At 48.6% G+C, this 137560-nt stretch overlaps 4 protein-coding genes across 5 annotated transcripts; 1 reads left to right on the plus strand and 3 right to left on the minus strand.

Annotated features, from left to right (window-relative positions):
• Positions 1 to 2152: 2152 nt before the first annotated feature.
• On the minus strand, positions 2153 to 35596 carry Cycb3 (cyclin B3). 2 transcript variants are annotated; one of them, XM_077698289.1, is made up of 8 exons: positions 35399 to 35596; positions 34926 to 35000; positions 26039 to 26313; positions 21653 to 21839; positions 13042 to 13356; positions 4637 to 4858; positions 3295 to 3425; positions 2153 to 2651 (listed from the first exon to the last, which is right to left on the minus strand). In XM_077698289.1, exons 2-8 carry the CDS (start codon positions 34980 to 34982, stop codon positions 2606 to 2608), a joined length of 1233 nt encoding a protein of 410 aa, XP_077554415.1. In that variant the 5' UTR covers positions 34983 to 35000; positions 35399 to 35596; the 3' UTR covers positions 2153 to 2605. The 2 variants fall into 2 exon arrangements, with proteins under 2 accessions (XP_077554415.1, XP_077554417.1); XM_077698291.1 differs by lacking the exon at positions 35399 to 35596 and adding an exon at positions 35229 to 35314.
• A 391-nt stretch (positions 35597 to 35987) lies between these two features.
• On the plus strand, positions 35988 to 61290 carry Atg3 (Autophagy-related protein 3). Its single transcript, XM_077698292.1, has 9 exons — positions 35988 to 36254; positions 36344 to 36385; positions 39369 to 39489; positions 41693 to 41803; positions 45051 to 45106; positions 46834 to 46962; positions 50453 to 50626; positions 58065 to 58192; positions 60557 to 61290. The coding sequence occupies exons 1-9, from the start codon at positions 36183 to 36185 to the stop codon at positions 60705 to 60707; spliced, it is 984 nt and encodes a 327-aa protein (XP_077554418.1). The 5' UTR covers positions 35988 to 36182; the 3' UTR covers positions 60708 to 61290.
• Positions 61291 to 70666: 9376 nt separating this feature from the next.
• On the minus strand, positions 70667 to 74442 carry LOC144169235 (uncharacterized). Its single transcript, XM_077698293.1, has one exon. The coding sequence runs from the start codon at positions 74202 to 74204 to the stop codon at positions 71607 to 71609; it is 2598 nt and encodes an 865-aa protein (XP_077554419.1). The 5' UTR covers positions 74205 to 74442; the 3' UTR covers positions 70667 to 71606.
• A 23610-nt stretch (positions 74443 to 98052) lies between these two features.
• On the minus strand, positions 98053 to 102806 carry LOC144167385 (uncharacterized). The gene is made up of 2 exons (XM_077696661.1): positions 102685 to 102806; positions 98053 to 98644 (listed from the first exon to the last, which is right to left on the minus strand). Exon 2 carries the CDS (start codon positions 98618 to 98620, stop codon positions 98084 to 98086), a length of 537 nt encoding a protein of 178 aa, XP_077552787.1. The 5' UTR covers positions 98621 to 98644; positions 102685 to 102806; the 3' UTR covers positions 98053 to 98083.
• Positions 102807 to 137560: the final 34754 nt, after the last annotated feature.

A 137560-nucleotide genomic window follows, 5' to 3' on the forward strand; every position in this document is an offset into this window, starting at 1 on the left:
GGAGCAACACAATTAAACAAAATGCAGCAAAATGTCTTCCACCTGAACATAAATGAAGGGTGCCTGGGGATAGTGGGAAGCGTTGTTCAATATCCTTGACAAAGGGCATGTTGTGGTAGCAGGCTTTGTAGATACACTTTGGCGGAAAGTGGAAACACCCTCATCACCTCAACTAAACAGCGAGGCGGTGAGAGAGGAGAGGGCAAGTGTCTCACAAAGGTGGGCTCACAACGGGGGAGGTGTTCAAGCTCCCCTTGAGCATGCGTGGATGACAAGGGCCACATTGACTAACGAAGCACTGCCTGGTGTAACCTTTGCACTGGCAGGCAATTTTACCAACGTCATGTCCACACACTTCACTCGTTTCATTTTTCACCTTAGCATGTCAGGCCCTTTGCGGGACAAACCTCGCCAGTACCATCAAACTACATTCTATCTCTTTTTCTCCATACACTCGTGCGCATGGAAAAGGACGTGGTGACCTTAGATCTCCCAGTGATCATTTTCGGTGACTTCAATATGCACATAGGCTGTTTGGACAATTGACAGCGGCAGCAAATTTCCGGTGGAACAATGACGAAACGCCATAGAAACAATGTGAGAACAAGACCACTTTGGCTGTTCACATTAAAGCATCATGGCTGGATCTCCCATTCTTTTCCCCTCCAGCGATGTCATTTGGATGGGTGGTAGGGAGGACTCGTAGCGATCACCACAGCATCAAACTTGCCTTTGGTTTTTGCAACCCCCCCCCCCTTCCCTGCCCAGACACACCCACTGCACACTGCCAGAGACAGGACCCTACCTAAAGCAAGGTTACTTGATATGGGAGTTGCGAAACTCCCCATAGGCCCCATGCATCCAAAAGCGGCCTTAGGATTGGTCCACTCTTCTGGATTTTCTGTACAGCGGCACGTTCTGTTGGTGTTGTCACCGACAGAACGTGCCGTCCAACTGTCCAACATGTTTTCCTGCTCGACGACCCAAGTGAAATATGGTATTTGGGTGCTCGCGTAAATTTGTTGTGCCGAAAGAGCCCAATGTGTTTAACCATACCAGCATTTTATATGCATTCGAAGCAAGGAGTAACAAAAATGCGATCGTGTGGTCAGCGACATGCATCGGCACTGGCGTATTGTCTACTGCGCGTCATCTGCGATATGCCGGTGACAAAGAAAGAGTTAATTTGCTTTGATGGCTTTAGCAAGCTTGAAAGGATTATTTAGTCACTTGACCGGCTACTGAATTAGTTTTTGAATACACTGTGCTGTAGGCCGAGCGACAACTGCAGATGTAGTACTTCTGGTCGGACATATGTTGTGCCAGTGTGCCCGCAAAAGAGCAGTTGCGCAGACGCTTAAACAATCGCACCATAAAAACCGGACTTAAGAAACCATCGAATAACTTATGAAAGTACAAAAATAAATTATGCCCCTTCAAAATAAAGTTTAATATTTAATTGTCAGCTCAGATGATTAGTATGTTTTCTGGATAGTGCGTGCGGTGGCCACGATGGCGCCACCATACTTATGATCCAAAGTTAGCGGGGTCTAGGTGCGGACCGTTTTTGAAGGCGGAGTTTCGCAACTGCCTACATCGAAGGGCTCAGACCTAAAGTGGCTGGTAGTAACAGAGGAAGAACGGGTACACAATTGATACGAAGGACTGCGACAAATTTGGCGTGTGGCTTCCCACGCACCACAGCACAAGGGAGGAGGCGTAAGCCGTGCTGGGGCAGTGAAGCTGCGGGAGCACTGGCCAGATGCAAGAAAAGCTGTGTTGGGGACACAAACATGTCATCAGTTTGGTGGCGATGTAGCAGAGGTGACGAAACGATGGGAAGCCTACCACGCCTTAGCAGCACAAGGTCAGGCAATCAATATTGGGTTGCTCCGGTATACCAGGTGGCAGGACACGACTCATAATGAAAGTTCTGCCAATACGTGGCACTGGGGAACTGCTTTCAAGCTTAGACCAGTCCGACACTCTGGCGGCCCCACCAAAAATGCCCACCTTCTGTGCCCAACCCTCGCCATCCACCTAACAACTGCCTCCAGCGAGAACCGGCCGCAAAGTAGCAAGCTTCTCTAACAGCCACGGGGGTGGGGTAGTGCAGTCTGCACGACTGAGCAAGGCAGTGAAGACACGCCCGACGCAAAACAAAAATTTATCTACGCAACCGCCACAACTCATTTACAAGATTAGAACGAAGAATAGGGAAACAGTAAGGGGGCAATCAAAATGCAGGTGCCCAAGTTGGGTGCATTTTGCACTGTTCGAGGCAGTCACCATTGTCATCACCCCAGTGAAGGAGAGGGGCAGTGAGCGACACAGTCACGCAAAGGCTAGGCTGTGCAGCTCTGCATTTATTTAAAAGCCGCAGCCTGGAGACTGTGTCTGTGATAAAAAGGGAGCACTACGATGCAGCAACCACAGTGACTATGTACAGAGATCTGGGAGCACGATGAGAGATGAGCGTGGGGTCTTCCCTCCTCTCGGCGCTTTTCTTGCACGCAAATGAGTAGTAGCCGGTGGGGAGGGGAGGGTGATGGGCCCACACGACGATGCATTGCAGCGGCGTCTCCAGCGGGGCAGCGCTTGAGCTTCACTCCACCGGCAGCAGAGGGGTGAGCGCCACCTCGAAGAACACCCTGCGGACACACCCAGTGGTTGTTGGAGCAGCGTCTTTGCAAAAAGGCACGCTACGGATAGCACTCAGTGGTAGCACACGAAGACATGCAGGACAGCTTAGACATTGCCGGCAATGTGGACCGATGACATGTTACAAAAATGTGCCACCATGTCCCTTGTCCATGTGCTATTTCAAGGCAATACAAAGTGCAGATCAAGCAACACGGATCTGTGTGTAACGAAAACTTCCGCACGAGGTGCTGGCTTGACCATGGCAGATCTTCAAGGACAGATTGAAGCTACAAGGAACAGGCAATTTTCTAGCTTTGACCTAGAGCAATGAGCTTCGCTTAAATGAGGCGGAATGTGCAAATTAAGCACGGGCTAGTATCCGATATGCAACTAAGAAATGCTCAGTGCTCAAGAGCGGGGGAGGGGAGGGAAGAAGGGCCTAATTTATGCTGGGCTGGCGACATGCATTGGACAATGGAGGCCTGGAACCTGACAACTTACCAAGTGCTCAGACTAGTCTGTGGGGCTAAATTTCACACTAAGCGAGCACCAAGAATGCTAAGACGAGACCCTGCATCTCCAGCAGGGATGTTTAGGCACCGACGCAGAGCCTAGCCTGCCGGTGCAAAGAGTGCGAGGAGTGGCCCTCACTTGTGCGAGTACTTGGAGCGGATGGCCTCCAGGCTGCCCCTGGGCTGCTCGGACAGGAACTTGTTCATTCGCCGCTGAAGGTCGCGCAGCTCCTCTGCTTTGTATCCGGTGTAGTGCCGCAGCGTCTCGTTCTGCGCGGGAACCACGCACACACACGCGCTTAACAGCGGCAACCATCGCCAGAATCAAGTAGATGGCAAGCGTGCACTGCCTTTACGGCATACACACGTGCAGGGGAATTGTGAGTGCCTAACTATAGGCCTTCTCCTAATAGTGGGGCGCTATGAATATCAGTCGCATGCTCATCAAGGAGCAACCCAGCACTTGTTTTTCGCACAAGCCGTGGTGGCGGCCCTTCGGGCCGCCATGGCGGCTCCTTAGGTCAGTGGTGTCAATAAAAGTTTTTCTCTCTCTCTCTCTCTCTCTCTCTCTCGCATACATTCATACGGCGTGGAATAACCTCAGACTACCCATATCCGCAGCGAGTCCCAGACTAAATGGAAGAGCTCCAGTTTACAGAGTCAAACCTCGTTAATTCGAACTCTGAGGGGCCCAAAAATTTGTACCAATTAAAAGGAGTTCGAATTAACGGAAGGTATTTAGATACACGTAACTTTGCCGGGACAGCAGCGTCAGTTCGAATAAACCAGAAGTTCAAATTAATGAGGTTCGACTGTACATTCGCTTCCTTTCTGACCTTGGCCTTGCCTAAATTATCGCACTATCAAGTTATGCACCAAACCACACCATTCTGTAGATGCTTTGCTGAGTGTTTAAGCCCCTAAGGCGAGGCAAAAGTAAGAAAGTAGTGTGCAGTCCCGTCATCTATGAGAGCAAATGTGCAAGCTGTGCGCTGTCAGCAGTAAGTCTAGCAATAGCCATTGACAGGAAAGGAGCGCAGTTAGACATCTCCTTGAAAACTGTGTGCACCTGTCAGCAGTAAGTGGACGCAACCAATAGAAGCAGTTATTAATACAGCCCTTGGATTTTATGCAGAGTCTTTGTTTCAGCAATAGTTTTGCCTCTTAAAAGTGTACCAATCCATGTACAGGGGGTCGACCAGATCCAATTTCCTAACATGTTCCGTGTTCATTGGAAGGTACTTTATGAGAATCTGCAAACTTTCACTAGACACGGTGCAGAGTTTTGAAGAAAGAAAAGTAAAGTGCTGTTATCCTAACTCCATGGAGAGAGAGAAAGAGAGAGAGAGAGAGACTATTTCTGTCACAATAAAAAAAAGAAAGCTTGCGAGGCTGCAATGCATGAATGTGCACTTTTCAACCTGTAACGAAGACTCGCTTCCCGATTTCCCCCTTCTTCAGCAACCAGTGCCAGCACCCACCCAAGAGAGGCCCTTCATGAGCAGGGCCTGGAGCAGTGCAGCGGCGGCCGCCTTGGACTCCCTCTGGTCCACCAGGGAGTAGTCGAGCAGAGAGCTCTCGAGCACGTAGCGGGCCAGCGTCAGGGTCTCCAGGGGTAGCTGGCCGCAGCGCGCATACCGCCGCAGGAACCGGTACGAGAGCGGCATGCCCAGCTCATAGTCCAGAACCTTCAGCAGCTGCCCCTGCAGTCACGAGGAGGGGGGAACCGGTGCTTAAAAAACATAAAACCAACACTCTGGCTCTTTCATTATCACTGCCGCACTCACCACGGACTTTGAGTCAGGCTATTTTCACATACAGTCAAATCTGCAACGAACTTCAATGTAACAAACCAGGTAATTTTTTTTTTTTTAGCTTTAAGTGTATGCACACCATGTATTTTCACCCTCTGTGTAACGAAGTCCCGTTCGCCGAAATTTCAATGTAATGAAGTGTCATGGACAACTAGGCATGAAATTTTGGTTGTAAAAGTAGATTTTGGGAGATGCAAGCGCCGAAATGGGGTCTCGATAAAATGCCAACGTCGACACGGGCCACCCAATGCCGCGGATGCAGCGATACACTGAGTCCGTGAGTGAGCTTACTACAAACTGCGCAAGGTGCCGCTGCTTTTTGCTCGTGCCTGTTGGGTTCCATTATTCCAGCAAGTGCGCAGAAAAGTGTTTGCGGGTTTTTACGAGTCTTTTCATGGCTGCGTCTATGATTGCGTGCAAATGGCGGCTTCTGCCTCGGCCAGAAAGTGACTCGCGCCGTGCGCGGCAGTGGGAGGCGCCCAACGACTCTCACACCACATGGCGGGAGCTTCGAAGCGCTCGGGAATGTCGGCTGGCCCTGCCAGAGACAATTGGGCTTACCACTGTGGAGGATATTTGATGGGTGCTTTCCTAAGCAGCATGGATGCCATTTTACAGTGCAAAGTTCATCCACGTTTTCAGCCCCTTGCCCGCATAAACAACTTCATTTGACGCTCGGGTGGCGTTTTAGAGAGTGGCTAGAGGAGGTCGCTGGAGCCACCCGCCAGGGTGGTCTCCCCTGTGGTTGCGTCAGCGTGCCTGTGGCTCGCAAGCCGCGTTTTTTGTGTGAAGAAAACGCTCCATGCGGTTCATGCATAGACAATCAAGCTCCGACAAACAGAAACAGTGTGCCAGCCGCGTATACGCAGCACATTTTTGTTTGCAGGAACCGCGAATTTCTATGTAGCGAAATTTCGATGTAACAAAGTAAATTCCTAATTTTACCGACTTCATTACATTGAGGTTTGACTGTATACTCCTATGTGTGAGGAATTGATGAATCCGAGCCCGAGACTAACCCCCTCATTGAGAAAGCTAACTTATGCCATAAGGCAGCCTTTTGCAAGTGCTGGAAAAGGACCAGAATGAGAAAAGGCTGCCGTGCTTTTCGAAACCTTCCTCAAGGCACCCTTATCAAAGGCATCCATCTCGGAGAAACTTGGGCGCCTGCAAATGAGGCTAGCATGCAACGCACCAATACGTGTGCAGTGTGCGAGTGGGACTTGACTCGTGCACCAATAGCGAAGGGCACACCAGTGGCACCAATTTTGAAGCCAGCTCCATCCGACACCGCAGCAGATTTGACCACCGTTTCCAATACTAGCGCAGATAATGATCCCCTTTCTTGCACATGCCACTTTGATTTAGCCATCAGTGGCATTCCGGCACGCCACGACAACTTGTAGCCCCACCCGCCTGAGCTGTCTGCATGCAGGCAGTGCTAATGTGCCAGCCGCCTTGCACCCCAGCCGAACAGGTGTGTGGGTGCATGCACATCCATGTCAGGATGGCCGGTGGGTGCATGCAGGTTGGTTTTCATGTGCAGGAAATGCTACATTCATTTGAGCGCTATTTCATGATTAAGATACATGAAACCTGCAAACTACAGTTGATCCCCTTTATAAGAGACACGTACCGGGGAGCAGTTTATGTATCTGATATGAGATGTCTCTCATAAGCAGGGAACCATGTTTTCACTTACTAATCAGACCCTAGTTCAATGTGGGCACCGTACGACTAAAATAAGATCAAAAGAATGCTAGAGCATGTTGCACAAGGCTCATTCTAATTTATGCTTGGCCCCCAGAATTTCTGAAACAGTTCTGAATCTTTGTTTGCTTCATGACTGTATTTTTCTTCATGACTTTACACTGTTTTTTTACAACCGATTCTGCAAGCTTTTTTTCCTTTCACTTATTGTGGAAGAAGAATCATAGATGTTGAGTTCACAAGCCTGATGAATAGCCAGAGCGCACAGCTTCTGCTGTGTGCTCAGGCTATTCATTACGCTTGCAGGACTCAACATCTGCGATGCTTCTTGATTGGGAGCTACGCGAGTAGGAGAGCCCGCGCGTGCAGTCGCACTCAAATGGATGGCAGCAAGCTTCAACCACTTCTGTAAGTTGCATTTCCATTGGCAGGGCTCCTCATCATCATTTCATAGCTGCCTGAACCACTGTGTGTTTGCTGAAGTTATAATAAATAGCGACCGCAGGCGTCTGTCGTCCACCTGTGTTTCCACAACGGAAGCAACTGCAATTAGTGACTGGTGGCACTGCATCTGAAGTTAAAATGTCTGTTACAAGCGAGACTGTTAATTAAAATTCAAGGATGACTTGTCCCTTATAACCAACTGTCTTCTGCATCCGATGTCCGTTATAAAAGAGGCCAATTTAATGGGAAAGATAGGGCAGCCAACCATGTGGGTGAATTGTGTCTCTTATACCCATTTGTCTCTTACATACATGTCTCTTATAATGAGGTTCAACTGTATCAACGTCTGCAACTTTCGTTGGAAAAAGGCGCACTTAAAGTGGGCACAGGCAAAATACAAGTTCGTTATTCGAAACCGTTGGTGTATTATAGTGCCCCCAGTGCTTGTCCGGCAGCAAATGGTGCTTTATTCTCTGAGAAATTATGGCTGATAGCAATCGTTCCGTGAAACCTGGGGCATGCTCAACAAACATGGCCACACAAGAATATTGCTTCTGCCAGGTGACTGTGCACCTACGGCCTAGTGTGCACAGTACACACTGGTGCTTCAACGTTTACGTGTTTGTAACTTCCATTGCTTACCGCACCATTCTTACTGCTGTAAAAACAATGTCCATTAAATTCAAGCGTGAATAGCTCATGCCAAAAGCTGTTTAATACCGTATTTACTCGCGTAATCCTGGCACCCCTAATGTGAGCCACCAAAACTTGGATTTTTGGTTCCTCGCATAATCCTCGCACCCCCAACCTTGCAGCAGCGAAAGTTGCCAGCTCGCGAAACCCGCATGGTGCACGCACTCTCCAATGCGCGCCCTCCCCCGCCGCCTCTCCGTTCGGCGGAGAGTGTTGTGTATCCAAGGCCATCCAGGCGCCCTAACAACCTGCATGGCTACTCCCTAACAGGCGTTCTAACATGCTACTCACACTGTCCTTGAGCCGGTTTCGCGTGCGCGCAACTAGACGGCGTTCGCGCAGCCCGCTGTCGTGTCGCCGTGTCGCCGTCGTGGTCCCGCCGTTGAGCAGCAGCAGTAAGTGAGTCACTCGCGTCAGTGGTGGATAGCTCGCTGCCATTTTGAGAACTTTTTGATCTCTTTGTTTTGTGCTTGGTGCCGCTTCGCCATGGGGAAGAACGCCAGCTACACTGCCGCTTTCAAATTGAAAGCGATAGAGTACGCGATCGAACACGGCAACCGCGCCGCAGGCAGGCACTTCGGCGTCACCGACTTCAACGTGCGTTACTGGAGGCGGCAGCACGAGGAGCTGAAGACGACGAAGAAGTCACGACGAGATAGGGCGCGCGCCAGAAAGCAAAGGCGGCAATTTCATGATCACTGATCGACGGGAGACTGTTTACGTCGTAACTAATAAAATAAAAAGAAATAGCTGCTGTTGGCAACACTGAGCTTACACATACAAAAAACAACCGCTACATTTAGCGGGATTGGCAGAAGGCAAATTGGCAACACTGTGCACCGGATTTTTTCCCCCCCTGCATAATTCTCGCACCCCTAAGTTAGCATTGACTTTTCCGAAAAAAAAAAAAAAAAAAAAAGTGCGAGGATTATGCGAGTAAACACGGTAGATTTTGTTGGCCGCAGCCCATCACAAGCGGCCCATAATTTTTCATAAGATCAGTCTAAAGTAGCTAGGGTGGTGCATGCCTATTTTCTATTTTCCTCATACAGCTTATCTGAGTGAAATTTGCATTAACCCTTTGTTTCCCACGAGCTTTACAGTTGTGTAAATGACGTTTTTTGATATATATTTATTATTAGCATATATAAAAGAGTAAATATGCTGCAAATACGAAAATCCTAGCTTTATTTCTAGAAGAGTGCGGTGGAGCTGACGTCTCTGCTTTCTTCAACTTCCTCTGTTGCTTGCGCGGCTTTCATCAAGCCTAAGGCGATTTGCAGCTTGTAGTGAGCCAGTTGCATCACTGATCCCTTTGTGGCACGATACAGTAGCCAACTGTTCACGACGGCTAGATCGAGCAGGTGGAAAATGATTCTCTTATACCATTTTTTCGTCTTCAGGTCGTTCCTGTAAAACGCAAGCAGCTGGTCTGCCCTGTCTACACCACCCATACTTTGGTTGTAGACTTTCACAAGGCTGGGTCTCTGGACATCAACGAAGGATTTCTTCTTTCGGTCGTACCTCCGACAAGACCCCACAGGGTTCACACTGTGCTTGTTTGACCCGACTGTTACAGTTCGGTTGTCATACCATTCACAGATCACAATTCCACTTTCTTTTTCATGGCGGAAGTCAAATGAGCCACGGCCATTTGTCCTGAGCTCCTTTTCATTTTGCAGTGGACAGCGACCAGTCCTCCCGCTTCTGAGAGTTGAAGTGCATCCCAGATCACGCTGCTTCATTTCAGCAAGGAGTTCAGCAGACGCGAAGAAGTTGTCGCAGAACACTTCTTTTCCTTGGCAGCCTTCTGTCAAACGCACCACTATCTTCCCACTTTCGCCAATTGCATGATGAAGGTCTGCCGGCTCAGAGACAAGGTTGTCACCATACAACTCGAACCTGTACACGTAGCCTGACCTACCGGCTAACGTCCATACTTTGTAGCCCCATTTTTTGGGTTTTTTCTGCATGTAGACTTTCAGGCTGTGCCTACCCTTGAAAGGAATCATCATTTCGTCCACCGCCAAACATGGCTCCATCTCTGCGGCATCCAAGAAGTTTCTGTTTAGGCGCGTGAGAACGGGGCGCACTCTGTACAAACGGTCATACCCATCTTCTCCTTTCTTTTTCTCGTCGTCGTTGTTTGCGGCGTGGAAGAGAGAAATGATTTCATCAAACCGGTTGCGGGACATACATTCTGCAACGTGTGTTTGACGCAGCAGTCGGGACCAGTACATTCGCCTGAAAGGTAGGCACACAACTGACATGTAGAGAATTATCCCTAGAAATTTCCGGATCTCATCCACTCTTACGGGCTTCACCTTCGTTTTGTTGTTCTGAACCCGGAACCGTTTGGTCTCAAATGTGAGGTGCTCAACCAAAGCATCGTCTACGAGCTTCGAGAACATATGGAGGGGTGTTCTAGCCTCTTCTGGGGTAACCAGCGGTACAAGTTCACTCTCGGGAAAGCCTTCGTTGATAGGGACGTCTTTTTTCACCCAATGCCAAATCTTCTTCACCTTGTTTTTTACTGTGGACGATTCCTGCACTTCTAAGTCTTCATCGTCGGATGAGTCCTCTATATACTCGTCAATGGGGCCTTTGCTTGATGGCTCTGCTTCAACGCGTTCATCATCGGAGCTGTCCAAATCAGAACACTCGCTTCCACTGGGCCACTCGAAAAGGATAGCTTGTATGTCTTCATCGCTTAGCCCACGTCTGAAATAAAGTAGATAAAGTCTAAGTAGAACATCTAAATACTGTAGTTCACCACATTACAGATAAACGTTTGCACAGAGTCGCGATGTAGCGAAGCGTACTCCAGTACCGTGCGGCGTTCTATCATCATTTTGCGGAACTCCCTGGGCCTGGCGTCCACACACGTGGACGCCGCCACGGCAACTCGCTTTACAAAAGGTCTAGCGCTTGTATTGCTACAAAACTTGGATAAAAACAAGATACACTCTTCCTTTTTCTGTCCGTTACCAAATATTCATCAACTTCTTAGGAATTTAGGGGTAATATAACAAAAAAGGGGAGGTACCCACCTTGCGGCACGTCTAGAGGAGGACGCCATGTTCCTGTGTGCATTTGCTGCTGTTTCTTGACAGCTACAGCCATCTGGCGGTGTTTTTATGAAACGCCTGAGTGGCGCGAACATTTGAACTCGATTTTGCGGCGAGGCGTTCGCTAAAACAGCAAAAATTCACTGATATGTTTTGTCCACATATGTGGATGCTGGGATACAAAGGGTTAAATGTGGTGCCAGCGTCATTCTAACAAGGCAATCTAAAAAAAAAAAAAAAAGTTTCATTTCATATGCATGGCCCTTAAGGTAGGCTGGGGGATGCCGCAATTAAGCAGGCCTTATTTTTTGGTACGGTAAGTTCATGAAAAGGCGCCCAAAAGTGATGGCAAAAGCGATACTTACAGGTTAAAGGTCCCGGACACTGAAGGCAACTAGTAGGTTGGGCTCAGACGAAAGTTCAAATGCCCCGAAGCCCTCTTTAATTTCATTTGGTTGAAGATGCTTTAATTGCCAAAAAATTACCAATTGAAAACCGCATTTCATCCCTCGCACCATTTTATATAATGTTTCGTGCAACGTAAACAGAGGCTTGAAACAAGTAAGACAGTGATGTGGTCTAGCAGAAAAACTCAAACCTACCGAACGAACCACCCCGGCTGCAGGAGCCATTGGTTGTGCTCTCAGTGCATACGCCAAAACAACTTGCCCACCCTAGACGTTCGTTACGTGCCACTCTGTGTACGTCAATCTTGGTGCTACACAGGATGCAAGATGGAGGTTAAACAATGTAGATGTGCTGCGCTACTTTTATATTTGCCTGCAAAACGTCTAGCAAACAGCACAATTGCAGCAAGGACGACAAAAGGGGCGCTCTTTTGATTGGCATTCTCTTTATGGATAGTCTGGTTTTAGTAGCTTCGATGCACTCGGCTTGACAACGTGGTGCCAGCTGTTAAACTAACAGCACCCAATGCCTAGAGTAAAAACGGTGTCTAGGTAGTTCGGTGTATGAGCACCTTGAAGGAGCCATGAAGACAAAATACAAGTTTATTTTATTCGAAAGATCTCGTGTTTTATAGTGCACCAACGCTTGTCAGGATGCAAACGATGCTTTATTCACTGAGAAATAATTCAATGCAAGTCAAAATTTTGATTTTCCCGCTAAATTCAGCGTTTTCCTGGTCTGCAATGACATGACAAAAACTGACCACTCTGCATCCACTGCAGCAGATTGCGGCATGGCCGGACTTGACTCTCCTCCTCCCGCGCGGAGCCTCATTTACTGTTAGTCAACCTAGATGGCGCCACCATACCGTGGGAAGCCGTTTTCTTCCTTTGGTTTGTTTTTGTTCAGGGAGAAAATACTCACTTCGTGAAACATAGTGCTCGCTCGACAAATATGGTCACGTAAGACACCGTTGCTTGCCTCAATCGGCCAGTGTCGTCTGAGACTAACCCAAAGCATTGCAGTCCTGTGCAGTTAAACCAAGCATAGTGCACGCAGTACCAACAGCAGTACGCATCGGTACTTCTATGTTTACGTGTGATTTTGTAACTTCCACTGTTTGTCCCACGATTCTTACTGCTTTAAAAAGAATGTGCCCTAAATTTAAGCGCAAATATCTCGTTCGATAAGCATATAAGCTCTGCCTAATTTGAGTTTGCTTTTGGCGGCCTCCGCCAATAGCAGAGCTGGCTGGTGTGACATCACAGGTTCTGTTGCGGAAAATGAGCTAGTGGATTGCATGGCCATTCCCTTTTTTCCTAATTATATTGCTTATTTGAGCCAAGTTTACCTTAAAAGTGGTGTCGGTATGATTCTAACGAGGAAATCTTTTGAATGAACCAAAGTTGTGTTTTCTCTTCACGGCTCCTTTAATGTTAGTCGAGTTTGTGGAAGTGCTATGCTAAATTTTTGCGGCCCGTTACATTGGCAAGCTTTAGTGGAAAATTTCGCCAGTTTTCCGTCGCGATATGGTATTGCAAAGCAAGTTGCCTATTAGCCCATCTTCCAGAAGAGTGCACATGGGTATGTTGACTTTCTGGGAAATGCCAATTTGTATTTAGGCAAGCTTCGGTTTTGTCTTTAGTGTCCCTTCAAGTTGAGTTCGTGAATGCAGAGATTCATTGAGGAACTCGACTGTCCTGGTACTATGTAGCAGAAATGAGAATGGAGAGAAGAGGAGTTGCGCACCTCCATGTCGATGAGCTCGTCGTGGCCATAGGCATCATCACAGATGTAGAGGAAGTCGCGGACGGAGGGCGGGCAGCGCTCGTCGAACTTGCAGGCGACGAAGAGGGCCGTGGCGCCCACCAGCTGCAGCCGGGCCTTGGGGCAGCCGGTGGCCAGGGAGAGGTAGCGGTCGACCAGCTTGACGGCCAGGTACAGCGTCTCGTGGTTCAGCTCAAAGTTCTCCTGCACCTCCACCATCCAGTCGACCAGCACCGCTCGCATGCTCACCGACAGCTCTGCCTGCCGCTCCAGGTACTTGTCCACCAGGAAATGCACCTGGACATGCACAGGGCAAGACAATATATATATTAGCATATGTATTATACGCCTCGAGCTTCGCGATCGCTGTGCCGCCTGCCGCCGCTTCTCCGCGGCGTTACGAGATTTGCGCTGCGTGGCTGATAGGGGCTCGTGCAGTGTTTCGGTTCTGTTCGCTTCTTTTCGCATTTCCGAGCCCTGTAAAACTTGTTATGGTGACATCTATAAGCAAAGAGTACGTTTAGGCCACTTAAAGCAGGCGGGTCTTTGTGGAGTACAGTGTACTCGAACGCCAACAAGAGCTACCCGGGAACGCAATTCTGCGCGCTTCGTCGCCGCTCTTCCGGGTGTCGGCGACGGCAGCGGCATATCATCACTGTCACCTCCGAATACGTCAGGCGCAAGGGAATTCTACTGTTGCCTCGTTTAGACCTGATACTGGCACAGTGAAAGGTTGGTTTCCTTTTACTGCGCGGACAACGAATGCGGCTCTCTTTCGAATATATACGTTGCAGAAAAATATGTTTCGGGGATGTGATTACCCAATCCTGGACAATAACTTATGCATTTTATAAGAATCTAAGGCATGCGAAAATGTTTATATTACAAGGCTGTCCTTCATTAAACATGTGCCCACTCCCGCCTTATAGCAAGAACCAAGGATAGTTAATGAAGCCACGGAAAAATAAATGCTGTGCAACTGTGGGATTAAGAAAAATAATACAGTGTAGACCGCTTATAACGTATGTCGCGGGAGCCACAAAAATCCGCACTATAAGCGGTACCGCACTATAACCAAAACACGCGCGAATTCAACCACATCGCCACCTATCTCTCAAGTCAACCTATATTTATCATGACTCAATCGCACAGCACTTAAAAACGAAGGCACGGTCTATATTTCGTATTATTTTTAACATCAGCCGCTGCTGAAGGGCAACAGCGCAGTCTCAAGAACGGCGAGCGCGGCTTTAACTTCCGTTGTGTTTGTTTTGAAAGACCGTGGCTGCGTTTTTAGCGTCTATGAACAGATGCCGCAAGACGTGATAAGAACGCCAGCGGGGTTTTTTTTTTTTTTTTTTTTTCAAACCCCACCTTGTGTTCACGATGCCGAAGGCGGCTGCATATCAGCGCAACGTACTGGTGGTGGAAATCTTCGGCTTCGCGCGGCTCGAATGTTCGGAAAGGGAGAGAGCGGTTGCTTATCTGCACAACGTTCTAAAGCGTGAACCGCGTGGTAGATTTGGTATCGCGAAAACGTGCAGTGCACGCCAGCGCGGATACAACTGGCGTGGTGTGGGCGGCGCGGTAAGGGGCGGCAACATGGCGTCGGCACTGGCCGTGAAGCGGTGCAGGCAGTTCCAGTAAGTTCCAGCGACCGCTTCTAACCGCTCGCTGAAATGCTGCACGGGGCCGCAAGCGAAGATGCTCATGCAAGAAAAGAGCTAATAATGTGGACGAAAAGTGGAATATAAACTGCCATCCACGCTGCTTGTGAAAGCGCCCATCAAAAAATACCGCGGTGGTAAGCCTAAACATCTCTGGCACGGCTAGCCGGCTCGGAGCGCTTCGAATCTCCCGCCGTTAGGTACGCGTCTCCCCGTTGGTGCAAGTCGTCAGGCTCCTCCCACTGCCACGCGAAGAAGCCACCGCGAGCGCGGAATCGTCAATACGAGCACGAAAAAAAAAAAAAAAAAAAAAAAAAAAAAAAAAAAAAAAAAAAAAACACGCGCAACGTCGATGTGCACGATTCGTGCGCGGAAACGGGCCATGCGGTTCACGATTAATAAAATCAACTTGCCACGCGCGGATGGGGAGTCTGTCGCTATCTTCCGAGGTGCATCAAGCAAGGTCAGTTGTGGTTATCAGGTACGCACGAACAAAGGGTGCCTATTTTTTTTTCTTTGGGTGTCTACGTTAGAGGAGGGCAAGGGGTGCACGCTGCGTCAGATGGCCGATTTCATCCTTTCTTTTTTCTTTTGCTACCCTAAAACGCCTCAGCTGCGCCGGTCGATCAGCAGACCCGCCGAAAAACCGCACTATAAACGGTATTGTGCTTCGGCCAACCGCATCTTAAGCGGTATGCTTATGCATTGAGTTCTATGGGAGGCAAACTGGTGGTCGCAAAAGCCCGCGTTATATCCGGTCCCGCACTATAAGCGGTTACGTTATAAATGGTCTACACTGTAGCTCTAACAGAAAAAAAAAAAAAAAAAAAAAGAACAGTGCAGCTTCTGACATGCTAAAGACGTTCGTCGAAACTTAAGCCAGGTAGGACTCACCAGACCAACTAGATGCGAGACATGGGTGGGGGGAGGGGAGGGGAGGGGGACGCTGTACGTGTACAAACGCGGAGTGAAATCAAGCAATGAACGTTTTAGTAACCACACACACAAATCTCCACTTCACTTTCCTTTTGTTTTTCGACTTCAACGAACAGCTGATCGTTCGGCGGACGCATTTTTGGAAGTATACAGGGTGGGCAGTTCACAAGCGAAGAAAGGTGTCGTTGGAAGAGTGTGGTATCTGATACGGCCCTCTGATTTCAGTTAGTGCTTTAGTTTGCAGGCTCCCTGTGCCATATGACGATATTTCGAAGCGTTTAGTCGCGGATGCAGATTATATTATAAGCCCATCTGCGCACTGCTTGCAGAGGATATATGTAGCGGATGAATGTTTGCAGGCGCTCACCTCACGACAAGACGACCCTTTGTCGTATGCTGAGCCCCGAGTATAATTCTGCATTATCCATCGTACTTTCGTTGAATGTTCGCAAAATTAAGATACACTGGCTTGTAAATGGTGGGGATCAGTATATGAGGTAAAATATTGGCAAACGTAACTGGCGTGTTTTCAGGTATGAGTGCTCCGCTAGATTATGTAAGCGCACAAATCTGATTTACATCGTAGTGTAAAGCCGTAGCATGAACATCTGAGGAAACTGGTTACGAGGCCACTGTTAGTAAAATTTCAGGGCAGTGTAACTACTATAAACTCCATGCATATGCCGGTTCCGCGACGCTGTCCCGTGAAACACACGTGGCGCTTATGGAGGCAGAATGCGCCAGTCAGAAGCATTCACACCCTGGTAAACACACCCCATTTGCGAACAGAGTGACTGCTCTACATAAACATCGATTTCAACGCCAACAAACTGTAAATTGCCGTCGTGAACATCCAGCAAAAGCAGAGGCGACAGTGCGGAGCGGGACGGAGACTCCTGCGGCCAGTAGCGTAAGCGTCACCGCACCAGACACGTATTCTGAAGGTCGTGGGTTCGGATCCCACCCTGCGGGCATTTTTTCTCCATTTTCTTTTATAAAATATATCTGACCTACCGCATTTGCTTTCCTTGGCATTCTTGACTGCCAACCCTTTATTTTATACACACACACACACAGAAATAAGGGTTTGCAGTCAAGAAAACCTCAGAAAGCAAAGGGAAGAATGTGGTAGATTATTGAAACAGATAAAGAATTAAAAAAAAAAAAAAAAAAAGTGGAAAAAAAAATGCATGCTGGGTGGGATCCGAACTCACTACCTCCAGAATACCGGGTTCGGATCCCACCCGGCGGGCATTTTTTCTCCACTTTCTTTCCATATTTTTTATCTGTTTCAATGACCTACCACATCCTCCCCTTTGCTTCCCGAGGTTTTGACTGCCAACCCTTATTTCTGTCTTATTTCAACAAGCCCCTCATTTCCTATTCTAATTCGCTACATGCATAGCGAGAGCCTTTGTTCTGGCAGTCTTGGTGCCATAGGGAGCTTAAGAGAGTTCAACGCCGGTCGACCACTCTCGACATGTCGTAGACACTAGAGTCATGGCCCGGGGGTTAAAAAAAAGGTCCCCTTTACACCGAGTGGCGCTGGCTACCACCCCCAAGCGCAGGGAACAAAAATACCTGAACAGAAAGTGTAGGGGAAAATAGCCCCACCGGTAGCGTAGTGGTACTCACACCAGACCGGTATTCTTGAGGTCGCGAGTTCGGATCCCACCCGTCGGGAATTTTTTCTCCACTTTCTTTTTTTCTTTACAAATTCGTTATCTGTTTCAATGACCTACCACATCCTCCCCTTTGCTTTCTGAGGTTTTCTTGACTGCCAACCCTTATTTCTGTCTTATTTCAATGACCCCTCATTTCCTATTCTGATTCGCTATGCTGTTGCAGCTGCAACAGCAAAGGAGAGGGTGGCAGCACCTGATGGGATGAAATTATAGCAGCCACAATTCATTCCGGAACTGCACAGTGAAATGCCAATTGCAGGGGTAATGCGGTTTCTTCTCCCCTAACCGATGCCCCTAGCTTTTAACCGATAGCCAAGCCTTGCGACGTTATCCTGCCGCCCTAGGAAGCGTCATATCCCCTCCCGTCATGTTCTTACTGCAAAAAAAATTCAGGGAAGCTTGCACTCGCGCGCATGACCTGAATGGTGAAGCTTTTGCAGGTGACCGCTGACGGACACAAACTCGAGTTTTGGTATTGTCGTGGTGTCATGGTTGACGTCTGTAGCATGGCATTTCAGTGACCTTACGGTGAGCAAGGCCAGATTGAGCTCGTCATTTTAGTTGACATTTTCGTACGCCACTCTGCAAGTGCGTCCTCTTCCTTGGCCGAGCGAACTATCAGAGGTCGGGTCATGAGGAGTCACTTATCACGAAGCCAGTGATGTTCCGTACTGGGAATAAAAATTCCCATTTCTATGTTGACACATTCCCTTTTTTAGCACTTTCCTCTGCAGGTCTTTTAATAATTCCCTGCATTCTCTTTTTGTAGCTGATATAGCTATACGTGGATTCCTGTTTGGCTATGGCCGTTAGCCAGAGCCACCTATGTATACTTTACGTAGCCTTCTGAATGCAGACACCGTTCAGAGAATCAGAGTTTCAGCGTGAAGAACTAAAATCCAGTACATCTGCCACTGAGCAGCATTTGACCATGCTTGTGCTGCATGCTAAACCACTAAGTTAGAAGTGCCCGTATGAAAAAGAACAAGACATTGCTGAGTAATTGAGCATATCACCGGATTGAATCAACTGTGCATTTAGCCCACTCGGGTGCTCTCTTGTGTGGGAAGAGTGATGCGTTTTTGGCGAAACTTTGATGCTCTTGCAGCCAATCCCTTTGTATGATGATGATTGGGTTTTTTATGGCGCAAGGCCGACTAAGGGCAAAGAGCGCCAAGGAAAAAAATTGGGCCAATCCACCATGTGAATGTGGTTGGAAAGCAAAGCTGTAAACGGCACCCACAACGATTACCCATGAGGCGTCACTTAAATTCCCTCACGTCGCTCTACAAATAGTGAAACCAGAGAGAAGTGAAATGCACTTAACCACACCCGTTGTTACTTCAAAGCGGTATTCTTGGTAAGTATTAAATCAATGCGTGATGTATGAACGGTGGTCGGTTGAGTTGTATTGGTGTAGCACACGAGTGGAAACTTTTTTTACAAAATTAGAGGAAGCTCAACCCCGGTGTTAGACGATCTCACTTCTCCGTTTCTGTCGCCGGCCGCGGACGGAGGCGACGAGATCAACGGCATAGAAGGAAGGAGGAGCAGGATGAGGAGGAAGAAATACTTCTATTCAGATTTCTGAACGGCCCAGAGTGCGGCCCAGGGGAGTGGTTCCTTCTCCACAGTGCGCGCCGCCTGTCCACCAGCTGAAGCTGGGTAGGCGGAGAGGGGCTGGGCAGCAGCATCTCCCATTGCTTTGGTTGGGTTGTTGACGGAAAGAGAGGAGGGCGCTCAGGGCTAAAGTCGCACACTAAGGGCTAAAGTCGTATGTGGCGGAGTGTTCCTACTTCTGAGCAAAATTTACATTCAGAGCCGGGGAGGGGGGGTTTAAAGCGCAGGCTTGTTAGTGGGCATGTTCGGGGCCCTCCATTGAAGCGTGAGCGCGTGTCCAGATGAGCTGAATGGAACCGTTTGGAGAGTGTTTTCTAGCCCACGCAGTGCAGGTCGGGACACCCAACCCGACTGGCAATTTTGGTAGGCTTTGGGAAGCGGTGACTACCTTCCGAACCCCTGGTTGAGTGAGAGCCAAGGCGATGGCTGCTTCTTCTGCTGCCGTCATGTCTTGGGTCTTGAGTGAGGCACACGCAAGGAGGTTAGTTCTGGAGGTAGCTACGATGATGGCGTACTGCTGCTCTTGATGTTGGGAGGCGTCTGTGTTGGGAGACGACTTCATGATCGCCACCGAGGATAGGGTCGAGCGCTTGAGCCCGTCCTCGTCGGCGACCCCCCGTCATGTGAGGGGTTCATATTTTTGAGCAAAGGGAGAATCTTTAGTTCTTGTCGCCAAAAGCCAGAGAGTACATCAAGCGGAGTTACATTCTGTGCTGGCCATCAAGGAGTATTTGAATGTGTTCCTCGATGTGTCATTTGGTGTGAGGGCGGACGACAAGGAGCTGCGATTTCTTTCGTGAACACTGGAGGCCAGAGGCTGAAGGATATTGGCGTACTAGAAGTGAGATGACATGCGTTGGTGCGAGCGCCCTTTAATTTTTGTAATTTCTTGTACACCCGCAAGGGGCGTGCAGGGCCGCTAAACGTACCGTGGGTGGAGCGCACAGCGTACGAGAGGTCGCGTGACATTCAGCGAGAATGCAGGGGGTAAACCCGTATATGCGCTCAGTGAGTACACCACCTGCCTTCCCCGCCTGCGCTTGGGCTCGTAGCTAAATCGGTAAGACAACGGGCTCTCGCTTTGGTACTCTATTAGTTCCAGGTTCGATTCCTGGCGGAGCCAGGAAATTCTTTTATTTGTTCGTGGGAGTTTTCTGTTGACACCAACGGTCGCGAAAGAACCCTTGGGGGGTAGAAATAAAAAGCTTTGCTTTAAAAATACCTTTATAGCTGAATTCGAAGCACACTTCTATGGTGGTATTCACACTCTCGCTGGCCAGCCTATTATTGCGCTTACGTGTCTTCACGTCGCCAACCCATGAGAAAATTCGCTTTGCGTCTGCGTTTGACGAGAGGTCCAGTTTATTAACGTTATTCTTTTTACTCCACGACTCCTAAAATTAAAGATTCCCTTTTCCTCTTTTGGCCGAAATTACAGCCGGAAATTCACGAAAAAGGGGAAATTCCCTGCACGGAACAACACTGCATACAGAAGCTTAGACATTCAGGTCACGCTGTACGCGGTGACAGGTCTTTCTCGTTCAGAGCAAGTGCTTTTCTTTTCTTTTTTTTTGCCGATGTTGGCCAATTATCCCAAGTGGGTATGCTTGGCTTGACGAATGTGTGCTCAAAGCACACGTGCACAAGCGCTCGGCATTTTTTTTGCTAGTAGCCGACAAAAACGATTTGCTGAACAGCTTTGCTGTTGAAATAAGGAAACGGGGGCACGTTATATCATGAAGTTGGTCATGGGCAGGCATGTTTCGCAGCAACTCTCATGACAGCTTTATAAAAATTCTGCTGCAATGCTGACGCTGGTAGCTAGCAGTATTAACAACAAACACAGGAGAGAGAGAGAGAAAGGGGGGGAAGACCCACAACAAAAAGTTCTGGGAATCTCAAGCCCACTTCGGCCTCATTCACACAGCCGTCACCTTCTCCATCACGACACCGTCACGTCAAAAAAAAAAAAAAAAAAAAAAAAAAAAAAAAAAAAAAAAAACCTGCAACGGAGGCGTAACAGGGTCGTTTGCCTAGTGATCAGTTTACCTAGAATTGAGCGTGCTTGATCTGAAAAGTAAAGAAAATGTGATATATACGATACAAGGCGACTTGACTGCCGTAATGCGAAAATAATGGCTTAGAACTTTATTTTGCAAGTCGTGTGCTCACTTTTCACTAAATTTAGCCGTAAAAATTTGTTTTCCGATTGGCTGGTTTATCGCAGGGCGTGGTGCCGTCACGTTGACGGAACAGAAACGGCCCTGCTTCCCGTTGCAGTCACACCGCCTTCGGCGAGAAATCGCCTGAGAAACAGTCGCCTATGACGGAAGACAATGACGTGATGAAAAACGGCTTTGTGAATGAGCACTTACATGTGAGAATACAAGAACATTTTGCAGGTGTTTCTGGCGTAAATGCTGTAGGAGCCACTACACACATTTACACACACACACACACACACACACACACACTGCAAGCATCTTTTCTGTACTGGCCAATGACAACACCGGCTTTAGCACAGAGGGTAACTTGGTGCTTTCGCATTTAAACAGAACACAAATTAAAAGCAACAGGTCACTATGCAGTACCAAGCTGCCGCAGTGCAACACTAGTGTAGCAGTAATACTCACACTCGCGAGCTGCGAGGACCCAGGCCCTTGGTGCCTGCTTGCCTGCACTCACCTCGCGTTCCTTGTAGTAGTTGAAGATGTCGGCTGCATATGTGGACTCCGCAAAGGGGTCGTCTTGCGACTCATAATCAAAGTCTACAACCCCAGCAGGCAGGGAAGGGTTGGGCTGCTGCTGCTGTTTACTGCAGCCTGCGAGTGTCACTGCTGACGTTTGTGGGGCCTTGTCAGCACTTTTGGCTCTGCGTGACAAAACAGCGGTTTGTGTCATCCTGGAATAACTTGAGACTGGATGTCACTCTCTGCAAGGTATTGGGCCGTAAAGAAATTGGCACAACCAGGTTGGATGTGCAGTACTGTGCTGTGGCGACGCACTGTATGACCAGTAATGTCAGTATCGCAGTAAGTCAGCACAGTTGGACAAACCACTGCAAAAGGGAAGAATTGCAACAACTCCACCTTTACAAGTTGTTCTTATATGAAGTGAAGGACCGTGACAGTCTAAAAGCGCCCTCTCTACACAGTTGCCGTGGTGGGTTAGCCATAGAACCTAGAGGACTAGTTGCAGTGCATGCATGGTGCTTGTTATGATGTTTGAGTGCACTTGTAATAGGAGGCCAGAAATCCAGGCCTTTGAAACCAGAATTACAGTGGAGCACCCCCAGACTCGCGGCAGATCACCGCGATCCTGCCAAACCTCCCATACATTGGCACAGCCATTTTGGATCACTCGCTGGCCTCCGCAGTAAGTCACGGTAGCAAGAACGCGCTACAATCTTTGCAACACGGTTTACTTGCGTGAATATTCTTATCTATTTCACATTGCTGCACCTTGTAGGAAACGAAAACAACTATGTGTTGAGCACTTTGGCCCAATAGCGATGGCACAGGACCGTTCAAAGGGTGTCTCCACCCTGTACAGGAATGCCGTTTTTTTTTTGTTCCTCTCCACCTTGTACTATCGTTCGTTTTGCTCAGCCTTGGCAGTTTCACACTTGCTTTTTCTCCTCACAATTCGCTCGACCACGTAGGCCTTATCTCACCTGCGCAAGATGTGCGGCTGATGGGCTATAAATAGCCCAACATAGGAGTTTTTTTTTTTTTTTTTTAAACTTGGGGTTTCAGTCAAAGGTTCGTAAATCCCGCCAGAATGCGCTAAATATAGTAGTTTAAATAAGTTCTTAGCTCACCTGTCACGTGAGACTGTCTACAAAGCCTGCATTTACCCACACCCCGGTCGTACGACACCCCGGTCATCCGACGCTTTCTCGCGGTTCCTTGAAAGTTGTATTATCGGGGTTCCACTGCAGTAAGCACAGGATGCTTTGGACTAAAACGGCACGACTTGACTAGCGCTACACGTTGCCGACATGGTGACAAACTACACAACCGGTAATGCCGATCCCACTGTGTGCGAACACAATCATGCGGCATTTTAACTGACAGCACACGTCAGTCTTCTTACAGTGCCTCAGCCATTCTGCCCAAGACTTTCTGCCGAAGTTCAACGCCTTCAAATTGAGCTGGCTTGTGGAAAGGACGGCTTTAACCTTACAATGCGAAGGAATAAGCCTCACAGATCTGCTGGTAATCCACACTACACTGGTGGTGCACGAGGAAGCAAGCTCCTCAAATGGCAGCCACTGCTTGCGGCAGCCTAGCACGAAACATGCACTCCTTGCCCCTTGACTCCACTGGTTTACCGACAAAACAGTGCGCACAGCACTTACAAAGTAAACTTTTCTGGTTTCACGGTGGGAAGCCTGTGAGCTCAGTTTACCACACCCATTGCAGGAATGGAGGCAGAATAGAATCGAAGGCCCATCACTTTAGGCACAATGCACGACCCCAATGTGTAGTGTGCACGGTGGCATCCTCCTTGCACCACACATGCTTCCCTCGTGCTGCATGCACCGAAGGGCATGTGCAAGGTCAGTTAAAGTCGATGACTGGTCCACACGATGGACCAAATCACTCTTTTGGATCTACAGTCCATGCATATTGTGATAGTCCCTGCAGCCCTCGCAGTCCAACAATTTGCACAAGCTTTTCTCTGTCCCGTTTCAGCGGTGGACCATGATATCAAGCTGCAGGATCTGGCAATGCCCGTCCCATGGGCAGATTTTAGTCTGCATGCGCCGGTAGAGATGAGCGACGCACCTCCGCAGCAAGCTCTCAAATGGAACTGCCACCTCCCCAGCAGTGTAGGCTTAGGATCAGCAATGCAACACATACTTAGTCCACGCTTCTACTAGCAGCTCACATGGCTTACTAGTACAATGGTAGCCATCATTACATTTTTTTTTCAGGCCTGTGGAGTATTGTTTTAGAGGCGAATCTCCTAATGGGCTGGGGCTGTTGGAGTCTCCTGTTGTCGTCATCGTAAATGTCGTTCGTCTCGTGTAGTCACGGTACTAAAACACCTGGAAACTCATTCACGCCTCGCACTAGAACGCACTTGTTTACGCCTCACGCTGGAGCACTTCGTAACGTGTACTAAAAAACACCAAGACACTCATTTTCCAATGCCTCGTGCTAGAGAGCTTCGTGCTTCAAAGACAAGAGACTTTTACAGCAAAAGTGTATACCTGTACGCCCCAACGGTTTCATCTCCATTGACATAAACGCCAAGGCGCCAAGAATACACTCATACCATGCTTCATCTCTCACCAGGTTTCACGTTAGTGGAGATGGTCCGGGATTCTTTTGGCAAGGATCCCCTTTCTGGCGAGCGGTGAAGGGCTGTATTTGCAGTGCGGTTTGCCATGTCGCTTGCACATCGCGATGCCTGTCAGGCGTACGATACTGGCAGCAGCGCGAGTGTGCCCGGCATGTGGTAGGTGGGTTTTTGTAGGGCCAGAACGTTCCGTGCAGGGTAGCGCGTTTTAGCACATTAACATGGCCAAACAACACCTCTTTTTGGTCTTTATGACCGAGAGTTCAGCAGGTCGGCCTGTACGTGGTCTGCAGCTGTGTGGACGCGCTCCGTGCCAGGCCAAACCGCGCATCATGTGAACAATCCATCCGTGGACATTTTTAGTCATGTGGATTGGCCTTAACCCCGCTCTCTTTCTCTCACACAGGCACACAGAAATTGATCTAAACAGGTGGCAGGAATCGTGAATCACTGCACCCTAGCTCAAGCACCCCCATAGCAAACCACATCGAAAACTAACAACACTGAAGGACATAAAGGAACCCGCTTTTTAATCCTCACAGAACTTTCCGTGTTTGCTGCAATCTACACAGTTGGCTTTACAGAGATGTAGAAAAAAAGCGTATGCTTGCAACAGTGAAACTTGCGATGAAGATGGTAACCTGGCTCGGTTTTCAGGCATCCCTTTTGAATAGCTTTACGGCGCTATAGCACAGATTTTTCAAGCTTACCAGCATTTTGAGTAGAATATAGCTATTGTGCAACTCAGGTGGAAACATGCCATGGTGTTTAGTGTCACCAGAGACCACTGCAACATGGTGTTCGGGCATTGCAGTTACAATAAGATGCTACAAATTTTTACCTTCGGCGATATTCCTCAACACTTCATTATCCAACAGCAGGACCATGATGCATTACCACCGGCTCACTTTTACTCTAGCAAGACCCGTTCTAGTGCCTGTAGCTTGCACAGACGTGCCATTCCGACAGTTGCTCGGTACAGTTTGCTACAGTGCTGTCAGTGCCAGTTTCCAGTAGAAAGCTTGTCCCCTGTTTAAATTCGGAGGCAACGAATAAGATGGATTGTAACCACCCATTTGCGCAGCAGTATGCACGCTGCCTCTCTCACCTGCCTTATACCGCACCACAGGTTGCCACAACAACTAATTGCATAACCTGACTTGTTGCTCCGCTGGGGCTAGGTGAGGGAACAAGGCGATCAGTGCAATTCTCCCTCAGCACCCACAACGACTTTGCTGCACAACATTCACAACGGCACTATGAACACGAACGCAACGAAAACACTCCGATATGCTTGACACCATTCTAACTTAATCTAGATTGTGCAATTTTGGCCTGTAAATGGGGCTCCAAATTCACTGTTTGCCCCAGGTCCAAACAGTTTGGACTACACGGACAGCACTTGTCCGTGTAGCCTCTCTCTTTCATCCTTCGTCTAATTGTTCGCACTGTAAGCCTTAATTCAATGGAGCACCAACTCACCCAAACTCTTACATTAATCAGTTTATACATTTGGCACAACTAAGCTTGATGCCAAAAGCAGCACTAGCTACTCCCAGCTGTTTTAGACAAAGAGAAGAAGATTCTGCAGGTTGCTTGGCAAAAGAGATGCTTGCTTTTCATAAAAATTAGAGCGTAAAATACGACATATAAACCAGGATGAAGCCCTGCAGAGAAGAGCAGGAAGCGATAAGTTTTTCGCGCTCTAATTTTTAAAACAAGCGCGCACCAAGTGGCCCAACAGAGTGTTCTACTGATGCTCACTTGTCCTGTGGCTGCTCAGTGGTGGCCACCGGCTTGGCCCCCGCGGCAGCAGCCTTGCTGGTGGAGGCAGTGGCTGCCCCGCCCCGCGCCCGGAGCACAGCCTTCTTCGGCGGCGGCGCAGGCGCCTTGATGCCCGCCTTGACAGCGGCCGCAGCCACCGCAGCCGGGTTGTTAGGGTTGGTGATGTCGCCTAGGACGGCACGCTTCCGCGAGGCAGCGTTCTTTCCCGGAGAGTCCGCTGCACGCTTCTGAGAGGGCGCCACTGCTGCGGCCATCTGCAAACACGCCGCCACATCCCACTTACTTGAAGCCCCCTGCCAAGCTGCCGCCACTCAATGCTGGGTAGAGAAGATACCCACAAACGCATTCCATAATGTAGGCTATAGAGTTCAGAGAAGGGAAAAAAAAGTGAGTTGGTACATTATTCAGAAGAATAATAAACAGTGAAAAACACGAAAAAAAAAAAAAAAAAGGGACACAGACATAGCGCTATGTCTGTTATACCCCTGTCACACAGCAAACCTAATGCCATTCAAAGTGAATGACATTAGCTGTTAATGACATTCGGCTCGGCCGTGCGGGTCTTCACGGCGAAACAAATGTCATTTGATTGTGATAGCGGTGACGATTAGCAAGCTCGCAAAACCGCAAAAATTACATTTCAAGCGCATCTAGAATGTTTTCACACGTAATATTTTAGAAAAAAACGTTACAAAGGATTATTTTTTAAATAAAAACAAGAAAACCACCGATTTAAGTGACATTAGTAGACATCGCAAGCCGAGACAAAGTCTGCAAAAAATCCGGATTCGGCTAGCGCACGCACTGGGGAGGAGATTTTCTTTTCTGTTACTACTTGCTGGTCTTTATTAGAACAACAATACAAAGACGAAAATATAAGTTTACTGACAGTTTTTAGAAACAGTGTTTTTTGGTTTGTTACTGAATTTTCCTGTCTAGGGACGCGCTACTGCTGTCGAGGCTACTCATTCGGCCGCCAACTGAGGTGTAACTGATGTCCGGGACCTCAGTTAGCCGCTCAAAGTCATTCGCTTCAAATGTCATTCGGTATTCTCGTGTAGCGCCGAATTAATGTCGTTTGGAGTGAATGACATTTGCTCTAAATGTCATTAGATCTGCCGTGTGACAGGGGTATTAGTTTTGTTCACCGCTGTCTCAGCATTTGCTCTCCCTCTTTTGTTTCATCGTTTTGCGCTGTTTATCCTAAAAAAAAAAAAAGAACGAACGGAACTGGGAACCCACATATGCAGCAATAGGGCACAAGAAAGATTGCCTAGCCATAAAGGCATGCAATTTCACTTCAACAATGCCTCTTTAAAAGGGGGCACGAGGTCGCGGGTTCGATTCCCGGCCGCGGCGGCCGCTTTTCTGATGGAGGCGAAAAGCAAAAACGCCCGTGTGTATGAGATTTCGGCGCACGTTAAAGATCCCCAGGTGGTCAAAATTAATCCGGAGCCCTCCACTACGGTGCGCCTCATCGCCTGCGTTGCGTCGGCGCGTTAAAACCCTACAATCAATCAAATCTCTTTAACTCTTTCGCTACCGCGCCTATCAAAATCGATCAATTTGATCGATACTTTTGGGAGCGCCTTTTCATAGCGTTCCAGGCGTTTCTTGAACAAGTAAAGCTGTTCGGAGTTAGATCAGAAAATGGTCTTTCAAAATCAGTTTTGTTTTCATTTTTGCAACGGAAACAGGATTTTTGACACGCTTTTGAATCACCTGGGTGTGGGAAAGGGGCGTGGTCATCGCGCGTCACTGCTACCAACGAAGAATGCGTGCAACTCGTAATTACTCTGCACCAGCGCTTGTTTTTTGCTATCAGGCCGTGAATGGGGAACTAGCAAACGATTTTCAATCATCAGGTTCGCGCTCTGACAGTAATAATCCCAGAAATCGGCTGAAAATGTCAAGCAGTGCCTGGTTGCAAAGCTACTTTATGATTTTAGGCAGTTTTATTGCCTTTGCGCCCGTTGTTCTAAGTACTGTGGTAGTTCTACTTACCCCAGGACCATTCGCAAACAGTTTACAACAGTTTCGGTTTCGTTTCTGCATCGCGAAATTCATATTTAGCGCTACTACGCAGTTACCCAACTTCAAGGCTACCTGCCATGGCGCCTGGAGCGTCCGCGACTGATCCTCGAACAAAGCACGGCGCTCCTGATTTCCCCCACCCTAACCCGATTTCTGCGATAAGAACTTCAGTTGCAAGTCAAAAATCACACCCAGTCGCCAGATATCTGTTCTGCCGAGGACAGCGCTTCAAACCGGGGTTACACTGCCAGCTGTTCGACTTCCAGTTTCGTTTCCATGCGAGGCTATATCCGGCTGTCTAATGTTGCTGCTTAGTTGAACTGTCTATTCGGATGGAGTCTCCGATAAGTTTTTGTACTGTTTCATTGGAAAAATGTTAGGTGGCGCTGCAATAGAGGAGGCTGGTTGTGCTGATCTTTTTCATCGCGCAACTGCTACTCGGCCAAAGATCGCAGGGCACGATTCTAGCTCATCGTACCTCATTTTTGCGAGCAAGGCTACAATTGTGAGTAAGAGGATGATAATAAAGCTCAGCTTTATGTTTTGAGAGATAACTGACCGTGAACAACAACAAGCATCAGCCACGGCGTTCCGTTTTCAACTTCATGCAAGCTTTTTCCGCATCACGTGCTAGTCCCAAATATTGTGCTCGCTGTAAATGAAAAGTCAACCATTGACATGATGATTTTACGTTATGTGGGAGCAAATTGGTGCCTCTGATAATGACAAACCGCCAGGTTTATTCCAGGAAACCACCCGAAATTGCACATTTTGAATTGGAGGTTGGGCTTCACCGCATGACACAAGCACCGTGCATGCTAACATTTTTTTTTTTATATCTGACAAACTGTTCCGCGCAAGTCGACATTTTTTCTAGGGCGTGTTCTTGAAATGTTTCCCTACAAAATGTATATTTTAATTTTTTTCTACTACTGGTGGTTTGATAAGCACAACTCCTTTTTTATCATTTTTTTCGACAACTTGACAAAAATTTTGATTGATATTTTTTTTTACAACTACGATATATAAAAACCTTTAAAAAATTGGTGTTATTGGAAAGGCCGTTAAATAATCTGCATTTTGTGTTCCTGCAATTAGTGCCTAACCAATTTTTTAGCAGGAAAAAAAAATGTTTTCTTGGACCCCTAAAATTAGTCAATTTTCTGGCGGTAGCGAAAGAGTTAAAAGGGCTCAATTCCGACAATGTTAGCTTGGTCTCGGCTCTAATCGCAGGGCTTGCAATCCAGAGGCCTTTCTGCCACTGTGGACCAACCCAAGTTCTTGTAACGAATAAATGTGTGAAAGTCCTGGATCGTGATGGCATCATTTCAATGAATTATTAAGACAGCGGAAAACCCTTGAAGCAGGGATAACATCAGCCGCTCTAAGAATAAAACAGGATGGCAAAACAAAACGCAACTGCAGACAAAAAAAAAAAAAAAAAAAAAAAAAAAGCACCTCGTTTGAGTTCACATACGATTTTCACGGTAAAAACAAGTCAGATTATTTCCAGCAATAATGGCGAAAATCGTTATGTCTGGCAGGGTATTGCAATATAACCAATTATTTCAGTACACAGAGTACACAGTACACAATTATCTCGACACAGATGCCGGCACTTAAAACTACCCAAGCTACCATCACACGCTGCCTGGAGCCACAGTAGCTTCAGATTGCCTGTCCCCATCGCTCTCAAAAAAAGTTATCAGAGAAAATGTTGCTTGTCTCACTCCAGTCACATAGCCTCTTCACCTCGAACATTTTCACAAGGTGCTCACACGGTGTTCCAACTAGAAAATCAACCCCCGATGGCTTTTAGGCAGTTCGGAGCAGAGTAGAAAAGTCGGCCACAAATGCTTTGGCAGAGGATATGCTGCAGTTGCTGCAACAGTAACAGAAAGATCCCACAAGACTACTGCGCATGTTGTGGACCTAAACAAGGCCCACAACAGGGGTCAAGGTCCACTCGAGGAATGAAGTGTGCCAGATTATCGTAGAGGTATGTGTAGTGGATGCGCACTTCAGTGCACCTGAGTATGCTTGATCAGGTAGGGAGGGGGGTTATTTAGATAAACACTTGAATCACAGCTACCGATCGGTGTGTGGTCGCTTTTGTCTTTGTTGCTTATCCAACGACGACACATAGTCAGAAGTGGGATATGCAGGTTGCACATCGATCAACCCTTGCTAGCAAACAGTCAAAGGTGCGTAGCCTGCAAAACTCGTCATGGAAAAACAAAGACACCCAGCCCTTTGTCCAGTTTAGCGGTGCAAAGCTTCAACCACCACCAAAGTTTGATTTCGCGACCCACAGCTCTTCGAAAGAATGGGTGTTCCAATTCGACGACTACTACAATGAATCTTGCTCTACCAAGAACCAAACAAAGTACAGGTCCGAACGCTTCTTTGCGCCATGGGCTTCCAAGACGCCCGCCGCATTCTCGACACTGGCAGAATCTGTCAAAAAGAAGTTCGCCGATTGCTTTATCCCCCAAGTCAGAGAGGTCTACGAAAAGCTGCACTTCCACCGTTGAACACGGGGAGAAGGCGAGACCGTAGACAAGTTCTACACTGAGCTGCGTACGCTCATCAAAAAGTACAACTCATTCGAAAGATTGATCATTAGTCCCCGTGACTAACCTTGTGGACAAACTGTGCCAAACACAAACGCTTACCCCCCAAAGAAGCAAGACTACAGGCTCGCATTAACGAGGATGCGGTAAAAGCCTGAGCAGCAGTGTTTCAAGAAGAGCCGAATCCTGCTCACGTTGTTGCAGAGGCCAACGTTCAAAAGCGCTTCCAAGAAGCAAGAAGCCACGAAATGGCTTGGATTCTCAGGGAGATCTGGCAAGTGTGTCACCAAGTCCAACACAAGCGATACTACCACAAGCTGCAGATACTGCGGTCGACCAACTCGTTCGTCCTCGAGAAGATTGCGCGGCTAGGCAAGCCAAAAGCAAAGGGTGTAAGAGGATCGGACACATCGAAGCAGTCTGCGAAAAGAAAGGCAATTACAACATGGGTGCTCTCTCACTTCACTCCGTAGCAGCCATCAGCCGAGCCAAGTTTGTAAGGGTGGCCATCAACAATTGCAATGCTAACTTCACGGTACCAGACTCATTTCCCAGCATATCGAAACGGCTGCAAGAGCAAGAAGATGAGCTTACAGGCCAAGGAAACTTCACTCGCAGTTCTTGGGACATCCCAAGTGAAACTAAGCTGTAAAGGCAGGTCTACAGCGTGAACAGAGCCAGTTGTGCCTTTGCGAGGCCCCACCCCCTGTATTCTCAGCGATACAGGCTCTCAGAGTTATACAGTTCATAGACAGTGTAACAGAGTCTACTGTTACTCTGAAAAACCGTATCTTCAATGGCTTAGGTGAGTTGCAAGACAATTTCGTGATACATCTTCAACCAGGTACAAAACTGTTCTCACTCAGTCTGCAGTGAAGAGTGCCAATTCCACTTCTCAAACAAGTTCGAGAGAAGCTCATCAAGCTTGAACCCCAAGGAGTTATCCAAAGAGTGGATCGTCCCGTACCATGGTGTTTCAGTATGGTAGCTGTTCCAAAAGCAGGAGGTTCGGAAACAGTTTGCTTTGAAACCAAAGATTCGCGAGCACCTTCGCATTGTGGTCGGCCGCTTCCAACTTGACGGATTATGGCAGCCTTTTTTTTCCCCACCATGTCTGGTTGTTGCCTCGTTTTTTCTAATTCCGGAGAGCTCCTGATGGTGTAGGTGGCCGTGGTGTCGGAGCCATTTCAGAAGATCAGTGTTAGCACGCTAAGCAACAGACACAAAGCACAGAAAATGACTGACCGTGACAACAGCCAAAATGCGCAAACACGTACAGGCTTCTTCGATCTTTACGGTTCAGGCAGTCCGACAACTCCCTTCTGTTGTGCCATGCCTCCACCAGGTGGCGACACAGGCCCCGTGACAGCATCGAAGCTGAAGTCCGAAAAATTGAACGGTGTGCTGAGCGGTGTCTGAACTATCGGTTGTGGATATACATGTACTTCAATGGGACAAGTGGCTGTGCCACGAAGGTGTCCAAATTTTCGGCGTCCGAATAAACAGAACGTCAGTGACTGTAGATATAAATGAACAGGGACAAGTGCCGAAAATGGCAAACTCAAGTTTCTTGGAGTCTTTGTCACTGGGTCAGAGCACAAGTCATCAGTAGCGATCGAGAAAAGGTCAAGGCCTTGGACAATTTAACAACACCATTGGATGTCAGCAGTATCTGAAGGCTACTGGTACGGCGAACCATATAGGCCGCTTCATTCCTCATCTTCCCGGCATCACTGCACTGACCAGAGCATTGCTGCGAATAATGCCAGCAAGCTGCTTTCGACAAGCTCAAAAACTTGCTCAGTTCCGAGCTCTGCATGGTTAAATATGACCCTTTGAACGCCACAGTTGTGTCAGCCGATGCAAGTTATTACGGTCTCGGACCCATATTGCTTCAAGATAAACCATTGGGAGATTGGTGGGCGGTTGCTTATGCCTCGAGACACTGAAAGCCGCTACAGTCAAACGGAAAAGGAAGCTTTGGCTATAACATGGGCTGTGGAGTGGTTCGACTAGTTTCTAAAGGGCATCGCGTTTCAAGTCGAAACACGATCATCGCGCGTTAGTCACGCTCCTGGGATTGGTAGAACTCGACATGAATCCATCTAGAACACAGCGCTTGCGAAACCAGCTCGCGCACTATCAGTTCACTGTTCTCTACGTCCCAGGCAAGGTTACTTCCACGGTGGACATACTTTCACGGGATCCTATTCGATGGCAGACAGACTCAGTTGAGTAATTCTTTGATGAAGTCATGCCAGCAGCTACTAACCTCCTGTCCTCTCGTATGGAAGCATTACGCAAGCACCAAAGATTGCATCTGTTCTTAGCTACTCCCCTTTTGCGAGAAAGGATGGCCACAGAATGTCTCAAAGTTTCCAGTTCAATTGAGGGAATACTGGAAGGAGAGAGGCAACATCACAGTGTGCAACGGCTTTTTGCTCGAAGATCGCCGCATCATTATTCCATGCCAGATGTGCCATGAGGTCCATCAGCAAATCCACAAAGGCCACCAGGGCAAGAGATGCAGTTTGGTGGCCCACAATAAGTAGTGAAATCGAGCAGCTTGTAACATCGTGCGAGAAATGTGCTCAGACTAGAGATCAGGGTTTGGAGCCCCTCATTGCAACACTGACTTCAAATCAACCACAGCAGCGTGTAGGCGCCGACTTGCTGGAACTTGACGGAACTCGCAACGTAATCACGGTGGATTACTACTTTCCGGGCGTAATCAGCTTGTCGGCATAGCTCTCAAGAGCACATTCGACCAAAATGAAATACCTGATGTGTTTATGCCCGAAAATGGGCTGCAGTTTCCATCACTTGTTCACAGACTTCGCATAGAGCTATGGATTTCATCACATGACAAGCAACCTGGGCTACCTACAATCAAACGGTGAGGCAGAACACATGGTGAGGACCCCGAAGGATCTTCTAACAAATGCCAAGAATCCACACATGGCGCCTTCACTATAATGCAACACGGCGGAAGTGAGCGGATACAGCCCATCGCAGCTCCTAATGGAACGACGCCTGCAGATGTCAGTGCCGAAAATGTCAGGCACCCTGCAGTCGGAGTGGCCTTCACACGACAAAGTCAGAGCCAGGGACAAAGCAATGCAATGCAAACACAGCCAAGACTTCAACAGACATCCTGCTTCCCATCAACTTCGCCCACCCTCTGAAGGGCAATATGTGGGTGGAGGATATGTCGCATGCAGTGAAGGTACTGAGCCCGTCAAAATGAATGACCACGCTCATATGTCATTGAAACACCAACAGCCATCATTCAGCCCAACATTCGGCATTTGGCGCTATTGAAAAGTGCAAGCATACCTGATGGCCTCGCGTCTAACAGCTCAAGAACGGACAGAACGCCCCCCAGTGACTGTTGAGAACTCTCCGGATCAAAGAGGAGAGATAACCTAAAACCAACGCAAGTAACGATTGCACCGGCAGCGATGTCGCCACCAAGAATGCGCGAAACTGACCATCCATCTACAACAGTGAACAGGTCCGACCAACAGGTCAAGTGTCCAAAAAGACTGGACTTGTGAGGTCACAATTCTCGCTAGGCTCCATTCACCAGAGCCGGCGGCTCTATCGTGTTCCGAGCCTACTCGCACTCGATCGGGTGCGTTTAATACACTAGACTGCCAGCTACTGATCACTGTGGTGGAATTTTTCGTTGCTCGTCCAACGACGAGACGGTATGCATATACCTGGGGACCCTTGCGCACGTGTGCGAAATATTTTGCTCCGCCGCGACCTGCATCGGCAACCACCTGGGGCAATTGATGCTCCATTATGGGTTCTCGATTGGATTCTCGACGGCAACCAATTTTAATTTGCATTCCGAAGAGGTGAGCTGTTTTGACGTTTGGAAAATGCGAACACAACTCGGGACAGCAACAGAACGTGCGAGGTGAAACCCTTTGCGCCACTACGATGCAACGTTTCGTGCGAACATAAAAATGAGATTCGGCACATCATGGCTACGCAATTACGCTCAGGTGTTGTCCGCGTTGAGCGAACAGGAGAAAGTAATATGCACAAGAGCAACGATTAAGCTTAAATTACGCATAATTCCTTCCATAAAACAGCACGGGGACGCCAACGCATTCGTCTGGCCGGCAGAACAATCGCGCGCCATTCTCAGCATGCAAACAGCGATGCCCAAAAATCGCTCACGGCTCAACGTTCTACACCCGATGGACGTACGGCATCTACAGGCGGAAAATGTGCAGTCACATACTCACCTGTTTCCGAGCATTCTCTGCTAGCAGCTGAAGCTGTCTGGATGTTTTTGTCGCCATCGTGCCTGGTGCAGAGGGCTGCAGAAAAAAAACAAGTACAGAACGGTTGTCTCTGCGAGTTCACAGCTCAGCTACTTAAATATCGTGCCGCGGTTACGACCTAGTCGCGAGAATCAGCAGCTGGTCACACGTTAGAGCCCAGGGTTAAATTCGATTTTGGGCCTGGTGTGTTACGTGCCAGCCAGGAACCGTCGATTGCCGCGTTTATTTGCGGTCCGTTGGTTCGCAGAGACGACAGAAAAATACCGCGGTCAAAACGAATTGACCGGGCGATAACCGCTCGCAAAAGGTCTTCGATTTCTCGAAGGGGTTGGGTGCCTCGTCAGGAACACCCGAGAATTATAACATGGCGGCTGTGCAACGTCGTTCATCGGCAGTGGGTCGGGTGGCGCTAAATATTTAACGGCGGGACTTACGATCAGAATGGCGTGGTCAGCGGCACACGCACACCTTTCGATAACTCCGAGGCAGTACGCCCAGCAAAACGACAATCCAGATAATCTTCAGTGCCAGCAGCGGCGGGTGCAACGATACGCCGCTACAACCGACAACGGTAGGCCGGCGTTCGTTTTGAAGTTACCACCACTGGCGCTGAGGTAAAGTACCATTGGCACGTTCCCGCCGCGCGTGGCACTCGTGGCGTTCGTTGAACCAGGTGGCCAATCAGGGCCAAGAATGGTTTACCGGTTAATAGTTGCGTATTCGCAGTAAAGCACTACTTAAAATACATCCCAAATTTACTTCATGGAAATCTTGCAACGCGGCGTGTGAACAATTTGATTACATGCAGCATACTCATCTTCAAGTACCGCAAAATTTCTTTTTCTTTCAGTTGTTACCACTTAAAACTATTAAAAAACTTGTAAAAGAGCGTAACGCAAGTAATACGACAATAATACAGAGAAACAGAATATTCTAGCAGGTTTTGTTTTTAACATAAAATTAGAGAAAATAGTGTGTTGAAAGAAGCCGTGTCCAGCCGTAATCCAAGCCGGATGTAGCCGCTTTCTTTTTGTTGCTGTTTTGTTTCTGGTGGCTTCACACGCCCGCCTGATCAGTTAGTGTGGGTGTGTTTTCGTTTTCGGCGTCTCAATCACTCCGTGTCACAGCTACACTAATTGACAGTGCGGTCGAAGGAATACTGGAAATACTGCGCGTTCCATCTCCGCATCTGCGGTCGTTGCGTTGCCCGCACTAAACATGCAGAGCGTTATCAACACGGTGAAAGGCACGGCCCTGGGGTTCGCCGACAAACTCACACCGATCCTCAAGGTACTGCGACCCGTTGCACCCATAATGCCAAGTTTCCACTCACCGCGATGGGTTGTTTACTATTCCATGCTTTATCCCAATTTTTGCAGGAGTCGAAGTTTAAAGAGACGGGCGTCCTCACCCCAGAAGAGGTGAGATTTCCCCCTCCAGCATTAGTACTCATCACCTTTTATTCGATATATTATCACTCCATACTGCTCCTTCGTTGCTGAGGTGTTTACTCACCACCATTCTAGCTTTATGTTGCTGTGTGGACGTCTTTCGTTTCGCACGTTTAGGGTAGCGCAAGGAAATAACGACGCGCCGATATGCTTTGCATTTGTTGACAGCACAATATGTGACCCTGAAACGCGCCATAGTAGAATGTGCAATGGCTGTGCGGCTGCGTCATTCCACCCCATTTCAGTTGGTTACAAACACACCTTTTTGCTGGCTTGTTTCATGGCCCAGTTACACAGATTTTGTGACATGTCAGTCTTAAAACGTTCTGTCAGCTAAAGGATTGGTCATAGAGTAATATTAATCGAAAAACTCATCTGAGGAAATTTCTCAAATATGCTTGTCTCGCTTTACGTAGCGCCTTTTACAATGCCACCTATTGCCACCTTTCTTTTCCTGTTTATATGATACGAAGCTGTCCTTACACACAAAACCATGGATTAATCCGCTCCCTTTAGACTGCACTGGTTTTATGCAAGCAGATGCGAGAACTTGTTGCTCTGCTCCAAAAAAGTGTGATTGATCGGCAAGATAAAAATAATGTGGTTGCTGTACAAGGGAGGTCTACGGTACAGTTTTCAAAGGAGCCTGGAAATGTTCTGTAATGATGAAAGATATCACTACATGCTGTCGCAATGCAATCATTCCTCAGGTGCCTGCATTAGAGCAGAGCAATAAGTAATCTGAGACCATAGCATCCTCAGAGAACGGCGGAATTTCTGGCACTGAGCAGGCACAAGGCGTTATAACGCCTTGTGCCTGCTCAGTGCCAGAAATTCCGCCGTTCTCTCTGGTGGCGCTCAAATCCCAGGGTCCCTTGTGTTGGCGAGGGTACGGTCACCATTTGTCTACATACCTGGCAACAATGAGTGGTTTAAAAAAGTTGTCAAGGCCCTTTGCAAACAAAAAATACGTGTTGTATGAAGGCGACTCTGGCTTTAGCACTGACGGGCAACTCCTGTTTGAACAAAAACGAGGCCAGAAATAAAACCATCTAGCTAGGGTGACGCCAGAACTTAGCAGTGTAATTATAAAAGCGATGATCTTTCTTGGGCTGCCTTGTTCGTTTGTAAATAATTTAACGCAAAAGATCTTTTTCTGCGTTTCCCTCGATTCAGCCAGAAATGTTACGGGTGAGTTTACGAGTGGGTTTGTGACCCACTGGGAATTGATCGGTTATTCAGTATGTGATTGGTGAGGGGAGAATGAATGTACCGGGGAGAAGTAGCGAGAGAAACAAGCTAAGTGCATGCTGAATGTTTATCCTAAGCGTATATAGGGGCTCTCAAATACTGAGCATCGCCTTGAGCTAAAGCTTGAAGTCGTCAATCTTTGCGCAGCAGCCAGGCATTGCTGATTACTGCGTCATCAATATATCTACTACATGCGCGATGGCAACATTTCATGGAGCAGCGGAGATGGAGGACGGTGGGCGCGTACCCTTTCAGGGGCCCTAAAAAATATTAGCCGCAGAACAAGACTTCATAGATTCGTAAGTAAAAAAGGGGAGCTGAACTGTTTGAACTTTTTGAAACAAAATTTAATTAGTATGACTCAATTATCACTGAATTACAAATCAAGAATCATTATTTTTCACTTATCAGCGGGAGAGAAGTTAACTGGCTCTTATCGCAGTCGTAGCGAACCCAAAAGGGCGAGCGTGCAGGTGGAAACAGTACACTGAACGCAGTTTAGTAGTTCGGCGACGCCAGATGAAGCTTTTGGTTTTTAATACTGGCTCATGAAGTTCAAGCTCGCCGTTTTGCGAACTTTTGTAGCTGGAAGACTCCTTCGTGTAGCAGGCGACGCGCGATGTGCGTTTCAGTTCACCTCCGCCTGAAACAGTAGTTCGCATCGGCATGGCCATCGAAAAACCTGGGAACTTGGCGCCCCCACAGTGAACGGGCTGCTGCAAAGGGTTTCGGGGCGATAGAGCAGGCACAGTCGGTTATATAGGAGGCTATGCTGAGACTCACAACACCTTGGCCAAAAGGGTTCCTCAGTAGGATTGAGGCATGATGGCTTGGCATCACATCATATTGCTTTTCAATTTATTTTAACACCAATAAAGTTAATGGTGACTGAAGTGATTGATGGGAAGCAAGTATTTGGAGGTGTCAGAGGTAAACTACGCCACATTTTGAAGTGGCCTGAAGCCCCCATAGGCTTCCACCCTCCCAAATATATACCAGTGACTGAAATAGAGTGCAATTCCGTGTTAGTGCATGGCATACCTACTTATGAGTGTTTCTGGAAAACAAAGGCGATAAACGCAAAAACCGATATCTTGAGCTCTTCTCAATCTATGATGGCGAGATAAGCAGGCCACTGAGCCTGCTTGTAATGCTCCCAGGCCACTTCTTGTTCGGTAGATTCAGTATCAGAACTGTTGGTTCACACCATGCTTGTCAGACGGAATAAACACCCTGGGCCGTGGCCATTATGGGCCTGTTTAGTGTTGCTTATTGAGGGAAAGTTGTTATGAGGGTCAAATGCCTTACAATTTTAAGGATTTGTGTTTGATAGATGCCTGAATTTAAATTAAAAGTGTTTTTTGGTGAGGTCTTTTGTTCTGTGACAATTTTTTATGCGTGAAGCATTTTAGTAAGTAGCAAACAACGGTCACATAAAATGCTTTGTACGAGTAAAGTGGCATTTTCCCCACATTAAGTGTTTTGGCGTACAATTGTCCAGAAAGTACTTATTCCTGCAAGCTTACGAGGCTTCAATGTGCATTGTTGTGCCATCTGGCATCGTCATTGTATGTGAATGTCTTTGTTTGCAAGGTGACAGCTCATTACAGTGAACAAAGTGCATTTAAATAACCGTCGCATACAAAGCATTTGCAGGGCAAGCTAGTCAAATGATGACCGGCGGTCAATTTTGCATTTGCAGTTTGTGCTGGCTGGGGACCACCTGGTCCACCATTGCCCAACATGGCAGTGGGCATCCGGCGAGGGCCTGCCAGCAAAGTCGTACCTACCAGCCGATAAGCAGTTCCTCGTCACTCGCAATGGTAGGCACTGCTTTGGCATCACTACGATTAACTGGACGTGCATTCTTGCCTCTTTAAGGAAAAGCTGTGTCATAAAATGGCACTAGCATTCGTTTTGCCATTTGGCGTGAGGGTAAACTCGGTGGCTGTGCCATTCTTGCTGCTTTGCGCTGCAGGACTCATTCTCTCTGTTGTGCCTGAACTTAGCTCATAGCAAACGACGAACTTGAGGGAAAATTGCTTGCCTCTACAGGTTTGTGACATTTCAAGCAATTTATATTTTTGTCTTCTTTGCGCTAGGAATTTTGCGAGTGGCGTGGTGGTTGTGCTCCACTGCATGAGCTGAGGCCTGTGTTTTGTGGTTTAGTTAGCCTTTGCGCTGTTCTCTGGTCTGTTGACTTAAGGCCAGCAGTTGCACTTGACACAGATGTCTTGTTTTGCTACCGGTACCTGGGGTGCTATCAGAGCTTTCTCATGGTCATGGGGACGGATCTTGCATAGAGCTGGGGTTTAAATGGAATGGTGCATACAAGTGTAGCCAGATCACTCAGTTGTGGCCTATTTCTGATGAGAAGCTGCTGTAAAAGCTCTTGGTCGGATCCCACCAGTTCGCTTTCAGAAGACTAGTTCTGTGGGGAAAACTGCTTGTTTAAAAAATAAAAAAAGGAGGAAGAAGGAAAGTTGACTGTTACTAAGAAAAACTTAGTAAGAAGGAACTAAAAATTCTGACATCACCGCCACTATTTTTGACCACAACCCGGTACTGCACACGGTTTTACCACTTGAGACCAGAATGTGAATATGGGTGCAGTAGAGGGGCTGAAGAATCCTCTTTTAGGAGCGATTGAGAAATTCTTAATAAGAAAAGTACCTTAACATTTTCTGATAATTTTTGCTCTTGGACAGTATGCCACCACAGAAAGTGTATCGAGTAGAATAAAGTGAGTGTGGAGGGACGTTGTGACGTTCATACAGACTGATTTTTTTGCTAGAGCCAAGCATTCATCACATCCTGCAACGGGAAAACGCCAGCACACAGTAGTAGTATTGGCAGCGCAATGCCCGGACTATCCGTGGAATGTATGCTGAACAGCAGCACCTACGTTTGCAGTGCTCTCTCAGTGGCACTTGGTGTTATGGGTGCATGTTGATTTTTATGTGGTTGCTTGATTTAAAACGTTTTTATTGGCCATATTGCAGGCCACTGCTCTGCTGCATTATTGAGCACTTTGTTCCAGGTGCATTGTTAATCTGAAATGAGGCTTTTTAATAATGTGCGTTATCCAGGTTCAGGTATACTGTTATGCGGCGGCAGGACTAATAAGACGGGCGATGATTAGTGGTGAGCGATCTATTTACAAAGAGAAGGAATCTACGATGCGGCCATGACAGCTTGAGTTGAGTCCGTGCCACCTTATGCTTCGTTGTCGGCGTGGGACCCCTGGAGCCATGTGCCGTTTCCCACTTCTGGTTCGCATAACAATGAGTCTATTAAAGGAGCACTGACACGAAAATTTTATGTTAGTTTTTTATTGCTTTTATTGATGCTTAATGCCTGGCGAACCTGAAACAGCACTTCAAATACTTCAGTGCGCGATAGTTAATTACACTGAATGGCCTGAAAGTTGTTTGTTTCAATATCTCGCGCTTTCATCCCGAACGGCGCATATGACGGAATCCCTGACTGACCTCACCGCTTTGTGCGGACGTCACCAGTGCCCGCTTGAGAGGGTGTTGCGCCCGCTCACCGCTCATGGGGCCGCGCGCATGAAGTGACGTCACGAGTTTTTTACGAGCGCTGCCGCGTCACTTCTTTTGGCTTTCACTGGATGATGTCACGCAGATGTCCATTTGCTGAGTGCCGCTCCGTGCGCTGCTCCGTCGGCGCGATAAACGAGATCCAATTAAACTATGTTCTTCGTGTCGCAGGCCGCTCATATTTCAGCCAGGGTATTGTGTTGAGTGAAGGAAGCAAACTGTGCAATAATATTAATGCCGAAAATTGGTGTCAGTGCTCCTTTAAGACCTGATTCTGAATTGTTGATGTTCCTTTCTCACTTTACTCAGCTGGAGCAGGGCATTGAAATGGTATTTGTCGATGAGGCTGGGTGTTGCGAGTGCTCTGCTGCAGAGGCCACTGCCAGGCCACTGCCAAACGTCAGTGGTGTTGCCGTGCTTGTCTGTAACGGTCCCTCGGTCCCTCCCCCTGCCGCCCTTGTTCCAGTGCCGTGCTACAAGCGGTGCAAGCACATGGAGTACAGCATGGAGCACGAGAAGGTGCTCGAGGAAGAAGGGGACGAGGACGGCGGGTGGGTCGACACCCACCACTATGCGGGTGAGCAGCGGCCACGCACGCACCTGTGTGTGCTTTATTCTTTAAGTGTGTGCGTTGTGGTGCACCATGTTTTCTGGCAGAATGCTTTATTAAGAGGTCTTAAATAGGCTTTCGAACGTCGTGATTTCAACCAAGCAATCACAAGGTAACATGTTCACGACAGCATATACCAAATATTACACCTCTGTGTAAAGCACAGACATAGAAAAACAAAACAAACACCAACAAAAAAGAACAAACAAAAAGCACAAGCACAAACATACAAAAAAGATCTTCCTTTCTTTGTTTACCTGTCAATCCTCATCGCCATTCTGACCGACTCTGACATAGTCTCTATGACACAGCTGATGCTAAAGACTATGGCGCCGCTACTGGTGGGTTCCCTCAAATACTGCAGGCAACCGACAATAGTTCAGGCGAGCGCCACTCCAGCACAGCATAACTTTATAGGGACGAATGTCTATCGTCTCCATCCGCCACACAAGCTTGGCTGAGTTGGTTAAAGGGACACTGAAGTGAATTTGTCAAGCTCCCGTTTTTGCTTGCACTGTGTAGACTGGCTCAAATTAACACACTATTCATCGTTTATCCGGTTGACAAATCGGTAATTATTTTACAAAGCGCGAAAGAAGAAAAACTACTATGCGCGGTTTGCGGTGGCCGCACCAACTAAAGACTGTGACGTCAGGAGGGGGGGGCACTGTGATTGGACGATGCCCAAGGTTAGCAATCAAAAGTTTCGGTTTCGGTTTCGGTTCTGTAAAACAACATGCTTGACATCTGATGGCGTTGTTGGATGGGCATTCTCGATTTCTCAATTATCGCCGTACCGTGCTTCTGCCATGTTGTCGGCTGTCAAATGTCTAAGATAAACCTCCCAGGGCGGCTTGGAATCGTAGAAATCACTAGACGAGGCCTACGCAGTGGATGAACGCCCTCCGCGTCACCGCAGACTCTCAAGTGCCATGCGCTTTTCCCGCATATTCGGAGCTTGCTTCACTCATGTCTGTTCGTAAAAAGCTAGTTCGCACCAGGCCAAGGGTGTGCTGATTCAGGCCTGGGCCCACTGCCCGCAAGCAGTCGGTGCTTGTGGCAACAGCATGCCAACGAGAACTCGCTAGCGCGTCATTGTCAGTATGCGCGCGTTCTGCGATCTCGCTCGTGGAGCAGTGAACGTTACGGCCCAAAAATGGTGAACTCAGTTCAGAAAACATTGGCCGCATACGAAAAAATCAACTTGCAAAAAAAAATGCATGTACCCTCGGGGATTCGAACTTGCGACTTTCAAAACAATTTCCAGCGCCTCAGACCGCTAGGCCACGAGCCGGCGGTGGCTGGTTTGGATATATAAGGTTTATAATGTATGACCAGTTTACACTTTTATTTATTTTAAGCATTTTAAGTATTTTATGTGACTATTTGTTGTATATCACTCCTGCAGTAAGTGTCCCCCAAACTTCCACAATATCTCACGTCTAGCAATTGCATTTCTTTGACGGAAAAGCGTTCGCAGATGTGCGGTCGTGCTGCTGACCGCTGTGCTTGTTTACCCAGCACAAAAAAGTGCTTCCTGCTCCCTAGTTTTGCGCTGTACGGTAAAAGTTTCAGGTGATTTTATTTTCTTAGTACCTATATTGACTTCGCTGACTCTTCTCCCGCCTTCAATTGGCCTTAGATTTTCCTACTAGCGTAAAGTCAGCGAAGCGTCGCATGTGCACTTGTGCAGCGCTTGTGTGGAGCGACCCGGACTCTGAGTTTGACACAGTGTACAAACTAACAAAGTAAGGAAAGGCACATTCTTTCATTCACAAAGGTGTTGTGGCTTAGTTTCAATTGAGCGAGCGAATAGCGACGACCCGTCGGCGGCCGGCGGACGAAACGCTGGGTCGACTGACTCGATCGGTAGGTCGGCTGGTCGGTGAACCGTGCAGTAGCGCAGCCATTTTCCAGCTCATCTCCTGCTGACGTCACACGAAAACGCCACAGAAAATGGGCGAGCGTAAAGAGAGGAGGACGGCATTTTCGAATTGATTTTTCTACTAAATAAATTCGCGTAAACGCGCCCGGAGTGGTCCAAACAATGCCTACGGACTCCGAACTACAATTTGCGCTAGTAATCCCGCAATGTTTACAAATCACTTCAGTGTCCCTTTAATATAGCGCGTCGTTTATAAGAATAATGCTGAAAAACATGCAGCGTCTCTGCAGGCGAAAACGTCGCTACACCCATGACTGTGGCAAGCATCTGCTTACACAGTGGACAAGGAGTCCACTGTGCCATGTATGCATGACTCGGCATACACCGCAGCAGCTAAAACTTGTCACCGCCTGTCAGATCAGGACTATTGCTTAAAATCAGTTTATTAATGCATGAAAGAGGGTGATAGATAGTAGATAGTGCGGTGTAAAATTTCTGTGGGAATCGTTGTCAGTGCAGCTTCGTAAAGCGGTGACCGAATAACTGCAGTGATGCTAAGCCTTTTCTCCGCGACCCGGCCTCGGACGGACCTGTTTGCCTTGACAGTGCCGCATGCAAGAAATCTCTAGCGGGCCGCCAGTTGGTGGAAATGTTAAATTATTGTTGTGAGCAAGCGTGTTGTGTTCGGGACCCCCTATCTGGCCTTCAAACGCTCATTTCCTATATTCTAAAACTAACATGCTGGCGCAAGTATGGCTGACGCGAGAAGCCTGGCTTCCCAGCGGTGTGAGCAACTGGCCCGGCGGTACCCAATCGGCACACTCAGTAATGAATGGAGCATGTGTATCGGCATCTAAATAAAAAAATAAGCGTGACATATCGCTGAGTGGAGCCAATGGCTGCACGTATCTTGAAGTGAGAAGAGCCTTGTCCTGTTTCTGTAGGTGTTCTTGCACCGGGTCATAAACCCATAGCTTCCACAGTGCTTTGGAGACTTGAGAGGCCTTACTGCTGGCCCTTTTCAATGAACGGTAACTTGGCTGATACCTGACGCTTCAAGCCACTTTTGCGGGAGGACGTTCCTTGGATAGTACTTTTTAATGAACAAGGAAAAAAAACTGCTGGTGAGTTTTCATTGTGGTTGGCTTGGGGTTTCTCTCTCTCTCTCTCTCTCTCTCTCTCTCTCTCTCTCTCTCTCTCTCTCTCTCTCTCTCTCTCTCTCTCTCTCTCTCTCTCTGTGCGTGCGTGTGTTGTGCGTGCGAGGGAGAGAAAGAGAGAGAATTTTGTAGACATTTTATGAGCATCTTGTGCTGGTTACTTTTGTTGCAGACGCAGCCTCATCAGGACTTTCGGAACAGGTTCAGGAGATGACACTAGGACCCAGTGTGAGTAGAAGCATCGTTCTCAAAGTTGTTGTTTGAGTGTGGCGTCAAGCATTAATCTCTGTTTCACGTTTGCCCTCCAAAAGCAGCATTAGCGTGCGTCATAAGAGACGTGCTAGCAGAGCTTTTTAAAATTGCTCCTGACCAGGTTGGTGCGTTACGAGAGCAGCTAGTAGTCAAAGAATGGTTTCACCACTCCTTTATGGAGAGGTTGGGGGTGAGGGACAGCAGTATGCAGATTTGGTTTTCCCGTGATGAGTTTTTTTTTTTTTTTTGGCAATAATTTGGTGTCTTGAAAACAGTTGATGAACAGGACGGAAGGCCTTCGGCCGCGCATGCTTAAAAATCTGCCTTCCTGATTGCATTGTTTGCTGAATATTGTGCCTCTGGTGACGCTATTTCTGTTATGTTTAATTCCAATGGCAGATCCGGAGTACTTTTGGAGCAATGTTTTTGCTCCGTTTGGAGCGAACACATTACTATGGCAGATTGAGAGCGCCATCGGAGCCAAGGTCGCTCCAAAGAGCAAGAAAACTTGCTCCCTTGAAATCGGCAGAGTCGGCCGGAACTCACAGCGCTTTCCTCTCGTATGTCGTCGCTCTCTGCTCCTGGTCACTCTCCTCTTCAAGCTGCCATTGCATCTGCTTTGGCAAATGTGAACAGTGCCCAAAAAGCAAAAACAGATGCTGAATGCCGTGTCGCACTCATGCTTTCTACCCGAGGGAAGCAGGTGTGACTGAAAGAGCTAAAACTCTGAATCAAGCAGCAAGGAGACCAGCTCCAACAACGACTGGTAGAAAATGTGCCTTCGGCTTTTTTTTTTTTTTTTTCCTCGCCTTCTTGCGAAACAGCCGATGTGACTTTCGTCACAGGTGCAGTTGGATGCCATCGAGACTGAAGTCCCTTCATCAGCTTTTTGACGATTAAGGGGCTTTAGTTGAGACCGAGCAAGGAGAAAACGCTTGCAGGGAAGCAGGCGCTTTTGGAAGGGCCCGACGTGGAGACTGCTGGGAAATCTTTTGTCCCATTGCGCTTCGGCATTTGCTCCGGCAGGAGCGAGTACGTTCCAAAGGCAGTTTTGAAGCACCTGCTCTTCAAGGGAGCAGCATGCTCTGTGGTGTATATCCGCGACCACTCCAGATCTGCTGCTGAAATTCAATATTATTCTTTTCCTACGTGGGTGCGGCTCAATAATGTACACCATTAGTTGTGCGCTTTAGTATGGCTGCACTGACCATGTTGTTAACTGAATGTTGCACAAAAAGGGATCATTTTTTAGGGTTTAATGGGATATTTTGCACGCTTCAAATAAGTAATGGAGTGTGATCGTATGACTTGCAAGGCAGCCACGTGGTCCTTCGAGTGTTAGTGTTGCTTAGTTGGCTCTATAGAAAAGGTTTTTCAATGACGGTCATACCCTGTCAAAAAAGACCTGCTGCGGTGGCGCAGTGGCTATGGTGTTGTGCTGCTGACCCCAAGGATGTGGGTTTGGTCTCGGCCGCGGTGACTGCTTTTGTGACGGAGGTGAAAAGCGGAAGCGCGTGTGTGTCAAGGTTTTGGTGCACGTTGAAGATCCTTAGGTGGTTAAAATTAATCAAGAACCCTCCAGTACGACTCGCCTCATAGCCCACGTGTAGCTTCGGCACGTGAAACCCAGCAATCAGTCAGTCAGGATGCAGGAAAGAACTGCATTGTTTCGCTTGCCAACAAGTCGCTGTGCTTCTGTGCAGAAACCCGCTGCTGCTTCCTCCCTACCTCAAAGGCAAGGGGATGACGATGACGAAGACGACGATGATGAGGAAGAGGCTGCGGACATGGATGCCTTTGTGGAGAGCGGGCTGCTGGATGCCGATGACCCTGTGAGCTTGATAGGTTGACTCACAGGACTGTGCAGTGAGGCTTTAGAACCTTGGTTTATTTGCAGAACCTGAGTTAAGGCAGGATGTGTTGACAGTGGTGCCTAGGAGAGATACCTGATTTGCCTGATTGTAACATGCCAGATTAGAGTGTGCATTCAATTTCCCATGGTGAATACAGAATGGTGCTTACGTGCCTGTACAGAGCACAGTCATAAGACTCCTGCTCAAGTGCACCAGCCCAAAGTATTCGCTAACAAATCATGACCGACCCACGCCTTTAAGGGAGAAAAAAATGTCAAAACTGTATTTTGAGCACCTATGTACTGATTCGCATCGGCTGAGAAGCACACGTAGTACGTTGTTCATTATTTTGGAGTGAAGGTGACGGCATTCTTGGCTGTGGTTCACTGAAAGAAAAAAGTTTATGGACAAATTAGAATTGAATAAATCTTGTGCATCCCACAGCATCATGTGTATTTAAATTTTTCTTTTTAGCTGTAAAATAGCTTACGTTATTATTGCGATGTCTGTGTGAAAGTGAGCTTCTGTACACGACTTGTGCTTAAGTAAAATTGTACTAATTTTTACCTCTGATGACTTCTGAGCCAGGTTCTTCATTTGAAAAAAAAAAGCTTTTTTTTTTTTTTTTTTTTTGCAAAATAAGCTTTTTTGTACTTTTGCTTGTAAGCCATTTACTTTGTGATGCCAAGCTGCTGGGAGTGTCAGCTGCAGTAGTGGTGAGGTTAGGTTCGATGCCGTGTCATTTTCCTCAGCACGAAATGTCTAGCTGCCACAAGAAATGTAGCTATCAAGTTCCGTCGGGTCTTGTGTTGCTTGCGCAGGAAAATGCTGAAGCAGGGTGTGAAAAGTCACAGTTGGAAAGGTGTGAGGATGGAACTATGGGAGACCTGCTAGGCAGTGCTTGGCAGCTGCTCTCTTTATTTATTCCTGGGGGAAAGATTTGTGAGTTGCCAAGCTCACTTCATTGTTGCCAAAAGGTTGGTGTATACAGCCGAACCTCGTTATAAGAGGCATGGACATAAGTGACACAATCCACTCATATGGATGGCCACCTTACCTTTCCCATAAAATTGACCTCTTTTATAACAGACATTGAGTGTGGAAGACGGCTGGTTACAAAGGACGAGTTATCCTTGATTTGTGGTCATCTCGCTTGTAACAGGCCTTTTAACTTTAGATGTGGTGCCACCAGTCCTAACTGCAGTTGCGTTCATTGTGGAATCAGAGGGGACGACGGACGCCCGCTGTCGCTATTTGTGATAACTTCAGCAAACACAGAGTGGTTCAGTCAGCTATGAAACGGCGGTGAGGAGCCCTGCCAATGGAAATGCAACATACAGAAGTGGTTGAAGCTTACTGCCAAGTGTACAAGTGCGACTGCGCATTCGGGCTTCTCCGCAAGCCAAGAGTACCGGGAATGCACAGCGGGCTCTCCCACTCGCGTAGCTCCAATTAAGAAGCATCGCGGATGCTGATACCTGCAAGCGTGATGAATAGCCAGAGCACACAGCGGAAGAAGCTGTGCACCCTGGCTATTCATCAGGCTTGTGAACTCGCCATCTACGATTCCTTACCTTCCGCACACAGTGAAAGGAGAGAAAGCTTACAGAAGCTGGTGTAAAATACAGTCACGAAGCAAACAAAGACTCACGACTATTTTATAAATTCTGGGGGCAAAACATGAGTTATAATAAACCTCTTGCAACATGCTATAGCATTCTTTCGAGCTGATTTTAGTCACATGGTGCCTGCATTGAACTAGGGGTTGATCAGTTAGTGAAAACATAATTCCCTGCTTATAAGAGACATCTCATATAAGAGACGGAAACTGCTCCCCAGTATGTGTCTCTTATAAAGGGGTTAAACTGTACATTGGGCTTCCATCATTTGGTGAGCAGCATACTCAAGCCCAGTATGGAACAATGGGGGGGGGGGGGGGGGGGGAATGTAGTAGCAAAGTGTTACGAAACCTCGGGAAACGTAAATGGCAGCTTTATTTTCCTTTCAGACTTGGTTTTATTGTAAAACAGTCATTTGAAAAGGCCGAGACACTGCTCTTACTGAGTACCATGAAATCCTGTCCTTGAGTGGCCAGCCATACTTGCAACTCTGCTGTACATATTATGGCAGATTACATATATGTGTAAGTCCATGGCTGCATTGGTGACAGGTGCTGAAGGTGTTAGGGCATGTGGACCTTTCTGAGCTGCCACTCACAAAATACTGCAGGCATCCAGTACTGGAAGGCATCAATGGATAGAATGCACTGCAAGTTGGATAGTTTGTGGCTGAGCTGTATTTGTCAGTTAGCTTATTAAAGAGCACCTTTTTAATAGTGCTCTTTGAACTGGCACTTATGGCTAATTGTACAAAAGATAAATTATGTTTGCAATCGGATGGAGTACCTGAATTTCTATAATTAACTACAGAACACAGTCAAAATGTAGCAATGATGTTGATGTGAGGACCTCTTTGAAAAGGAACTTGTACGGTTCCCTCTCTCCTAAGTGTTGCTCAAAGAGCTGTCCAGCTAAACACACTCGTTCCGCAATTTTTGGCTGTGTCCTATTAACTAGTATGTTGGCAGATTGTGACATTTTTATGATCGACGACAGCAGGCAAGTTTGGGTAGCAGGAGCAGTGGTCGGGTTCGTTTCAGTGCCAGGTATGTCGTGTTCGGCGCAATCCGGCATGACATATGCTGCTAACGCACGCAATAAGGGTCAATCGTAGCAGTTTGTGTCGCATATCAAGTAGCTGACTTTGATTACTGCTTTCGCCTTGACATTGCTCTTGACAAGCGATCGATTTACATTTTTTGCTAACTTGGTAAAAGAGGAAAAAAGGTAAAGACAAGCAGAACTGCTTTTTGTTAGCAATGTTGGTTGCTCACAAATAAAAGTCGAAGGCAAGGTGCAAATTCTAGAGGCGCATAACAGGGGCGCTATTCTCGTCTTTTGTCCGTTTTATGTCCGTTTCAAAAGTGTCCGTTTTGAGCAAGCCCTGATTGACTAAAAGTGAGCACCTGGATGTGACACCATGCAAGCAGGGTGGAGCTATGAGCTGCGGCATCTCGCAGCCGACAATTGGGAGCAGACGATTTTTCGTCTGTTGGTTCGTTGGTGAAACAATAAACTAAAAAGGTAGTTTGAAATAGGTTTAGTCGTTTAAAATGTGTTTACAAAAATACTTGCACAAACAGCAACCCAAAGCCCGCCTACAACTGGAAGTGCATTACAATAAAACGGATGCAAAATGGGCGTTTTCAAAACATACAAACACGAGAATACCACCCCAGAGAAAACGATGGGGTGAGGGCTGCTATTTGCCTTGTTCTTCGCCTGTTGTGTTCCTGCAGAGTTGCCCGAGGGAAGCTATAAGAGAAGTGGATAAGGCAGATTGTGTGACACTGTGAGAGCCCAGTGTGAGTGCGTGGTTGTGATTGCAATTTCTTATTGTGCCCACCCAGGCGACTGTGCTGAGCAAAGATGAGGCGGCAGCAGCGGCAGCTCCATCTTCCGCGGGCGATGGCGATCCCAGCTCCCTAGACGGGGGCATAGTGAGCACGCGCACCTACGACCTCAACATCACCTACGACAACTACTACCGCACGCCCCGCCTCTGGCTCTACGGCTATGACGAGGTGAGGCCGATTCCCCTCGAGGAATGTCGTTCCTCCCGCCTCAGTTGGCAAGGGAGGAGTGTTTGTGTGGGCAGTGTCCTGATTGAGAAGAGTCCGAGGTGTTAATGTTTACAGCTAGGGGAGCATGGTTGGCAACACAACATGTTGTTACAGCCAGAGCTCTTCAATGTAGGCAGTTGCGAAACTCCGCCTCAAAAAACGGCCTGCCCGTGGACCCCACCCCTGCTTTGGATCATGTGTACGGTGACACCACCGCGGACACTGCACGCGCTGTACAAAAAACACTAATTTTTTTAACTGACCACTTAACGGTAAACTTTATTTTAAAGGTGCATAATTTTTTGTTTTTGGACTTTCTTAAGTTACTCATTGCTTTCTTAACTGCGGTTTCTTGTTGCGATTGTTTCTGCGTCTGCGCAACTGCCTCGATCGGTTGGCGCTTTTGCGGGCGCTCCGGCACAACATAGGTCCGACCGTTCGGCCTACATCACACTGTATGCAGGGTTCGCACAGGTCCTTGAAAACCTTGAAAACCCTTGAATTTAGAAGTGTCAATTTCAAGGCCTGGAAAGTCCTGGAATTTTTAAATGGTCCTTGAAAACCCTTGATTTTTCCTGAGAGAATCAATGGCCCTGTCTTTTCACAAGAACTTAAAATCAGGGTTCGCACAGGTCCTTGAAAACCTTGAAAACCCTTGAATTTAGAAGTGTCAATTTCAAGGCCTGGAAAGTCCTGGAATTTTTAAAGGGTCCTTGAAAACCCTTGATTTTTCTGGAGAGAACCAATGGCCCTATCTTTTCACAAGAGTTTATAGTGTTTGTCGTGGATTTTAGGTGTTAAAAATGTAAAGAAACATTGTAACAATCAAGTTTCAGTGTATTGCATGAAATTACGAGTTTGGTGGATTGTCATTATTACGAGTCAACATTGTGAACAGCATTCCTCAATAGAATCCATGTCATGATACAATCCAGTGAAGGCCAGCTTCTCTTCTCTATCTTGCATGTTCTATTTAGTCTGTGGACGGCCGCTCATTGCATGTTTGCTGTGCCTCATACGCTCCATCTGCGTTTGCTTTTACGTGCAAATGGTGGACGTGTACATAGTTATACCTGCCTTGCAGCAACACTTGCTGATTTAATTTCAGCTCATATTCTTGCTGACAAAGCAGAAGATGCAGGCAACATTATGAAGTTTTGAAATCAAACAGCCTCAGCAAAACACCAAGAAAAAAGAAAGACCTCTAAATGCCAGCTGTCAAATAAAAAATAAAACTGGGGGAGCATTCACGAACCCGTTAGCGCCTATCTAAATGTGCACTAATGTGCTTTGGGTATTGGGCAATAACGAAATTTCGCACTGTGTTGAAAAAGTTGTAAATAGTCGCAGATAAAACATTAGACGGCGGCCTTGAAAATGTGTTTTCTGGTCCTTGAAAACCCTTGAATTTTTGCTTTTGAAGCTCGTACGAACCCTGTAAAATGTTTGTCGTGGGTTTTAGGTGCTAACAAATGTAAAGAAACATTGTAACAATCAAGACTAAATGTATGCGTGAAATGACAAGTTTCGTGGATTTTTTTTTTATTACAAAGCAACATTGGGAGCACCACTCAATAGAATTCATGTCACGATACAATCCTGTGAAAGCCAGATTCTGTTCTCTAGCTAGCATCTTCCATCTAATGTGTGGACGCTTGCTCATTGCATGTTTGCTGTGCCTCATACGCTCCATCTGCATTTGCTTTTACGTGCAAATGGTGGACGTGCACATTGTTCATCCTGCCTTGCAGCAAAACTTGCTGATTTAATTTCAACCGATACTTTGCTGACAAAGCAGGAGATGCAGGCAACATTAACAAACTTTTGAAATCAAACAGCCTGAGCAAAACACCAAGAAAAAAGAAAAACCCTTAACTACCAACCATGAAATAAAAAATAGAGCTGGGGGAGCATTCACGAACCCGTTAGCGCCTATCTAAATGTGCACTAATGTGCTTAGGTATTGTGCAATAAAAAACTTTTGCATTGTGTTGAAAAAGTTATAAAATAATCCGTGATGAAACATTAGACAGGGACCTTGAAAATTTGTTTTCTGGTCCTTGAAAGTCCTTGAAAACCCTTGAATTTTTGCTTTTGAAGCCTGTACGAACCCTGTGTATGCCAATAGCTGATAAAGTGGCTCTAAATAATCCTTTCTAGCTTGCATAAAGCCATCCCAGCCAATTTTTAACTCTTCTTTTTGCTGCCTGACGACCCCAGATGACACGCAGCAGACGACAACGCGCCGGCTACAACGCATCTTGCTGACAACACGGTCGCATTTTTTTACTACTCTTGGTTCAAATGCATATAATATATTTGCGTGGTTGAATAGCTTGGGCTTCTTCTGCACAGCAAATTTACGTAAGCACCCAAATACCATTTTTTGCCCAGGTTGTCGAGCGGCAAACCATGTTGTATAGTTTATTTTGTCACCAACAGATGGTGCCACCGCTGTACGGGAAATCCAAAACAGTGGATCAATCGTAGGGCCACTTAATGCATGACGCCCATGGAAAGTTTTGCAACTCCTATAGGGTCATTTCAGATAAGATCGAACAAAGCATGGCTGGTCGACTTCATCAATTTGCTTGAAAATTTTTTACCTCATTCTCGCATGTATGTAATGTGCGGATTCACAAATATTTTCGGCAGAAAAAATTTTGGCCGGCTGAAAAAAAATTTGGAACCCACCCGCGGGGACCCCGGCCGCTACCTGCCCATGCGCCGCGGCCAAATTTAGCGGCGTCTACCAAGAAATATACTGATCAGGTGAGAATGGTAATTTTTATGCTTAATCTACGCCTGGTGTACATTGCGTGCCCGAAATATCGTCGGCTAGAAAAACATATATTTTTTAAAATAAATTTCCGAATCTTGCTCAGAGCGCATTTTGTTGTGTACTTTGCGGGCCAGTATTATCGTAAGTAATGGAGCTAGAGCGTTCAAATTTGAGTGAGGGCTGCTCCTGGCAAGCACAAATAAGGGCCGTAAATATCGTGTCTGTGCACACTACGGTTAATAAGTAAATGGCGCACAAGTGTGACAAAAAAAACTAAAACACTCCGAGTTCAGAGGCTTATTAAAAAAAAAAACACTTCTTCGATTTTGCTGAAATTCTCCCCAGATGTTCACCTGTGCATGTACTTCAATGATCATTAAAAACATGTTGCATCATTTTGTTCCTGACGCGCCTACAGCGTGAGAAAAAAGCCTGGTTGGCCAGGTCTTCACAACATCCTGAGACATGAAACAGTGAGCAACTTCCAGTGAATGTGCAGACATTTGATAATTGTTTTTGTGCCAAAGGCAAACTATTACTTATATATAGCATTACAGAGAATTCAGCAGTGAAACTGAAATTTTTATGTGAATTTTGGAAAGAAAAACAATCTGCGCACCGCTAAACGTGTACTCTTCGAAGAAAAAACGGAGGAACTCCAGATTCACGCGCAGTAAAAAAAAACGCTTCTTCAAGTTTTATGAAGCTTTCCGCGGATATTTTCCTATAAACGCACTTGTGTGAGCCATAGAAATATCGTGCGTCATTCTAAGCACAGCGCGGATACAGTCATGCGGTGGCAAAACCGCTGCAATGTATGGTGGTAAAACTCGCAATTTCAAGGTCTTCGGGTCTATTTTTATAGCTTCCTCTAGATTTCCCCAACCGCGGTCACTCTTTGTCTTACATTATCAACGCTCTTTTTTTGTGCGCACTGCTGCCGTGATGCGGTATATTTGGTTCATAAGATCATCTATTTGACAAGGTGCACGCAGTCTTGTTTTTTAACTCGCCCGGACGTAACTTTCGTTCGCCTGAAATCAAAGGTTCAACGGAAGCCCGTCCGGTTGGCAGCACACATGGCAAGTATTAAAAACGGAGCGCGCCCCTCTTCGATCCTTCTCCGGACACACTGGTTCAGTTAACCCGCCGCGGTGGCTCAGTGGCTAAGGCGTTGCGCTGCTGAGCACGAGGTCGCGGGTTCGATTCCCGGCCGCGGCGGCCGCTTTTCTGATGGAGGCGAAAAGCAAAAACGCCTGTGTGTACGAGATTTCGGCGCACGATAAAGATCCCCAGGTGGTCAAAATTAATCCGGAGCCCTCCACTACGGCGCGCCTCATCGCCTGCGTTGCGTCGGCGCGTTAAACCCCACAATCAATCAATCACACTGGTTCAGTTACCGAATTAGCGACCAAACAGGAAGGCAAATGCCCTTGAGCCCGGTGGGGTCCGGGACGACACATGTGGGATCTTCATTTTTGTGTTTGAGTCGAGTATTTTTTGGGCTTTTTCAACCGTATGCGGCGGCGGGGACTTGGCTTACAGAAAGAGCGAAAGAGGGGACTGGAAGAAAAGATGCTGCATGCGTTCGAACGGTTACAAGTTTTCAGTTCTGACACACTGGGAGAGTGCCTTGTGCTGCCTCCACGCTATTTGACTACGGTCGCATCTTAATCTTCATTTCATCACTTTTTATTATTTCTTTTAAGTATTCTGATTTTATTATTCTTTTTGTATATATTTAGCTTGTTACTCAGTCTCTTTTGTCATAGTTTTGTGGTTGCAAGCGATGATGTCTGCCATGACTGTCCGCATGCCTGCTTGGGTTTAGAAAAAATCAGGGTGTGGGTAGACAATCTCCCACTGTACTCCAAGGTGACTTATGTGAGTGACGGAGCTGCCAGTCACTTTACAAACAGGTACCAGCTTCATGAGTTGCGAAAGAGCGATGTGCCTGAAACGCAATGAATATTCTCCGCAACAGGGCACGGAAAGAATGCCTGCGACGGAGTTTGGGGAATCGTCCAACACCAGGCCACACTTTACAACCTAAGAGAACCACTAAGAAATGCGATTCAGACGGCAAAAGACATGGTAACTGTGTTGTCTGAGAAGATCAAGGGCGTTCACTTCATATAACTCAAGGGGAACGAAGTTTCCAGCTATCGCGAAACAAAAAAGGAAGAATGGCGAACAGTGCGTGCCTTTCCCGGCATACAGTCCTGGCACGTGTGGCGTTTAAGGAAGTCATCAGAAGCAGATATATGCGAAATAAAAGAAGCGAGGACTGTTTGTGCCCCTTTGAGGAAACTGTGAACATTGATGCAGCAAGCAATGTGTAAATAAACAGCTAGTAGCTGCACGGTATTAATGGGGTGCCGATGGAACTCTGTCATGTCAAACGTTGACTTCGTTAGTGTCACTTGGCTATTCTATTCTCCTTAACTCAGAAGATATTCTCCCCTTTCTACAAAATAAATTAGGGAAAACTGCAGAAATTCACAATCGTCGTTTTATGTCTCGGCTCCTTGTCACGAGCATGCTTGACAAGGCTCTTGCTTTTCAGTGATCAAAATTATGCGATTTTTTAAATGGCTCACACAATTAAATTAGGAGGTAAATATCCGTGGAAAGCTTCATAAAACTCGAAGAAGCGTTTTTTTTTTACTGCGCGTGAATCTGGAGTTCCTCCGTTTTTTCTTCGAAGAGTACACGTTTAGCGGTGCGCAGATTGTTTATTTTCTTTCCAAAATTCACATAAAAATTTCAGTTTCACTGCTGAATTCTCTGTAATGCTATATATAAGTAATAGTTTGCCTTTGGCACAAAAACAATTATCAAATGTCTGCACATTCACTGGAAGTTGCTCACTGTTTCATGTCTCAGGATGTTGTGAAGACCTGGCCAACCAGGCTTTTTTCTCGCGCTGTAGGCGCGTCAGGAACAAAATGATGCAACATGTTTTTAATGATCATTGAAGTACATGCACAGGTGAACATCTGGGGAGAATTTCAGCAAAATCGAAGAAGTGTTTTTTTTTTAATAAGCCTCTGAACTCGGAGTGTTTTAGTTTTTTTTGTCACACTTGTGCGCCATTTACTTATTAACCGTAGTGTGCACAGACACGATATTTACGGCCCTTATTTGTGCTTGCCAGGAGCAGCCCTCACTCAAATTTGAACGCTCTAGCTCCATTACTTACGATAATACTGGCCCGCAAAGTACACAACAAAATGCACTCTGAGCAAGATTTGGAAATTTATTTTAAAAAATATGTTTTTCTAGCCGACGATATTTCGGGCACGCAATGTACACCAGGCGTAGATTAAGCATAAAAATTACCATTCTCGCCTGATCAGTATATTTCTTGGTAGACGCCGCTAAATTTGGCCGCGGCGCATGGGCAGGTAGCGGCCGGGGTCCCCGCGGGTGGGTTCCAAATTTTTTTTCAGCCGGCCAAAATTTTTTCTGCCGAAAATATTTGTGAATCCGCACATTACATACATGCGGGAATGAGGTAAAAAAAATTCAAGCAAATTGAAGAAGTCGACCAGCCATGCTTTGTTCGATCTTATCTGAAATGACCCTATATCAAGTAACTCTGGTTAGAGCAGTGTATATAATCAGTGACGTGTACAGCCAAAGGGAGAAAGGGGGTTAGGGCAGGTACGAGTGATGTACCATGTTTTATCCGTACAACCTGCACCAGTAAAGTTGGAGGGTGCATAACACTCAGTTTTTGCCCTGAAGCTGGCTTATTGTTAGTAGCAACAAGGGAAGTTTCGCTGGTTAATCTTTGGCACAACACTGTCCCACGTTCAGCACAAGCTTGCTTGTGGTAATTCGCATATTATTCACCTAATAATAAAGAACCAGCACACTGTGAATCAAATCGAATAGCAATCGCTATTCACGAACTATTAGATTTTGCACATGCATATTCACACCCTACTAGATAAAACCAGGAAATGCGTGGCATATCACAAGAAAGCCCATCAGTCAGCACAGACATTTTGTTGCGTAATTTTCAGAGATACAGAACCCGTGGCAAAATTTAAGGCTGAAGGATTTTTTTGGAAGGGATTACACTCATTCATGCTATCGCAGAAGATGAAAGGCAGCAAGATTTGCCACAAAGAGGTACTTGAATGCAGCAAAATTCAGGCCGGTATGAAGCCTTACAGGTACCTCCTATTACTGCTGGAGAAGGCTTGTTGGCACTCCTTGTTGGGTGCTATGCCCATATAAAAGACAAAGTCGCAACACGTTCTGCAACATGTGGTCAGCACTTCTGGATGATGTGCCATGTGCTGAAAGATGCTGTCGATTGCGCCACTCTTTACTTTCGTGTAACTCGGGTGCTGTGACTAACAGCGTTGCAGTTTTCACGAGCATTGATGCACTTTATGTCCAGAATATTGCTTATGCAGCTTTTGCTGGGGAAAACTGGTCTCCACAGACGTAATTGAAAGGTATGTCTGCATCAGCACCACCTTCTCAGCGTCTTGTTTTGATCGGCAGCTTAACGAGGTTGCACGTGGATGCAGAATTAAGCTCGTCCTCCTCGTACTCGAGGCTGATCTGGGTGGTTGACGGTCACTTGGCCCGAATATGCAGAAGCGTGAGCCGCTGAGCATGGAGGCCATGTACGAGGACATCAGCCAGGACCACGCCAAGAAGACGGTCACCATGGAGGCCCACCCACACCTGCCCGGTCCACCCATGGCCTCTGTTCACCCCTGCAGGTGGGCTATGCTGCTGCCTACCTCCTGAGGTGGAGGCACTGTTTGCAACTGCACTTGGGGTTACAGGGCACACTTACTATCCGAGCCAGCCTAACAGCACGGTTTGTAACAGTAACAACAGTGGTTTGTTCTGACTTATAAAGACAAGCAAGGTACAAATTGACTGACTTTAATTTTTTTTTGTTTCAATACTGTCGGGTAAACAAAGTGTAGTTATAGTGGTTAGGAATGGTAAACGGAACAGGGTGAGCGCAATGATAGGATGGGGGGGGGGGGTGGCAAAAACTCCCAATAGACGCAGCTGGAGATCTTTGGGAGAGGCAAGAGTCGTTTGTCTTGCGATGGACACGGGTTAATGGTGATGATTGGGATGGTGATGAAAGTCGGAATAAAAGAGATTAAAAAAAGCCAAAGTGAAAAAGGATGAATAAGGAGAACCCAGAAAGAAATTAAGTATAAATGGCATTCACTGAAAAGTTTAGTGGGCAGTTTCTTCGTTTGGTAACACTAGAAACCGCCTGGTCTGTGCCTACGTGTGCGCATTTTGCCGCACCTCGCAGAAAGGCAAAAAAAAAAAACGCGGGCGTGCGTCGTCTGCCTCGTTTAAACCCGATTCACGGTCGTGGTGTTGACAGATCTATGAATAATCGCACTCGCACTATCTGGCAGCGCTCTCCTTGCCTTTGAGAACTTGGTCACCGTAGCATGAAACCATGGCTGTGAACGAAAGCGACACAGCGCGCAAGAGGCCAGTGCTGCGACCACAGGCGTCGGCATAAGCGCCCTCTAATGCGTAATTAAGTGCAAAAAAAAATTGGCCACATATGTGCTTCTTTCGTTGCAAATGTCGACAAAAGACGGTAGTCTTTATCGACTCTTGCCAGGTAGATGCCTCTCTTCGCTTTCCCGCTTATCTCTCATGTTGTTTCTCTTGCGTCGCGCTTCTCCCATGGTAAAGACGCCAAAGGTTTGCGTAAATCATTTTAAATTTACCGCGTTCCACTGCTGCAGGCCGGGTGTCGCGATGCCAATGCTGCCGTACGGCGGAGATGCGCTTGCTTAGAGGCGCCCTACTTCAACGTTGATAGAACCACGTTGCCCTACTCCACGTGCATTCCAAGCAGAACGTGGAACCTATCTAGTGGAACCTTTTGTAACTGTTGCCGCTTAATTTCTTAAAATGCCGGCAGAACTCATAGTGGCGCGGGACACAGCAGGCTACGGCGGAATGAATTTTTTTTTTTTCTGCAGTGGATGAAGTATTTCATTTTGCAGAAATCAAGCATCTATGATTTTTTATAAAAGAACGCTGCAAATAATACTTACGTATTAATTTTTTGTCTTATATTTGCGTAATGCCTTGTTTTTGTTCAACAATGTTGACGAGTATGAACATATAAACTGGACGTTTAGATTTAGCTGTGAGTATATATGACTATTGCGCAGGCTTTGTTTCACTTTGGCCGGGTGGCTGAATCGAGTCACAGACAGACACACAGACAAACCAAAATTTCTGGGTTTAAGTAGCCCAAGAAAGAGTATCGTGTTTAAAGTCAAATAATGTTTTTGATGGAATGCTTCACACGTACACTGATTTGGATACTATGGTAGCGTATCCACTCGTGCATGTGAGGCCGTCTCCCGAGCCGTGCCGTGCTCACATCTCTTGCACTCCCTAGTTGGCGCAAGCGCTGGGGAATCGCAAGCGCCCTTCGAACAAATCACTCGAGTTTAGCTTCCGCACAGCAGAATTGTCGGCAGCAATATTTCTTTTGTTATCCTTGAACAGGTGACAGAACATAAAGTGGGCTTTTAGAATCCGCGCACACCTTGGTCCGTCATGATGCAGTTGCTAGGCTCCAAAGTTTTTACCGCTCAACCTGGTCGCGCAAAAATTTCAACCATGTCTGGTGATAGGCACATTGTAGGGTACCTCACGAAACATTTTACTTTGCATTCGGTGGGGCACAGTCTGGAAGATCACACAGCTCTTGTTGTTGTCATGTACCGTGCTCCACCAGGCACCAGCGCGGCCAAGTACCGCCATCTCGTGGAGCCCGATGTAACATGGACGCTGTTGCACATACATGGCAGCACACACGCAGGGTTTCCTGCAAACGGGCCATGCCAGTGAATGCAACTTATAAAACCACTTCCATTTGACCCAACTCTCACCTGCGTTCGAGAAACGAGCATTTAATCTTTTTGAAGGAATTCCTTCCAAAGGTTTGTGTGACCCCTCATGTGTTGTCTCAAAGGCAGTTAGCTGGCTCCCTGTTCAACTCCCCCACATTACTTTGCAAATGACCCCAAAGTCTCGCCCTGCTCTTGTGAACCCGCAGTTCGCCTCCCTCTTTGCTTCAGGCACGCCGAAGTGATGAAGAAGATCATCCAGACGGTGACCGAAGGAGGTGGGGAGTTGGGTGTGCACATGTACCTCATCGTGTTCCTCAAGTTTGTCCAGGCCGTCATTCCCACCATCGAGTACGACTACACCCAGAACTTTGCCATGTGAGCCACGACCGCACAGGACGCAGCCCAGCCCGCCCCCTCGAAGCTCAACCGGCGCTTACTCCCTCAATCACCGGGGCGGAAAGGGGGGGTTAAAGTTGTCTCCGCTTCTTCACGACAAATCCTGTTTGAGAGCGAGCCACGTCGGTGGTGGAACGGGGAGGGGAATATGTTGTTGCAGTCTGTTGGCGAGACTGATTGATACGTGTTGTGATAGGGCGGCGACGTCGAGTGAACCTGGGTTTTTAGCACGGCTCTCTTGCACTTTTCCTGAAGCCTGCACATGAGTTCCTCGGGATCCCCTAGTTTCTTTTTATAAGGGTCTCTATGCCTGCCTCTACAGTACGGTTTTGAAGCCGTCGAGGGCTTACCAACTCAGCAAGTGTTACGTAGCATACACCCTCGTTCGCCGGTCCAAGGTTGGAAGTTGTGTGAATGCAGGTCAGGTTGACTGTGAAGACCCTGTTCACGTTGTTGCTGGGGGCGACCCCCCTGTTTATGACTTTTCGCGAGTATTACGCCTGCAAACGATGAGTGGTATAGTTTTCAATTGTGTGTATGTGTGAAAATATAAGCATGTTTCTTTATATTGTGTGCTTGTGTGTTGACACTTTTGATAATTGGTTAATTGGGGGAGGGGGGCAGTTAATTTTTAAATTAAACGCTGATTGTTAGCAACTGCCCTTTGGTTGTGCGTTTCCATGCAAATGCGTAAATACACTACCAGAAAAATGTAACCTGTTGAATATGTTTTTTGCAAAAGGGTTTATATACTCGGGAGCCTAACATTGTGCCATATAAAAAATTTGCTGCGTCTAAAGTTGTTCCTCACTTTCAATAATAACAAAGGTCTTCATTGCATAGCACCTTAAATGTAAAAATCACCAATAGAATGTAGGTGAGGTGATAAAAGATAGCACTTCGTATATTTAGAATGTGAATACCTTAAATTCCTCCACTGGATTGCATGCAGTGCCCTCAAACCAATAGGAGGTATCCATTCTGTGTTGCCAGAATTCACAAAAGATGCAACGATGCAGTTTTTGTGTTCTTGTCCTGCAACAAGAGAGATATGTGCCACCCACGAGGAGATGAACATTTCTTACCCACCCGTGCTGTCAAGCAGTTACTTATTTATTTACCGTATTTTTGCGCGTATAACCCGCACCAAAAATGCGAAAATTTTAGTGGCAAAGTAAGGGCGCGGATAATATGCGGGTTTTTTCCTTTGGTGCAGCTTCACGGCAATTCGTGTTGTGCCATGAAGCTCCTACGCAGTAACACTGACTAAGCCTTCCATGGCAGCGTTTGTGCAAAACATACAAGGAGAAGGAAGAAAAAACAAGAACGAGCGCATTCTGATTTTGATTAGTGGTATTCTACTTGCTAAATATACGCTTTTTCTTTCTACATAGTATGTGATGTGTTGCTTGAGCAGTAGCTTTGGTGGAGCCTTTTCTGTATCAAATGGGCGGGCAATACGCGAGGATTTTTTTTACGCAAGGTGCGGATTATATGCAGGGACAGGTTATACGCGCGAAAATACTGTTATGTGACGCTCGAAATACAGGCAAACGACGAAGACGACGAGAGGCACTGGACGGTGCTCGGTTCGAGAAAGAAGAGGAGAAGGTTGATCGGTCAGCTTGCGAACTGTTCGTTTATGCGCTGCTGCATGCAACCATCGCAGATTGTGTGAACAACGCAAATACGTCTCATTTTTATCCTAACAATACGGTACACTGTATTGGCTTTCAAAGGAGGTTCTCAAGCAGTTCTCCAGATTCAATAGTGCTTATACAGCTTACAGGATTCTTCACATGCAGTTGGGCTAGCCAAAGGTGTACTTTGACGCCTGGAAATATATTTTATAAAATGCGGTATATTTTGGTTTAGAGAAAAAAAGGTAGGCGTTGTAAAACAGGTCAATAGTGCACTGTATGCCCGAGTTCGGTGTTAAGGAGCCACATGGGTAGGTCTGTGGGGCTGAAAAATTTCCCCCCAAAAGCATTTTTTAGGTATCACTTTTCGCTATGTTTGCACAGTCCGTATTTGAACAGTACCAGGTACTTTAAAAGCCGTACAGGCCCGATTTCAACAAAAAAAAAAGCATTTTTTTTTTCATAATTTATCACTTTGCCACAAACCGCAGCATGTAGTGGAGCGAGAAAAATCATTTCTTTCGCAGCATGAAGCTGAATGTTTAAACCTTGCGATAAGGGAAACAAATTTTTCATTTTTCAATAATTGTTTAATTAACATTATTTCTAATTGGTTAGCAGGAGTACTTTAAATCTAGAAGTCAGAATTAATGTGAACTTGCATGTGATTGCCATACAAAAAACAGCTTCCAACATTGCATTCTCCACAACTTCTAGCATCTTCACAGCGCAAAAAAGAACGGGACAAAGACGGGAGGAAAACACAGGTTCTGTGTTTTCCCTCCCGTCTTTGTCCCGTTCTTTTTTGCGCTGTGAGTATGAACTTGTACCAGCTATCCCGGTTTTCTACGTTACTTAACGTCTAGTATTTATTCATGCCTTGCTGGTAATTTTTTGTTGAATAGTTTTTTATTGTTCTCAAGAACAATCAAGAATGATTTTTAATTGTATTGAAAACTAATTGAGTATTTGAAATCAGCTAAAAGAACTGAATATGCCCATGAAGTTTCATCAAAATTGGTCGGAAAGCAAAAAAGTTTCCAAGACCAGTGTGCCTCCTTTTAACAAAAGCTGAGCCTGAAATGCCCGGAGTGTAAGGGCAGAACTTGCAAAAGGAACGCTTCACTGGCCCTGTCCTGTCTGCCTACAATCTGCATGCAGGTGTCCGGTGGCATAAGCGAGCAATTGTGAGGTAAACACTTCGTATTGTCAACCCCACACTCTCCTTCAGTGTATTAAGTTCTCGACGTGGCATTGGACTTTGTCGGGGAGCCTTGCATGTGGGGGAGGTCTGTCCAAAAGCAATGTTGTAGAACTGCCTGCAAATGAGAGCCTCGTAAACGGAGCGGCCTCCTGTACTTTTAACTGCTACGCATTGGTATCAGCGGCTTGAAGTGCAAAAATTGTGTGTTTGGTGCATTACGCAATAGAGGCCTGTCTGCTCTTAACTTAAAAAGCGTGCTTTCAGGCAAACAACCATATGGTTGTTTCGTTAAGTAAATTACTCATTTCAAGGTCTATTAATGATCAACTATTAAGCTCCACAGTAAATTTCCAGCTTTCACAAGCATATTGGGTAGTGAAGCCAATTGGCTTGCTTAGCCTACTTGTCTAAAAAAGTTGGGGGAAGTTTGAAATCTTATGTAGTCTGCTATTGCGAAATTAGATCCAGAAGCCGAAGCACAAATAGCCCTCCACTTGGTAAGGGCTTGTCGTGCTTCATGGGTGGAAGCAAGCCTGCAGGTTGAAGAGGCATCCAAATTTTCTGCACAGAATTGGTTGTGGCGATTGAAGCACGTTGGAATTTGTTGTGGCGATTGAAGCACGTTGGCCACTATTGCCTGGCCTCTTTCGAAACCAGTTTGAAATTTTTGGATACTTTGGGCAGGCATGCTTGTGCAAACAATAGCGTGCCATGTTTGTGAGTTGTTGTGAGAAAAACGAACTTCAGTAATGCACCCAGTGCCGTGGCTCTAAGGGACTAGACACGTCCTGCATCGTCCAAGCAATCCTAAACTGCTGAACAGCGTATGGAACACTATGTTCAGCTAAAACCCAAAGAACACTCAAATCCGCATGGCTTACAGAATAGCCCGCGCTCTCCCCTCACTCCCGACTGGGCATCTCCCCAAACTAGCCGTCATAATGCACTGCCAAATTTTTGCAGCCCAACAAGCCGACTAACGCACGTGATTTTTTCTAAAACAGACTGCACTGTTCCCGCAAGACTCAGCCGCCAAGTCATAACCGAAGCAAAAGCACCCACTCACAATTTCCCCCCCCTCCCTAGGATTGACACCTGACCGATTTTGGATTGGCCCGACCAGTTTTTTAGACAGCGGGCCGGTTGCCAGTCTATACCTAAAACCGGCTGACACTGGCCAGTTTTTTGGCCATCGAGCCACGGTTGTTTCTTTTTAGCCTTTCGTAAGCGTAAATACAGCGACTACGACAATAAATATGTGTCGACAAGCTGTGCAAGGACACGCGAGCAGAGGAAGTATGCAGCTGAGCGCGATTTCTGGGATGGAAGGGAACCAAAAGGAGGAACAACACAGTGAAAGGCCGTCAGCGCAGTCAGCAAATCAGTTACTTCTCAGTGCAGCACATTCAGAGCAATAGCCAAAACCACAATCACCTTCAGTGCAAACGTCATGTAGTTTTCTCTGTAGGAAAACACTACAAGAAATGGCATTGCACGTCAATTAAAAAGAAACGTGACGCCTTTTTTTCAACACAAATTCAACCGTCTACTTACCTCCCCCTCCCCTCCCCTGAAGGGCCAGTTTTTCCTTCGATGAAAGGTGGCAAACCCCCCCCCCCCCCCCCCCCCCCCCCCCTATCTTTAACACCCATGCCAGCCCCCATGCAATGCTACATGCACTCTGTTCACGATGAAAACTGCCGAGCAGTACAAATCCGGTATCCCCAGAGGCACTACTTGAAGAACCATTGACTCTAGATATCCCAACCAACACAGCAGCATACCATCCATAGCTGCCAAGCTTGCGCTCTGGTAACACTCAACTCCAAGGAAAACATCCTTGTGTCCGTCACACTCCCCACTACCACCTTCACGGCAGCGGAAGAAAGTGCAAAATCCGAGCAGGCATAACGCCACTATCAAAAAGGATGTGTTGTGCCTCAAGCGCTCAACAAGCCCTGCTAACCTGCCGGGGGTCTGGGTGAAACACACCACTGCCTGCGAATGAACTACCCAGGCATTCCCGGAAAACAGAAAAAAACCTACCAGAATCCCTCTACCACCTCCCAGTTCTAGGCCGATATCAGTTACCACTATGACAAAATCTTTTACACCCCTCATCCCTCTCTCTACACCAGCTACACATGCCTTTAGTGACACCTGCAAGCTCAGACATACTACAACACAACAATTCTACACATTATATCACCACCCTTGTACCCCTATGAATGCCTATCCTCCAAAACCCACCAATACCACACAGTGTGGTCTTTTCCCTCCCTGGAGCAGTGGGAACAACAGAAGCAAGTCAACCCTGTGTTTATCACCAATCTAAGAAAGTAAGTCAACTCATTTAAATTGCCTTTTTAAATGGAAAAGGAATGTCTCAAAAAATAATGTCGCAGTATGTTTACCCACATCCTAAAAAATGAAAAAGGAATGCTATCATCAGGAACATTTTTTTTTACCCTGACATCAAAGCTTCCTATTACAGCTCCCTTTCAGCATTTCCTAGCTTCGCAAGGTAACAAAGGGAAAGGCTATCCCCTGCTTGGTTTTGAACTCTGGCATCTCGCAATGCCATTAGCAACTGTACTCGGGTAGAATAAAACGTGCGGAGCACAGTTTGCCAATTTCAAGCTGAACTCTTAGGGCTACACTTGCTGGAGGTATGAGACCAACACCACGAAAAGGAATGCTCACTGTATACTATAACATTTAGAGTACTGAATCCTAATGCCAGAAAGTACACGGTGGCCTTGAGTCTCCTCTCCTTCTGTCGGCCCCTGGCTGCCCCAGTGACACGTCCTCTTCATTCCAAATATTCTTTTAAGTGCAGCACACAACATAATGCAACATTCTGCGCTTCACAAAGTTGCCTTTGTAATGTCTACAGCTCCTGCAGGATATTGGCCATAACCGTACTGCCCAAGCCTATTCGTGTAATTGACATACTGACAACATACGACGAGTGCAGAATTAAAGTTTCACCTATGCAGCTCCTTGGAAGATATGCAGTGGGATATTAAATTTAATAGTGTTTGCTCTACCAGGTAGGTCAATTTACGGCTCGTTAGCACAGATGTGGATCTGTGTACTCTTAGTAGCTTGTGAACGCGAAACATAGAGCTATCGTTCAGCAGCAGGGAACTTAAATCTGGAATGTTTGGCTAAGTTCTGTTGCGCATCAGTCTACATTCTGGTATCATTACGAAAAATGGTGTCTGTTGCAGTCGCATTTGTGTGCGACGAAAGTTTGAGCATGCAAGGGTGGCCTAATTTCTAGCTAATCTCTTGTAGCATGTTAGTTGGTGGACTTGGTTGTTGCCAGCCCAAAAGCAGCATGAGTGGCCATTAGCACGGTCCTTTGTATTCATGCTTCTAGGCATCCAAGTATTAAAGGAGCACTGACACCAATTTTGGGCGTTAATCTTCTTGCACAGTTCGCTTCCTTCACTCAACAGAATACCCTGGGTGAAATGTGAGCAGCCTGCGACGTGAAGAACATAGTTTAATTGGATCTCATTTATCGCGCTGATGGAGCAGCGCACGGAGCGGCATTCAGCAAATGGACATCAGCGTGACATCATCCAGGGAGAGCCAAAAGAAGTGACGCGGCAGCGCTCATCAAAAGCTCGTGACGTCACTTCATGCGCGCGGCCCCACAAGCGGCGAGTGGGCGCAACACCCTCTCAAGTGGGCGCCGGTGACGTCTGCACAAAGCAGTGAGGTCAGGCAGGGAGTCAGTCATATGCGCCGTTCGGGACGAAAGCGCGGGAATTTGAAACAAATGATTTTCAGGCCGTTCAATGTAATTAACTATTGCGCACTGAAGTATTTCAAGTGCTGTTTCAGGTTCGCCAGGCCATTAAGCATCGATAAAAGCAATAAAAGTGTAACATTAAGTTTTCATGTCAGTGCTCTTTTAAGTGAAGGCCCTTGCCAAAGTTTACCTAAAAAAACCACTTTTAATACTTTCCTTTTTCAGTAACTATAACCACGCAATGCTCACCCACCATTCTGCATAACCTCTGCACACTGTTCTACTTTGATTATCTAGTGTAGGTGGTTACCACACAAACAAAAAATTTGCTGAGTACTCTTACGCTTCTTGCAAAATTCTGTGTCCATGTCAGTGCAGGAAGGCAACTTCTGGGGCGAGGCAGAACTTACATGGCTCACCGCTACACCAAAACTGACATAAAAGATACTGAACCGTACTTCGTCATGAAAAGACTGTGTATTAGTGATGTGAGGCAGCATACCGTCAATGAAAAACCACGAAATAAAACAGTTGAATAAGAAGGCTGTGGCAGTGTTCAAACCTAACCACTAGATGGCGGTAAGTGTAACAGGGCAACTCTTGGCAGATGGTTAACAGGGCAACTCTTGGCAGATGGTAGTCGGGGTCCTGGGGTGGCGTAGGACTGGGACAATGGGCTTTGGTTCTTCGCCATCTGGGCTTTCACGCGTCCTGGATTCAGCGTATGGAGTGCTTTCTTAGTTTTTACCTTTTTATTAATGGTTAGTGTAAACAACTCTCACCTGCCCGCTGTAAAGGGTATAACTGCACGAACATCATCATCATCAGTTCCCGGTCTGCGTTGACTTGAAAATGGATTGTCATGAGCTTCTTAGAAGTTGTGGATGTTTTGAATACAAATGCAACGACCGATTGTCGAATAGATGTACCGCTTTTGTGGCTGCTGCCACGCAGAGTACGCTGGCTCGCCAATGACTGCTGTGTTCCTGCACGAGGTGGAAGCTTGGCACGGTGCAAGTCGAAATCACGTGCCTTCTTGTTGTCACCATTCTTTTTCCTTCCATTCAGTAGCCCTAACATTAAGCCTAATAACGAGCCAAGCAACGTTGCACTCATCACACATCAAGCTGCAGGTACTAGTCAACAACAGTGGACTTTGTGGCATAACGTCAGGCCGGCGCGTACCCACACCACTGAGTGTCCAACTGAATGTCGCGGTCATCTTGTTTCTGTTGTTTGCAGCCATACGACGTGTTGCAGCCAATGGAGACGTCAGTCTGGTACATATGTGTGTTCGCTCCCACATAACACGTTAAAAGCCTGTGAGTGTAGTCCTTTATTGGCGGTGAGATGTTTGAGTGGCGCCTCCTGGCTCCTGATGTCAGCTTAGGAGCTTGCGCCGCTGTCGTCTGCTACACTCCGCTTGTGAGGGTGCCTCTGCTAGAAATCGCCCGCTTTGATGCTTTAGTGCATTAAAAAGCATATTTCCGGTAATTTAGTTATTTTGCCCTTTTTTAACACCTCTAAATAATTTCAAGCTGTATCCAGCACAAGTTTGCAGCACAGGAGGAGAGAGAGAACAACTTTCTTCAAAGCATCGGTCAGAAGATCGTGTGTAACTCATCCTTTCTAGCTTATTTACGAGGTTCAGTGCTCAGACCTCCTCGATAAATATTTAAAACGAGCATGCTTCCCCAAGGTATTTTTTAAGATGCTCTTATGAAGACTCAACAGTCTAATTCCCTTTTTCAGAAATTGGCTTTCGATATGGCTGTGTGCAAGAAGGTCCATATCTGCAACTTTCGTTGTGTATTCACGTGCAAATACAATGAGGTTTGTGCTACGCCACCACGAAACAGAGCAGACAACGTTGTTCAGAGTACTCGAAGGTGACTTTTGTGCCGCGAATTTCCATCGTAGCCATCGTTATTGTATCGAACTGACTCTCAGCCCTAATGGATATGACATGATTACGGCGTTGAAGGCTTGATATCGTTGCACAATAAATAGTGTACGTGCCGGTTTCCGGTATAACAAGAATCAAAACCGATGAATATGTCCGAGCACCTCTTTATTGTTTTCCAACCCCTTCTGGCATAAAGAACAAATCCTGGCCTACCCGGGATGGCATTCCATGAATTAAAAGTTACTCTAGCCTTCTTGTCCTTCACTGAGGACCCTGCTGACAAACCAGCTCGATTTTACTGTTAAATAAAGGTTTCTCCTCCGCCTCCTCTTGAGGGAAGTTTTACTATAACACATATCTGAATACTGGGAAGGTATGGCTGTGAGAAATTTAGCGTAAATATGCCTCCAGGTCTGAACAACCATACTGTTACTGTATTTTTACTGTACACGTGACTAGCATGCGTGTGTGTGGCTGCATGTGTGTTTGTGCGTGCACGTGCATGATATCGTGAAAACATGTTATGGCGGCGCTGCTGCAGAGATGATGGAAACTGACTAGCACTAACTCCCCTCCGAACTGACTGTTTACACCCTGTACTGACTTTTTATGAGAGCAGAAAAGCTGTAATGAAAAATGGGTGTGTCATTCTCAAGTCTCTATGATTTGGTTTACACCTACAAAAATCATACAGAGGTTGAAACCACAATTACGTTGTGGATGAAGCGGTTACAGCGCCGTGCCCCATATACGAGTACAGCCTCTGAGTTTGAAAGCCACTGTGTTATTGGTATCGTGCTCAATTGCTAACGTTTTGCTCAATAAGCCTCTATACTGGTTAGAAGACTGGTATATAAAGCCAGTACGCTCGTATACATACGGTAGGCTATGTGGAACTCAACCTACATTTTTTGTGGCCCATAGTGCACGTTGGCGTACTTTCATGCACTGGTAACGTAAAGTGATGTGATACAATACTTTCGGGCGTTCGGCAAGGTTGCAAAAACTGTTTTACCACTTTCTTGCACACGATTACCGAGAATCGTAATGCCTTCTGCCAAAGCCGACAGCCCTAAAGGCTTGAAATTTGTTTCCGTCTTGCATTTGCGTTGTTAGTTATTAGCAGCTTGCTCTTCCCTCTCTTTGGGAGATTGCTGCCGCACAGGACCAGCTTCACAAGGAATGGGGAGACGCCGGCAATGTTTCTTCCGGAGCGGTATCAAAATTATACTTTAAATCACGCTTTGAGATAGCGTATGCGACTTTATTATGTCTTTTATTATGATAAAAAGTTACGCTTACGCAAAATCTGGTGTGAACAAACATCATAAGTCAACCAAGCGCAAAGAAACAGCAGGGAGAGCGAGCCCGAGTGAAGCAGACGACAAGTGTGAGAATCCCTAAGCCGACGTCACGGAGGCGCGCTTCGCAGCGTTGCCCGTGGTCACGCTCACCACCAATACCTCACTCATGCGCTATGGAATGCGCCGCAGCCAATGGGTGTTTAGGAGCTGCTACAGACGCCAGATGAGACCAATACTTTTTTTTTGCTCGAGGCCATTTAATATTTTTACATTAACAAATACTGGTGAGAGGCAGTTGGCAGTGCATATATTGTAGTCCACACTATATAACGGACAATGCTGATGACTCTTTTCTTTGATCAAAATGAAGCACTTGTGTGTGTAAAAATTAGTGCAGTGCAGTGTTCGAGAGGAAACAAGTCACAGCAGCACCGGCTCCCTCTGTCCTATTGTGATGCCTGTTTGTGCATTTCAACCATTAACAAACAAAAAATTGCTGATAGGGCAGACCAGTTTCATGACAATGCTAAATACAGTCATATTTTTAATGCCCTCACGATGAGTTGGTGCTAATAGCAGCTTGCAGATGTCGGCCAGTTAGTGATTTTCCATGCCGCCTTTCGTAGAGGGAAGCATTTGAGCCACTACAACAGTTTCTAATGTCTATACAGGACACAGTGTTCAGCATATAAAATTATAGGCGGTTATTTCGCATATTTTTTCTTTGTGCTACGGCATGGGAAGTGCACATGTGCTTTGTGTTCATTGTTTTTTCCAAAGCTTGCTTAAGAATGTGTTTAGTTTGTGACACCGCACCATCACGCACAGCTTTTCTGTCATGGGTGTTGCCTCTAGGTGCACGGAGCTTCACATTCATTACAACTTGTCACAGGAAGAGCCACTCGCACACACCCCATCATATGGCGCACTTGTATAACTCGACAGCCTAGAGATTTGTTCATTGCTGGTACCACTAGAAGACAACTCTCATGCTTAGCACCCAATTGGGATGTAGGGACGTACAATCTGCAGGTCTGGTCAACAAGCAGTAGGCTCAGGGAAACATTACGTCATGCCTTCATAGTCATGATCAGTCAAGTTCTTTGGCATCTGTGCTGTGCCCTTATGGCAGAAAGAGTTCAGCACGGTGTTCGTTGCCTTGAGGGTCGACAGTATGTACTCCACCCGGTGGTTCAACGCCAGGCTTTCATTTGTTGCCAGCAGCTCGGCTGTCCTAATGCAGGTCGCGTTGAGTTTCTGCAGGGCGCAGAACACTTCCAGCTTCTTGCTGTTGTTCTGCAAAGACGTCTCAACGACTGGGTCAATGGTTGAGAACGAGAAGCTCGTGCAGTCGGCCAGGGCCTCGGGTGTCATGGTGTTCACCACCTCCTCGACTAGGCCCACCGGTTCGTCCATCAGCGGGGTGGCGTGAATGAGGCATGCGTGAACGTGCCGACACATGTAGCTGCTGCCGCAGCTGCAACTGTACCTGTGGAAGCAGGCATTGCACTGCCTGCAGCGCGGCTCGCACTCTGCATCGCCACACTCCACCACGTCGGTGACAGTGTACGTTGTCTTCTCGTCACTCACTGTCCACTTCAGATCAGACACGCGAGTTACGCATTCCGGTGGCATGCCCAGTGCCTCCTGGTGCACCTTCCAAATGCTCCGGGTCGTAGTGGAGGACTTGTTACGACGAGGGCGTTTCGTTCTTGCGGGAGGGGTGCTGACTTCCGGCGCATTCGGCAAATCAGGAGGTACGATTGGTTCGGTCACAGCTTCGGTGGTCACCTCTTCAACGTGCATGGTTTCGATCGGTGCATCGTCAGCGAGCACATCTTCTGGGTATGGTGCTTCTATGGGAACCACCTGTACGGGGAGCATGTCTGTAGTCACTGTCTCGTAGGTCACCGTGTCGATAGATACTGTTTCGCCGATCAGCAGTGGGTCGAGCGTCACAACCTCAACTGGAACACCTCCAACAGTGTGCACCACTTCGACCACAGCGTCCTTCGCCTTCTTTGGTGCAGCTTCCTTGGGTGGCATCTGGCGCACAACCTTCAGATAATTCTCGTACTGCTTAGACTCCGAGGCCAGCAGCAAGTTGTGGGCTATCTTGTCCAGCCTCTTCACCTTCAGACGACTCGCAATGCGCCTGAACAGTGCGTGAAAGTCCTCAATGTTGATCTCCAAGTCCTGATAGAAGCAGCTGCCCCACTGCTCCGGCCTGGCTGCGTAGGTCGACTCGAAGACATCACCAAAGCCTGCGGTGTCGCTGTCCTGCTTGAGCATGCTGATGACCCGGCGCAGCATCTTCTCGAGCGCATTCGGCGACTCTTGGCGGACAAGGAGCTCGAGCGACTTGTTGACGGCCACCTGTTTTTCCCGGCCCTGGACCCAGGTGTTAACGGCCTCGTTCCAAGCACGCTGCAGGTGCCAGGACGAAATCAGCTTGTGTGGCTTGTGCTCGGAGCCGAAGGCGTCCAGCCAGGCTGAGTAGTAAAAGTCGGCGTCCTCGGACATGAAGAAGCGCGGCGCAATGTCGTCCATGTTTTGGCGTAGGGCACCGAAGAAGGCCGCTACAATGGCAGGGTTGGCAGCGCCGCAAACGCACCACGCGATAGGAACCACTAGGCCCGCCGCCGTGGTCGCGAGAAGAGCCAGGAGGGTGTACTCGGAGCTGTGGCCCGTCACCGGCTCGACGCACACGAACGCGGGATCCTTGCCGACGAGGTCCCGTTGGTAGCGCGTCTGGATCACCAGCGCCATGTCGTCTTCGGCCAAGTCGCGCAGCGCGCCCAGCGTCCCCGCCTCGTCATCGCCCGTAGAAGCGCCGCGGGCCTTGTAGAGCAGTATGGGGCTATACGACTGCCCCGCGAAGCGCGCGGCGAGCTTACGCACGCTGCGGTCGTCGTCCACGTCGAGCTTCCACGACAGCAGACCCTCGGAGACGGCGATGTTGCGGATGTCGCCCATGGTGATCAGGTGAGTGCGGGTGATGTCGCGCGAGTCTTGCGGGAAGTCGCTGCGGATGTCCTCGAGGATGCGGTCGAAGGGCACTCCGCGGCGGATCTCGGCCAGGATGGCCTTGCGGTCGGCCGCCGAGATGCGGAGATGGGCGACGTCCATGTCGTGGCCGTAGTGCGTGAGGCAGCCGTTGACGCGCACCGCGCCCGTCAACAGGCACTCGCGCGCGTTCAGGTAGGCCGTGCACCAGCCGCCCATTTTGCACGAGCCCTGCGACTTGACGCGGCGCCGCCGCGCCGTCGTCTTCAGGTTGCTGAGCCCCGACCGGTGGCACACGTAGCGGTGCACGGTGGCCCGGGCCTGCGTGTCGCTAGCCCGCGCCGCGAACTGGGTGCGGTTGGCGCGCGCCACAAAGTCCATCCACTCGCGGAAGTCCATCATGGACTCGAACTCCTCTTGGACCTCGACTAGCGCGAAACCGTGCTCGAGGACCAGGTGATCGCGCATGTCGTCGCGACGCGTGGCGACGTAGGGGCAGTCCTTTTCGCCGCACTTGACCTGGCGCCCCACGCGCGCCGCTTTCGTGGGGTCCGGCATGACTTTGTGCACGCGCTTCTTGTGCTTGGAGAGGCTCCCCGACGTGCTGAACTCCTTTTGGCACAGAGGGCACTTGGAGAACTTGCCCATGAAAGCCATGATGGTTCCCCTCTTTGGTGACTCGACACCAGTTTTTAAGCCGCCTTGCCTACGTGCGTTCCGAACAGCGATTGTTGCCTATGAGTGAAGAAGTCTCGATGACAGCTGACTATGGTAGGTTTGTGAGCCATTAATAAGCGCTTTTCACAGCTGTTACACTTGTGCGACTATCACAGCTACCACTTTCCCCTGGAGCCGTGGACAACACCGAAGCCGGAAATGCCTCGGCGATGTCGACAGCGAATGGTTTACTGTTGGTACAGTTCTGGTTTCGTTTACTTCACCGTGTTAGTTTCCTTTCTTAGTGAAGTTAATAATGGTTGTTTAGCGCTGTTCGGTTCATGCATGGCTGAATGGCGTGGCAGAATAAATAAATAGTTGTTCATAAAAAAGAATAAGATACGGTGGGTGTGTGACTAATTCTGATGATTGTGCCGCGTTTCCCAATGGGATGTGGGAGGTTCAAAACTAAATATTTGTTAAACTGAATTTAACAAGGGTTTATCGAACTGGTTCCTAAAAATGGAAGGGGTTAATTTTTGTAGCACTTCAGGTCGAAAAACACATGCTGCGGCTGTGTAAATGTGTGCGCGCCGGAGCTACTCTCCGGCTATAGGGCGCCGTAGTTGAAGGCTGCGGATTAATTTAGACCACGTGGTGATCTTTAACATACGCCGAAATTCCGAAATTTTGAGTCTGTGCGCTCTGCTGGGTCTAGCCAGAGGATTTAGGAGAGAGAAATAATAGTGGTAGATCTTTTTTGTCCTGAAGGGAAGACCAACGGGATAGGGGGAGTAGGGTTTATAGTAATGTGCGGTCAATCCTGGCTGTCCTGCTGTGCACACTTCACTATTCAGAGAACGAATGAGTTTCGCAGGACAAATGGTGGTCCCAGTATACAAATGAAGACGTGAAGAGAGACCGGTGGACTTGAGACAAGGAGCCAGGATGAGAGAGAGAGAGAGAGAGAGAGAGAGAGAGAGAGAGAGAGAGAGAGAGAGAGAGAGAGAGAGAGAGAGAGAGAGAGAGGATTTAATGAACGCTAGGTTTGCTCCACGAAAGGCGGGGCTTGCAATCCACAACTTGGGGGATTGATTGATTGCGGGGTTTAACGCACCGACGCTACACAGGCGATGAGGCGCGCCCTAGTGGAGGGCTCCGGATTAATTTTGACCACTTGGGGATCTTTAACGTGCGCCGAAATCTCGAACACACGGGCATTTTCGCTTTTCGCCTCTATCAGAAAAGCGGCCGCCGCTGCCGGGGATCGAGGGGGACTGCGGGGCCCCTGCTCAAATCACTTTTGCCAGGCCAATTTTTAGTGAATAAATTGGTATTCCATGAAGCGTGTTCGAGCCTAATTCTGTATGACCGAGATATATATGGATGGTGATGTAAAATAAGTAAAATTTGGTTGTATTTGATGTGCATGCCAAGGACTGGAGCGCGCTGAAGTTAATTAAAAATATAATTTTTGGTGTTTAACGCTCCGAGTTTAACGTTCCAGTACGTTTTGGGCAGGGCTAAGAGCTGTCATTCAAGCTGTCGGCTTGAACATTCATGTCAGATCCTTTGTCGCAATTGTTTGCTGTAACATCGTACGCTCTCTGTTTCGTACAGGATTAAACAGTTTTAAGCTTTCTTCTGGCTCTTCGTGGTCCGAACGGGGCACTCCCGCCTGCAATTAGGGGAACTCCAATGTCGGCCCACCTCACTGTGGGCCAACATTGGGTGCCCGTTCGCAACAGCAGTGACCCTGCGTGGCTATAGTCTCAACATTTGTGACATCTTTGGGGCACATACGAACTCACCAACAGCTGTCCAAGATAAGTTACAAGAGAAGGCTTAGTGCTACTAGAAAGCGCTAGGAGCTCCTTCATCCAAGCTGCAAGCTGAGGAGCGCCCACCTTGCTGGAGGGATAGGCAGATCGGGGCGCTGCGTACGAGGGATATACCGTGTGCTCATGTCGCTACTGGAAAGAACGTCCATAGCTTTGCGGAATTTTTTCAATGTTCGTTCGCATACACCCCTCAGTCTTCCTAATTAATCCTCCTCTGTATTCTTAACTTCGCGTATCCAATAACGCTTAGATGCTTAAATCTCGACTGAAGCGGTAGCCGATCCCGGTCGGGCTAACAGCAGAGACAATAAGAAAAGGAGATGGCAGTTTTAGTGTAGTGTTTGCAGCTCTTTCTATTTCGCTTTAGTGACAGGAAGCACCGTAGAATATTGCCAGGCGCGTACGGATTGGATGTCCTCACTCACAGAAGTTTGAGGCTTAACACGGACGATCAGATGCGCCCGCTGGGGACATTGCCGCGGGTGGACGTGAGACGGCCTGGCGCACATCGCTCTTCTTTTTGTTGGGCTTCAGCGAGACCGCAAAGCGAGCGAAGGACCTGAGGAAGCCTCGCGACCGCTCGGAGCACGTGCACAGGAACATAATCAAGCAGGCGACGGAGAACGCGATGCTCAGGAGGGCCAGCAGGAAAACCAGGAACCACGCTTCGAGCGCCATGGCAGCAACGCCACACAACAGGAGGACCCAGGCCAGAATGAACACCTTGAGCAGGACGTCATACGCGTGGCGCTTGAAGGCCTCGCAGCGCGAGCGGCGGCTCCTCCGAGCAGCCTCTACATCCGCCGGGCTTCGATGACGGCGGGACGTCTTTTCGGCCGGCGGGGTCCGGTAGCGCGGAACTGTGTCTTCTCGACGACGCCGTGGGGCGTTGCCGACCACCGATGGTTCCAGGCCCCGTGCGCCACAGGAAGAGGAGGTCGCTGGGCTTCCGCGTATGGTGCCATCGTCGGCCATCGTAACCGGAATGTACACGAGTTGCTGCGTGTGAGACAGGTGTCAACTAGAGCCGGTAAATAAGCTACGCCCTAGTGTCAACAACGCAAATGTTTTTATAGGCATATTTGAGTGTGAAGGACACGTTAACGCATCACCATGAAGCGGTTAGCGCGACCACTGGTGGCGCTGCTAACAGCGCCTGTATGACGTCATATCAGGGAATCGCGCACTTACCTGCACCACTCGAGCTGGCTCTCATTGCTGCATGCCTTGCGTTTTTCGCTTCAACTCTTGCCCATGTAAGATGCATAATATAAGGCTTCAAATACTGTGAACATCACTCTAAATGCGATTTACGACATCGTTGATAGGGCGTGCTTCTCAACCTTCCGTTAGATGTCAGCGCTGCTTGTTGCTATGGGTCAACGCCCGCCGGATTCTGTATCCAGAAAGAGCTCACTAAACAAGCCACCTGCTAACCATCTCCTAAAGAGAAACCGATTAACGCCTGTCAGTAACACTCAGCCTTTCTGCAGAGGGCCAGAGGCCGGGCAGCAAGTCATTCCACTTTTCATTATTTGGGTTGTTCGCAAGAATAGTGTAATCATGAATGTTGCGGAATGTTCGGAAATACAGCATAATATGCGCACGAATTTACTTCAGCACGATGACTTTAACTTAGAGGACGTCGAAATAGTTGGCGAGATGACTCGTTCACTCTTACGTCGGGTGCTAGTGTCAGAAATTCGTAGGAACGACTCAATTCTCATTTATTGACGGCCCCTGGCAAATACGTTGACTTGTTGACCATGTACCGCGTTACGTGAACGTTCAGGTCGTATGCAGAGTTGGATTTTGCGCGACAAGAATGAAACCACGTACGGGAACACTGAAAACATCTCTCTTGGCCTCCTCCACACGTCAAGCATCGTGCCTAAACGAACGGTCGCTTGAAGTGTCACATGACCCAGAGGGGTGCACGGGTCGGCGCAGTTCAAAAGCCTGATTCTCTGCGTTAACAGCTAGAACTGCAATACAAGACGGCGTGCACTATGTCGCACGAAATATCACTCACTGTGCCCAGGATGCCCTTGTTGTTTTGGTTTCGTACAGGCCTTGAAACAGGCCACTAAATGGTAGAAAAATTTATCACGGCGAATTTAAAGACTAGAGCACGGGTGCAAAGCTACAAACATAAGGCTGTAAATATTTATGGTCAGTTGAGGCCGTTGAGACATCCATGAATGGTTGAAGTGGCTGTCTGTGCACTGGCAGTACCTCCTTTATACAGGAGGCACTGGCACTGGGTTGTGTGCAGTCGCCACCCACTCGCTCCTTCGCGAATGAATAGTTTCCAAAATCGGTTCTAGGTAAGCTATGTGAGAGTAGATTAAAAACAAGATAGGCTTGAAGTTCCTCTTTGTAATTATATTTTGTCTCCTTAAACAAGTTATTGAGGAATAGACGTGTTGTGCCTCATTGTATTAACGGTGTCCACGCATTATTGCGTGAGTGGCTGAAAAACATTTACACCGGCGTCTAAGATTCGCGGTTATAATTGCGCACATGCGCATTTATTGCCATCCTTAAAGCAGGGACACAGGGGTGGGCAGCTGGAACGATCGTTGAAACGGTCCGCACCGCAGACTTTCTACCTCGACTATATATCAGCGGTGGAAGAGCTGCGCCATTTGCGCCACGCTGCGTCCACGGGTTTCCCCAGAAATCAAATCAAGGGGGTTGTCTCAATGGCTGGGAGGGGGGGGGGGGTGTAGGGGAAGTGGGAGGCTAGATAAACTATACAAACTGTTTCCTTTTTAACGCACTAGTTAAATAATAGACGTCTATTAAGCAAATGCTCATCCCCGTGACGTATGTTTCCCTTTTTTCTCAATATACACCTGGGAGGCGGTGTTGTCTAATCTAAAAAAAAACTTAATTTTTAGAAATTCAGTTTTTAGTATAAGGACATTTACATTTTCAAACTTGCTGCCTGGACCAATGACGAGATTTAGGTTTTTGAAAGAACGTTTAGGGAGTAGACGAATTACGCAGCACTTATAAAGCTGCGACCGATTGTTTTTGACGCTCAGAATTTATTAAAACGCCTGTATTAGCTTCCGTAGCCCTTCACCTCGCCAAATTGTCAATTTTAAATGTGGATGTTAAAAGAGATTCTTCAAAGATAAGAGTTGCAAACAAAGAACGGCCCCGAATGAATGAAGAAAATGGGCCCATCTCCCCGCGAGGGGGACTCGAGTAAATGCGTCGCATAGGGGGTGGGTGTATTGCGTTAACGTTTAGTGTTTGGAGAGTTGGTGGTAGTGAATGCGTTGTATCAGCAGCTTCTTGACATAGTTTAAATGAGTCAAGGATATAAGCCGCGTTCGTAGCCTTTCATTCTGTGTCAGTTTTGTGGCGCAGTGGGAAGAGCACCATGTACCTCGCGTTCCGCCCACAGGTAGTGAATGCGTTGTATCAGCAGCTTCTTGACGTAGTTTAAATGAGTCAAGGATATAAGGCGCGTTCGTAGCCTTCCATTCTGTGTTGGCTTTGTGGCGCAGTGGGTAGAGCACCATGTACCTTGCGTTCCGCCCGCAGGGTCGTGGGATCGAAACCGGGCGCCGGTAAGTATTATTTTTTTTATATAGTGTAGGGGGAGGGGTGCGGACTACTACGGACAACTAGAACGGGTGACATCGTGAGTTAAAGAAATGCTCTGCATTTAAAAGTAAATTATATATGTGCGCTTATACAACACTCAGTCGAAGTCAAAGATGTTCTCAGTTGAAATAATTTTGGGTGAGAGCTTGTCGATCTATGCTTTGCTTGTACTTCTTCGCGAGATTGTTCTCGTTTGCATCGGTTTAGACGGTAACGCGGCATTTCACTCTTCCTGTTATTGGGGCTTGACCTAACTGCCCAGATGTTTAATATAAGAATTGAAATGAATAATATTTACAGATTCAATGGTGGGGGGGGGGGGGGGGGGTATATAACACCCCCTAGGGGTGTGTAGGGAAATCACTGGCTGTGTCAAGTCGCTTTTCGTGCGCCATCTTCTCCAAAAGGCAGTATAGCGCCAAAACCGCGCCCACTGAGAAACTTCGTTTATTTTGTTAAATACCACGTGACATGACACTTTCTTTTTTTTTGTTACTGAATAAAAGAAATGGGGGAGGGGGGGGGGGGTTACATAACTACAGTTCCGCAGTACCTTATTCCGCACCTTCCTCCAAATTGAGCACCCGCTGAAAGGTTTAGTGCTTGCTCCCGCGGAGGTACCGCTGCACACGAGGGCCTCGATTCATAGTTGCGGAGGCCGTCTTTCTGATGCGCAAATAACGTAAAGCGCCCATGTGTACGAGTTTTCAGTGGCCGTTCAGTATCACCAGGGGCTCTAAGTTAAACTAAACCGTAGTACACCCCACCCACACCCCATTTCTCACAGCCGCATAGCCAAGCTTGCAGCTTCGTAGCGACTGTAAAATCTCAACCGGAGGGGTTTGTAAGCGTTTGGGTTCATGCCTTCCAGCAGACCTCCTGGGCCTAATCTTTGGAGAAGCGGCCGGCCCGGATCGCGTGCAACGCGTGCCATTTTCAGCTCCGCGGCGCGGGTCAGTCACTGATAACAGACCCTGGCTAGAGCTTGGGCGGGTGTAACCTGTCCTGAAAACTATCGTGGGCTGAGGATGGCAAGGATCACAATATTCGCCCTTTTGATCCACTTCTATGATTGCTGTCTTGTCACGCCCCCTTTGTCCCAACAGGCGACTGCGTTCAAGAGATATTTACTTACTCAGATGTTCAGTCAAAAATTTCCCGTCGATCTTCCTCCCCGACGTCTCAGCGGCATCTGAGTTCCGCCGCCCCAGCAATGCGCTTCGCCAACCGCGTTGTTGGCGATAGGAATCATAACAGTGACAGTAGGGATAATGACCTTGATGACGGTGCTGCTGCTGGTCATGATGATGCAATAGTCCCTGACTCGCACATCACCAACTAATGTAACAAACGGTGATAGACACCCATCGTATGAGGCGATATCTCGGTGAACCTCTGCTGTTTTTTGTTTGGCTTTCCGGATAGGAGGGGGCCCTATACATGCTTTATAAGTTAACGAACGCAGAAACTACTTTGTGGGAATTGTCGGATAACTTCGTAAGCCGCCCTGTTGCAATAAGAGCCCATTTAAAGTAGTCTTCATTACGCGCACATTACGGTACGACACGCAGAAAGCCGTTTTTTCAGGCGCCATATAAACAGCCTGCAATCGAACTAGGAAGGCCCTTGCCCCACATTATGAAATACGGTCGCATGATTCTATGTATCTCCGCAAAGCGCTGAATACCACCGCCCACTTTTAGAGCTAATTTAATTCCTACTAGGCACCAATGTATTGGGGGAAAGATATCATTTTAACGGCAATGTAAGGAGTCTGATATCAAAGTGTGATGGCCCAGCGGCCTCCTATTAAATACCTCCATGAAGCACTATACACCCAGCCCTTTGAACGTTGGCCTCAGTACTGTGCGCAAATGCAAAGCCGGGAAGAATATTGTTACGGTGCAATGCGTTACAATATTTTGGGGTGATTTAAGGGGTCTGATATCAAAGTATGACGGCAACCCCGGCTTTTATTAAATATCTCCAAATACACTTTTATGCTCAATAAACGTTTTCCAATCCAATCCAGTCTAAAGACACTACGTATCCGCAGAACCCCTTCACAGTCGGCTTCACAAATTGACACAAAGTCGCTGCTGTGCAGACATTTCAGGGGCAATATAACAGGTCATTTATGCGCATATAAAAGTGATACGCATTTATAGCAACCATCATCATCACCTTCAACGTACTTTATTTCTAATACAGGCTGAAAGCCCCCTCCCACCAACTTCATCCTGTGCTGTCCGTATCTGTTCGTTTCCAACAAACCTCCTTATCTCATCCGTACAGCGAGTAATTGATTGATTGATTGTGAGGTTTAACGCAGCGACGCAACGCAGGCGATGAGGCGCGCCGTAGTGAAGGGCTCCGGATTAATTTTGACCACCTGGGGATCTTTATCGTGCGCCGAAATCTCGTACACACGGGCGTTTTTGCTTTTCGCCTCCATCAGAAAAGCGGCCGCCGCGGCTGGGAATTGAACCCGCGACCTTGTGCTCAGCAGCGCAACGCCTTAGCCACTGAGCCACCGCGGCGGGTACAGCGAGTAATGGGTCTTCCCATATTTCGAGCCCAGTCTCGGTAGCCACTCCACTCCCCTGGTGGTCTATACTCGGTTACAACTCAAGAACGGCACCACCTCATGTTGTGTATCACTCCGCCAAAGCGCCGGACCCGTGACGTCAGTGCGCACGCGTTTAGAAAGGGGTTTGCTATGAATGCGTGATATCGTCTGCCTTGTCTCACGCAGTTTGTTTGTCGTCACTGGAGTCGCTTATAAGCATATGAAGTCCAACAAATCACGGGAAGGGCTCACGCCATGTTCAAAATACTCCCAGTAACGCCCTACTTGCGCCGCGCGGAGAAACATCCGGCTACGGTGATAAGGCACAGCGGCAACTTCCGGTGCCGTTCTTAAAGGGGCACTGACACAAAATTTTGAAGGCGAGATAACTTCGGAGATAGATTGGTGGGAATACATATACATCAATCAGAAGAACTGCGAGCTGGGCGTGTTGGTACATGTTCATGGTGGGAAAAGCGCTACTCACTTGTCCTTGTTACTGTAGCGCTTTTCCCACCATGAACATATACATCACCTGCAAAATATCAGCGGCGAATACAGCCTAGAACATATTTAAAATCAATTTTAAAGTGTGCGAAACGCAACCGAGCAGCCAGCAGAGGACCACGCGCAATCGACATCCCGAGGATATTGTGTAAATAAACAACATTCAAACACGTCACGAGTTTGTGTTTGCCGCTTCCGCACTGCCGACGTTTTTCGCCGGCTCGCCCGGCTCGCCGCTCCAATCGGAGGACCGGAGGGCGGAGCTTCTGCTCTCGAGAACGAACGACCCGATCGTTGGCGGCGGAGGCGCCGTGAATTCGTCAGCTCATGGGGCAGCTGGCCGCTACCAAAGTTCTACAGCGATTCCAGGCACTCTGTTTCTATTACTGTTTGTTACCATTGGATGCGAAAACGCGCCGGAGGCACGAAAAGCCCACTGAGCTGGCCGCACGGTCGCTGTGCAGGCGGCGGCCACGGCCGCGAAGTGGCCCAGGCCGGCGCAGGTATAGCTCGAGTGATAGCTTGTTACCGCTGCACGAAATTGTCCCCAAGTCCCGACCATGGTGGCTTACATGAGAAAGGAGTTAATGATGCGATGGCGGGTTGCATTAAAAATTGTCATCTGCACCGCTTACGAGAGCGGCACTCGAATATCCGTCGCAGTGCTAAGCCGAAAACATCTGTGGGCGGACCTGTAGGCAGACCGGCCGGCTGCTCCCAGCGCGCGTCTTGCCACCCACCGTCTCGAGCGTCGCGCGTCGTTCTTTAGCCGCGGTAGCATTTGCACTCGCAGCGCCTGCGTCACATCCACGGTCGCTTTTTAATTAAGCGCCTCACGAGATAAGTACGTGGGGGCATTCGCAGAAACTGCCGTCGATGCGGATTCGACAGTGCTACGGCGGCTCTGCTCTGTGATATCCCTCCGACGGTCACGTGGTCAGCTTTGTTCACACAAAATCCACAAAATCCATCGTTTCGCGGCACTCGCTGAAACCGAAACTGCGACTGGCTGCATTGAAAATGCCTCTAATTAAACAACCGTCGCACGCTGAAGCAAATGAGGTTTCTACAGGTTATAAGTAGGTCACTAGCTACTTATCGCAACAAAAAAAAAAAACAAGATGCAAAATTTTTGTGTCAGTGCCCCTTTAAGTTGTCACCGAGTATACAGGCGACCAGTTCTCAGCACATGGCACATGTCCAACCCAACGCCATTTCTGTCTCTTAATTTGAGCTAGGTTGTCTTTACGAGTTTGCTCCCTAATCCATGAAACTCGCTTTCCATCTCTAAGGGTTACTCTTGCCGTACTTCTTTCCATGTTATGTTGGGCCGACCTAAGATATTATTCAAGTTTGTTAGTAAGTTCCCAAGTTTCTGAGCCATAAGTCATCAGGGGTAGTGCGGCATCGGTTGTGTATACTTCTTTTAACATCGGAGCTGTTGTAGCTGGCCGTAATGTGTGGCGCTTAACGCGTAACTCGTTAAAAATCACCAGAAATGCCGAGCGCACGTGAGCGCGTGCCTCGCGGCTACCGCCCAGCGTCCCCGGCACGCGCAGTGGCTCGAGCAAAAAAAAAAATCTGGCGAAAACTTTGAGGAGCGCCACATGTTGCCTAGCAACCAAGAACGCGACAGCTGGCGCAACGCCTGCTCCACGGAACCTCGACGCGACTCCAGGAACGCCGCGCATGCGTCGTGCACGTACGCGCCGCCGCTGCGCCCCAGCTTTCACCAAGCGCTACCGCGCATGTAATGCTTGGCATGAAAAAGACGACGATACGGATGCCCATGATGATGACGACTACTACCACAGTGCAAAGCGACGAGTGAACATGTGAATAAACAATTTCAAACTTGTACAAATGCGTGGTGATGTGTCCTTCAGTGCTCACGTAGAAATAAATCCTGCAGCTTCGCCATGGTTCAAGCCTTGCGCGACCTAGTGCAAGCACCGCCAGTTTTTTTTCAAATCCAAGCTCTTTAGCGAATCGTAATTTTTCGTGTCCGCAGTTAAAAATACCAAGAAATTGCCAAACGCGCGCACGTGAGCGCGGGCCTCGCGGCTGCCGCTCGGCAGTCAACAAAACCAAGAAAATGCCCAGCGCTCGTGTGTGCGTGCCTCGCGACGACCAACCAGCGTGACAGCGTCTTGCGCACGTTTGTCAAGACAAGCGTATCCACTTAGGGAGGTTGGCCAACATTGCGTCGACCGCCCGGCAGTTAAAAAAAAAAAACCAAGAAATGCCGAGCTTTCGTATGTACGTGCCTCGCGGCGACCGCGCAGCGTCCCCGGCGCATGTTTGTGAAGCCAAGCATACCCCCTTATTAGGGAGATTGGCAAAGATTAGCAAAAAAAAAAAAAACTCCAGTGTTCGCCGTAATCCTGGCAACACTTGCTCTTAACGAACCCGCTATAGCCCTAAATAACCTACGCCTAAGTGATGTGTCTCAGAATGGCCCCAACGGAAAATATCTCCACTAGGAGCACCAGAAATCCCTCTCCAACCCTTCTTACCTGGCTCAACCCTACTATGTCCCATCGAATACACCAGATAATTCAGGCAAAAGAAAGGATAAACTCAGATTTGTTTATTGCTACATTGAATGCTCGAAAGAGTTTGAGCATTAAAGTAGCAATAAACAAATCCCATTGACGGCCTACCCGGACCCAAAGATTCCTAGCACCTTCTGCTGTATTGCTTGCCTTCCCACCGCCTTCGGTAGCGGCGATGTAGTGGCTGTGGACTGAAGGCCAATAATGTGGTTGTGCAACCATTGGGAGGTTTTTGGCAAATGTACTCAACCAGGGTTGCCAAGTCCTTGCCTGGTGAGGAAATGCTGTGTCCCAGGGAACCTCACCTAGGACAGTTGTAACAGCCTCCCGTGTAATGTATGTAATGATGGCGGTTGCTGAGCATCCGTACGCTCAGAATTTGTGACGCGCTTCATTGATGCACATAAACTGTGACATCTACAAAGCACCGCTGTGTTCGACATAACGGATCTTATGCAAGCGTATGTGGGTCGGTGAAAACAGCGGCCGATATATATATATATATATATATATATATAGAAAATAAGGGTTGGCAGTCAAGAAAACCTCGGAAAGCAAAGGGGAGGTTGTGGTGGGGGTCATAGAAAGAGATGAAGAATTTTTTGAGTCGAAAAGAAAGTGGTGAAAAAATGCCCGCCGGGTGGGATCCGAACCCACGACCTCCAGAATACCGGTCTGGTTACCACCCCCAAGTGCAGGAAACAAAAACACCTTAACATAAATACCCGAGAAAGTGCTGGGGAAACAGCCCCGCTGGTAGCGTAGTGGTTATCGCACCAGACCGGTATTCTGGAGGTCGTGGGTTCGGATCCCACCCGGCGGGCATTTTTTCACCACTTTCTTTTCGACTCAAAAAATTCTTCATCTCTTTCTATGACCCCCACCACAACCTCCCCTTTGCTTTCCGAGGTTTTCTTGACTGCCAACCCTTATTTTCTGTCTTATTTCACGGAGCCCCTCATTTCCCATTTTCTGATTCGCTACATGCTTAGCGAGGGCCTCTGTTCTGGCAGTCTTGGTGCCAAAGGGAGCTTAAGAGGGTTCAACGCTGGTCGACCACTCTCGACATGTCGTAGACACTCGAGTCACGACCCGGGGGTTAAAAAGAAGGTCCCCTTCACCCCGAGTAGTCCGAGTGGCGCTGGCTACCACCCCCAAGTGCAGGAAACAAAAACACCTTAACATAAATACCCGAGAAAGTGCTGGGGAAACAGCCCCGCTGGTAGCGTAGTGGTTATCGCACCAGACCGGTATTCTGGAGGTCGTGGGTTCGGATCCCACCCGGCGGGCATTTTTTCACCACTTTCTTTTCGACTCAAAAAATTCTTCATCTCTTTCTATGACCCACCACAACCTCCCCTTTGCTTTCCGAGGTTTTCTTGACTGCCAACCCTTATTTTCTGTCTTATTTCACGGAGCCCCTCATTTCCCAATTTCTGATTCGCTATATATATATATATATATATATATATATATATATATATATATATATATATATATAGGGAGCAGTTGAACTTTTTGAAGATGGTAGAAAACACAAGAAAAGAAAACTTTGAACAAGGTAACAGCACGATTGTTGCCAACATTTCAGCAAAGAGACTTGCTTTCGTCAGGGCAATCTCTCGACTGGCTGGCACGCTTTATAAGAGCTACGTGTGCCAGAGAGAGGAGAGGGGGCTTACCTTGTTCCGTCATCTTCGTACACGAAATCCAGGGAGCAGTTGAACTTTTTGAAGATGGTAGAGAATACAAGAAAAGAAAACTTTGAACAAGGTAAAAGCACGATTGTTGCCAACGTTTCAGCAAAGAGACTTGCTTTCGTCAGGGCAATCTCTCGCCTGGCTGGCACTCTTTATATATATATATATATATATATATATATATATATATATATATATATATATATATACTTTCTTATTTTCCAAATTCTTTATCTTGAGCTACTACATCCTCCCCTTTGCTTTCCGAGGTCTTCTTGACTGCCAATTCTTATTTCTGTCTTATTTTCAACGAGCCCCTCATTTCATATTCTGATTCGCTACATGCATAGCGAGGGCCTCTGTTCTGGCAGTCTTGGTGCCATAGGGAGCTTAAGAGGGTTCAACGCTGGTCGACCACTCTCGACATGTCGTAGACGCTCGAGTCACGGCCCGGGGGTTAAAAAGAAGGTCCCCTTCACCCCGAGTAGTCCGAGGGGCGCTAGCTACCACCCCCAAGCGCAGGAAACAAAAATACCTGAACATAAATACCCCAGAAAGTGGAGGCTGAAGTAGCCCCGCCGGTAGCGTAGTGGTTATCGCACCAGACGGGTATACTGGAGGTCGTGGGTTCGGATCCCACCTGGCGGGAATTTTTTCTCCACTTTCTTATTTTCCAAATTTCCATATTTCTGTCTTTATATATATATATATATATATATATATATATATATATATATATATATATATATATATATATATATATATATATATAGGGAATGAGGGGCTCGTAGAAATAACACAGAAACAAGGGTTGGCAGTCAAGAAAACCTCGGAAAGCAAAGGGTAGGTTGTGGTAGGTCATTGAAAGAGATAAAGAATTTGGAAAGAAAGAAAGAAAGCGGAGAAAAAATGCCCGCCAGGTGGGATCCGAACCCACGACCTCCAGAATACCGGTCTGGTGCGATAACCACTACGCTACCGGCGGGGCCATTTTCCTTCCCGCTTTCTGGGGTATTTATGTCAATGTAATTCTTTCTCCGCTTTCTTTCTTTCTTTCCAAATTCTTTATCTCTTTCAATGACCTACCACAACCTACCCTTTGCTTTCCGAGGTTTTCTTGACTGCCAACCCTTGTTTCTGTGTTATTTCTACGAGCCCCTCATTTCCTATTCTGATTCGCTACATGCATAGCGAAGGCCTCTGTACTGGCAGTCTTGGTGCCATAGGGAGCTTAAGAGGGTTTAACGCTGGTTGACCACTCTCGACATGTCGTAGACACTCGAGTCACGGCGCGGGGACTAAAAAGAAGGTCCCCTTCACCCCGCGAAGTCAGAGTGGCGCTGGCTACCACCCCCAAGCACAGGAAAAAAAATTACATTGACATAAATACCCCAGAAAGCGGGGAGGAAAATCGCTCCGCCGGTAGCGTAGTGGTTACCGCACCAGACCGGTATTCTGGAGGTCGTGGGTTCGGATCCCACCTGGCGGGCATTTTTTCTCCGCTTTCTTTCTTTCTTTCCAAATTCTTTATCTCTTTCAATGACCTACCACAACCTACCCTTTGCTTTCCGAGGTTTTCTTGACTGCCAACCCTTGTTTCTGTGTTATATACATTGTGGGGGTGAAGGCACAACCCCAGTGGCGAGTCGCGGGTTCGATTACGGCGGCCGATTTTCTAATGGAGGCGAAAAGCGAAAACGCCCATGTGTACGAGATTTCGGCGCACCTTAAAGATCCCCGCGTGGTCAAAATTAATCTGGAGCCTTCCACTACGGCGCGCCTCATCGCCTGAGTAGCGTCGGCGCGTTAAACCCCACAATCAAAATAAAAAAAGGCACAACCCAACCCCCCTCCCCCTGAAATAAATTACTGGCCTATTGCACGCGCAACTCACCCAAGACATATAGTTATACTCACCCACGTCTTCCAGTATTTCATTGCCGAGACTGAAAGGAGTGCTTTGTATATGCCCTTCTGACGTTACTTTAATCTATTCTAATATTTATTCCAATCCTACAATAAGGCTTTCCGAGCCAATTCCTAAAGCATTTTTTGCAGGTCCTCTCCCATATAACTGAATAAGACGACTGCGTAGACAAATCTGAAGTGGGCCAAATACTATCTGCGTATTTCTTCTAAGCAAGTTTCCACTGTAAATAATTTCGGGGATATGGTGTGTCATTGTCGTATGAACCACTTCTAATGTGAACCTGTCTAATGTGAACCACTTCAGTCATATCGCCTACTCCATATTCTCTAAAGGCTTAATTCCTAAACTGAAGATGGTTCGCCTGAATCAAAGGCTTTATCGTAACCTTCAAATGTCATGCAAAGAGATTTATTATACTCCGCCGATCTCTTTACCACGAGGTTGATAGCATGAATGTAATCCAGTCTTGGGTAGCTTTTTCTAAGTCCGTAATGTAAATACCACTTAAAGCCTCGATAAATCCCCACGAAGAGACCTGCAGCGCTAGGTTCATGGACCATTTCGTCGGCAACTTCTGGACTTTATACACGAAGCAAACTTGTTCGTGTACCTGTGAATCGTGCACCGTTATGCCGCAAGGCAAACTTTCGAAAAACAAAATAATAAAAAGCTGCACACTGCGCTCTTCTGAAGTCGGTTTCGCTACAGTCCAGCCATACATTTCTGAGAAAATTTCTACGAGCAATGTGAGCTGTATTAGAGGTAAATATGGAGGCCTTCGACGTTTTTCTTAGTAACACTTTTGCATGCGGCGAAAGTGTGACACACCAAGCGTTACAGACGATCAAACGGGTCTACTTGTTGCGTCCCCGTATAAGTGCTTCAGCATTTAAAATGTGCCCTTGTCCACATCGAAGGACCACCACCTCAGCGTCTCAGTGGCTAAGGCGTTGTGGTGGCCCAAGGAGGCGGGTTCGATCTTGGCCGCGGTGTCAGCTTTTCAGGTGGAGACGAAAAGCGAAACCGCCCGCGTGTCGATATTTCGGCGCGCGTTAAAGATCCCCTGGTGGTCGAAATTAAACGGTAGCCATCCATCACGGCGCGCTTCATAACCAAGCTGTAGCTTTGGCATTGTTCAACAACAACAACAAAAAATTAAATCTTAGGGCACATTATTACAAAGCTGGAAAAAGACCTCTCCTTCAACTCTAAAAAATCGCGCATGTGCAGCTTTCCGGCTCATCGCAATTCTTTCAGAAGTATATTACTCTGCAGTTATTTAGCCTAATTTAAAGAGTTTTGGCGCTGCTAATACTGAGGGCGACGGCTTGCATTGTGCGGAGTTTGATGTTCTGCGCCTAACTCTACTACGTTCCAGAGCCAAAGAAACTATCCCATTGAAATGTATGGGCGCTAACCTTTGACAGCGAGTAAGACAAAAACTATTTAGAGTTATGGAAAATTCTTTAACAGTGTTCACGTCCAAGTCGACTCCCTGCTGCTTGAGATATATCACTTTCCTGAAGTGGTGCCACTGTAGATTAACGAGAATTCAGTATTTTGAGCGAGAAAGCTGGGGATGCACGGAACGCAAAACGAGCACGCGTCGTCATATAGAACTGAACAGTGTGGTTGTTTAGAGCGTTTATTCTGCCACAGGGCCAATACGGGGGGTGTGGATGAGGGGTGTGATTATATGATGATGAGGAAGCGTGATTAGCTGAATATGAAAAATATTGTTGTTGTTGGACCACGTTAATTGCGTTGTATGCCTTGTAACAATAGAACTGCTCCAACAGTTTTACTGGTAAGACTGTGTGAGTTCGGCGACTCACGCGAAACGGAAAATCCAAGAGAAATTGTAGGTGAGTACAAGTCTGCGGGTTGGCCAGTCCTGGCGAATCCATTTCTGTGCCTCCGCTCTAGTTGTCACTTGTCTAGTTGTCACGAAGTTCTCACCACCCCGATAGATCTCCATTTCGTTTCTGGGTTTGTTCTTGTCTAATGACTTTATCGAATACCTTTCGGCCACTCCCATAGAGTGGGCCATTTTATGTCGGGACTCGGCCTTCATCATAACACTAGATGCCGTTGAGTTTCCCACTAGCGTACATAAACTCTATGCCAGATGCACCCTTCTTTCATTGGTCATCATTGTCGTCATCGTTTTCATCATCATCATCATCATCATCGTCGTCGTCGTCGTCGTCCAGCCCATGGTCCAGCCTGCTTGACGACACCAACCATGCTCGACAGGGCATGTGCAGTGCTCAGATTCCATCGCCGTACGCCATAGTTCGTGCTAAGCCGAAAAGCACCGGCCACCCCAGTTGTGCGGCTTCCCTTCACGACAACCACGCCGAGGGCCACGGCCAGTAGGACGGCGACGAAGCGGGCCGAAAGGAGGAAAGCGAGGACGCGGCCGCCGCGGCACAAGGCCGAGCCGGCAACCCCAACGGCTGCCGGGCGGCCGACAGCAGCAGTGGCCACGGCCCGAGTTGCCCTGCCCTGCGCTGGCCGCAAGGGGATTTACGTCGGCGGCAAAATGGCAGGGGCCGGTGCTACATGTTCGTGCCGCTGCACGGACACGTTGCTGCACCGTCCTTGCCAATATAGAAGCCGAGAACGCCGCTTACGACCTGCGTGTGCTATCCCGTCGGAGCATGTTGCTGTCCCAATGGTGCATCCCAGAATACCATCCAGCGGGGACGCCTTGCAGCTCACAGCCCAGCGCGTGTACAGCGCTGGCAGTGTGGGCGGGGTGGGCGTGGCCTGGATGTACGCGCTGTACAGCGTCAGGTCGATGCTGTCGTTCAAGGCTTCGCGGTCACCGACCCTCTTCGCGCTCTTCGTGGGGTCATTTTCGTTGCATTCGCTTCCGGGCGTTGTGCTACTTGTTTGTGATGCGCTCAACGGCGCCTTTCTGACGAGGGAGAGATAACCCCGAAAGGGTCTGACTGACGCTGTGGCACTGCCTTGCCCTTGTGTGCCCTCTTCGTGGCGGAGCGAGGCAGAGGACTATTTTATTGTAGTAAAAATGTTGAGGAAGAGGAAACTGTTGGCGGCCGAATAAAAATTTGATGGTTTCCGATTGTGTGATTCCTGCACGAGAGAAAAGAATGGCCCGCCAGCACATGTGCATGCCTGGTTTGCCATGGTGAACTCATCAAATGCATTCTGATTTATAGGCCTGCACTGTTGAGCAGGCGTTTTTTAGTCGGGTTCTCGCTAAACGTGAGCGTTGGTGATACGGCGCATTTTTTTCTACATGACAGGGATTTATGTACCCCCAACACCCGCCAATAGCGCCCCCGTCCCCAGAAGAATTTCGAACCCCCCCCCCCCCCCCAAAAAAAAAAAAAAAAAAGAAGATTCCACAACTGCGAGCACCTCGCCCAGGAATTTATATACCTCCCAACAGCCCCCCAACACCCCTCTAGGAGGATTTCTACACCCCCCTCCCCTCAAAAATCGAGATTCTGGATAAGCCTCTGCTAATGATCTCTATACAAGTATACTTGTTGCTGTGGCTGGCGGTTTCGGTAAAGCACCAGCGATGTAGAGACACAAAACTGTTGGTTTGAGCCGCGGATGCTGATTTAATTTTTTTTCTTCATATATGGTTCGTTCAATGTGCGCAGAGTGACATAGCTTAGTAGTAATACGCTGACTAAGGTTCACGTGACACAGCCCGCTAAAAATTCAAGGTGAACTGAGGAACTTCGCAGTAATTTACGTAATTTTTTTCTGGAATTCTTCTGGAGATATGCGTTGATTTCTCGAACGTACGCAACGGCCATACTGCAACAATTTGAGATTGTACAGCGACAAAAGAACTTTACTGATGTCGGTGACGCGCGTAGTATACGTGCGACCCTGGCTATGAGATGGCACTCGTTCTTGCGAGGCATTGGGAAAGAGAGAGCGAGAGAAAGAGTATTAATCCAGAAATATGATTACGGCGTTCATATTGTCGATGGTGATTACGCCCAAAGACCTCTGACGTTCTCCTATTCAGCTGAAGCTATCAGCATTGCCCACAAAACTGCAGACCACTCACACAGGGTGGTGGTGGTGGTAAGGCCCCTAAAATAGGTGATGGTGGAAAAGCTTTTTAAGCCTGGTGGTGTGGAAGTGGTTTCGGATTCAAAGAGGTGACGACCGCGCTATCTCAGCTTCAGAGACCAGGAGTTGCTGGGCAGCCAAACTGGCGCTGGTCATCAGGTTCTTCGACAGCTTAGGAAGAAAGAGAAGGGGAGTGGTCAGAACTGGGAGGTCTCGTACACTCTAAAGTCATGAATTTGGGTGCGTGGGTGAAGGCAGTACTTATTGTGTGGGATACACGCGATGTAACCAAGTTTCGCGAGGAAAGGTTTTGGTTTGAAGTCCTCGGAGGCCGTAGAAACACACTATAGATTCAGTGAATTTGTCAGGTAAACCCTTTAGACGGGGGGGACTAACCGAGGCTACCGAGGTCACTTTTCACTAGAGTATCAGAATCTCAATAAGAGGCCATATGCCCTCGCAAGAAGTTCGCCTCAAGCTGTGTATCTCTTAGAAGCCTTCAAGCATCTGGCCATCAGTTTTTAATATCTAGAATATGCTGAATAAGACTATTGAGGGCTACGTCAAGGACAGCCGTCACACAGTAGGGACGTGCCAGAGGTGGACGGACCAGCGCGTTTATTCTGAGCGGAACCAGAACTCCAGCACCAGGAATGATGATGAGGATTTGTATGAGGAAGAGATGAGGTACGACGTGATTATTATAACGGTCCTGAGAAGCAGACGAAGTACACGGTGAAATGGCCACAACAGTACATGGGCGCTTGTCCATGTCTCCTCGAAGTGGGCACCAGCGTTGATGCTCACACTGGGTATACTTATACGCAGGTTTAATTGGTTTGAGCTGAATGTACTCCCTATCCCTACTTCGAGGTATTGGCACCGCAACCCCGCTGTTTGCTAACTTTTATAGATGTGGGGATTGATATAACCTTAACTGGGAGAGTATACGGTGTCATTGAAGGCAAAGGGATTTGGTCGCGCCTTTCTCGTGAAATTGCGCAGATAAAATGCACTCCGTGTTAGCAACTCTATGCATCCCTCTGCTGCAACATGCGATCTGGGCGGTGATAGCTTTGTGACCACTTCCGGCGTGTGTCATCATTTCCTCAAGTTCCAGTGTAGAACTTTCACCTAGCCCAATGTTCATTCTTAAAGGAGCCATGAACAGAAAACACCAGTTTGGTTCATTCAAAAGATTGACTCGTTAGAATTACACTGACACCACTTTTAACGTAAACTTCGCACAAATAAGCTACATAATTAGGAAAAAAGGGAATGGCCATGCGACCCACCAGGTCATTTCCCGCAACAGAACCTATGATGTCATTCGAGCCAACTCTGCGATTGGCGGAGGCCGGCAGAAGGAGACGCAAATTAGGTAGAGCTTACAAACTAGCCGAACGAGCGATTTGCGCTTAAATTTGGGGCACATTCTTTACAAAGCAATAAGAATGATGGGACAAACAGTGGAAGTTACGAAAGCACATGTAAACATAGAAGTACTGATGCGTACTGCTGTTCGTACTGCGCACAGCATGCTTGGTTTAGCTGCACAGCACTACGGGGCTTGGGGTTGTCTCAGACGACACTGGCCGATTGACGCAAGCAACGGTGTCTTACGTGACCACATTTGTCGAGCGAGCACTGTTTCAGGGAACGAATATTTTCTCCCAGAACAAAAACAAGCCAGGTTTAAATACGAGCAAAAACAAACCAAACGCTTGCCACGGTATGGTGGCGCCATCTAGGTTCGGGTAACGTAAAGAAACGCAAACAAATCAACACCGCTGTACAGGGTGGAGACAACCTTTGAACGGTCCCGTGCCGCCGCAATTGGGCCAACGGGCTCAACGCGTTATTCTTTTCGTTTCCCACGAGACCTAGCAACGCGAAACAGACAATATGATTCAAACTTCTTCAGTAAACCGCGTTGCGGCGATAATTTTAGCGCGGTTTTGACACGATGACTTGCTTCGGCGGCGAGCGAGCGACCCAAAATGGCGGCGCCAGCGTATACGTGTCTCTACTCTGTACGGCGGATGCGTGAATGAAGGTATTCTAGGCTGCAGAGCGGTCGGTTCCTGTGATGTCATTGCAGACCCCAAAAAGTATTAACTCTATGCCAAAAACAAACGATTTAGCGGGAAAATCAAAATTTTAACATACAGTGTTTAATTTCTCAGTGAATAAAGCATCGTTTGTATCCGGACAAGCGCTGGGGGAACTATAAAACGCGGAATCTTTCGAATAAAACCAACTTGCATTTTCTCTTCATCGCTCCTTTAGGCGCGCGCGCGCGCACGCGTGCGAGAAGCGTTCTCCTCCCCCTTGGCAACTGAAGCGAGGCACAGAATGGGATTCGTGACGACTGGCGAACACCCAAACGTGTATTTGCCAACACTTCCCGCGAGATTTTTAAGTTCGGTGACGGAGTGCCGAACCCATATCTTTCCCGGCCATTCGATGTGGACAACGGCGGGTTTTTTTTTTGCCTCCCCCAACGGCTATCTCTCGCCATGAAGTAAACAAGTTAAGCTTGCCTTCAGCTTCTGGTCTTCTTCAAGGCAGCACCATTGGCTCGCCGCTCGCTTCACCACGCTACCACACGCATGTCGGAGGCGACGGAGGTCGGCTCGGGTACGCCTTCCCGTATGCAGCAACGGGTTGTCAGCGGTGGGATGACAACGTCGCAACACAGACAAACCACCACTCGGTGCGTGGATGCCACGCCATACAACCCCCAAGCGTTTGTTGACAGCGTCACCAATCACCAGGGGCAAGAATTCATCGCCGTTACGATTCGCACCTCACATCCCACCAAAGCGGAAGAAGCTGCCATTGATTGCCCTCTCTTTACAAACCAAAGAGTAAATCGCGATCCTCACAGATTCCCAATCAGCCTGCCGCAACCACCTCAGCGGTAGTATCTCTCATCAAGCCCTACGAATTTTACGTCAAAATCTCCGTCGGCCCCTCGCACACATCGTATGGACTCCAGGTCACATGGGATTAGAAGGCAACGCGCGTGCCGAGGCCCGCGAGCATGTACTCCGGGCCGTTGCTGACTGCCCTGGTGACTCCCTCCCCTTCGCCCCGCCCCCAACTCTGTCCACGCCTCTTCTCACATACGCCGATAACCTTGCCAACAATAGGCTTCAACGACGGAAAGACCCACTTCCTCACCATACTCTCTCCAGGACCGACGCAGTTACACTACGCAAGCTGCAGACAAACACCTTCCCCCACAATACACTGTACCACGCCATGTTCCCTACCCAATACCCAGCCACATGTCAGTTTTTTCCAAATCTGGCAGCTCTACCACATCATCGTTAAATGCTCCAACATCCCTACGCAACCACCACAGCCCAACATTACCACACAGCAGTAGGTGGAGTTGCCGGCCAGCTCCGACCCCTCTACCCAGCAGCCAGCGCATGCTGGTAGAGCGGGCAACGTGAGCGGGTCAGTTCCAAGGCATCCTGGACGGAGGACATCTCTCACCGGGCGGGCGCCCTTACATCGCGCTCGCTGTCTTGAATAAAATTTATTCAATCAATTCAGGTCGAAGGCCACCCGCGGCGCTTCGGTAAATGTGCGCGCGCCGAAGCTACACTCGGGCTACCGGGCACCGTAGTTGAGGGCCACGGATTAATTTAGACCACCTGGTGATCTTTCCATACGTCGAAATTCCAAAATTTTGAGTCAGTGGGTGTAGAGGGTGTACTGGGTGTAGAGGATGTAGAAGAGGGCAATAATAGTCGCAAATGTTTCAATCGGAGAGTAGGGTTGATAACGTTGCATGATCAATCCTGATGCGCACAATTCACTTGTCAGAGTGCGAATGAGTTCCACAGGACAAGGGGTGGTCCCAGTTGAGAAATGAAGACGTCAAGGGGGACTGTTAGACGTGAGGCAGGGAGCCAGGACGAGATAAAAAGAGAGAGAGAGAGCATGAGAGAGAGAGAGAGAGAGAGAGAGAGAGAGAGAGAGAGAGAGAGAGAGAGAGAGAGAGAGAGAGAGAGAGAGAGAGAGAGAGAGAGAGAGAGAGAGAGAGAGAGAGAGAGAGATTTAATGGACGCTGAAGAGGTTTGTTTCACGAACGGCGGAGCTTCATGTGTCAAGCCTATTTGCAGTGAATAAATCGCTGTGTCATGAAGCGCGTTCGAGTCTAATTGTGTATGATCGAAACATATACGGATGGTGGTGTAAAATACGTAAAATTTTGTTGTATTTCATATGCATGGCAAGGACTGAGGCGCGCTGAAGTTAATTAAACATAAATATTTAGGAGTTTAACGCGCCCAGTTCAACGCGCCAGCGCGTTTTGGGCCTAGCTCGAGAGCTGTCAAGCTGTCGGCTTGAACATTCATGTCAGAACCTTTGTCGCAATTGTTTGCTGTAACATCGTACGCCCTTTGTTTCGTCCATGATTAAACAGTTTTAAGCTTTCTTCTGGCTCTTCGTGGTCCGAACGGGGCACACCCGCCTGTAATTCGGGGCACTCCATAGTTGGCCCACCTCGCTGTGGGCCGACATTGGGTGCCGGTTCGCAACAGCAGTGACCCTGCGTGTTTAGTCTCAACATTTGTGACATCTTTGGGGCACATACGAACTCACCAAGAGCTGCACAGATAAGTTACAAGAGAAGGCTTAGTGCCACTAGAAAGGGCTAGGAGCTCCTTCATCCAAGCTGCAAGTTGAGGAGCGCCCATCTTGCTGGAGGGATAGGCAGATCGGGGTGCTCATACGAGGGATATACCGTGTGCCCTTGTCGCTACTGAAAAGAACGTCCATAGCCTTGCGGAAATTTTTCATTGTTCGTTCGCATACACCCCCCAGTCTTGCTAATTAATCCTCCTCTGCATTCTTAACTTGGCTTAGCCAATAACGCTTAGATGCTTAAATCTCGACAGCAGCGGTAGCCGATCCCGGCCGGCCTAACAGCAGAGACATCATAGAAAAAAGAGACGGCAGTTTTAGTGTAATGTTTCCAGCTCTTTCTATTTCGCTTTGGTGACAGGAAGCACCGTAGAATATTGCCAGGCGCGTGCGGACTGGATGTCCTCACTCACGGAAGTGTGAGGCTCAACACGGACGATCAGATGCGCCCGCTGGAGACACCGCCGCAGGTGGACGTGAGACGGCCTGGCGCGCATCGCTCTTCTTCTTGTTGGGCTTCAGCGAGGCCGCAAAGCGACCGAAGTGCCTGAGGAAGTCTCGCGACCGCTCGGAGCACGTGCACAGGAACACAACCCAGCAGGCGATGGAGAACGCGATGCTCAGGAGGATCAGCAACAAGCCCGGGATCCACGCGTCGAGCGCTATGGCAACAACGCCACTCAACAGGAGGACCCAGGTCACGATGAGAGCCTTTATGAGGACGCTGTACGCGTGGTTTTTGAAGACGTCGCAGCGCGAGTAGCGGCTCGTCCGAGCAGCCTCTAGCTCCGCCGGGCTTCGGTAACGGCGAGGGGACTTTTCGGCCGGCGGGGTCCGGTTGCGCGGAACTGTGTCGACTCGACGGCGTCGTGGGGCGTTGCCGACCACCGATGGTTCCAGGTCCCGTGCGCCATAACGGGAGGAGGTCGCTGGGCATCGGCGAGTGGTGCCATGGTCGGCCATCGTCACCGGGGTGTGCGCGAAATGCTGCGTGGGAAACAGGCGGGAACGACGCGCACATTTGAGCTTGAACCCGTAAACGCTCGGCATGAAGCGGTCAGCTCGAGCACTAGTAACGCTGCTAACTGCGCCTGTATGACACATATCCGGGACTCGCGCACTTACCTGAATTACTCAAGCTGGCTGTCATTGCTGCATGCCTTGCGTTTTTCGCTTCCCCCCCCTTTTTTTTTTTCGTTTTTCCTATGTAAGATTGTACATCTTAATATAAGGCTTCAAATACCCTGAACATACCTCGATATGTGATTTGCGACATCGTTTGGGAGTTAACACAACAGCGCTTCGCAACCTTTCGTTAGAAGCGCTGCATGTTGCTTGGTGTCAACGCCCGCTGGAATATGCAACCAGAAAGAGCTCAAGAAGCAAGCCATCTGCAAAGGCCAACTCCCCTAGAAAAACCAATTAACGCCTGCCTGCCAGCAACACTCAGTCTTTCTGTAGAGGGCCGGGGGCCGTGCAGCTAGTCATTCCACTTTTTTTTTTGCTGGCGTTCTCAAGAAAAGCGTAACCAAGAATGTTGCGGAATGTTCGAAAATACAACCTAACCAGTCGTGGATGCGCGTCGTATAGTATGCGCACGAGTTTACTTCAGTGCGATGACTTTTACTTAGAGGTCGTCGAAATGGCGAGATGACTCGCTCACTCTTTCGTCAAACAGTCTCAAACTTTTCCTATCATGCGGGTGCTCGTGTCAGAAATTCGGAGGAATCACTCAATTTGGATTTCTTCCCCGCCGCTGCCAAATACGTATATACAGTTCGCTTTCGGCCTCCTCCACACGTCAAGCACCGTGCCTAAATGAACGGTCGCTTGCAGGGTGACATGACCCACCGGGGTTAGCGGGTCGGCGCAATGCAGAAGCCTTACACACTACATTAACAGCTTAAGCTGTAATATAAGGCGGCGTGCACTACGTAATGCGAAATGTCAGCGACTGTGCCTAGGATGCCCTTGGAGTTTCAGTTTCCTACAGGCATTGAAACAGGTCACTAAATGGTAGAAAAGTTTATCAGGGCGAATTTCAAGGGTGAAGCACGCTACAAACGTTTATGGCCAGTTAAAACCGTTGAAAAATCCATGATTGGTTAAAATGGCTATCTAGCTATGCTAGCTGCAACCCATTCACGCGTTCACGAAGGAATAGTTTCCGAGATTGGCTCAAGGTAAATGTTAGAGTAGATGAAAAACAAGATAGACTTAGAGCTCTTCTTTGTAATTATATTTTTTCTCCTTAAGCCAGCTATTGGGGAAAAGACGTGCTGTGCCTCATTGTATTAACAGTGTCCACGCGGTACTGCATGAGTGGCTGAAAAAAAATTGCACCGGCGTTTAAGATTCCCCGTTGGAAATGCGCACACGCACGTTTATGGCCAGTGTGAACATTAAGGCAGTGACACAGAGGTGGACAGCTCAAATCGTCGTGGAAGAGGCCCGCACCGAGGAAGTTCTACCTCGACTATATATCGACCGGGTGGGCTCCCGAATATCAGCGCTTGCTCTCAATGAAAGTTCGATCTATCTCTATGTGCCAGCTCCCGCAGTGCTTCCGCCCCGCGTTGTCGAAGGGATTTGTGATGTTGCCACTTGATAAGCTTTGCTGTACGATCCGCCCTAACGCTTTTGAATGGCTTCGATCTGTCTACCACGCGTTGCGGCGCTGCTCGTTCCTGACGCCGTGTAATGAAAGAGTTGACGACGATGGGGAATTACGGTCTGCTCGTTTCGCTGTGTTCTTTCGCTCCCTGACCACGTGCCGTGGACGTGGCCCTTTCGTAGCATGGACGGCCTTTTCTTGCTATACTGCCACCTTCAGGTTCGCGCTATGGAGTGAATCATGCAATGGAACGCTTCTTGAGGAGCCGTTTTTCTGTTCCAGACTTCGAAGCCGGCTTTCTCGCTAAAATGTCCATTTAAAGATGTCGCATTGGAGGATGGATGTACTAAACCAGAAACTAGGCATTCTCACGAGCCTTCCGTCGGCATCCGAATGATAGCGGAATCTTTAGCTTGGACTTAATGGTTCGCAATAACGATCAAAAAAAGATCGGAAAACACAATAATTAACGCGAATACGGTACAGGTATTCTGAAGCGACGAAATCAATAAGTCGTTGACCTCCCTGCTCCACGATGTGATTGACGCCGCGCCCGCAAATATTGGCCGCATATTTGCTCCTTTCGTTGCAAATGTTGACGAAAGACGATAGTCGACTGGCGCCCCTCCAAGTAAGGGCCTCCCTTCTCTTTCCCGCTTACCTCTCATGCTTTTCCTTTTCTGTCTCGCTCCTCCCAATATAACGTGCTAAAGGTTTGCTCAAGTCAATTCAAATTTACCGCGTTCCACTGCTCCAAGTCGGGTGCCTCGATGCCAGCGCTGCGGTACGGCGGAGATGCGTGTGAACTGAGGCACCCTAATACAACATTTATAGAACATCGATACTCTATACCGCACGAACGTTCCAAGCGGAACGTGTATCCCATCTAGTGGAACCTTCCGTTGCTATTGTCGTTTGATTTTTTAAATACCTCCAGGAGGTAGCGCTGGCAACAGCAGGCGACGGTGAGTAGTATTTCATTTACTATCACAGAAACCAAGCATCCATGAATTGTTTAATAAAGGAACACTGCAAATATCACTTGTGTATTGATGTTCAGCTGCCTTATATTTGCGTAATGTCTCGTTCTTGTTCAACGATGTTGACAAGTATGAACACCGACGTTTAGATTTGGCTGTGAGTATAAAAGACTATTGCGCAGATAGTACCTCACTTTGGCCGGGTGACTGAATCGAGTCACAGACAGACAGACGGACAAACAGAATGACCGACAGACCAAAATTTCTGCGTTTAAGTAACCCAAAAAAGACTATCGTCTTTAAAAACGTCTTCCCAGCAATGCGTTTGTGTTTATAAACAAAGCCAACTTTAGGGAATTCGGTGTAGGTAAGCTAGCTTTCCAACGTTGTGTGTTGCACAGTGAAGCGTCCTCGGAATCCCGCTGAATGCTTCCCCTGCGCGAAGATGCGGTTTAAAGGGGAGTTTGTGGCCGCCCAATAACCCACAAACAGCTCTGCTAGTCATCCACATTCACAGAGTGCAATGACACTGATTTTTCTTGTTTGTTCGTTCTGGATCGGGCCTTTTCCTCGTCTGCATTCTCATTAACGTGCCGGAGGAGAGATGTCACGAACTGACTTGGTACGTATCACTTAACTCACTCAACAACCCAACGAAGAGATGGTTAAGGGTGGGGTACCGCGTACCGATACGAGGAATTCGATTCCCAGTCGCGGACACCGTTTTCCCAATGCGGAAATAACGTAAAGCGGACATGTGTACGACGTTTCAGTGGTTGTTGAATAACACCAGGGGCTCTAAATTAAGCCCCCCCACTTGCCGCGGTGGCCCGGTGGCTAAGGGGTTGCGCTGCTGAGCCCAGAGGCGAGGGTTCGGTTCCCGGCCGCGGCGGCAGCTTTTCTCATGGAGGCGGAAAGGGAAACGCCCTTGCGTTCGAGATTTCGGCGCGCGTTATAATGATCCTCAGAAGGCCACGATTAATCCGAGCCCCGCACTAGGGCGCGCCTCATCGCCTGTGTAGCGTCGGTGCATTAAACCCAAAATCAATCAGTCAGACCGTACCTCCTCCCCCCATATACTACTCACAGCCTCATAGCTAAGCTTGCAGCTTCGTAGCGACCCTAAAATCTCAACTGGAGGGGTTTGTAAGCGTTTGGGTTCATGCCTTCCAGGAGACCTCCTGGGCCTAATTTTAGGAGAGGCAGCCGGCCCGGATCGCGTGCAACGCGTGCCATTTTCAGCTCCGCCGCGCTGGTCAGTCGCTGATAACAGCCCCTGCAGCTACAGCTTGGGCGGATATAGCCCACCATGGAAACGCACAAGGGCTGAGGATGGCAAGGAAGCACAAAATTCGCCCTTTCAATGCATTTCGATTATTCGTCTCGCCCCCACTGTCCCAACAGGCGACTGCCGCCAAGAGATATTCACTTACTCAGATGCTCAGTCAAAATTTTCCCATCAGTCTTCCTCCCCGACGTCTCAGCGGCATCTGAATTCCGCCGCCCCAGCAGCGGTTCACCAACCGAGTTTAGGCGATGATGATCGTAACAGTGACGGTAGTGATAATAATCGCGATTATGATGCTGCTGCTGGTGTTTATGAGGCAATCGTCCCGGGCTCGCCCATTTCATTTCATTCCATTTCCCTTCATTTATTTACTTTCAGGGCCCGAGGGCATTACAGAAAGGTGTGGGTTTGAACAAAAACTAAAAATGTGCCAACAATACATTTAAAGCACTTTGATGGGTGACGACCTTGAAGTTATTTATGCCTGTGATGGAGGTGATGGCGGCGGAAAGATGTTTCCAGTCTCTGCTTGTTCGTAGATTGAAGGAGTCATGATAAAGATTAGCTCGACTAAATGGCACACCAAGTTTTAAACCATGGTCCAAACGGGACTAAATATAGGAGGGGTTTGTGAAAAGCTTTTTGGGAAATGGGGTTTTTGTGAAAAACCCCATTTTTTTAAATGGGGTTGTGATGAAAAATTTTGTGAAAGAGTGAAAGCCGTGAACACTTACGGCGCAATGACAGGTCAGGCAAGTTTACCGACTTCTTCATTGCAGTTACGCTGGAATGGCGAGAGTAGTTAGCAAATACAAAACGAGCTGCGCGGTTTTCAGTGGATTTGAGGGCGAGGAGGACAGTGTGTTTGGAAGGATCCCAGATGGCGCATACGCATTCTAATCTCGGATGTACCAGTGTTTTGTAAAGAGCTAGTTTCAGCGATGAAGGTGCAGATAAAAAATTACGACGTAAATTTTCGGGCATGCGATTAGAATTGTTCGTCATATAGTAAACATGCACTTGGCAAGACAGGTTTTTTGTGATATGAAGACAGGTATTTGTATGAATCGACGTGTGATAAAGAAGCGCCATAAAGACTATTCGTACACGGGTCAACAGTATTAGCACGACGCGAAATTCGCATGTATTTACAATTCGTCACGTCAAGTCGCATGAGCCATTTATTGCACCAATCACCAACCAATGTAACAAATGGTGATAGACCCCGATCGTATGAGGCGATATTTTGGTGAAACTCGGCATGTTTTTTTGGCTTTCCGGATAGGCGAAATCCCTGTATGCTTTGTAGGTAAAAGAACGCAGAAACTACGTACTGGAAATTCTCAGATAGCTTCGCAAGCCGCCCTGCTGTAATCAGAGACCATTTAAAGTTGGCTTTATTAAGATACTCATTAGGATACGATACGCAGGAAGTCGTTTTTTTCAGGCGACTTATAAACATCCACAAATCGAAGTAGGAAGGCCCTGGACCACATTATGAAATACTTTCGTAAGACCCTATGTATCTGCGCAAAGCGCTGAATACCGAACACCTTTAGAGGGAACTTCCCTATTGGGCACCAGTGTTGTGATTGAAAGACACTATTTTAAGGGAATCTGATATCAAGGTATGGTGGCCCAGCGGCCTCCTATTAAATACCTCCGTGAAATACACCCAGTCCCTTGAAAGTTGGTTTCACTACTATACACAAATACAAAAGCCGGGAAGAATATTGTTACGGTGCATTTACGGTGCGAAGCGTGACAACATTTTAGGGAAATTTAAGGAGCCTGATATCAAGGTATGAGGCCCACCCCGCCTTTATTAAACATCTCCAAAGACACTACGCGTTAGCAGGGCCCTTTTAGTCGGCTTCACCACTTTACTCGAAGGCGCTGCTGTGAAGGCACTTTTTAGGCTCCACAGAACAGGTTTTTCATGAAAATATGAAGTCCATTAGGCTTTATCGTAATCAACATCATTACCATCAACAACCTATTGCATGTCTACTACACGCCGACTTCAATCTGCTGCCATCCAGTGCAGTCCGTACGCGCTCGTTGCCGCCGAACTTCCTTATATCAGCCCTCCATCGAGTTATCGGTCCTCCCATATTTCACGCCCAGTCTCGGTAGCCACTCCACTACCCTGGTTGTCTACAGGCGACCAGTCTCCGCACATGTCCAGCCCGACACCATTTCTGTCTCTTAATTTGACCTAGGTTGTCTTCCACCCGAGTTTGTTAGTGTTACTCTTACCACACTTCTTTCCATGTCTCGTTGGGACGACCTCAGTTTTCTTTCGAAGCTTTAAACAAGTCCCCAAGTTTCTGAGCCTTAAGTCATCACCTGTACGCATTGGTTGCCCCCTTTTCTTTTTAGTGACAGATGTAGCCTATCCGTTCGTTACTTTATAATTAATGGGTGCCGAATGCTCTCCAACCGGTAGCAATTATACGCCTGATTTCCCTCTCGTAGTTTGGATCGCCACTTACAACTTACCCAAGACAGTTACAATCACCCACCTGTCCCAGCATTTCAACTGCATGTCTATTTAACATTACTTTTGTCTTACTCATATTATCGTAACCCTACGGCAAGGCTTTCTGAGAAAATTCCAGAAGCATTCTTTGCAGGTCTTCTTCAGAATCTCACCTACTCCCTACTCTCTGCAGGCTTAGTTGCTTAACTGCAGATGTTTATTCGGAATCAACGGCTTTTTCGTCATCTCTAAATGCTATGTAAATAAGTTTATTATACACCGCCGATTTCTTTATTGCGAGGCTGGTAGCACGAATGTGATAAAACTTTCAGTAGCCTCTCCTACATTTTTATGTATATACCACCCAAAACGCCCAATAATACCCATGAAAAGCTGTACACAGAGGTCCGCTGCAACCATATGCACATATGCACTGTTCAGAAGACATTTTTAAGAGAAGAGCAATATGCGCTGCCTTGTAGGTAAATATGAAGGCCTTAGAAGCTTTCTAGTACTAACATTTTTGCATGCAGGGAACGTGTGACATACTAAGCGTTACATATGCACAGACGGGTTTACGGGTTGAGACCAGGTAGAGGTGCTTATAAGCATTTAAATTCTGGCGTTATCCACATCCAAAGGCCGCCGGCGTGGTGGCTCAGTGGCTAAGGCGTTGTGTTTCTAAGCCCAAGGACACGGGTGCGGCCCCGGCCGCGGTGACCGCTTTTTAGATTGAGGCGAAAAGCGAAGACGATCGAGGTTTTTTTCGGCGTACGTTAAATATATCCCCAGGTTGTCGCAATTAATCCGGCGCCTTGCACTACAGCGTGGCTCATAGCCCAGATGTAATTTTGGCCCGTTAAACGGCAACAGATTTGAAATTTGAAGGCACATTGAAAATTTGGAAAATCATACCCGGAACGCAAAACGAGCGCACGCCGTCATATATAACAAACAATGTGGTTTTTTTAGAGCGCTTCTTTCGCCGCATGGCGTGGAAGAGGGTATGTGGATGAGGGAGGGTTGATTCGATGATGATGAGGAAGCGTGATTAGATGTATATGAAAAGGTTCGATGTCAAGGTGGTTGGACCGATTCAATTGTAGTGTATGCCTTGGAAGAAACTGCTTCAACTGCTTCAACTGTTTCACTAGTAACATTTTGTGTGTTCGGGGACTCGCACGAAACGCAAAATCCAGGAGAATGACGAGTCTGCGGGTTCGCCAGCTCTGGCGAATCCATTTCTGTGCCTCCGCTCCCGTTGTAGGATGGGTAGCCTTTTTCAGCACTTCTACACAGTCCTCGCCATCTGGACTAAATCTCGTTTCTCCCTTTGTTGTTGTTTAACGACTTTATCGAATCCTATTGGCCAATCCCACAGAGTGGGCCATTTTATGTGGGCCGTCATCACAATCACCAGATGCCATAGAGCTCCTCATGGCTTACATACAATCTAGGCAAGATACATCCTTCGTTCGTGGGTCATCATCATCGTCATCGTTTTTATCATCATCATCATCATAATCACCGTCGCCGTTTTCGTCGTCACCGTCATCCAGCTGGCTCGACGACGGCGCCACTCATGCCCGACAGGGCATGCGCAGTCCTCTAATTTCATCGCCGTACGCCATCGTTAGTGCTAAGGCAACAACCACCGGCCACCCCGGTTGTGCGGCTTCCCTTGACGACAACCACGGCGAGGGTGGAGGGTGACGAAGCGGGACGGCAGGAGGAAAGCGAAGACGCGGCCGCCGCGGCACAAGAAGACCGTGTCGGTAACCGCAACGGCTGCGGGCGGTCGACAGCAGCGGCGGCCACGGCCCGAGTTGCCTTGGCCTGCGGTGGCCGCAAGGGTATTTACATCGGCGGCGGAATGGCAGGGGCCGGTGCTACGTGTTCGTGCCGCTGCGCGGACACGTTGCTGCACCGTCCCTCCCAATATAGAAGCCGAGAACGCCGCTTGCGACCTGTGTGTGCTACCCCGTCGGAACATGGTGCCGTCCCAGTGGTGCATCCCACAATACCATCCAGCGGGGACGCGTCGCAGCTCACGGCCCACCGTGTGTGCAGCGCTGGCAACGTGGGCGTCATGACCGTGAACTGGATGTACGCGCTGTACAGCGTCAGGTCGGGACTGCCGTTCGTTTCGTGGTCATCGATTCCTTCGTACTCTTCTTGGTGTCATTTCCGTCGCATTCTCTTCGCACTCGTCATACTCGTTGCGTGGTGCGCTAAACGAATGTTTGCTGAAGAGAGAGAGCGCGCTCTACAGGAGTCTGGCCGACGCTGTGGCATTGTCTTGTTTCTGCCCTTATTTCAGTGGAGCTAAGAGAATTTGCATATTTTTGTTCAGAGAGAATATGTTTCAGGCATTGGGGGGTGAGTGAGGGGAAACTACTGGAGGGTGAATAAAATGTTCGACAGTTTGCTATTGTCCATTTACTGCAAGCGCATAAAAAATAGACCCGCTATAGCGTACAAGCTCTGCTTGCCGTTGTTCATGCACACTTTGTCTCATGTAACGCAGTCTTGTTCGATGTTGGCTTATATTGTTGAGCAGGCAATCATGGGGTCGACCAGCGCTAACGCTAAATAGTTATGTCCCTTTATGTGTTATGTCCCTTTATTTGTATCAGGGGTGGTCCTGCTAAATCGTCGTACGACAACTAACGATCACGTGGCGCAGCCCTCTAAAAAAGCACCGCGAAGTAAGAAATTCCGCAGGAATTTAGTGAAGATTTTTTTAAGGAATGCCTCTGAGAATCTGCGATGATTTTCCGAACGCGCGCTACCCCTATATTCATGTGGTGATTTTAGAGCGACGGAGGAACTTCTGCTTATCACTGAAACACGCTTACTGTATTTGCGCACGCTGGCTATGGGAGGACACTTGTTCTTCAGAGGCATTGTCGAATAGAGAGAAAGATAGAAAAAGAGACAGGGAAAGTGAAAGTGAATTATGATTGCGGCGTTGATAATGGCGATGGTGATTGGATCAAAGACATCTGACGTTTTCTTTTACATCGTTTTCCTTGCGGCGTATAGGCGCTTCCTAATCATTAGCACAGCCAAGCGACGCATGGCGCCATTTAGGGGAATATTTCAAGCTATGTACACGTGCATGTGGCCCTCAATTTAATCGCTCAGAACTGCTTGGTCTCGTGGTGTAGTGGCTCCGCACCTGCGAAGCGAACGTCCTAACCCGGCTTCAAATCCCGTTACCGCTTTTTTTTTTTCAAGGTTTTGTCATATTTGAATATTAACATTTGTTATCACGCATATAACCTATTTATGATAGCTTTTTTATGCATTATAAATAGGATTTCGGGTATTTTCGTTTACGATTTTGCTGGTTTTCCCCTTTTAGGCCGGTTTCGGCTATTTCTGTTGAAATTTTTTAGATGCGGAGCATCTCATGCTCGGGGCTGTGTCCCTCCCTCTCTTGTCGTCCGCCGTCCGCACTCTACTACGCATGCGCGTCTCTTCAGTTCCGTCAGCGTTTGGGCTGACGTCAGCGCAGTCCACTATAAAAAGAAATAGTTAGGCGGCGCCCGGTTTCGATCCCACGACGCTCTGGCCGCAACGGGAAGTATACGTGGCGCTCTTCCCACTGCGCTACAAACCGAGACGGGAGCATCTGCTACGAACGTGCCTTATGTCCTTCACTCATTCAAACTACGTCAAGAAGCGACTGATACAACAAAGACACGCGAAGCTGAACGTCAACGGAAACGACGAACTTAAAACTAAGATTAAATACCCTACGATTGAGCGGTGGAAGGGTGATGCTGTCCAGCGTACACCCGAAAGTTCAAGCAAGAGCTGACGGATAGGGCAAGAGCGGAACCAAATCTAACGGACTTCCGGAATAGGGGCACCAACCAACAATTTTGATATTCAAATAAAGAATGTTTTCATCATCATCCACGGACCAGCGCCGAAAGCATCTAGGGCCCGTGGATGGAGGAAAAGGAGGAATAAACTCTATTTGCCCCTAAAATTCTGGACCCAAGGCGATGGAGGGTCCTTTTATTTGAACCTGGTGATGTGGCAGTTGTCCCTCATTCCGGAAGACTATGTGGCGGCCGCTCTGTCTTTGCCCCGGAGACAAGGAGTTGCTGCGTGCCCCAGCCGAAGCTTGTCGCCAGGTTCTTTCACAGCGAATTCGGGGTGAGAGTGTATAAAGCTGAAAGGACTGTGTTATATGCACTACTCAAGACCCCATAAATTGGAATACCTGAATAAGTGCAGTACCTGTACGTGGTAAGGTATTTGTAGGATATGTGCGATTTAGCCAAGTTGGGTGAGGAAAGGTGTTGGTCTTAAGTCCTTCGGGGGTGTAGAAACAAGCTAGATGCGGTGATTTTGTCAGATAAGGCGTGTAGACGTGTGCGATTGGCTTAGACTGCTGAAGTCACCTTGCACCGCATTATGAGGGGTCCCGTGCACTCTTCGGAAATTCGCCTATAGCTATATGACGCTGGGGCGCTCCCAGGCCTGTGGCCATTAGTTTTTGAAATCAAGAATACGCTCAATAAGACTATGCACTCATACGCAGATTCACTTAGCCTGATCTGAATATACTCCCTTTGAAGTATTTGTCACCAAGCTGCCTGACATTTCAATATTTATAAAGAATTATTTACGACCTTTACCTGGCCGTGTCTCTGAATGCCAAGCGACCTTGGTCACGGTTTTCTCGTGAAATCATCAGGTTTGATGTAGGCGTTTGACATGGCGGATGGTTGTATCATATCGCATTTTGTCTCTATTTCTTTTTATTCTGTATTCTGGTGGTTACTCATAAGCTTGCAAGCTTTTCGCGAAAAAAAAAATCAATCGGAAGTCAGCACTCGCCCCATCGTCTTTCTCGTCTTTGTTTGCGTTTGCGCTGTATAGCTGTTCAATATGAACTACCAACCCGCCAGCAGTACAGTTTGCCTGCTCAGCGTTCAGACATAGCTTTGGCCAGTTTTAAAAGGATGTTCGCTTTCACGCCACATGCTTACGTTTTCAGGCCTCTCTCAATTACACCAGTGATGCACAGGAAGCTCGTAGAAACATGGCACTGCTGGTTTTAGTACTACCAAGACCTTCAAACGAATGAAGGGCTGAAGGGGGCTGAAATCGGGGGGAGGAGAAATAGTTTGTCTACACAATTTTTTTTATTCATTTACCTTAACGGCCCTTACGGGCGTTACATAGAGATGGAAGTGAAAAAAAAAGAGATTTTAACATTAAAAGAGCAACGCTCATGGAAATACAAATACAAACACATTCATGTCAAAATGCGTCGTTGCAAAATACGGGTACACAAAAAGGGTCACAACAGTTATCCAATTTCAAAAATGACAGTGTTATAAATGACACAGGTTTAAAACCTTAGAACCATGAAAGATTGAACAAATTCATCAGGTTAAAAAGTGACACAAACGTTGAAAAATGATTTATACATTGAGGAATAACTGTAACTCTGATAAATGAGTCGTGGTTCATAGGGTTGTCGACGTTAACTGGGAGCTTATTTCTATGACCCATAGCCAGCAACAGTGGCGAGAAGAAAAATAGGTTGGCAAGTGCGAATGCTACGTGCGTGCTAACCGAAAGAATGCTAGTAGCATCGTGTCGACAGTCATGGGAGATGATGCGCCCGATTTTGCCTCTTTCCGCCAGTTAAAGGGACCCAGAAAAGCTTTGTGAAGGTGGCAATCAAATGCATTCATGGGGTAGAGCGCATAACGGGGGATGCTTGAGCCAAGTGTGAGCCCCATACGTTGTACGGATAATTTGTAAACAATTTTTGAAGATCGCCTTTCTCAGCCGATGAGCGCGCCGCCGCAGCGAGCCGGCCCCGGCTGACGCAACGCCGACCACGGCTGACGCAACGGCGATCGCGGCTGACGCAACGGCGAGGCGCCCCCCTGATTCGGCCGATCGTCGGTCGCCGGCAACGTCACTGCCATTGGCTTCCGGCTGCTCTTCCTCCTTCCTGTGCGAACCCGAGGCAAAGGCGGGTCTGCAGCGATTGACGCGTGCCTGGGTGCAGGAATGTAGCTAGCGGAGAACGGAAGTCGAGCGTCGCGATGTCACATGGCTGTTCCCAGTGTTTCCAGCTGCTTTGAAAGAATCAGAGAGGGAGGAAGAATCGATCGGCAAGAGGGGAGAGGTGCACTTAATTGCTTCTGGCACAGCTAATACCGAATGTAGATGAATAATTCCAACGGCATTGCATCGCAATATTGGTACTACGCGACAATAAAGGCCTTTTGTAACTTTTACAAAAGGCTTTTCTGGGTCACTTTAAGTGTTGTATGCTGATGCCGGGTTACCGTTTATCCGCAGAAATTCTTTATAGCCATTACCTAAACCACGCCCTGGAGTATACATTCTTGTGCCTCCGCTGAGGTTGAGTAAGAGGAGGAAAAAGTTTGCCACGCACTTCCACGCCGTCGTTGTTCTTATTTTATTATGACTAGATTATCCTTTCTGTCCAATTTTCTTCTTTGCGGTATAATTGGTTCTGCTAATGACTTAACCAACTTCTTGACCAATCCCTCGTAAGCGAGAATTTACGCATGCATTTATTTATTCACTTGTTCATTTGTATCGTGAAGTCCAAAGGCCTTTCAGTGGGGAGTGGGTTACAGAGTTATACATAAAAACAGTAAACAGCAAGAGGAAGTAGTACATGTTGAGGAATTTTGCGTGGAACATCCTCATAATCAACTGATGTGGGTCATCATCGTCGTCGTCGTCCTCTTCACCATCGTCATCCTCCTGCCGACGGTTCTCCTCGATAAGACGAAGATACCTAGAAAGTACACGCAGCCGGCTAAACCTCCCGCTGTCTGCTACAGTTATTTTGTCATTCGGGGCGAAGGAACTGGGATTCTGCCACGGGGATCTTTGCAGTGCGTTGCACTCATTGATCCTGGAATCAGGCCGTCTGCCGTGCTAGACAGCATTTAGCTTAACTGGATTTTCTTGTCAAGAGTATGCGCGCCAAGCTCACTGCTTCGTCTGTACCACTTTCTTCGTGTTTCTTACTTCCAATTTTCATTAAATGGTGTTCGTTTTTACCTTTTTTTTCTTTATTTCTCTAATCTCCTTACTTTTATTTCTCTACTCATCTACTGCTAATCCATCCTAATAATTAAAAATTTTTCTTTCCCTTCAAAAATTACCTAATTTATTTCGGTAAGGCGCCCATTTCCTGGCCAATCCCCCTGAGTGGGTACGCGCCATTTCACTGGAACCACCACCACCACCATCCAACAGTGACGTCACGTATCTTCACGAGGGCGTTGCGGTGGGCTCGCATTCCATCGCCATGCCTGCGGTAACCACCGGCCACCCCGGTTGTACGGCTTCCCTTCACGTCAGCCACGGAGAGGGAGTTCCCTGCGGCAGTGGCGGCGACGACGAGTAGGGGAGCGACGGCGACTGCAGTAGCGACAGGGAGGAAGAAAACGAAGGGGTGGCACGGCTGCATAACACTGAACCAGCATCCCCAACGGCTGCGGGTCGCACACAGCAGCGGTGGCCACGGCGTGAGTCTCCCTGCCTTGCGGTGGAGGCAAGATTCTCTACACGGGACACGAGATGACAGGGGCCGGTGGCGGACCCGTTCGTGCACCGTTCCTTCAAGAATAGACCGAGAATGCCGCTTGCTTATCGTGCCGAGTGGCGCGAGGCCTGCTGCAGGCCTACGTCGCGTATTCGCTACCCCGTCGGAGCATGGCGCCACGGGACACCCTCGCTGCTCATGGTTGACGGCGTTACAGCGCTGCTACCCCGTCGGAGCATGGTGCCATTCCAGCAGTGCATCCCGGACTACCACCCCACCGGGACACCCTCGCTGCTCATGGTTGAGCACGTGTACAGCGCTGCTACCCCGTCGGAGCATGGTGACATTCCAGCTGTGCATACCGGACTACCACCACACCGGGACACCCTCGCTGCTCATGGTTGAACACGTGTACAGCGCTGCTACCCCGTCGGAGCATGGTGACATTCCAGCTGTGCATACCGGACTACCACCACACCGGGACACCCTCGATGCTCATGGTTGACCGCGTGCACAGCGCTGCTACCCCGTCGGAGCATGGTGCCATTCCAGCTGTGCATCCCGGACTACCACCCCGCCGGGACATGCACCCTCGCTGCTCACGGTTAACCGCGTGTACAGCACTGCTGCCCCGTCGGTGCATGGTGCCATTCCAGCTGTGCATCCCGGACTACCACCCCACCGGGACACCCTCGCGGCTCATGGTTGAGCACGTGTACAGCGCTGCTACCCCGTCGGAGCATGGTGCCATTCCAGCTGTGCATCCCGGACTACCACCACACCGGGACACCCTCGATGCTCATGGTTGACCGCGTGCACAGCGCTGCTACCCCGTCGGAGCATGGTGCCATTCCAGCTGTGCATCCCGGACTACCACCCCGCCGGGACATGCGCCCTCGCTGCTCACGGTTAACCGCGTGTACAGCACTGCTGCCCCGTCGGTGCATGGTGCCATTCCAGCTGTGCATCCCGGACTACCACCCCACCGGGACACCCTCACGGCTCATGGTTGAGCACGTGTACAGCGCTGCTACCCCGTCGGAGCATGGTGACATTCCAGCTGTGCATCCCGGACTACCACCCCACCTGGACACCCTCGATGCTCATGGTTGACCGCGTGCACAGCGCTGCTACCCCGTCGGAGCATGGTGCCATTCCAGCTGTGCATCCCGGACTACCACCCCGCCGGGACATGCACCCTCGCTGCTCACGGTTAACCGCGTGTACAGCACTGCTGCCCCGTCGGTGCATGGTGCCATTCCAGCTGTGCATCCCGGACTACCACCCCACCGGGACACCCTCGCGGCTCATGGTTGAGCACGTGTATAGCGCTGCTACCCCGTCGGAGCATGGTGACATTCCAGCTGTGCATACCGGACTACCACCACACCGGGACACCCTCGATGCTCATGGTTGACCGCGTGCACAGCGCTGCTACCCCGTCGGAGCATGGTGCCATTCCAGCTGTGCATCCCGGACTACCACCCCGCCGGGACATGCACCCTCGCTGCTCACGGTTAACCGCGTGTACAGCACTGCTGCCCCGTCGGTGCATGGTGTCATTCCAGCTGTGCATCCCAGACTATCACCCTACCGGGACACCCTCGCTGCTCACAGTGACCGCGTGTACAGCGCTGGAAACGTGGTCATGGTATGGATGTACGCGCTGTACACCTTCACGTCGGGGCTGCTGATCAATGCTCCGCGGTCATCAGCCCTCTTTGTACTGTTCGTCGTATTTTGTTGCATTCGCTTCTGGGCGTTCGCTGCTTGTGTACTGCGCTCAACGGCTGTTTCCTAGTGTGAAAGAGCGAACGCCGAACGAGTCCGATGCACGCTGTAGCAATGCATTGCTTGTGTCTTCCCGTTTGTGTTTGAGCGAGGCTGAAGACAGTTTCGGTTGAGTAAATATTTCGTATAGGCCTTCGCTGGTGAGGAAATGCAAACTGTTGCCGTCTGAATAAAAGAAAATACTAGGACCATCTCGTTTATTGTAATGAATACGGAGCAATGAGAGACGGCCTTCCTCACCCCCGGCCCAAAAGTACAATTTCGGGTCGTCCTGGTGGCCGCGGCCGCCGCCAGACTCCGAGGACATCTGCCGGCGACTGAGGAAGAGGGGAGAAAGACCAGTAGGAGGCACCACCTTCTCCGCCCTTTTCCTTTTTAACCCCATCACGGGCACGACAAAAGTTACTACCACTACTGCTAGCCCACAAGCTTTGCTTGCCATCGCGCACGGTTTGCTACGTCGTGGGGCGACGCTTTGAGCTGTTTCCGGACGTGAGAATACCTGCAGAAAAGCACTGTGGCAAGGGCGCAAAGCGACCCCCACCGCCCCCCGTCGTTTCGCTTGCTGCTTCGCCTCTTGCCACAGTGCTTTTCTGTATGTATTCTCACGTCCCGAAACAGCTCAAAGCGTCGCCCCAACCCCAAAACACACGCATTTGCATGGCGCTACCCGGTCGTTTCGAAACGGCGGCCTCTCGTTTTAGAGAATTGGGCCCCTGGTCTCTAAAGCTCAGACAGTGCGGTTGTCAGGTGGAGTGCCACTATCGTATTCTTGGCGGTTAGATAACCTTGTGACGACGTCCGATGTGGGAGGAGGAGGAGGAATAAACTTTATTTCAATATTAGTATTTGTAGTAGTGGCAATGGGGGGTCTTCTCAGTCCAGAAGTCCCTGGGCGGTCGCTGCCAGGCTGGCCCTTTCAACCAGCCGAAGCTGGTCACCGTGGTCCGGGCTGGCTAGCATGCCTTCCCACTGCTCATGGTTGGGGGAGGGAGTAGGGGAGAGGGATGGTGTGTGGGAGCACGCCCAAATCATATGATACAGTGTGCAGGGTTGGGGACAGTACTTGCAGATGGCGGAGTAGGAGGTGGGATGAATGGCGTGGAGGAGGGTGCCATGCAGGTAGGTGTTGGTTTGAAGGCGGCGGTACGTGGTGGCTTCTTCCTTAGTCAACTTGTCGTGGGGTGGGGGAAAGATGCGGCGTTCGAGGCGGTAATGTTCGAGGATGTCGTTTAATTTTTGAGGCACAGAATGGTGGACTTCCGACGGTGATGCTGGAGTGTTGGAGGGGAACGCCCGGTCGATATGCGCGCGGGCGGCAGCATGAGCCGCCTCATTCCCCTCCAGAGACTCATGTCCCGGGGTGCAGAGAATGTAGAGGTAAGGAGGGTTAGGGATGGACTTTAGAATGCGGAGGGCTAAGGGAGCTATGTGACCGGCGGCGTAATGGCGACAGGCAGCTTGCGAATCTGTGACGATGGTGATAATGTCTTGAGATGAAGTGGCTGCGAGGGCTATTGCGATTTCTTCTGCAGTTGTGGAGTTGTTGCCAATTACTGTTGCGGAAGCCAATTCAATTCCTCGGTGGTCCACTGTTGAAATTGCGAAGGCTGGTTTATCGGCATATTTGGCGGCGTCAACGTAGCGGGTTTCTCGTGGCTTGACTTGAAGCATCTTGCGAAGCATTCGAATCCGGGCTTGTCGGCGACCCTGGTTATGAAGGGGGTGCATATTCTTGGGTATTGGGGCGACGGAGATGCAATCGCGTATTTCGAGAGGGATGCGTTGGCGGGGGTGATGGGTGGTAGGTAGTGGGTAGCCGAGGCGACGGAGGAGGTGACAGCCAGTGTGTGAAAGCTTGAGCCGTTCGATCTGGTTGACATGATGTGCCTCTCGAAGTTCGTCCCAGGTGTTATGAAGTCCCATCTGTAGTAATTTGGCAGTGGAAGTTGTCGGTGGTAGCCCTAGTGCTAATTTATAGGCTTGCCGGATGATTATATCGAGTTTTTGTATTTCACTATTTTTGAGAGCCAAATATGGAGTTCCGTATTGGATGCGGCTAATTAGGAGGGCTTGAATTAGGCGCACGAGGTCATTTTCTTTCAGTCCTTGTCGACGATTAGCAATGCGTTTGATGAGGTGCGTGATTTGCAATAGTGTTCCTTGTAATTTACGAATAGTAGAAATGCCTGCGCCGTCTGATTGAATAGTAAGACCCAGAACACGAATTGTAGGGGTGGTTAGGATTGGAGCGCCATGTAGGCTTAATTGTGGGTCTGGGAGGGGTTGTCGTTTACGGCCTTGCGTGCGTTTTTGGAGGACGAGAAGGGCAGATTTTTCTGGTGCACAGTTGAGGCCGCGGGCTGTAAGGTAGTTGTCGGTGGTGTTAATGGCTTCTTGGAGGGCGTCTTGCTGTTCCCCAATCGAACCCCCTGTGGTCCAAATGGTCAGATCGTCTGCATAAAGTGCGTGTTGTATGTGTGGAATTTGTTGTAGAAGTGGCGGAAGTTGTAGCAGGGCAAGATTAAAGAGGAGTGGGGAAATGACTGACCCCTGGGGTGTCAGTCATTTCGTGCCCGACCACGCGGTCGGGCACGAAAGCAGACTGATCGGATGGGGCCGAGGTTAAGGTTGGCGGTGCGATCGGTAAGAAAATTTTGTATGTAATTGTATGTACGTGTGCCGCAGTTAGTTAATTGGAGTCCTTCGAGTATAGCCTGATGTGATACATTGTCAAAGGCGCCTTTAATGTCCAGAGCTAGGATAGCGCGTTTGGTTTGTGAGCTCAGCGGTGTAAGGACTTCGTCTTTTAGCTGTAACAGGACGTCTTGCGAGGATAGGTGTGCGCGGAAGCCAAACATGGTTGAGGAAGTAAGCTGTTTTTTTCGAGGTACGCTGTCAGCCGATTATTAACTAGGTGTTCGTAAACTTGCCTACACAAGACGTTAAAGATATCGGACGAAGATTTTCTAGGGTGACTGGCTTCCCGGGCTTCGGTATGAGCGTGATTTCGGCATGTTTCCATTGAGGGGGCAGATAGTTGGTTGTCCAGCAGTGATTAAAATAGTCGAGAAGTGCGGCTGTGCATTCGGGGTTGAGGTTACGGAGTAGTTTGTTGTGTATTCGGTCTTTGCCTGGTGTGGTGTTACGAGTGAGGTTGCTGATGGCGAAGGTGAGTTCAATGAGAGTGAAGGGGGCGTCAAGGTCGGGATTGTCTTTTCCTTGGTAATTGCAAGGTGGAATGTTTGGTGGTTGTGTTGCGTGGTCTGCGTATTGTGTGAGGAGTTGCGCGTGGAGCTGAGTTTCAGTGAGGTGGTGATTGTGGATCAGGCGACGGATGGTGTGGCCGGTGTCTGCTTTGCTGGGCTTAGTACCCAGCATGGAGCGGAGGATGTTCCATGTGGACTTAATGCTGAGAGTTCCTTGAAGGCGGTTGCAAAATTGTGTCCAGTTTTGTTTGTGTAAGGTGCGAGCATAGTCGGCTGCCTGTTGTGTGATGTTGGCGATGCGTGTTTTGAGTTTTTTGTTGTGTTTTTGTTTTTTACAGCGGCGGATAAGCCCTCGGCGGGCATCCCACAGATGTAGAAGATGCATGTCTACAGAAGGGTGATCTTCTGTTATAGTTAGGGTACGGGTGTGGGCTTCGACAGTTTTGAGGATATCTTGGGTCCAGGTTTCAATGTCTTCAATTGTGGTGGGGAGAGGGGAGTCACGAAAGGATTTCTAGTCTGTAAGTTTAGTATGGCCGATTTTTTGAGAAATGCGGGTGTGATTGATGGTGAATTGATCACCGCTTAAGGTTTCGTCGAGGCGTGTCCAAGTGGCTCGTGGTATGTTGTGAGTGTATGTGAGGTCGGGGGTGGAATCCCGTGCCACGCTGTTGCCTAGGCGGGTGGGGTATGAGGGGTCGGCCCAGAGCGTGAGGTGCGCTTGTTGGGCGGCGTCGTGCATTTGCGCTCCTTTTTTACTTGTTTTGGGATAACCCCATGCAGTATGAGGGGCGTTAAAGTCGCCGAGAAGGACTAGGCGGTGATGTTTCGTCGTAGCTTTAACTTTCTGAAGGATCGAATTTATAGAAGCTAGGGAGTGCTGCGGAGTACTGTAGATATTAAGAATAAAGAGACTGGTGAGAGTTTTTTTAGGTGAGATGAGTTCAATAACGGTATATTGCCAATTAATGGGAAGGGTGTGTGCTTGTGCAGTGAGTGATTTATGAACGAGTATGGCGGTGCAAGACTGATGGGAATGTGTGTACGTGATGTAATTACGAAGTGATACGTGAGGTGTTTCCGTTTCTTGTAAAGCAATCACATCGGGAGAGTGAAGTTGACTTAGATGGGTCAGGGAGGGCTGCTTGTTTTTATACGTACGACAATTCCACCGCCAAATAGTCAGTCCTGAGGGAGATGGGTGGGACGCTGGAGGCCTGGTAGACATGTTAGATGTGGGGCTCAGGCTGGCTGGATGGTGGGGTGACCTGAGAAGTAGTCGCCTTGGCTTTTTTATGGAGAGCGGGCATAGTTTTCTCCAAGTGTACGATACGTTCGGCCTGTTCCTGGGTGGCTGGTGTTAGTTCAGCAATGATGTGCTCGAGGTTGGTTAGGCGGGCAGCCAGGGGTTCAAGGAGGCGGGCAACGGTTTCGGTAACGGTTGTCACGATGGTGGATTGAATGGTGGCCATGAAGGACGCTTGTGTTTGAGTCAGTTTTTCTTCGAGGTCGCGGTATTTTTTGTCGCAGTCGGTATGGGAAGGAGTTGACGCTGACGGTAAAGGGTCTGGATCCGGGAGGGCGGTTGGCGGTGTGGAGGGGGTGTAAGGGAGGTGGGAGAGGTTTGGTTTGGACGGTAGCAGATTTGGGCGCGGGGGGTTGGTAGATAGTGTGGAGGAGGGGTGAGGCGGTTGAGTAAAGGGTGTGGGAGGGCGGACATTTTGTTCTAACAGTTCGTGGACGGTTTTTTCAAGGGACAGGATGCGTTCTTTTAAGTCTGCGTTTTCCTTGAGAAGGGCGAGTTCTGCGGGGAATGGGGAGTTGGAGGGTAAGGGGGGGAAGATGTCTTGATCAATGGGTGTTTGTGCGGGAAAGCGGTCATGAGCAGTGGGAAATTGTTTGGCAACGCTAGCCCAGCTCACCCTGGAATTGAATGCTGTAGTGGCGGTGTTGGCCCGTGACGTTTGCACGTTCGTGGGTGGCGGGGGAGGCGATCGGTACGTCTGGTTGGTGCGAGCGTGAACTGGCGTCGGTGGCGGGCGGAGTCGGCGACGGCAGTCCTTGCTGGCAGTAGGATGGGGGAGCCCACACAGTTGGCATTGTGGGTTGCAGATGTGGTTGACGGAGGGATTTTTAACATGGGAAGTTGAACAGATGCGCGTGTCAGGGTTTGGGCATACGTCACGGCGATGACCCAGGTCGCCGCAAAGCGTGCATAGCTGGACGGTGTGACGGAAAGGGTGGCAGCGGGTGAAATTGCCGTACGCGCGTATGTAGAAGGGCACTCGTTGTCCGCCAAAGGTAATGACAGCCGACGTGGTGAAGCCTAGGAGTCGTGCATGTAGGATTGGTGCATCGTCCGAGGCGAGAACATTGGGCAGGTCGGCGTTGGTTGTTGTCGGTTCCAATCCATGTATGACACCCCGAGTGGTGCCGGGTGGAGGTTTCAAGTATGGCTGGAGGTCGTAAGTAATGTGGTTGAGTTGGATGTGAGTGGTGGCGCTCAACGCGAGGGCGCATGCTTCGTCGGCTGTGCTGGCGATCATGAGGTTTTGTCGCGTCTGCACTTGTACGATCACAAATTGCTGGAACGTGGTGGGTTCAATGCCACTAGCGGCTTGTAGGCTGTTCGTGATGACTCGATCGGTCCAGGCAGAGAGGTTCAAGCCGGTTCGTGGGCGGTAGACGATTTTATAGTCGTTTTCTGGCAGTCGAAGTAGGCCGGGTGGTTTTGCATTGCGGTGTTGCGGAGCTTGGGCCAGTTGAGCTTTTTTAGCTTTTCGATCAGAGATAATTTGTTGCCAGGGGCCTGGCGGAAAGATTGTACGGCCGCTGTTTGTGTCGAATTCCATGTTATCATGATAGTCAGAAATGTCGGGGGTGTGATCGGTGACAGCGTTAGTCAGGGCTGCTGGAAATGCATCTACGCCGGCACTCACGGTGGCTGGAGTGGTCTGTGCCGCGGGACTCGCCGTGTGGGATGTCATTACTTCTGCAGTCGTCGGAGCCGTAGCAGTTGACGGTGGTGGAGGAACGCAGGGCAGTGGAGCAGAAGTGTTCTCAGCGATAGATGTTGCTTGCGGTGAGTCAGCCGTGACAGTGTCTTGGTCGTCGCTTTCCTGGTCAGTAGTCGGTGCCCCTGGTGGTGTCCGGTATCGGACTGTTCCGGGTGACTTGATTTGTTTGATGAGGCACTTTTCGTGCAAATCGGAGGCGTACTTGCGGAGAAATGGGTCTCCAAAGCGAGAGCCCATGCGACGTACGTGTTGCCGGCGCGGCTCTTCGTCTTCTTCCGATGTGGGGTTTTAATTTTCAGCAAAATCGCGACCTAATGTTGTTACGAACCCGCGAGTCCGAATTCACGAGCTCGGTAGAAGAAACAGCGTTTCGGGAGGAAATCCAACTTCCCATTGCCGTCCGTCGGGTGAACCATGACGTAGAGTTACGTATGCTGTTGGACAGTGAGAACAACGGAGGGAAAACGCTTCGTGCTGCTTGCATGTTTTGAAGGCGAAAGCCTGTTCATTATCAATGACTTCTTTTCTGCTATGTCGTGCTTACGACTCTTTCTTCTCTATTACAAGCTGTACATACATCAATCCCCTCTGAAGTCAGTTTCGCTTTTTTTCACACACGCATTACTGAGAAGACCTTTGAGAGAGCAGTATTGGGCCCTCGTTATTTGTGGCGTTGAGTCGATGCCTTCAAAGGGGGGAGGGGAAGGAAATGCTACTACTATCATCAGCTGCAAGCGAGCAAAAAGAAGAGAGAGAACCATCTTCAATGAAGTCTGGCGATGTTCGCCGAGCTAAAATGCCTATCTTTCTACACCAGACGAATGTGGCGACAGTGATAGTGGTGATGAGGATGATATTGAAGAGGTTGATGCGCACGGATTGCTTAGTCATTTACAGAGACTGGTCTAGAATTGCCTGTTGCAGGTACATGATCAGAGTTTTTGCGGCACGTGAAGCACGTTTGGGACATGTTCACGGACCTAAGACTCCTTCAGATGAATGTTGAAGCGGCAGTCCCAAATACAATGTTGAAGACGCTCTTTGCGCACTAAATAGAGCATATTCGCGGTGCAGGAGCTTCAGGTTTGCGTGCACACCGCAGTGTGGCCAGAGTGGAAACGTCGTCCGTTTCAACTCCAAGAGGAAGTTTCACGTGTATGCGACCTTCAGCCGCAGGCAATGTGGAATTGCGTATTGCCGCTTGGAGAGTCAGGTGGTATCTTGAATTTCAGTGTGGATCAATAGAATATAGCGGCGAGTAATGATGTGATACGTCAGCCCAAAATGTTCTCGTGCTCTTTGCATTCGCATCATCCAGTATCGGAGTTTGGATACGGTCACCTCCATTCTCAGCCAAGGAACATAAACAATTGTCTTCGACGAGGACTAGAATGCTCGAGTCAGCGCTTGGCGTCACGGACTCTGCGCGACAGCTTCGAGATTACAGCTGTTAAACATTATCTAAAACCTCCATCTTTTGAAGCCCAAGTGTCACTGCGACATTATAAGCGGTCTTATAGGTGAATTAGATGACCAAGCTTAGAACTTTTTTACTAATAGCACTTTTCTCTGGGGCGAAAGTGTTCCACGTCAATACGTTTAATTAGACTTGCATCTCCCAGGAAGCGCCCCTCTTGAACCTATCTCGAAACAGAATATCGCTTCCGAAATTGCGTTTCCTCCACCCGAGCAGAAATGGGCCATTAGCACACAACCTTTGCCTTCCATCGGGCACAGTTTTCCTCATCAAAAGCATGTTTAATCGCTAGTTGCCTGTACGTTGAGCGAGAATTACGGGGATCCACACACAAAAAATAAGCTCGTAGCGTTGGTGTCATGCAGCTGACCGTTAATAAGCTACCAATCGTTTTTAGGCTGATTTTTGATGTAAGGTGTTTCTAAACTTCCCAAGGCGCGCGAAACAACGCAGTGATTTTTTTTTACCGCGTTACCTTCTCAATGCGGGTTGCACTCGGCGAACCCCCTTGGCAATGATGTCGAGCGGGACGGCCTGTAAATGGTTCTCCACGACAGGCAGTTGACTACTGCGGCGAAGCAAACCTGAACAATGCAGCGTTACACGCATCACTGCACGCGGGGTACAACTGCGGCGAAGCAAATTTTAGTAATACAGCGTTACGTATTCGTTTACTGCTTCCTTGCGAAGACTCCAGAGCAAAATGAATGACGCTTGAGATGCACCCATACAGTAAGAACGCGTCGATGAGGGCGGGGCAAACAGCGACAACCCGGGGGCCCTGCTTCCTACATTTCCCAGAGAGTGTTTTCGTGTGTGTGCACGCGTGCTTGTAGCACAAACTTACTTTTGGCATATTTCACAAAATCATAACTCCAGTCATAAAAAAGCGCATATCAACCTACACAACATCCGAGACAGATCAACAAGGAGGAGGAGGAATAAACATTTAATTGAGCAGTCAATGTTGTCGGGTTGACCGCCAGGTGGGGGACCTCCGTAGTCCAGGAAGCCCTGGAACTGGTTGTCATTTTCAGCGGTTGCACTTTACTTTGAGCACGACGGATTTGTGGTCGCTGAAGTGCACGGTCAGTGGATCGCGTACCAGCGCACGGAGTCGTCAATCAAGTCACACGGAGTCGAGCGAAAGCGAGCGCTTGACTGAACCGCCACAGCGCGCTACCCGCTTTATATTCACAGCGCCTGAAGGAGAGGAGACAGCGGAGGAGAGTCGCGCATGCGCGCACTTGCGCGCCGGAGCAGACGCGAGCGTAGCGAAGCGCGCGCACGCAGCCCTTTCTTATGATAATGAGACGGAGTGAGAGTGTTGCGCACAGCTGTCGGAGAGAAGAGCGGAGGACAGTCACGCATGAGCAGGTGGCGCGCGGACGCCGCCGACGCCGACGCAGGAGGGACATGCCTCAGAGCAAGAGATGCGTCGCATCTAAAAAAAAATAGCAGTGGCTTAGCTCGGCTATGCCAGGATATACGTAGCGTGAGCTAAGGTTCAACAATCCCATACAATCCAGTCCAGTCCAGTCCAGTCCAGTCCAGTCCAGCCCGGTTCAGGCCAGTCCAGTCACTGCTCCTGCGCAACGGAGGCGCACAGCTGGGCACGCGCCGGCGTCAATGCGTCTGCCGCGGCTGTGACGTCACTCCTCTGGAATGCGCAGACGGGCGAATGTGCCGACCCAATTCTCTACACACCAGTGCTCCAATTGGATTGGATTTTCAATCCAATAAAATCCAATTTAATTCAATCTAATCCAATCCAATCCAACTCTAATCCAATCCAATCCCAGCCAATTGAATTAAATGCTCCTCGCGCTTACGCAGCACGGCCCTTCAGGGTCCACGCGAAACTGCTAAACCTCGGCCAGTGTAGCTTACGCTACAAAAAAAAAAAAAAAAAAAAAAATCCCGGGCCATCTTTGTGAAACTTGGGGAGAGGCGAAGCACTCAGTGTATAAGTGTATTCTTGGGGCCTTGGCATTTATGCCAACGGAGATGAAACCGTTGGCTGGTAGAGGCATACAGCTTTGCTGTAAAAGTCTCTTGTGTTTGAAGCACGAAGCTGTCTAGCGCGAGGAGGTGACCGGGAGCTCCTCACCCGAGCTACAGCTCCTGACCACAACTAACGCTCAAGATTACCTGGCGCGTCTTCCCCACCTAAGAGACACTCGCTAGGACAGAGCCTCGCCAGAAATAAAAATTTTCAGACGATAGTCTTCCCTGGGCTACTTAAACCCAGAAATTTTGGTCTGTCTGTATGTCTGTTTGTATGTCTATCTGTGACTCAATTCAGCCACCCGGCAAAACTAAAACAAGGCCTGCGCAAGTCTTATATAGTCACAGCCAAATCTACCCTTCTAAGTCCGGTGTAATGTCCATACTTGTCAACATTTTTGGAGAGGAACAAGACATTACGCAAATATAAGACAACAAAAAATACATAAGTGATAATTGCAGTGTTCCTTTATATAAATATCATAGATGCTTGATTTTTGCGAAATCAAATACTTCATCAACTGAAGAAAACAAATTCACTCCGCCGTCGCCTGCTGTCGCCCGCGCCACTATAGCTTCTTGCGCCATTTTAAGAAATCAACCGGCAACAGTTACGAAAGGTTCCACTAGATACGTTCCTCGTTGTGCCTAGAACACACGAGGCGCAGGGCAACGCGGTTCTATAAACGTTGAAGTAGGGCGTCTCGATCTATGCGCGTCTCCGCCGTACGGCACCGTTGGCATCCAGTCACCCGGCCTGGTGCAGTGGAACGCGGTAAATTTAAAATGATTTAAGCAAACCTTCGGCGTCTTTACCTTGGGAGGAGCGCGACGGAAGAGGAACAACATGAGATGTGAGCGGGAAAGCGAAGGCATTTACTTGGCAAATGTCGATAAAGAATATCGTCTTTTGTCGACATTTGTTACAAAAGGAGCAGATACGCGGCCATTTCTCTCTTTCTCTCTCTCTCTCTTTCTCTCTCTTTAGCGCGAGGCGTGAACGAGTGTCCCGGTGTTTTTTTAGTACGCGTTACGAAGCACTTCGGCGCGAGACGTAAACGAGTTTCCCGGTGTTTTAGTACCATGACTACATAAGACTATTATGAGACTATTATGCCCTTGCTGCGGAAGTACTCGAATTATGCTCATTGGCACTGCAACAAGGACATGTCCTCACCATTCAGTGGGTACCAGGCCATTGCGGGCTAGCTGGTAACGACTGGGCTGACCAGGAGGCAAAGAAGGTATCTGCAAATGCAGATGTTGTACGTCTGCCCTTCGCAAGGACGGACACGACCGCCCTTCTGTTTACCATTCTCCGCCACGCCTCGGCGAATCACTGGTCCCACCCTGACAGTCGTCATAGAAGATTACACCGCCTGGACCCCGACTGCAAGTTTCGGTTACCTCCTGGTATTCAGCGAAACTACGCCACGCTGTTTCACCGACTACGGCTTGGCGTAGCCTTTACCCGTCGCTACAAGCACCTCATTGGCTTTACGAGTGACCCCGATTGTGAGACATGCCATGTACCAGAGACTATTTCGCATGTTCTCTGCCACTGTCCACGCTATGCGCAACCTCGAGAACAATTAGTGAGAACATTGGCCCGTTTGGACTGTCGTGTGGTGTCGGAGGAAGTGCTGCTGGGACCTTGGCCAGACGCGAAGCGTTCCTACAGTGCATTTAAAGCTGTGCTGACATTTCTGCGCAGCAGCGGCCTCTCAGAGATATTGTAGTTGAGGCCCGTCCGGCTTAACTTTAACGCATACACCGTATCGGTATAGGCATCTTCTATACATAGCCCTTCATTTATTTCTCCGCCATCTTCATCTCTCTCGTCCTCTATCCACACTCTTTCCTCCACTTTCCCTTCCCACACACAGAATAGCTGGCCAGATATACTACCGTCAGGCCGACCTTTCTGTGTTTATTTCATTTCAATAAAATTCCTCTCTCTCTCTACATGAGACGACGATTACGATGACGACGACGACGACGACGACCGGAGACGCCAACAGCCCCAGCCCCTAAGGGGCTCCGCCCCTAAAAATTGCTCACAGAACTCCAAGGAGCAGGTACCGATTCGCGCCGTACACCCCAAACCGAAACGATAGCCCCACGGAGTGCACACCCGAGAGTTGCTGTGGCCGGGAATTCTAGAAATGTGGTGCGTACCTCCAGAGTAGCGCATACTCGCACTGTGGGACTGGCCAACAAAAAAAAATCCTCCGTCGCATGCCCCCACGCGAGGGACACGAGTAAATGCAGAGCATTGGGGTCGTTTCCGTGGCGTAGGGTTGGTGGTGGTGGTGGTGGTGGTGGTGGTGGTAGTTGTTGGTGGTAGTTCTTGGTGGTGGTAGTTGGGTTTGAGAGAGAGAGAGAGAGAGAGAGAGAGAGAGAGAGAGAGAGAGAGAGAGAGAGAGAGAGACAGAGAGAGAGAGAGAGAGAGAGAGAGAGAGAGAGAGAGAGAGAGAGAGAGAGAGAGAGAGAGAGAGAGAGAGAGAGACGTAAGTAGGTAACGTCAACTTGTTGACGTTACCTACTCGTCCCTTTGTCCGTCGAGACGCTGCTTCTTCCTGACGAAGGCCTGGATCCGCTGCTCGACGTTGACGCTTGGCCGCGGCTTCTCGTTCACGAAGGTCGGCGTCGGCGGCACGCTTACGACGCTTGCGTTCGGCGTGGGCAGCGCGCCGCCTCGCCGCCTTGTCTTCTGCCGACGTCGACGAAGACGATGGTACGATGTCTTGTACTGGTTCCGCGACGCTGATGTTGGATTGCGTCGCGGTACTAGTTGAAGGTCTTGCTTCCATCGCTTATCAACTGCGACCGCCGACGAACGCAAGAGAAGAGAGCGCAGGAGTTGACTGGAGTGGAGCCCGCGCCAACCCGCTTTGGGTGGTTGTATCGCGGTAACGTTTAGTGTTTGGGGGGTTGGTGCTAGCACGTGTACACCACGCAGCTATCACGCCGCTAGCACGCCGCTGAGTCGCCAACGCACGCCGCTGACGACGTAGTTTAAATGAGTCAAGGATATAAGGCGCGTTCGTAGCATTTGATTCTGTGTCGGTTTTGTGGCGCAGTGGGAAGAGCACCATGTACCTCGCGTTCCGCCCACAGGTAGTTAATACGTTGTATCAGCAGCTTCTTGACGTAATTTGAATGAGTCAAGGATATAAGGCGCGTTCGTAGCCTTCCATTCTGTGTCGGCTTTGTGGCGCAGTGGGTAGAGCACCATGTACCTTGCGTTCCGCCCGCAGGGTCGTGGGATCGAAACCAGGCGCCGGTAAGTATTATTTTTTTATATAGTGTAGGGGGAGGGGTGCGGACCTGTTGTTGAGATCGAGGAGGGTAGCGTGATGCGGGAGAGGAGGAGTGGGGGAGAGGGCGCGCCTGCGGGCTGAGCTGTTGCGGACGCACGGCGGACGCTACATGTGAGTTAAAGAAATGCTCTGCATTTAAAATCCATTAGGAGAAAGCTTCGCTTTCAACCATCGCCCTCGTTCGACGGACGCAGCCAACGTTAAAACGTATACGCTATGCGTTGAAGTTAAACGTGCACGTCACGCAGCAAAACCACATTCTTGCGTTGCCGGCAAGGGTTTGAAAAATGGCGAAAACAAAGGGGGGAGAGAGAGTTTTGGGGAGGGCTTCGCACACCCCTTAAATGCCCCGGCGGACCCCCTTAGGCCCGCGTACCACCATTTGAGAACTGCTGCATTAAGACGTTCTTCTGCAGGCTGATCTAAGCTCATTCCCCTCGTAGGTCTGTCAGACTTTCACATTCGTAGCCGCAACTGTTGAGAGCGAAAAAGAAAACAAACAAAAAAAATGCACGGAAGCTTGCACTCACGTGCAAGATCTGAATGGCGAAGCTGTTGTAGGTGAACATTGCCGGACACGTTGTTCAGTTTCAGTGTCATTGTTTATTGCATATATAGCGGTGCTAGTAACTGTCGTCACATGCATCGAAGAAGTCGTCATCTTGGTGGATGCAAAGTCGTCCTCAGCATTGTAGACTTCCACCAGGTCTTCGTCATCGACTGGAAGCAGCGGTTTCGGGATCTGCAAGTCGTAGAAGGATTGGGAAGGATTGGCACACTTGTAGCCACGTCTCCAATCACCCATTATATAATGGGTTCTAGAGAATTCGGCGGCCGCGGTGACCGCTCCCAAGCAGCCTGTCTTTTCATCTTTAGCATTAGCGCCTTGTGGTCACTGCTATTAGGTGTATTTCTCGTTCCAAACAAGTGTTGCCATGGTTGCGGCGAACGCTGGAGTTTTTTTTTTATCAAAGCCACTGTGCGAGCCGGGGACTCGGCGGTCGCCTCGAGGCACGCGCTCACGAGCGCTCGGCATTTGGTCGCTCCTTAGGGCTCTTGCCATTTTTTTTTTTGCTAAAGCCACTGCGCGTGCTGGGGACTCTGGGCGATCGCAGCGAGACGCGTTCACGAGCGCTCGGCGTTTTGTCGCTCCTTGGGGTTCTTGCCAGCTTTTTTTTTTTTTTTTTGCTATACACTGCGCGTGCCGGGGACGCTGGGCGATCGCAGCGAGACACGCGCTCACGCGCGCTTGGCATTTTCTTGGCATTTTTTCCTGCAACGGCGAACTTACGGCCAGTAACAACAGCTGCGCAGCTTTGCACTAGTGGCGCGAAGACCGGGCGAACAGTGAAGCTGACGGCCCGACCTAGGTTTTTCTTGGTTCGGCTAAGTTTACGCGTGGTTATGCTTGGAGTCTCTGCCAACTTTTCCGCGTGGTTATGCGTCGAGACTCCGTCAAGTTTTCTGCTTGGTGTCGTCGTTAGCCCCCCAAAGCGCAATGAACACTCGGTAATTAAACCTGTACAATGCACCCGTGCACACCGGCTTTGCGGTGAAGCTCCAAGAGGAGCGGAGGGCGCTGCGATACGAGTGTTTGCTCAAGATCTTGTTCGGCGGCCGCCGTTCTACTTGAGTGGTCAGGCGTGTGGGACGCTAATTAACAAGTTAATTAAATATAGTTTCTGGGCCTTTTGGCTTTTATGTCACTTTAGCATTAAATCTTCTCTTTGCACCGTCAAAACTGTCCCGCTCGCCGCAGTAGTTAGTAGAGAAACTTTATTTTTGACAATGTGTGTGTGTTTGTGGGGGTGGGGGGGGGAGGGGGAGGGGGAGAGGTTAAAAAGATTAGAGGGAGACTTGTGGGTGGGGCCCCATGTCCAGGGCGCGTGTTTCCAAAAGTTTCCCTGCAAAGTGCCTCAGGTGACATGCGTGATGTCAGTCCGCGGCCTATCCTATTGAGCAGCTGCTGAAACGATCCCGCCGTTCGGGCTATATATGGCCTCGAGGTAGAGTTCTGTGTACTTGCACTGACGGCCTGGATTCGAGCCTTAGCTTTAGTACTTTTAAACTTTTATTGCGTATTCTTTTCTAAAGTCATTTTTTTGCTTTGTTTAGGAAGAAGCAAATTCTTCTTGTTGTTCTTGTTATAAATGGCAATTTGGTGCGTTTTAGGTCTGTATCGTGCGAGACGCATGTAACGTGGGGTGCTGTGCAGCGAATCGTTTAGAAATACGCGTCCAGGGCGCCAGATTCAGCAGCACCATGCCTTGCTCTTCGTACCAAGTTTGCACGATCTTCTAAGGTTGAGCTGGCCAGAACTTCCTCCCATGTCTCTGTAGGGTAGTAGGGTTGGTGTTGGTCGTCTGAGGCCAAATGGTACGGTACTCCCATATTGCGTGGAAAAGCGTGAACTTTTCATTGTGCTGCTTGCAGTGCTCTTGCAAGTAATCTGGAAACATCAGTGCTAAGCGTGACTTGTGAATAAAAATATTGGTTTGTATTCACCGTAGTGTCTGCGAATCGTGGGTGTTGAGCTCCTTGTCAAAAGATGGAAAAGTCTGCCTACTCCGTCTGAGTTTGGCAAGCTGTTCACTGTATCGTACTGGGGGAGGGGTGGGGTGGTGGGGGGGAGGGGGGGGGGCTATTAATGGTCGTTTATGGCGCGGTACGTTAGGTCTCTCGCCGCACTGTTTGCCGCCTCATTACCCTCGAGTCCCTCGGGGCCTGGACCCCAGTTTAAAATGCGGGTTCTTGTCATCTTCGTAGGAAGAGTGTGTTTTGACTGCCTCGGGATTCTTCCAACCGTGACGTTCACAACTGCTCGCTTGGAGTGTGAAATAATGTTCCGTCCTCGGTTTTTCCTTCTCCTAGCCTGCTTGCCAAGAGAACGGCTCCGGTATCGGCCTCCTCGATGCTCATGTTTTTTTTAGATGCAGAGCATCTGATTCACTCGCCTTGTCCCTCCGGCGTCGTCGTCGTCGTCGTCGTCGGCGTTGTCCACCCCTCCCCCATTCTCCTCGCCGCGCCAGCTGCGCTCTTCGCCGCTTACCCCCTCTCCTCTCCGATAGCGAACACTCTCTCGCGAGGGGCATTGGATTGGATTCGATTGGATTGGCTTGGATTGGCATGGCTTGGATTGGATTGGATTTGGATTGGATTGGATTAAAGTGGATTGTGTTGGATTGTGTTGCGTCATAGCCGCGGCAGACGCGCTGGGGCCGGCGCATGTGCAGTACTCTCTCTTCCGCGGTTTCCTCTCCTTCGGGCGCGCTGCGCATATAACCGGTGTGCCGTTCTCCGGCGAAGCAACATCCACGCTTTGCTCAAACACCTAGAGTCCACGCCGCTTTACAAGTACGCCTTCGTCGTCATCGACTGGGGCCGGCTTACGCAGTCCCCTCAACGTTATGCACGCTATAAACGCGGTCCCTTCGCCGCTCCGCCTATGCGTCGCATCTACACAGGGGTGCCCGCGAGGGGAGGTGGGAGTTTTTCATAGGGGGGCAGTCCTGCAGGTCGCCTTGGTAGTCTACTACAACCCTTGTATATTTAGACGGATGTCCTAGGCTTGCAGCTGTGTCTACGGTGTTGGTGTGGTGTTGGAATTTCCTCCTCAGATATATAATTCTCGCCTGTCTTCTATCGTGGTGGAGCTTAGGGTTCATTGTTCTTGGCCAGTGGGAGTGTTTTAATTTTGGTGCGTTGCTCTGGGAGGAGTTCGGTCATTGCCTCTAAGATCTTTTCTCTGGGGGGCTGCCGATTCTCCACAAGATGGACCGTCCGGTATTGGTGCGGACAAGTCGTTCTTTTTATGACGCTTTTGACGCTTTTACGGCGTCGCTTATCTCCTCGAATGTGGTAAATATTCCCAATTTTTAGTATTTTTAGTTCGCGGTATACATATGATGAGACCTAGAGCGGCTTTGTATGCCAACCTGATAATAGTGTTTATTTTCTCCTATTGTTGCTTGCATATCGTATGGTATGGCAACTGTATGAGATTCTGCTCATGATCATTGCTTGCATTATGCGTGAGGTTTCTCCTTGGCGTAGGCCTTTCTGGGCTTTGGTGATCCTCCTCAATATGCGATACAGTTTCGTTGTGGGTTTGCTGAATTTATCATTCGTTTAGTCGGCTTGTACGTTTCTCTGTATGATCATTCTGAGAATCTGAACCTTACTTCGTTTTGGTATTTAATAAGATCCGGTTTTTATAGAGATCTTTTCGCTACTATTTCGTTGTGGGTGGACTCTAATGATTTCCGATATCTTTGGTGCACACTTGAGTTTATTATCTGCTGCTAGTTTGGCTACCCAGTGATGATTGTTCTTGTGTCGAAACAGTTGAACAGATTTTATTAGAATGTGCCGCCTACATGAAACCGCGGTCACAGTTCCTTGAAAACATTGAACGTCTAGAACAGGGACCAATAACTCTCACAATTATTTTAGACCATATATTTGTCCCTCAAAGTAGCTCAAAGCTCTACGGAGTTTGTTGTTTTATTTGGATGACATTGGCCTAATTTCAAAATTGAAAATTATGGGGACAAATCTCAGACCAAAAACCAAATTTGTGTAAGTCCGTTATCGCGCCAAGTCCACACCATTTTATTTTTATTTTTCTTTCCTGCCCAGCCCTTTCTTTAGCCTTTTCTTCCGTCATCCCCAAACCACCCCGAGAAGCATGTAGGCGACTGTAAACGCCGGCAAACCTCTCTGCTTTTTTGACAAACAGCCTTCCCTCTTTCTCTCTCTCTTGACCACGTTTTGGAGGTTTTGTTGTTTTTGGTTGGGTGTACCCTCTGCTGCCCATATTGTGATATCGCCTGCGTAGATGGCGTGACTGATACCTGGGAGCTCTCTGGGTTTCTTGGTGATCTTTATCATTGTGAGATTAAATAACAGAGGTGATAGAATCGAGCCTTGAGGAGTTCCGGCATCCGGGATTATGAAGGGCTCCTATCGTAGTTCACCTATGCCGACTGTGGCGGTTAGATTCGTCAGGAAGGCTGAGACGTATTTGTAGATGTGTTCCCCGCATCCCATCCTCCCCTGAGAGAGTCCAGTATAGCTGTGTGCGACACTTTGTCGAAAGTACCTTTGAGATATCGTGCGAGTATAAAGTGTTCTCCTTGTGCCTCTATCTTGAATACTTCTTTTGGGAGGACGAAGGCATCTTGTGTTGCGATACCAACTCTAAACCCTATCATGCTACCTGGAAAAATATTGTTGTCCACTGTGTAGCCGGTAAGTGTGCTGTGACTCTCTCATAAAGTTTTCTCACGCATGACGTTAGGGAAATTGGTCTGGGATTTTCGATCACACGTGTTTTTCTTGGTTTCGGAATTGATACAATATCCGAGTGCCGTTATTCTTCCGTTACTGCCTCCCGGAATCCACAGCTGATCGTTTATGTACTCAGTAAGTTCTTCGACCTGTTGCTCACCCAGGTTCCAAAGCATGGTGTTTGGAATTACATAATTCCCTGGGGCACTTTTTTTTTGCGGTAGAGACTATAACAGTGAAAACTTGTTCCTTCGTGATTCCTCCGTCTAACAGTTCGTTCCTAATCACCGGGTATTTTAGTTGTGGCACGTCATTATTTGGAGTCGTGAAGAATTTCTCTTTCAAGGCTTCAATTAGTTTTTTTGTCGCCGCCCTAAAGGTGTGTTCTATGGTTCTGAGGTTGTGGTTTTCTTGAGTTGCTGGAGCCTAACATATTTCTCAGTCTTGACGTTGGGCTAGTTGGGTACACATTATTCACACTAAAAACAGCGCAGGGACGAGGACGGAAGAAGTGACAAAATAGAGCGCTCTAGTTTGTCACTTCTTCCGTCCTCGTCCCTGCGCTGTTTTTAGTGTGAATGTTTCTCAGTAGCGCACAGGTTTTCGAAGTAGCAAGTGCTTCCTTATGTGACTACCAGAAATTTTGGCTGGGAAATTTTTTCGGTATAGTCTTTTGCTTGCTTGCTGAACTCCTTAATTTACCGCATTAGGGCTTTGTTTTTTTCATTTTTTAACATTTTGGTGAGATTCCTCTGTTTTTCTCAAGGTTTGCGAGGTGGTTATCCATTTTAGGCATTCTGTTCGTTGTGGAATTCGGGCGGAGTTGTGGTGCTTACTTTTTACGCCTTCACACCATTCATTTATATCTGATCTTTTAACAGCATTGCTGTTGAAACTCTTGGTTGCGCCCTCCAGACGCAGAAAAAATGCCAAGAAAATGCCGAGCGCACGTACCTGGGGGATTGCCCAGAAATCGGGCGTAAGGAGGACTGATGTGCACGCTACAAAAAACTGTAAATTAGGAAATTAAGCATTTGAATAAACAAAGAGCATATAATCACCAGCCAAAACTGGTAAAAAAATTTCTCAAGTCGGGATTGGAACAAAACAATGAGACAGGAAAAGCATAAAAGCTAACACGGCAGGCGGCTGGTCTCAGATACGTATCTGTAGGCTTGCGCGTGGGCGTTCGCCACGTGAGGGGCTCGCAAAAAGAAAAGAATACCTACGTGGGGGATTGGCCAAAAATCGGGCGCAAGGAGGAATAATGAGCCTGCTACACAAAACTGTAAACTACAAAATTATCCATTTGAATGAAGAAAGGGCATATAATCACAAGCGAGAATTGGTTAAAAATTTCGAAGTAGAAGTTGAAACAAAATAATGAGCGTTATGAACTGAAAAACGAATAAAAGCTAACAGGGCAGGCGCCTAGTCTCAGATACGCATCCAGGCTTGCGTGTAGGCTGGAGCCACGTGAGGGACTGGCATATAAATAGAGGTAGAGAGAGAGAGAAAATCGGCTGCAATCCACGCTGTGAATGTGGTTGGAAACCAAAGCTTTAAACGACACCCAAAACAATCGCCCATGCGACGTCACTTGAATTCACACACGTGGCTCTACAAACAGTGAAACCAGAGATTCTGTCAGCCATTACCTGAAACTCGCGGGGGCGGCGTCCCAAACGCAGCAGCAGCGTTGGCCACGGCCGAGCTACAGCGGCGGCGTCCGCCTCCCTAGCCCGGCCGTGTGTCGGGGGAAAGAAAATGGAGAGGAGCGTCTTTCAAAGGGTGAGACAGCGAAACCTATAGTTCATCTCACAACCTAGCTGCAGCACTGTGGAGGCTACATTGTTGTCCCCCTCAGGGCGCCTAACTCACCGCGAAGGAAGCGACAAAAGGCGCCGGGGCCGTGCGGTGCCACTTGCCGAGAGGGGAGAAGGGAGTGTCCTTTCAGGACCCCCTTCACGGCGGACTAGGCGCCCTCAGTGGGCGCACTATTGATAACAATGTAGCCTCCACAGTGCTGCAGCTAGCTTTCTGAGATGAACTATAGTCATCCTGATGTGCTAGCTCGGGGCTACACCACCGCGCGACCCAAGCGCAGACACCGAAACAATTCGGCATCTGAGCTTAGTGATTCCCATTTATACCTATTTAAACTAGTTAGTTTAGTAAGTTTGAGAATTGCGAGAAAGCTGAGGGAACTTTTATAATCGCTATTCATCAGAACCAGCTGCTCCTTTCGCCTTTTGTAATTTATTTATTTATTTATTTATTTATCAATACTGTAAGCCTTGGTCAGGCTCATACAGGCTCATACCTCTTAGAACACAACTGAATTGGTATTCATCAATTTAGAAAACAGATTCCCATTCGTGGCAAACAGTGCGCAAAAGGTAGCGTTTTTCTAGCAGTCAGATGTCTGTATATGGGGTTTGTACATTTTGTGTTCCCGCCCTGCAAGCCAATCCTTAACGTATTTTTTCCGCAGGATCACTTGATTCCGTCGGGTGCGGGTTACCATGGAGGTGCTGTCGAGCAAGTTAATCAAGCCGCGCGAAGGCAGCGGGCAATGGACGCGAAGCTGCGCCAAAACAGGCCCAAAAGAACCGTCGCTGAAGCAGACGAAAAAGTCGTACCGCCTACACCGCCACCGGCGAGCAGGCACTTCCGCGCGGGGAACGCTGGGTAAATTCGCCGCGCCATCTGCAATGTGCGTCCTAAGTGGAACCCTCCCCCCTCCTCGCCGCCGCCTCCTCCGCGTTGGGAGTTCCCTGAGCGGTGGGAACGCGCACTGACCAGCCTGCACCCGGATGACCAGCAACGCCTGATCAACCGGGCCACCCGGGCTGCGGAAGCGCGCGGCTTCCTGAACTGAGAACGCCACCCACCTTCTTCTTTTTTTTTTGCTCATTAAAACGTTTTGCCTCCTCTCCTCCTGCAGCGCACGTACCATGCAGTCAGCGTTTGAGCAAACAGTATCGCCTCAAAACGACTGTCGTCTGCTCCTGACGTGACTCCCTCCGCGGTGCTAGGGGCAACTACGTGCGCCATGGGCGTAGCGAGAGGAGGGTGGAGGGGGGGGGGGGGGGGGGGGAGGGGTTCGGTGTCAGAAGACCTCCTGAAATTTATGCATGCAGGAAAATTGCATTTGATGTCTGGGCCCCCGGCGCAGTCTCTATTCATATTTTGTAGTGGCGTATAACACCCCCAGAAATATATTTCGGGATACGCCACTGACCTGTGCTCATAAAACTCGAAATCGCCGCGGCGGTGATGGCAGAGCTTTCTATGATTTGTGCCGCGCACATTGGGGATGGGCTAACCAAAGAAGATCCGGACGGGATTTCCAAACGCTTTGCTGTACAGTGCCCCTCGTGACATGTGTGATATCACTGTGCACGCTATTCTATTTAACTCCTACTGAAAGGAGAGAGGGAGGGAAAACGTTTATTTATATTTTTTAGTGTTTGGGCGGCACTCCAACGAGGGCTCGTGCCACGTGCAAAAGTTCTCGACGGGGTCAGCAGGGCTGGTACCCTTGGTCCAGGGCTCTAACGGCCTCTGCTGCTTTGCGTGCCCGCTGAATCACATCGATCTGGTCTTCACAGCAGGCGCTGGCAGCCTGCTGTTCGGGCTCTGTGGCCTCGAGGTAGCGTGCTGGGTGCTGGCGCTGACGGCGTGGTTTCGATCCCCAGCAGGTCAAACTTTTAATTCTGCAGTGAAAATGTTTTCTTATAAACTCAATTTTTCGTGTTTTTTGTAATAACAATGGTGATTTGGTATGTTTTAAGTCGATTCAGGTTGTGGGCGCAGCCTATGACTACGTTAATTTAACGTTCTGCAACGCGCGAAAACACATTTCATTTCATTTCATTTATTTGCTCCTTAAAGGCCCGAAGGCATTACATAAGGGGGGGCTTGCGCCAAGGTATAAGAATACATACACCGAAAATAACAACAAAAACAAGACTACAATAAAAAGCAACATCAGTTAGGAATAGCGAAACTACTGTAAACATAATTACTCGAGTGAGAGAGAGAGAGAGAGAAAAAAAAAAGAGAGAACGTGACAACAGAATTTTCACAATCGATTCGGCAGGGGTATCACGTGAAGGCTGAAAGGTTCGCCGTTTCAAGTTTTTTGCGAAATAATTTCCGGTTAGGGCATGAAGCTATGTCATTGGGTAGGGAATTCCAAATTGCTATTGCGTGAGGAAAGAAAGAACTATTCATTGATAATGTACGGCACTTGATTCTAGAGATTGGGTGACTGTGGTTAAGACGGGCAGAAGCTCTTGGTGGGGGCAGAAGCTCATGTCATGTGGGGTGGATATACAGAGAAGCGTTTGGAAATACGCGATCCGGACGCCCAAAGAAGAGGCCGCTTATGTGGAAGCGCGCCGGCTGCCAAGCGAGAATGCAATCGCACAGAATAACAAGAGGTATACTCGGTTACAACTCAAGAACGGCACCACCCCATGTAGTGTATCACTCCGCCAAAGCGCCGGACCCGTGACGTCAGTGCGCGCGCGTTTGGAAAGGGGTTTGCTATGAATGCGTGATATCGTCTGCCTTGTCTCACGCAGTTTGCTTGTCGTCACTGGAGTCGTTTATAAGCAGATTAAGTCCAAAAAATCACTGGAACGGCTCACGCCATGTTCAAAATATTCCCAGTAACGCCCTACTTGCGCCGCGCGGAGAAACATCCGGCTACGCTGATAAGGCACAGCGGCAACTTCCGGTGCCGTTCTTAAGTTGTCACCGAGTATAGTAGTAGTGCAGGTCTTCAACAGCGAGAAAGTGCTTGACGGGGACTTCGCGGCGGCAGACGATGAACTATACGAAGACTAAAT

The sequence above is a fragment of the Haemaphysalis longicornis genome, unplaced genomic scaffold (assembly GCF_048455015.1).
Source record: "Haemaphysalis longicornis isolate Haplotype H1 unplaced genomic scaffold, Haemaphysalis longicornis Haplotype H1 scaffold_2, whole genome shotgun sequence".
Lineage (NCBI taxonomy): Eukaryota > Metazoa > Arthropoda > Arachnida > Ixodida > Ixodidae > Haemaphysalis > Haemaphysalis longicornis.

Excerpts from the sequence above, each read along its gene's own strand:
- LOC144169235 (XM_077698293.1), bottom strand. The coding sequence starts at position 74,204 with ATGGCTTTCATGGGCAAGTTCTCCAAGTGCCCTCTGTGCCAAAAGGAG.
- Atg3 (XM_077698292.1), top strand. The coding sequence starts at position 36,183 with ATGCAGAGCGTTATCAACACGGTGAAAGGCACGGCCCTGGGGTTCGCC. Across the intron at positions 45,107-46,833 it reads AGATGACACTAGGACCCAGT|AAACCCGCTGCTGCTTCCTC; the intron begins GTGAGTAGAAGC and ends GCTTCTGTGCAG. Across the intron at positions 50,627-58,064 it reads GGCTCTACGGCTATGACGAG|AAGCGTGAGCCGCTGAGCAT; the intron begins GTGAGGCCGATT and ends CCGAATATGCAG.
- LOC144167385 (XM_077696661.1), bottom strand. The coding sequence starts at position 98,620 with ATGGCCGACCATGGCACCACTCGCCGATGCCCAGCGACCTCCTCCCGT.
- Cycb3 (XM_077698289.1), bottom strand. The coding sequence starts at position 34,982 with ATGGCGACAAAAACATCCAGACAGCTTCAGCTGCTAGCAGAGAATGCT. Across the intron at positions 26,314-34,925 it reads CAGAGAATGCTCGGAAACAG|ATGGCCGCAGCAGTGGCGCC; the intron begins GTGAGTATGTGA and ends GCGTGTTTGCAG. Across the intron at positions 2,652-3,294 it reads CGCTCCAAGTACTCGCACAA|GGTGTTCTTCGAGGTGGCGC; the intron begins GTGAGGGCCACT and ends GTGTGTCCGCAG.